This window comes from Crocuta crocuta, unplaced genomic scaffold (assembly GCF_008692635.1).
Source record: "Crocuta crocuta isolate KB4526 unplaced genomic scaffold, BGI_CrCroc_1.0 scaffold457, whole genome shotgun sequence".
In the NCBI taxonomy this organism is placed as follows: Eukaryota; Metazoa; Chordata; class Mammalia; order Carnivora; family Hyaenidae; genus Crocuta; species Crocuta crocuta.
Window position 1 is genome coordinate 1,492,775 of NW_027531318.1, and position 119,966 is coordinate 1,612,740.

A 119,966-nucleotide genomic window follows, 5' to 3' on the forward strand; every position below is an offset into this window, starting at 1 on the left:
GCCTCTTGGATTTCAATGTCTGTTTCCTTCCCCCGATTGGGGAAGTTCTCAGCTATAATTTGTTCAAGGACTCCTTCAGCGCCTTTCCCTCTCTCTTCCTCTTCTAGAATTCCTATGATACGGATATTGTTCCATTTGATTGTATCACTCAGCCTCGAACTCTTGTTTTGTGTTCCTGGATCCGTTTAGCTCTCCTTTTCTTGGCTTCCTCTTTTTCTATAATTGTGTCTTCTAATTTACCTATTCTCCTCTCTGCCTCTTCAATCCGTGCGTTGGACGCCTCCATTTTATTATGCATCTCATTTATAGCATTTTTTAATTCATCACAACTATTTTTAAGCTCATAGTCTTTTTAGCAATAGTTTCTCTGATGTCTTCCATGCCTTTTTCAAGCCCAGCGATTAATTTTATGACTATTGTTGTAAATTCTTGTTCAGTTATGTTGCTTTTATCTGTTTTGAGCAGTTCTTTAGCTGTCGTTTCCTCCTGGATTTTCTTTAGAGGAAAGTTCTTCTGTTTCATCATTTTGGCTAGCTTTCTGTCTCTTCTTAGTTTTAAAAACTTGTTATGCACTCTGCACCTGCAAGTTCTGCTGTATTAAAGAAGGGTCCCTGACTGTCCAGGGCCTGTCTGCTCAGGAAGCGTTCTTGAATGGTGTCTCTTGGTCTCTCTTGTTGAGACTTTGGTTATTTTATTTCCCTATTCATAGTGGTATTTGGGACTCTCCACCATGTGTACTTTGGCTTGTTTCTTGAGGTAGCCCTTCTTGTTCTTGAGGGCGTTTGCGCACATCTTCTGCTCCTCATAGATGATTTATAAGCCATCCTTTGGCTAAGATGAGATGGATCAGAATATCCTAGCCAAAGTGGTTGATGAAATCTTAAATTTCCCCTACAGGTAGAGTTCTCTGGAGGTAGTATTATCTTGGGATGCACATTCCTAGGTCATGTGCCCTCAGGTGTCCTAATAAAATGAATGTGGTGATTTCTAACTTATCCAATGTAAAAAGGTTTAAAATTCACATGAAACTCGACTTGCAGCACTTTCTCCACTGAGCCGCTCTCCCGCAGACATATATCCCAGTGGAACGGCCCCTCGCCACCTCTGCTGCTCTGGCCGCTGTACCCAGCCCGGAATGTATTTTCATTTCTTGAAAAGGAACTCTATGAATGCACATCAATCTGTTTTTCAGGAAGTGTTAAAAAAAATCAGTGAACCATTTCTCACTCAAAGAATATGGATACAGGGCGCCTCGGTGGCTCACTCGTTTGAGTATCTGACTTCGGCTCAGGTCATGATCTCGCGGTTTACAAGTGAGCCCCATGTCTAGTTCTGTGCTGACAGCTCAGAGCCTGGAGCCTGCCTCTGATTCTGCGTCTCCCTCTCTCTCTCTGCTTTTCCTCTGCTCCCTCTCTGTCTTTCTCAAAAATGAAAAATGTTAAAAAGGAATTTTAAAAAAAAGAGATATTGCATACACGATAAAGCGTCTAGAAAACACTATGTCCGACAGAATTGACGTCAACAAAAGTCAGGTGTTTCCTCTTCAGGTGTAGTGATTCTGAAACCTAACATGAACAGAATCACCTGGTGAGCTTGTTTAACTTGCACGGTCCCAAACTTTTCTCCCAAGGCCCAGGAGTACTCACTTCAGTCACACATCTCAGAACACCCTGATTGATGACACATGGGTCACCATATATTGAGAAACATTCCTTCAGAGTCCTGATTTTCATGGTCTCATTCTGCCCTTTACTTGAGAACGAATAGGATCCTTCATGAAGCATCCAGGTGATTTTTTCTACAAGAACTCCTTACCGTAGGAGGTGAGATAGGAAGAAGGGATTAGCCCATTTCACCTTGGTATCTAGTTGTTAGTACAAATCCTAAACTCTACTTGTTTGCAGAACATTCTAGAATACTGCAAGTGCCTTGAACTGTTTTGTTTGTAACTAACTAGAAGTAACTAGGGTTTTAAAATTCAACTACCAAATAAACAAACTTTCAGGTAAAAAATAATATGTTACAGGGACACATTTTCTATCAAGTTATTTTTTCGAAAAGCTTTAAACAACAATCTCAATAATCTTACATTTTAGTGATTTTCTGCAATTTCCACTGAAGGTTCAAACATACATGAAAAAGCCCTTGCTTCATTGCCTAAAAAAATAGACGAATAGATATTCATTTAGATAAAAATCATTAGTCCAGCACATACCTAATGGTTAATATAGAATCAGTACTACTGAATTGATGTCTCAATGTAAAGGCATCAAAAACCTAGTTCTCTAAACAAGCAAAATCACCTAAATTCGGGCCACTTCTTAAGCTAATATTGCTGTGGACTTTTACTGGATATGTTTGTACAAGCTCCCCTGTCCCCAAAATCTCACTGCCTATTAAAACATGATACATTTATTAGAAACAAAAGCTTTTTCTTTTTTTTTTTAAATTGTTTTAACATTTGTTTCTTTCTGAGCGACAGAGTGTGAGCATGGGAGGGACAGAGAGAGAGGGAGACACAGAATCAGAAGCAGCTTCCAGGCTCTGAGCTGTCAGCACAGAACTAGACATGGGGCTTGAATCCACAAACCGTGAGATCATGACCTGAGCTGAAGTCGGACGCTCAACCGACTGAGCCACCCAGTCACCCCAACAAAAGCTTTTTCTAGGAAAGAAGAGATTTTTAGCACTGGAAAATTACCGATCAAGGCTCACCTGTTAGCAAAAAGCTGCAGGGCAGTGAATTCCAGTCCTAACTCAGCTTCTGATGTTAATATGACTGAAGACGCTTGGGTTCACTGCCCAGTTTCCTCACCCGTGAACCTGGAATAACAACACACCCTCCTTTACAAAGGAACCATGTTGTGTAACAAAAAAAGTGAAGACAGCTTTTTCCCAATTCAAGAGATGAAACTATAGCCTCATTGTGATATTCCTCACACATACTTCAACAACTCCCTGACATTTTAACTATTCATTACTTGTTTATTCTCCATTTCAATACCTTCTATTCAGATCCCTTTGCTTTCCTCAACCTTGTGTATCTCCCTAGTTTTAGTCTCTGCTGGTGAACCCCTCACCAACCTTTCTGACAAACGTTACTCTTGACTCCCAGATCTCCCATCCTTCCTAGCGACCTCTGGCCTGGGTCCCCTCACGCTTCACACACCGTGCTTACCGCCATGCCTCTGCCTGCTGCCTCTGGACACACTTGTCAGCCAGCCAACTATCAATGGGGTGGTGACAGTGGCTCTTGCATGGGATGGAGCGCACATCCCTCCCTGACTCTTACCCATTCCTCCCATGTGCAGCCCCCCACACACTGTAATAATACCTCTTATGTGTCATAACTATGTCATGACCCCCTCTTAGGGCATATGTCACCTGCTAACTTCTTTCAGATTCCTGGCATTCTGTACAGGAGGTTGTTCAATATGCCCCCCAGATGGTAATTAATTATTAGACTTGTCATTTTTCAATGGTTTGGTTTGTAAATTTGGCTTAAAGAAAGAGGAGAGGAGAGGAAAAAGGATACAACACCAGCAAGCCTATAGTAATCTGAAAACTCTAATATCTGCCCTCAAGTATCCTAAAGCTTAATATTCAACTCCCCAAGATTATTTGCAACTAAATGGATTCCCCCTTTCCTTAATCAATAAACATTTTGCAATCACTTAGACACCATTAACTGAAAATATTGTTTTAGTGTAGTGTTTGTACTTATTACATCATGGTTTATATTTGAAAAGGCATCTGTATGATTATTATATAGGAAATAGTAACATCCCACTAATGTGGCATTACAAGGAAGACTTCCATTCCACACAAGTTAAATTTCTGGATGAATGAAAATTGCCTCCTTAAGGACCAATCTTTTGAAAAATTTCACCATTTTTGATGAAACTCTTAGTTTTTGAAATAATAATAAAACACTTCAGGGGCACCTGGGTGACTCATTCAGTTAACCATCTGACTCTTGATCTGAGGGGTTTTAGTTCAAGCCCCAAGGTGGGCTCTGTGCTGGGAGTGAACCCTACTTAAAAGAAAAAAAAACACCTCGATATCTACATAATTAGATTGTCAATGGGTATATTTGTAAAATATATATAGACATCTGCCTCCTTATATAATGGAAATCAAATATAATTTTCCCTTTTCATTTCACCTCCAGAGCATTGTTAAAAGCATCCATTATTCAATATTGTAATAATCCAGTACTAATTTTGTTTCTTTGAATTCTTGTCACTCAATAGTAGATTGCCAAATGATACTTCATGCTATTATTTTGCTCGTTGACCCCTTCTAATGCACCACTTCTAATCTACTCCAGACCACCAAACCAGGTAACCACACTTGCTCATGCACTATTGGTAGGAATGTAAGGTACTGCAGTTGAGATAGAAAATAGTATTGTGGTTCNTATTCTGAATGACAGGCTTGCTGGAGAGAGGATTCTTGGCTGCGTATTTTTTCTGTTCATCACATTGAAGATTTCCTGCCATTCCTTTCTGGCCTGCCACGTTTCAGTAGATAGGCCTGTAACTACTCTAATAGGTCTCCTTTTGTATGTTAGGGCCCTTTTATCCCTAGCTGCTTTCAGAATTCTCTCTTTGTCCTTATATTATGCCAGTTTCACTATAATATGTCGTGCAGAAGATCGATTCAAGTTAAGTCTGAGGGGAGTTCTCTGTGCCTCTTGGATTTCAATGTCTGTTTCCTTCCCCCGATTGGGGAAGTTCTCAGCTATAATTTGTTCAAGGACTCCTTCAGCGCCTTTCCCTCTCTCTTCCTCTTCTAGAATTCCTATGATACGGATATTGTTCCATTTGATTGTATCACTCAGCCTCGAACTCTTGTTTTGTGTTCCTGGATCCGTTTAGCTCTCCTTTTCTTGGCTTCCTCTTTTTCTATAATTGTGTCTTCTAATTTACCTATTCTCCTCTCTGCCTCTTCAATCCGTGCGTTGGACGCCTCCATTTTATTATGCATCTCATTTATAGCATTTTTTAATTCATCACAACTATTTTTAAGCTCATAGTCTTTTTAGCAATAGTTTCTCTGATGTCTTCCATGCCTTTTTCAAGCCCAACGATTAATTTTATGACTATTGTTGTAAATTCTTGTTCAGTTATGTTGCTTTTATCTGTTTTGAGCAGTTCTTTAGCTGTCGTTTCCTCCTGGATTTTCTTTAGAGGAAAGTTCTTCTGTTTCATCATTTTGGCTAGCTTTCTGTCTCTTCTTAGTTTTAAAAACTTGTTATGCACTCTGCACCTGCAAGTTCTGCTGTATTAAAGAAGGGTCCCTGACTGTCCAGGGCCTGTCTGCTCAGGAAGCGTTCTTGAATGGTGTCTCTTGGTCTCTCTTGTTGAGACTTTGGTTATTTTATTTCCCTATTCATAGTGGTATTTGGGACTCTCCACCATGTGTACTTTGGCTTGTTTCTTGAGGTAGCCCTTCTTGTTCTTGAGGGCGTTTGCGCACATCTTCTGCTCCTCATAGATGATTTATAAGCCATCCTTTGGCTAAGATGAGATGGATCAGAATATCCTAGCCAAAGTGGTTGATGAAATCTTAAATTTCCCCTACAGGTAGAGTTCTCTGGAGGTAGTATTATCTTGGGATGCACATTCCTAGGTCATGTGCCCTCAGGTGTCCTAATAAAATGAATGTGGTGATTTCTAACTTATCCAATGTAAAAAGGTTTAAAATTCACATGAAACTCGACTTGCAGCACTTTCTCCACTGAGCCGCTCTCCCGCAGACATATATCCCAGTGGAACGGCCCCTCGCCACCTCTGCTGCTCTGGCCGCTGTACCCAGCCCGGAATGTATTTTCATTTCTTGAAAAGGAACTCTATGAATGCACATCAATCTGTTTTTCAGGAAGTGTTAAAAAAAATCAGTGAACCATTTCTCACTCAAAGAATATGGATACAGGGCGCCTCGGTGGCTCACTCTTTTGAGTATCTGACTTCGGCTCAGGTCATGATCTCGCGGTTTACAAGTGAGCCCCATGTCTAGTTCTGTGCTGACAGCTCAGAGCCTGGAGCCTGCCTCTGATTCTGCGTCTCCCTCTCTCTCTCTGCTTTTCCTCTGCTCCCTCTCTGTCTTTCTCAAAAATGAAAAATGTTAAAAAGGAATTTAAAAAAAAAGAGATATTGCATACACGATAAAGCGTCTAGAAAACACTATGTCCGACAGAATTGACGTCAACAAAAGTCAGGTGTTTCCTCTTCAGGTGTAGTGATTCTGAAACCTAACATGAACAGAATCACCTGGTGAGCTTGTTTAACTTGCACGGTCCCAAACTTTTCTCCCAAGGCCCAGGAGTACTCACTTCAGTCACACATCTCAGAACACCCTGATTGATGACACATGGGTCACCATATATTGAGAAACATTCCTTCAGAGTCCTGATTTTCATGGTCTCATTCTGCCCTTTACTTGAGAACGAATAGGATCCTTCATGAAGCATCCAGGTGATTTTTTCTACAAGAACTCCTTACCGTAGGAGGTGAGATAGGAAGAAGGGATTAGCCCATTTCACCTTGGTATCTAGTTGTTAGTACAAATCCTAAACTCTACTTGTTTGCAGAACATTCTAGAATACTGCAAGTGCCTTGAACTGTTTTGTTTGTAACTAACTAGAAGTAACTAGGGTTTTAAAATTCAACTACCAAATAAACAAACTTTCAGGTAAAAAATAATATGTTACAGGGACACATTTTCTATCAAGTTATTTTTTCGAAAAGCTTTAAACAACAATCTCAATAATCTTACATTTTAGTGATTTTCTGCAATTTCCACTGAAGGTTCAAACATACATGAAAAAGCCCTTGCTTCATTGCCTAAAAAAATAGACGAATAGATATTCATTTAGATAAAAATCATTAGTCCAGCACATACCTAATGGTTAATATAGAATCAGTACTACTGAATTGATGTCTCAATGTAAAGGCATCAAAAACCTAGTTCTCTAAACAAGCAAAATCACCTAAATTCGGGCCACTTCTTAAGCTAATATTGCTGTGGACCTTTACTGGATATGTTTGTACAAGCTCCCCTGTCCCCAAAATCTCACTGCCTATTAAAACATGATACATTTATTAGAAACAAAAGCTTTTTCTTTTTTTTTAAAATTGTTTTAACATTTGTTTCTTTCTGAGCGACAGAGTGTGAGCATGGGAGGGACAGAGAGAGAGGGAGACACAGAATCAGAAGCAGCTTCCAGGCTCTGAGCTGTCAGCACAGAACTAGACATGGGGCTTGAATCCACAAACCGTGAGATCATGACCTGAGCTGAAGTCGGACGCTCAACCGACTGAGCCACCCAGTCACCCCAACAAAAGCTTTTTCTAGGAAAGAAGAGATTTTTAGCACTGGAAAATTACCGATCAAGGCTCACCTGTTAGCAAAAAGCTGCAGGGCAGTGAATTCCAGTCCTAACTCAGCTTCTGATGTTAATATGACTGAAGACGCTTGGGTTCACTGCCCAGTTTCCTCACCCGTGAACCTGGAATAACAACACACCCTCCTTTACAAAGGAACCATGTTGTGTAACAAAAAAAGTGAAGACAGCTTTTTCCCAATTCAAGAGATGAAACTATAGCCTCATTGTGATATTCCTCACACATACTTCAACAACTCCCTGACATTTTAACTATTCATTACTTGTTTATTCTCCATTTCAATACCTTCTATTCAGATCCCTTTGCTTTCCTCAACCTTGTGTATCTCCCTAGTTTTAGTCTCTGCTGGTGAACCCCTCACCAACCTTTCTGACAAACGTTACTCTTGACTCCCAGATCTCCCATCCTTCCTAGCGACCTCTGGCCTGGGTCCCCTCACGCTTCACACACCGTGCTTACCGCCATGCCTCTGCCTGCTGCCTCTGGACACACTTGTCAGCCAGCCAACTATCAATGGGGTGGTGACAGTGGCTCTTGCATGGGATGGAGCGCACATCCCTCCCTGACTCTTACCCATTCCTCCCATGTGCAGCCCCCCACACACTGTAATAATACCTCTTATGTGTCATAACTATGTCATGACCCCCTCTTAGGGCATATGTCACCTGCTAACTTCTTTCAGATTCCTGGCATTCTGTACAGGAGGTTGTTCAATATGCCCCCCAGATGGTAATTAATTATTAGACTTGTCATTTTTCAATGGTTTGGTTTGTAAATTTGGCTTAAAGAAAGAGGAGAGGAGAGGAAAAAGGATACAACACCAGCAAGCCTATAGTAATCTGAAAACTCTAATATCTGCCCTCAAGTATCCTAAAGCTTAATATTCAACTCCCCAAGATTATTTGCAACTAAATGGATTCCCCCTTTCCTTAATCAATAAACATTTTGCAATCACTTAGACACCATTAACTGAAAATATTGTTTTAGTGTAGTGTTTGTACTTATTACATCATGGTTTATATTTGAAAAGGCATCTGTATGATTATTATATAGGAAATAGTAACATCCCACTAATGTGGCATTACAAGGAAGACTTCCATTCCACACAAGTTAAATTTCTGGATGAATGAAAATTGCCTCCTTAAGGACCAATCTTTTGAAAAATTTCACCATTTTTGATGAAACTCTTAGTTTTTGAAATAATAATAAAACACTTCAGGGGCACCTGGGTGACTCATTCAGTTAACCATCTGACTCTTGATCTGAGGGGTTTTAGTTCAAGCCCCAAGGTGGGCTCTGTGCTGGGAGTGAACCCTACTTAAAAGAAAAAAAAACACCTCGATATCTACATAATTAGATTGTCAATGGGTATATTTGTAAAATATATATAGACATCTGCCTCCTTATATAATGGAAATCAAATATAATTTTCCCTTTTCATTTCACCTCCAGAGCATTGTTAAAAGCATCCATTATTCAATATTGTAATAATCCAGTACTAATTTTGTTTCTTTGAATTCTTGTCACTCAATAGTAGATTGCCAAATGATACTTCATGCTATTATTTTGCTCGTTGACCCCTTCTAATGCACCACTTCTAATCTACTCCAGACCACCAAACCAGGTAACCACACTTGCTCATGCACTATTGGTAGGAATGTAAGGTACTGCAGTTGAGATAGAAAATAGTATTGTGGTTCCCCCTCAAATAGAAATAGAGTATCCATATAATTCAGCAATTCCACTTCTCAATATATACTCAAAAGAATTGAAAGTAGGCTCTCAAAGAGATATTCATACACCCACGTTTATAGCAGACCTATTCAGGATAGCCCAAAAGTGGAAGCAGCCTAAGGGTCCATTGACAAATGAATGGATAAACAAAATGTGGTATGTCCATATGATGGAATATTATTAAGCCTTAAAAAAACAAACATTTTTCCCCCCAGAGTCCTACATTGTCCTGGGCAGAGTGATCATTCCCATGTTGGCCTTAACCTGTGCATGTCAAGACCCAACCCTCACCCCACCCTCTACCCTCCCCACCAGTAAAGTGCTTTGAAATCTCATGTAGTGGCTTTTTCTGCTCCCCTCCTCTCTTAAGTTCCAGGAGGGTCAAAAAGGGAGAGAAAGGAATTGAGTAGGGGCAGATGGAGTGAGGACAACACCAGCTCAAGAGGAGGTCCAGGAGAGAGGACTAGTAGCCCCTCAGCCCCTGCTTTGCATCAGGCCTGAGGGGTAGATAGTGTGCATGTGTGTGTGTGTGTGTGTGTGTGTATGTTATTACTCCATTTTGCAGATGAGGAAAATGAGGCTCAGGGTGAGTACCCCTTTCCAAATGCTCAAAATGAATGAAATAAGAGAAATAAGTACCCTGTTGTGAGTTCATTATTTTCAGATTATATCATTCCTACTTTGGGGTGGGGGGAGAGGAAGAGGTTTTAAAAAAGGAAAGAAATTCTGTCACATGATACAACATGGATGAACCTGAAGACATCATGTTAAGTGAAATAAGCTAGACACAGAAAAATAACACTGTGTGACTCCACTTACATGAGGTATGTAGTGTGTTCAAATTTATAGAGATGGGTTGGGGGGCTGGGGAGAAGGGAAAACAGGGGGTTGCTTAACAGTTCAGAGTTTCAGTTTCACAAGATGAAAAGAGTTCTAGTGGAGCGCCTTGGTGGCTCAGTTGATTAGGTGTCCTACTCTTGATTTCGGTTCAGGTCATGGTCTCACAGTTTGTGGGATTGAGCCTCGTGTGGGCTCTGTGTTGACAGTGTGGAGCCTGCTTGGGATTCTCTCTCTCTCTCTCTCTCTCTCTCTTTCTCTCTGTGCCCCTCCCCCTGCTCACCCACCCACATGTGTGAATGCTCTCTCTCTCCAAATAAATAGATATTTTTAAAAAAGAAAAAAGAAAAGAGTTCTAGAGATTGATTGCATAGCAACGTGAATGCACTGTATATTTAAAAAGGGTTGAAATGATAGGGACACTTGGGCAGCTCAGTTGGTTGAGTGTCCAACTTTGGCTTATGTCTTGATCTTGCGGTTCTTGAGTTCAAGCCCCACATTGGACTTGCTGCTCTCAGTGCATCGCCCTCTTCAGGTCTCCTGTCGCTCTCTCTGTCCTTCCCCCACTCTTGCTCTCTTCTTCGCTCAAAAATAAATAAACATTTAAAAAATTTAAAAATAGATAAATAAAATCATTTGAAATGGTAAATGTTACGTTATATGTATTTTACAATTAAAACTAAAATGTATAAAAAAGAAACAGGCATTAATTGATTCAGTTAATATTTCTTTTGTGCCTACTATGTATCAGACCCTGTGTCAGGTCCTGTTCCCTGTTGGTTTCAGGGGAAAAGTGCTAAACGATACAAAATTTTGTCCTCTATGGAGGTTACATTCTATTGTATAGTATATAACAGGATATATACTTTAGCGATCTACCTAAAGTACACAATTTTAGGACGTTGGTTCTTAGAACATAAATGATTTGTCTATAAGATCTGCAGCCTGACCTATTTGGATGTAGAATATGTCTGAAGTTTAAATATCTTAGTTCTAGAAGAGCATAATGATCAACATGTTTAAAACTGACCTATCACCAACACCTTTTGGGTATGTTTGCTTAGTTTTTCTTTCTGTTATATAGATTATGGAATGGGATATGACAGACTGAAATATACAAATGGACAATGGCCAGACCATTGTATGAAAATAAAACTTTGACCCACAACCTTCAGCAACCTGCCCAGGAAACCAACCTCTTATCTACAATAAACAACACAGGAAGCCAGCCCGCTATAAATCAGACTTAGGGGGAACAAGAGCACTAACTCCAGTGACAGTGCAGGAAGCTAAACAATAACTATTGTAACAATCAGCCTAAAATGGCCAGGACTTGATTAATAACTGACAGCTTCCCTAATTTTTGTCCCTGCTTCCAACTTGAGACCAACCAGAGAAAGCCAAATATGCACCCCTGACCAATCACCTAGGATGCTCTGCTTCTACTTAGACTGCCTACAGCTTCCCCCATGCCAACAGCCTCCAATCGGGCATTCCTGAAGCCCCCCCACCCCTTTGTGCACTTTATAAAGCTTTCCCACTCCTCTTCCTGCCTTTGAGTCCCCATCAGTATGAAAGGGACTGTGCCTGTCTCCCTTACTATATAGCAAGCTCACAATAAAAAAGCTAAAGGGCTTTTCTCATTTTGGTGGCCATTGTTTATTTCCACAGATATTTTCTATGTACTTGCAAATTGTTATTCAATCTTTTAAAATAGTTAATAACTACCAACACATAACTATTCCAGCTCCTGGGTTACTAGCAAAATCTCTGTCTTGCCCATCACCCTCTACCTGGTTCCCAGCTTTCACACCAGGTTGCCCAGCAAATGGCATGATTGCCATGCACCTGCCCCAGATCAACAGTTCTTTTCATTATTACAGTGGCATAATTTTTAACAATGAATGATCATTTGAAAAAATTCTTTTAGAGAAATTATTTTTCCACTTAAATTCCTAGTTAATCTTCTACTGTACTTATTTCAGGCATTGAGAAATACTTTCCATTTGTTTGTTCTAAGGTTTGTGGGGAGTTGGATGACCTCCAAACAACAGGAACATTTCTACATCCTACTTGAGAATATACGTACAAGACCTTAGGAACTATTTCCATTTGCTTGTATCTGAATTACCACTAGGTAAACATCAGGTGTAAGAAAATACTAGATAAAGCTGCATTGATTTGGGTGCTGAACAATCACTGTAATGGATATTATCTTTAAAATACTTGATGTCCTTTTCTCTCTGTGCCTCCAGTATATGACCTCCCTCTATTCTGTCAGCAGCGTCCATTTGCCTCAGGCAGGATTATCATTCTTATGGCAGGAAGGTGAAGAGAAAATATGACATATATTTCGCAGTCTAGTCTTTGCTTTTGAGAATTTTGAAGATCACAGGCTTGCAAAACAGGTTTTCAAAGAGAAAAGACTCCCTAAATTCCAAATACTCTCTCATTATGTTCCAAGAGGAAAATCTGGCTGGCTCATAGATTATTGTGAACATATCATTCTTAACAATAGGTGGTCATTTGAAAAATTTTTAAGTGGGACAATTTTGCTTTACTTTTTTTAAATGTTTATTTATTTTTGAGAGAACATGAGTGGGGTAGGGGCAGAGAGAGAGGAAGAGATCTGTGAGATCATGAACTGAGCTGAAACCAAGAGTAAAATACTCAAATGACTGAGCCACCCAAGTGCCCCATACAATCTGTCTTTAAACCAGAGTGTAAGGGAATCCTTTGAAAAAGAAAAGGAATCCCCTATGACCCAGCAATAGCACTGCTAGGAATTTACCCAAGGGATACAGGAGTGCTGATGCCTAGGGGCACATGTACCCCAATGTTCATAGCAGCACTCTCAACAATAGCCAAAACATGGAAAGAGCCTAAGTGTCCATCAACAGACGAATGGATCAAGAAGATGTGGTTTATCTATACCATGGAATACTACATGGCAATGAGATAGAATGAAATCTGGCCATGTGTAGCAACATGGATGGACCTTGAGGGTGTTATGCTGAGTGAAATCAGTCAGGCAGAAAAGGACAGATACCATATGTTTGCACGTGTAGGAGGATTAGGAGGAACTTAACGGATTACCGTGGGCGAGAAGATGGGGATAAATAGTGGGGGAGAGGGAGAGAGGAAAACCATGAGAGACTCTTGAATGCTGAGAACAAACTGAGGACTGATGGGTTTCGGGGACAAGGGGAAGGGGGGAGATGGGCATGGAGGAGGGCACTTGTGGGCATGAGCACTTGGTGTCATATGGAAACCAACTTGACAATAAACTATTTGTAAAAAAAAAAAAAAAGAAGAAGAAGAAAAGAAAAAGAAAGAAAAAAGAAAAAGAAAAAAAGAAGGAAAAGGAAAAGGAAAATTAAAAAATCCCTTCTCTTTCAGGTCTGGGGAGCAACAGCAAGACAAATGCTAAGATTTCCCCTCTAATGAGAGAATTACTGGAGAGGACGACATCTCCTGGGCTAAGAGGAACGATTCTGGAGCTTTCTTGTGCTTTTTCAGGCTCACTAAATCATGCTCAGACTAGATACTTGTTTATAATGTTAAGTTAAATGCATTGTGTAATGAGTCTTAGAACTCGGTGTTCAGGGATTTCACATGAGTCTGTGCTCTATTCCCTGCTCCACCCCCACTGTCTCTGCAAATGGAAAAGGTATTGCACAAGGGATCTTTTTGTTGAAACCCATTTATTGTTTGTTGCCTTTTTAAGACAGTGAATGTGTTAATTATGTTATTTCAAGAAAGTAAACAATATATACCTTTTAGAAAAGTGATTAATTCACACATAAAGCTTGTTTTGAATCTGCAGGAAGACTAATCAGCCCAGGATATGGGGTGTCGTTTCTGTTTCTTTATCAACTTGGCTCCCTCTAGCGTCAGTTTGCAAATTTTAGTAGGTCCTAAAATTACACATTCTAGGCCCTCTTTTACAGCACAATTTTTTCATAGGAAGGTTTTGGGGGAAATGATTACTTGATATATTTTTTTAGCAAAGATCATATTTAGCCTTTTTATGAAAAATTACTAAGGTTTATATATACGGTTGACAGATGTAGCAAATAAAACTACAGCATACCCAGTAAAATTTAGATTTCAGATAAAAAAATCAGTAATTTTTTAGTATAAGTATGCTCCAAATGCATTAACCGGGCAATGGTATATATTTGCATAGTATTTTACATCTCGTTTAACAAATGAGAATTCTGAGGATCAAAATTTTCAATTCCAAACTCTGTTTTTCTCAACTTCCCATGACTTGTTCTTGCGTTTTCATTCTTAGTTTTCCTTGTAAGTTCCCAAAAGAATTCAGGTCAGAGGTCTGATCAGAGGACACTTGATTTTAAGCTTCAAGGATCCTGGGATATCTTTATTTTAACATGATGAAGGGAAATGATTCAATAAGTACTGGTCTATGCACAACCCCCAGGAGATCTTTACCTCTCACTGAATCAGGATTCAGTGAATGTAGGAACTATTTCTGTTTGCTGGGTTCCATTTGGACCCTCGTGTTGACCGGTGTATCTACAGGTAAGGAATTAAGGCTTGGAGTACAAGATGACACACTACTCAGTAGGGAGCTGAGATTTAATTCACATAGTCGGCCAGAACAAGATAGTAGATGTTCCAAGCTTTTCAGGCCTCGCAGTCTCTGTCACGACCACTCAATGCTGCTGTTGTAAGGCAAACGTGGCCGTGGGCAACACACCAATGAAGAGACATAGATGGCCAAGCTCCAATAAACTTCGTTTATGGGCACTGAAATTTGAATTTCAAATAATTTTTACATTTTGTGATTTATTATTCCTTTGAATTTTCCCAATCATTTAAATGTAAACACCATTCTTAGCTCTAGAGTAGGGGTTGGCAAAGTGAGCCTGTAGTTCAAATCCTGCCCACTGCCTGTTTTTGTAAATCAAGTTATTCATCATTTCTCTCCTTGATGTTCCTCTTGAAGGACATTCCCATTAATTCTTCATGGTAGATGAATTCATACAACAGATGTTGTGATTAATCAAGTCTAATGTTTCATCTTTCCATGGTGCCATATAGGGCTTTTACTAAAGTAATTGGCTTATATTCTTCAGGAGCTCTTTTATTTTTTTTTTAAAACGTTTTATTTATTTCTGAGAGAGAGAGAGAGAGAGTGCGTGAGCAGGGGAGGGTCAGAGAGAGAGGGAGACACAGAATCTGAAACAGGCTCCAGGCTCTGAGCTGGCTGTCAGCACAAAGCCTGACGCGGGGCTCAAACCCACGAACCATGAGATCATGACCTGAGCCCGTCAGACGCTCAACCGACTGAGCCACCCAGGCGCCCCTAGGAGCTCTTTTAAAAAGTAAATTAGCAATATTAGATTGTACCTATGCGTTGGCATAAAACTAGTGATTATCTTAATGAAATTACTCTTTAATCAGATAGTTCATTAAGCATTTTCCTCCTAGTTGGGCACAAATCTAGGCACAATAACTATAGAAAGAAATCCACTTACCTTTGGTGACAATTCATCAGGAGCATATACTTGGATTTTTCTTTGGAATTACATCTGTGCTCATTCCTTGTGGTGGGACAAACAAGTGTGATAGCTATTGAAATCCTGGTGGCACCTCACTAAGTGTTTTCTCCTGTGCTGCATCCAGGGGAAGTGTGTGACGGGAAAATGGAGACAACCGCTTGGGATTTTTGGGTTTTTTCCTAATACTTATTATTGTCATAACTTTTCCTTTCAAGCAGTGACATTTTTTTCTCCTAAATATTAAATCTTTTAAAAAATATTTTTTAGGGGCGCCTGGGTGGCTTAGTCGGTTAAGCGTCCGACTTTTGCTTGGGTCATGATCTCGCAGTTCGTGGGTTCGAGCCCCGCGTCGGGCTCTGTGCTGACTGCCAGCTCAGAGCCTGGAGCTTGTTTCAGTCTGTGACTCCCTCTTTCTCTGACCCTCCCCTGCTCACGCTGTCTCTCTCTCTTAGAAATAAATAAAACATTAAAAAAAAAATATTTTTTTTAGAGAGTGAGTGAGCAGGGAGAGGCAGAGAGAGAGACAGAGATACAGAATGTGAAGCAAAGCTCCAGGCTCTGAGCTGTCAGCATAGAGATGGATGTGGGGCTAGAACTCATGAACTGGAGATCATGACCTGAGCCCAAGTAGGACGCTTAACCAACTGAGTCACCCAGGTGCCCCAAAATGGATTAAATCTTACGCCCAAAACAAAATTCATAGCATCTGAGACAAAAGGTGAATTTGAAATTGTCAAGATTTGACCATTTTTTTAATGTTTTCTTTATTTTTGAGAGATAGATAGAGACAGCATGAGCAGGGGAGGGTCAGAGAGAGAGGGAGACACAGAATCCAAAGACAGACTCCAGGCTCTGAGCTGTCACCAATCTATTGGTCCCAGAAGGCTCTCAATGTGGTTTCTTCCCTCTCCTCCTCTTGAACTTAGCTTCCTTACCACCTAGAATCAGGGCCTCTGTTTCCTCGGTAGTGCTCTGCTTTCCCGGTAACTTGCTCCAATAGAGCCCGATTTCACAGAATGCTTCCAGAAGCTCCCCATGTGCCCTGTGCTTTTGGCACAAGTCTTTCTGGTTTAGCACATATGCAGAGGTCTTTTCTCCTTCTGTCAGTGTGTGTTTAGAAATCTGGCATATGATTCCTGACAACACATTTTACTGCCGAGCCTCGCTCTGAATGTTTCCAGGCATTCTGCCACCGGAACCAGTGGGTTGACAGCACTAAATCCACCCAATCCACCACTGAAGGTGTGACTCCATAAATTGTGTCTTAAATCGCTTTTGCTTCTCTGGCTCTGAGGCTCCCATTGCTGCAACATTTTGTGGCAAGTTCCAAAGATGGGGGGAAAAAAACCTATCTAGTTCCTGACCTGCATTCCCTAGTAACATGCCTGGATTCTGGTTTCTGGTATCTTCTCCCCTCAGATGAGTTTCCCCACTTGCTGGTAGCCAGGATCATAGCAAACCTGATAGTGCAGGCTCCGGGATTCCCATTTTATAGATAAAAATAGAATAGTGTCTTAATCCAAACATGGTTGACACAGATCCTTCACTCTCCCATGAAAGTTGCCAATTTCTCTTTTTAAATTATGTGTCTGTTCTAGACCTTGGGTGTAAAATGGAAAGAGTTCAGAAAAGATAATCTCTTCCCCAAATTAATGCTCACAAAAATGGGGGGATTAAAAGCAAAATGATGCAGTAGCAATAAAAAAAGATGCGTGTATGTGGGGGGGGAGTTGTCACACTTCTATCATAATCTTTAAAAACTCAACAAAAGAGAAAAACAGCAGATTTCCATGATCCTCTTGACTGAGCAGGGTTCTAGATGCTTCTAATTCATCCCAGTTCCCACCCCCAGGAGTAGTATAAAAGGAAGGTAGGTGAGTGAGGGGGAACATCCCACAAAAATCATCTAATACTCCCAACAAAAAATAGGCAAGTCAAAAAGATACATAGGAGCCCAAGCCTAAGTTTTCCTCAAGAACAGAAGACGCTGCCCTCCATTTACCATCTTGTTGCTCTTGGCTAGAGAAGAAGGCAGAGCAATAGAAGTCAACCAGTAGCAATTACAGCAATAAATGAGGATTGGGGAAAATAGAAGACAAAAGGAAAATAATATTTTATGAGGGAAGAGGGGTCAAAGGAAGAATCAGAGTGAGTGGTCAGTTTCATCTCTTGTTTTCCTTTATTGATCTGTTGCCCTCAGCATCAAATATGATGCTAACTGGTGCTTTGACATGCATATGCTTAAAATCATACAAACCCTTCTACTATAGCTTTTTAAATCAGAAACAAGTGCTCAAAGTAGTAAACAATTTTGGCATCCATAGAGATGTTTTTTCCTTTTTAATAAATATGTTAATTATATTTATAGAATTCTTAATGTTGAATCATTTTTGCATTCCTGAGACGAACTCCACTTAGCTGGTCTATATTATTCTTTAAAAGTACTGTTAAATTACATGCAAACCGTTTATTCAGGATTTTGGCTTCCATATTAAAAACCTAAATTGGTCTGTAATTCTTTCCTGATCTCTGGCACCAAGGCACTTTGCTTTGACAGCCACCATGATAAGGAACTTCTGACTACATTCTAGAGTAGTTTATTTCCAGCTGAACCCCCTGTCAGAGAATACCAGGAAGAACTCCAAAATGTGAGCAGGACCTCAGCTGCATTCCCTTGCTTCTGCAACTGTTCATGCTGGTTGGATGTTCGTGCCCTGAATGTATACATGTATACTACCATAGTGTTACACACACACACACACACACACACAGAGTTTTCCTTTTGGAGTCCAGGGCAGAACAACCGGAGATGGATGGAAACCATCCTGGTCGTCTAGAGGGGTTTCCAGGGGCACAAAGACCTATGCTGCCCATTCTACACCCTTTTCAGGACATGAGAAGTACATAAACTATCCACAGATAATCAGGCCGCCTATAGATATGACTTGAGGCTCGCACAATGACCTGTCAGTGTTGTAGCTGGAACACGGTGATTCTCTTTGTATCTATCTGCAGATAAGACACAAAGCCCAAGGACACAGTGTCTTGGTTGGTGAACGCACAGTGTGTCTCAGTTACTGCCCTGTCAGATGAATTTGAAGGTTTCTTCTTAGACTGCTACATCTAGGCATAAATGACACAGGAACCTCTCTAGGCACAGAGGAGTCAGTACCAGTTCTGAGTCTCCAGTTTACAGGGTATTCCTACTATTAACGCACACATTTCTGGTGGAGAATGGAATGTACAGAATAGGATGAAGAGCTTGATGTGTACAATCAACAATTCCAGTCTTTATCATGAAACTCAACACAACCATATACTGAATTATACTCTTTTCTGTTATTCTAAAGTGTCATCATCAAAAATAAGAAGTAAGCACCAGGATTCGCAATTATTCAAACAGGGTATGAAACACCTCCATAAAAATATATAATTTCACCAGTGAAGTTTTGCCGTAAGTCCCAATACCAATTCCATTTTTTCTCCCCTTTTTTAACCTTACGTGTTGAGGTACTTCAGAGTCCATTGAAGGGTGAGGGAGAGAGGGAGCAAAGGTTGTTGAGGGATTTTTAGTTTAATGTTCTATTGATAGAAACACAGCCTCTCAGGACCAGATGAACAGACGTGACAAATAAGCTTTGCAAAAACAGAGGCACTGTTTAACGCCTCTGATCCCCAACAGCTCATACAGAGTGTAAGGTCCTTTGATTTATATAAGCCTTCAATTATAAACAAATCCTTGAGTGGCAAATATGATATCAGTAAAATCATAACACTTTTTTAAATGCATGTTTAATCCCTTAATAGGCTTAAAAACAACAATCTTTTAATTTCTGAGTATAGTCTTCACTTGACTGTGTGAAATGTACTCAACAAAAGATGTAATAATTCTGATTTTTTCCTAAGTGTGGCTCACAAAGCCTAGATGCTATCTGAAGAAATACAAAAAACAAAGACTTCAAGAATAGAAATTTTTTCAGGCACCTGGGTAGCTCAGTCGGTTAAGTGTCTGACTTCAGCTCAGGTCATGATCTCACAGTCCGTGGGTTCAAGTCCTGCATTGGGCTCTGTGCTGACAGCTCAGAGCCTGGAGCCTGCTTTGGATTCTGTGTCTCCCTCTTTCTCTGCCCCTCCCCCACTCACTCTCTCTGTCTCTCAAAATAAAGACATAAAAAATTTTTTAAAAAAATAGAATTCTTTTCTAGTTATTTTGAAATGTCCAGGCACTTCAACTTACAGAACCTACTTAACCATTTCTGAATCACAGCAAACAAAATAAAAACAAATTAGTTGAACTACTGGAGTGTGAAACACTCTTATTGGGGTGTGAAACAATCTTATTGGAGTATAAAAGTGTTCCAAATCTGGATTGTGGTGGTGATTGCACAATTATTTTTCTATTTTGGATCTTTTTTAAAAAATATACTTATTGTCAAATTGGTTTCCATACAACACCCAGTGCTCATCCCAACAAGTGCCCTCTTCAATGCCCATCACCCACTTTCCCCTCTCCCCCACTCTCAATGATAGCACAATTTAGCAAATTTGCTCAGTATCATTGAATTGTATACTTAAAATGGGTGAGTTTTATGGCATGTAAATTATACTGCAAGAAAGTTACACACAAAGAATTAGTTGCAATGCTTCTTATGACCACAGAATGTCAGCAAAGTCAGCCATGAAGGATTTTTCCATAAACCTAATTTTCCAAGAAGCAGCCAGCAACCACTAGATGTAGGTGTCTTTCACTACAGAAATGCCTTTGTTCTGGCTCTCAGGTGCTTGAAGTTATCAAAGAGTTAGGCGTCAGGAAGAAGGAAACATTTTCTTAAAAATTTTTAATGCTTATTTATCTTTGAGAGAGAGATAGAGTGCAAGCAAGGGGCGGCAAAGAAAGAGGAAGACACAGGCTCTGAGCTGTTAGCACACAGCCTGACGAGGGGTTCAAACTTATGAACTACAAGATTATGACCGGAACTGAAGTCAGACGCTTAACCAACTGAGCTATGCAGGTGCCCCGGAAACATTTTCAAATATTGTCTTATACAGATCTACAGTGATTGAAGCTATCAAATCATTTTATCCACGGTGTATACAATAAGTAAAACTAACTTCAAGCCACAATAGTTTTGAATAAGCTAATTCATTCTTACTGAAAATATTAAAATCATTTAAATCTAGTTTTGGACTACTTACACATTGTAGTAAACATATACACTTTGATTTTTATGACTATTTTATCTTTTTAAAAAACTGTACATTTTAAAGGACAATTTTTAAAATGTTGATCTAGTTCCCTTTAAGTTAGACAAACATTAACCAGTGAACTTTTCAAGTAATGAGGTAGTATGAAGAAATCTTTTAAAAGGAGTACAGTTTCTCTCATTACCTCTTTTGAAAACATAAAATATGTTGGATTATAGGAAGGTAAATTTAATACACATTGAAAACCACAACCATTTCTGGGGTGAGCCTTCCTCTTGCTCAGCGCAGCCCTGTTATGATTAAGGGCGGAGGAGACTTGTGAGCTGGAAAATTTTCTCTCAGTCACATTTTGAGCATATTTACAAGGGAAATAAGGTTTGTCCAAAAAAAGTTTTCATGTGTCAAAGTCTTAACCTACGTTTCCCAAATCAAAATAGATGTCCTGCCTTCATCGTGAGGCCAGTTTCAATCTAAGGGCTTTTTGGTTTTGAATTACGGTTAATACTAAAAGCAACATGAATGACAATTTCTTGGATTAATGATTTGAGTACCAGGAATCCAGAAACTGCTCACAGGGATAAGAAAAAAATAGGATCTAATAAAATGATACTTATATTAATTTTTCTCAGAGATTTGAGAGTCAACTGTTTCTTCACAGTATCACCAAATGTCAAGGTCAAAGTAGAGAAGACAGAGGTTAAGTGACAGGTTAAGTGACCTGGCCAAAGTGACAAAGGTAGTTCATTGAACTGTTAGGATTAGAACCAGGTCTTTTGGGCTCTCAGCCATAGGCCCTCGATTAAAACAACACAACCAGAGGCGCCTGGGTCACTTAGTCAGCTGGGTATATGACTCTGGCTCAGGTCATGATCTCACAGTTTGTGGGTTCGAGCCTCGCATCAGGATCTATGAGGACAGCTAGGAGCCTGGAGCCTGCTGCAGGAGTAGTAGTCTCTCCTCTATCTCTCTGCCCCTCCCCTTCTCACGTTCTGTATCTGTCTCTCTCTCTCCCACTCAAAAATAAAGATTAAAAAAAAAAAAACATACATCCATTATTCATTCTGCACTTTATATGATATGTAACATTGGGGCTTTTTTGTTGTTGTTTTTGTAGTTCTTTTTATCCAGGATGGATTTGAAAAAAACAGATAACCACTGTCTGATTCAAGAACCATAAAGTGAGTCCTGAGACAATGATGCTTGGGATGCTAAATGCTGTGGAAGAAATATTCAAGTAATTAGTTATGATGAAAATGCCTTATGACTGCAGAGTTACACATGGAATCCTAATATGGTGAATGAAGTCTACGCCAGCCATGGAAGGAGCCCCTAGATGTTCTGCAATCCAGGGCAACCCAGTCTTTTTCACTCTCTACCATTATGCGGAGAGCTCCAGTTACTAAGCATTGGTCCGCCAACTTCTCTTGCCCTCCCCCAAACTGCATGATCCTATAGGTATTTCTGGAGCGAGAGCAACCAGGCATTTAATGATGTAAGTCATGCCTCTTGACTAGAAAGATTATTGGGTCAGGCATGTTACGTACCCTTGATAAAAGAGATTCGTGTTCCACCCTTCAGGGTCTAAATCCCAACCAAAATCCAGGTGGGTAGTATCAATTCAGACATCTCAAGAAAAGGATAAATGAAACCATGCAAATAATACAGGCTGATACTATGCCCGCAAAAAATATATATATATATTTTTTGCATTGTCTAAAAGCTGCAGTCTTTTTTTTTTTTTTAATGTTTTATTCATTTCTAGGAGAGAGAGAGGGACAGCGTGAACAGGGGAGGGTCAGAGAGAGAGGGAGTCACAGACTGAAACAGGCTCCAGGCTCTGAGCCGGCAGTCAGCACAGAGCCCGACGCGGGGCTCGAACCCACGAACTGCGAGATCATGACCTAAGCGAAAGTCAGACGCTTAACCGACTAAGCCACCCAGGCGCCCCTAAAAGCTGCAATCTTAGTGGCATCAAATGTGTTTTTATTTTAACACTACTAGGTAAGTGAGGAAAAGGATAGTAAGAATCTGGCTGACTAAAGTAGCATGCATGCCTGCATATTTTCAAACATTCTTGTATGTGAAAAAAATCTGTATCTGTATTTTTTTTTAAATTCACATTGAAATGGATTAATGTTTTAAAATTTGGAATTGCTAACATTCTGCTATTATTCATAATTTCATGTATCACTTCAAAAGTCCTTGAATTTAAATTGTTCAAAGGCATAGCATTACTCTGTCGCTAATCTAACCTCTAAGCAATTGCCAAATGTCATCAATGCCTTAATCTCCAATCACATTTGTTTTTTATCTTTCAAGCTAACAAAACAAATGCTGATCTACTAAGCAACAAGATATACTACATTTTTTAAGCTTGAAAATATCACTGCTCTCCCACAGTGAATAAAAGACCTATTTTCCCAGTATTGTCAATAACTTCTAGTGATAGGATTGTGCCCCTCCAATCCTTTGGAGCCCCACAGTCTGATAAAGGTTAAGATAAGAATTAAAATACTATCCATGGCCACAAGTGAGTGACACCCACAGGTAGTATGGGGGGGGGCAAGACTCTTTACCATTGGTCTCAGTTTCCATTATGTTTTAACCACCTAAAGTAACTAATTATAAGCAATTCAAACAAAATCAGCAATTTTGCTACAAAATGATTCATTTTAAAATCTTTTGTATACCCATCAGTTTTGAAGTCCTCATAGACTAATGATGTTTAAGAGAGAATAAGGAGAGAATAAGGAGTTACAGAAATGGCACATACATCATGTTGGGCTGTGTCATAGGACACTAAATAGTCTTGTATGCTCGGTAAATATTGGATGCGCGCAACCATCCATGACTTAGGGGAAAACTGGGTGAGTCCTGCCCCAGACCATGTTCTCCAACATTAATGTGCTTCAGAAACAGGAGTGCAACTGGGTAAAAATAGAAATACTCAGATCTACTAAATCAAAATTCTAGATATATGGAATGACAAACAGAATAAACATATGGGTGCAGTCATGTTATCCTTTATCTAAAAAGCCCATTTTTTTATGTCTTCCCTATTAGGCTACTTACTTCCTCCAAAGTGTTCAATAGTTAAGGTGTTTTAAAAGTTAAAAATTTTACATTTTTTAAAGGTATGTTTATTTTTGAGAGAGAGAAGACAGACAGAGCATGAGCAGGGGAGGGGCAGAGAGACAAGGGAGACACAGAATAATCCAAAGCAGGCTTCAGGGACTTGAACCCACAAACTGTGAGATCATGACCTGAGTTGAAGTCAGAGATACCCAACTGACTGAGGCACCCAGGTGCCACTAAAAGGTAAGGATTTTAAAATCTATTCCTAAATTAAACCCTGATACTGGTCTGCCATAAGTCAGTGTTTTCCAGAGCTCATCAAACACTGGTTTGGTGTTAAGGCTTGTTGAGAGCTATTTGTTCTAGAGACCCTTACACCATATGTCAAAGGTTCTCATAAAGTAGTAGCCAATGACAGACCTGACAGGGTCCCTTCGTCCTCTGTCCGAAGGCCAGCGGGACTTCCCTACAGTGAGTGACAGGGCTTTCCTTCACAAGCTTCCCTCTCTTCAGACCACAATGGCAAAAAAAAATCAAGGCATCATGGAAATATAGATTACTATCCTAGTTAAAAGGTCTGAGTATTGTGGTCTGTCCATGGTCAAGAGCTATCAGTATTTAAGGAAATCAACCTGAAACTTGGCTTCCTTGTCTAGAAAATGAAAGGGGTAAACTACAGTTAATCCTTGAACAATGCACAGGTTGGGGTGCCGACATTCTCTTCCCTGCTATCAAAAATCCAACCCTTTTGACCCCCCCCAAATTTAATAGGCTATTGTTGACCAAAAGACTTAATGATAACAATGAACACATTTTATATATTGTATACTGTATTCTTACAATAAACTAAGCTAGAGGAAGAAAATGTTAAGAAAATCATAAAACACATTTACAGTATCGTACCATAAAATAACCGTGTATAAATGGAACCATGCGCTACAAATCATGTTGTTTAAAGGTCAACTGTACACTTTTGGGATGTCTTTTACCTTGAAGATTTGACTTCAATGAGTACAACTGTAGATTTGATGTGCCAATAGCTAGTCCTTAAACCACAGAGTCATTTTCTCCTGATCAGCATCAGGGATTTTAGAAACCAGAGAAACTAATACATGCTTTTGCACATTAGAAAATAGAAGGCTTGGGGCGCCTCGGTGGCTCAGTCTGACTTCGGCTCAGGGAATGATCTCACGGTTTGTGGGTTCGAGCCCCGCGTTGGGCTCTGTGCTGACAGCCAGCTCAGAGCCTGGAGCCTGTTTCAGTCTGTGACTCCCTCTCTCTCTGACCCTCCCCTGCTCACGCTGTCTCTCTCTCTCTCTCAGAAATACATAAAACATTAAAAAATTAAAAAGAAAATAGAAGGCCTGGAGATTGCTAGATCTAACCACATGGAACCACAGCACTATCTGTCAGCAGCCGTCACCTGCGTGGCCAGCATGTGCTTCTCTTGGTCCTTCTCCTACTTTTGGTCCAGCCTAGGTCAGAGCCCTGGGGCAAAGGCGTTGTGCCCTCGCCTGTTTTATTTTTGAAAGTGAGAGACAGAGACAGAAGGCAAGTGGGGTTGGGGAAGAGACAGACAGAGACACAGAATCTGAAGGAGGCTCCACGCTCAAAGCTCTGTGTCAGCGCAGAGCCCAATGTGGGGCTCGAACCCATGAACCACGAGATCATGACCTGAGCTGAAGTCTCAACCAACCAAGTCACCCAAGCACCCCTCCCCTTGCCTGGTTCTGCTCTTGGTCCTGAGCTCTGGCAGCAGTGGGACCTTAGGCGAGTTACTTGACCTTGTCTTCAAGCCTGTTTCTTCACCTGCCAGCTGGGGATGACAATGAAAGCACCAACACTTGTTGGGTTATGAGAATTAAATGTGATAAGCCCTCTATGGCACATTGTTTGGTGCCTGGTACACAGTACACACACTTTAAGCGGCAGCAATTATTTCTGATTACAGCCGCATGGTTATAGCATCCATATAACTCAGCACATGACTGAAGAAAGTCCATGAAGTCACATGGCTGCCACAGCCCCGGGTCCTCTATCCTTCTGGACTTATTCTTACCAATGCAACCTCATTTGTTGACTTGAAGGAATGAATGAACATGCTGACTCTCTATCTTTCTTTCCAGAAACTCCAGATCACACAGCTATGCTGATGGGATAGTAATTTAAGGAAGCAGGTGGCATGATCAATGAATTAAAGGTATCTCTTTAAAAACAAAAGAAACTGTTAATAGTGGTTGCCCTCCTGGGAGGAGGCTTCAAGTCAGGGACAGGAGACTGATGTTTCACCATATGCTTTTATAGCTCTTAAATTCTGAACCTCAAATATGTGTTACTTATATTAAAAAATGTTTTTTAACATGCTAATTTCTAAAAAGTAAAAAAATCAATTCATAACTTAAAAGAGTGTATGCCTTCCTCTCATGAGAGTTGGGGAGCTGAAAGTCCAGCCTCACATGCCCTTCAGAGCATCTGAGTGTCCATGGTTGCTGCCCTGCCCATGCACCCCCAGGACTGAAAAGGGAGGGGCCGACGCCATGGGAGGTGGGACAAAGAGAAGGAAAAATCTTTCTAGTTCAGAATTATTTCAGGTTTTGACTGGATTCTGCACAGAGGAATCAAAGGAATACCTACTATAGATTTAGAGCAGGGCTTTATGTCCAGTTCTATTCTACTGCCCAGGGAAGGCAAAGACCTGAATTAAAAGAAAGAACAAAGAGTGAATGAAGTGTGTGTGTGTGTGTGTGTGTGTGTGTGTGTGTGTGTGTGTGTACTCCAAATAATCCATGCTGGCTCAGCTTTGCAATGCTGGTTCCCCAAATATTTTTCTGATAAAGATATCTGAAAAAAACTCAGCATCCTCTTGAAAATTAAGACTGGCTTGGAAATAACAAGGGCTGCATTTTATTTGAGCAAGTACAATCTAGTATAACAAAGTGATAACAAGGTTAGCTTTCTCCTCTTACTCATCATTTTCTATCCCTGATGGAATTATGTGTGAATGTGTAAAGATGGCCTTGAAAGTAAGTATCTTAAATCTCATTGTAAGCTACCACACAGCACCCCATGGCAAAATGGATCTTTGAAGAACAAACGTGTTAAAAATGCTTTGCACTAACATACATTTGGAATTCTAAAATGCATAAATATGAAATGTAGCTATGATAAAATGGATTTATATAGAATATCAAAATATACCATGCTCAAGTAGTTCAGAATCAGGCCTGTGTCTTTGCGATGACCTTAGAAAAGATGAGCCACCTTTAAGTTCTTGAAAACCTTGGCACATACAATAAAACAGAAGAAACTCAGGACATCTCAGCTAGCCGGCTGGCTGCAGCTCTGCTTACCTCACACGGCTCCAAATTGCTTCATTCTTTTTGGTTGTGGACTAGAAAAACTGTGTTGGTTTCACAAGTCCTCGTTTTTTTAAAAGTGTACTTTCAGCACTTAGGAAATAGACTGTACTGGACATTAAGAAGAATATAATGAAGAAAACCTACAAGTGTGGTTGCTGATGCGAAACATCCTGCTTCAGGTAAGCCTAGCGCTCAGACATATTTAAATACACGGCAGAAGTTCATTTCCTTTATTTCCCCGCTTCAAATGATTTCACATCGTGAACTACCTAGTTAAATCTGAGGTGGTGGTGTGATCCCAGGATTCACGATCGGTAATTTCTACATGCAGAAGTCCAGATTCTGAAAATTATAGGAGCAAATAAAAAGAAACACAAATGCAGTGACAGCTGTGGATTCCAAGCAACACTGTTCTACAAGGTGTACGATGTCCATGCAGCTTCCAATTCACCGCTCTCTGTTTAGCGAGAGGTTGTAGTCAGTATCTGTTGAAGGCCGAATGGAGAGCTATCAAACTGTGCTATGTTTAGTAGCACAAGTTTTTGCTGCAGGGACAAGCTGGAGGAGTAAGAATCAAAAGTTCCCACACACCTCTGAGAGCTTGGCTCAAGTCCCCTCTTTACAACCTCCGCTTAACTTCCGGGACGGTTGAAGCATTCCTGTACCTTCCTTAAGGCACAAGCTGTCAGCTGCCCACACACCATTCTCCCAGAGCCCCAGTTTGATCCAACACTGATGGCCATATGCTTCACAGAAGCCTGAAAACCTCTCAGCCCCAGGGGTAGAATCTTCACTAGCAATCCAGAGCTTTTACTTCCAATCTCCTTGCCAGCGATTGGTTACAGAGGGAGGTTCTAGCTGGTGAGACTCAGAGGGAATCTGCTGCTGACGGTCTTGTGTGCAAATCTTCCTTGCTCTTAAAACAGGACAGAAGAATGGGGTTGCCTGCTTCTGTAGCAGCAATATCAGGATTGGGGGAGACCGCCAAGACACGGAGCAAGGATCTGGTCGTGAGGCCATTGTTAAGTCACTAAATTAAGCAAGCATGGGATTTCCTACCTCTGGACTTCTTGTTTGGTGAGGGAACATCTCCTCCTTGTTTAAACTACTAGGGAGTGGGGAGACATTTGCTTTTTGTGGCCCCAAGTAATCAGATGCAATCTCCTTCCTCTGATATAACATAAGCTATTAAATAGAGCAGAAAACACACGGGAACGCACGCACAAGCTCTCCTTCTCTTACAAACTATACTCTCGTGCGAGGACCAGCATTCTAAATTCAAGCTCCTTGGGAGTATGGCGCATGCGCTGCGTGCCCCATCCCGCATACCCTCCTCCCCTCTACTTTCACGTACTTCCAGGCCCAGTTCAAAATCTGCCTCCTCCACGGATAGTGTCTTATTTAATCCTTGCCTACATCTGCCTCTCTTTCTAACATATGGCCTTCACCGCCTCTAACTTTTTTCCATCTTGTCTGCTGATCCCTGTCTCTCCCTCTCACGATGCTCCACACTGAGCACACATTTGATTTACAGCAACTGACTGAATATAAAGCCCCATTTCCCTTCACCTGAAACTTGATATTTTCCTTTCCTCTTTTCTCCCTTGTCTTCTTTCCTCATCTTACTTCTCTGTAGAAGGAAAGACAAAAATTGAGATAAAAGAGATTCGGAGCGCAGACTTTGAAGGTAGGTAAGACTTCCTAAAGAAAGCCCCCAGTGGTGTGCCCTACCTTCTGGGAGTGGCAGATCAGGGAAAGAATCATGGCCGGTGGTGGCTGGGAGGACAGCAGTTAGACATGATACAAATGACCTCTTGTTTCCGAGCCTCCCTGACACTGACCAGTTTCCACTACTGAAAGTAGGGCTTGGGGGGCATCATGAACAAATCAGAAATTATGAGAGAACATATAGCAGAGTCTAGCACATAGCAGGCATTCAACAAATGTCTCAGGAGTGGATGAGAGATGACACAACATCTTACAAGTAGGGCTTTGGCCTTAGACCTTGAAGGTTTTTTCATTATAAAAACAGAACAAAATGTAAATATCAGTAATAACACTGGTAATGAACTTCATCTGAATGTGCTGACAAAAAGTCTTTGATCTGGTGTAGACTTCAAGCTGTTTTGAAAGGGAATCTAGGTTGTTTTTGTTTTTACTTTAAAACTCCTATGGCTGTGAGATCAAACTCACAATTGGGGGCCATCAATAGACTTCCAGACCATTTGCAGAAAGGCCTACTGCAGCCTGCAACCTGAATCTCTAGCAGCCCCTTCTCTGCGTAGCAGCTCTGGAGCCATCTCACTGACGAGATGGCACAAAGGGCATCTGCAAAGAGCATGACCCAGTGTAGAAACTGGCTCCCACACACTTGAAGGCAAGTGGATACAATTTTAACATTAACTTTGAACATATTCCAGATATTAAATATTTGTCATACCTTTCATTAGACTCATTCATTCAAACCGACACTAAAACCTTCTGCAAGATCTTTTATATTACACAATAGAGTAAAAACTGTAGTAAATGTTCAGATAGTTAAATGAGCACCAAACACTACAAAGTGTAACCAACATGGTTCTATTAAAAACTCTCTTCAACTATGGCATTCAAGGACAGCAATACAATATTTTCTTTACAAAGCAACTAATATAAAAATCTGCAAATGCCATAAATTCATTTATAGGCTATTATTTTCAAATAGGCATATCATTAGATCCTTTCGATTCTTTCTTCCTTTCAATTCTTTCCTGAGGTATTTTTTTTTTTTTTGTGGTTTGCTTTTACTGTACTGCTGGATGCATTATCTTGATCATCCTTTCCTAAAATGATTTTTAAAGACCTGCAAAAAAATTTTATTGCATAGGACGCTACTCATGACACAGAGGTTAGGAACTGGAAATATGTGGCATTGGAACAAGTCTTACAAATATTGCATTTTAAGAATCTGTTACATACATTTTTTACAGCTTGTCGCTTTAAAAAAAAACCTGAAGTTACAGCTAATAGTTAACTACGTACAGTGAGGCATCTTAGGAATGTCAGAGATTAGAGAGTATGATGAATGATACAAAGGAAAAAAGCCATAATTCTTGCCGGCTATATATTGTATTGCCTTCAAAAGCAACTGTACATGTTGTAATCAGTTCATAGTTAAATATTTCTACTAATCTGTTTTGGGAGAGCAAATGTCTTTCAAAGTTTCAAGTTCCTCTATGAGCTTCTTGTTCTGAACCTCCAGCACTGCGACTCGACTCTCCAGACATTTTACATATTCTTTCTTTCGACGTCGACATTCTTTAGCAGCTTCCCTGAAAAAAAGTAGAAGCAAAAAGGGCAAACAAAACACTTTTTTGCATGCTATTGAAAAGCAGACTGAAGTAAGCTTGGTAAATGTGATCATGGCTGCATTCCAAATCTTGGAACAGTGTTCCCAATTCAATGTCAAACACTAAGCCACACTAGATTCTTAAGGGTCACAAGTGTCCCTTCCACAGGTCCACATGGCAATTAGTAGAATTGCTGCATCTCCTGCCTTGATTAGAGTTCATAGTAAACAAGGTCCAAGTCAAAGACAGTTACTCTGCTTTATGGCAATAAAGATCTTTGAGGGCCTTGAGTTCCTCAATGAGAGTCTTGTTTTGGTTTTCAAGCACAGCCACACGGTTTTCAAGACATTTGACATATTCTTTCTTCTTCCTGCGACACTCCCGGGCAGCTTCCCTGGAACCAACACAAGGCAAATAACTACAGGAACAACTTCCCAGCACAATCCAGACCGGCTCAGGTGAACTTCTGCCCCCCGAATTCAACAGCCAATCGATCCTAGGTAAGGTTTGTACAAAGCCACACAACAAAATGTAACCAAGCACATGCCTTTTGTAAGATTGCTTGAAAACAATGGGAGAGCACAATTTGCTCATCATTCCCTGTACGTGCTGTTTTCTTAGGGCACACGTTCCATGATCACAGTGACCAGAATGGTTTTCAGTAACCTAAAACAAGAGGACCACATGCCCGAGTGGAAGTTCTACAAAAACATTTACAGATCCTTTCAAGTCTCTTCGTTATTTTTGTCCACCAAAAGCCACATATTCCATCACAGTGAATTAACTTTATTTGATCAAAAGTACTGAAAAAAAATTAATCCTCAGAAACCTGAAATGTCAATATTGGAGATTTTGTTTCTTCAAGACTAAATCTCAGTAAAACAAATAAGCTCAACCACAACTGCAAGAGGCAGTTTATTGTCTGGAAAACACCCTGGATAAAGACAACAGGAGGCAAATCACGTACATTTTCATGAACCAAAATGAAATGGGCTCTGCTTCTGAAAATTAAGGAAGGGAAGAAGGGAGATACATAATACAACACTCAGTAATTCAGATCATTTAAACCCACAAAGTGAGAGCACCACAATTAACATTTTGGAAAGGAAGCTACTATATCGCCCAAAAGTGTACTTTCAGACTGTTTTCTAATCAAGTGCATTTACTACCCAATATACTGTTAAAGTGCTGTAGGCATGCCCAAAGGACAGAACAGACCAGCTGAAGCAACAAACAAATAAACAGATGAGCTAGTCATTTTCATGTTTAGTCCCACAAAAAAAGAATAACTACAGCCAACATTTTTCTCTTTCTCCTGATTTTCAGGGTGGGAGGGTGTGGCAACCACATCATTTAACTCCTCTGTAGAGTGCGCCCTCTATATAACATAACAGTGTTATTTTGGAGTAGTCAACTAAATAACTGCCTCTGAGGTGAGCTTCATATCAAAAAAGCCTACGCTGAAACAGATAGCTCACGTATATTAACAAAAGCCGTGTTGGATGGCTGAACACCAGTTACTATAATGCCGACTGGCAGTGCTGCAATTCTGAACCAGGAGTGATATGCACGACAGATTTGGCCAATTCTGCTGTATTTGTAGGATGGTTGACTTTCACTAACAACTTGTTATCTGTGTTTTTTCTGTGGGACCAACTATCAGCAGAAAAAAGACCTTGAAATCCCAGTGAACTGCAGGAAAAGATCAACCGCTACTTCCTAACCAAGAACAATGCTCTCGAGAACCCTGTGAACTCACAAAGCTCTCAGACTTCTCAACTAGTTAACAAAAAAATAAATGTAAAAAGTGAACTGAATCTGATGAATACAGATTAATTTAATCTAAATGATGCATCAGGAAAAATTGAGAATAAACCCAAGCACACTCATAAATTTGCCAGTTTGAGAACATAATTCAACTTTTCTACGAAGGAACTAAAATACATTTATTTTAATTTAAATTTAATTTAAATACCATTTAAATACCCATAAATGCCAGCCAAAGTCATTACTGTAAATTCTAGATTTGGAAGGAGGATAGTCATTTTACAAAACAAGTTACATTGAATGAAATTTTAAATATCTTAATAGCAGTGTTGTGAGATACATGTTTTCATTTTTTTTTACCAAAGTGTATTGTTTGTCATAAATATCATAATTCGTATCTCATGTGGATGCAGGTACATGTTACCAGTGAAAATGTTCCAAACACAAAGCTTTAAATGATCACACCAGTAGATGGTACATTCCTAAGTATTTCCCAGCTATGGAAAACACCTGTTTCTTCTATTAATAGTTAGGTCAGTTTTCAGGCCTTGCATTTGTTTGGATATATCCTCAGCATGAAGAGGAAATACATAGCAAAGAGGAAATGTTGACAAGGCTGTAAAGAAATATAAACTTTATATATATATATATCATAAATGCCAGCCAAAGAATAAAAAGGAAATGTATAAGAGGTTTTTCAGGGTAATAAATAAAACCTACTTATTAAAAAACATACTTTCCATGAAGTTAAATTTGAAGCTCACTCTGAGGTCTTTCTGAGATGACTCTGGTGTAGTACAGCAGGTGGGTCTGGAATAAAGACTGCCTGATCGCATAACCAGGTTCTGTCCAGAGTGGGCTGCTACAGCTTACTACTTAACCTCTCTGAACCTGAGTTCCTCATCTGTAAAGTCAGGATAATAACCACATCCTTTCTCACATAAAAACTATATGAGAGTTAAAGAAGCAGTAGAAATAAAGCACTTAAAACCTACCTATGGTACTTGGCTCAAGTGAGCAACCTATTAGCCATTTATCATCTGCTTTTTCCCTTGTCTTGCTCTGAAATTGAGATCTGGAAAGTTAGAATAGACCCTTCTCAGATTCTCTTGAAGGTAAGGATTCTATTAGCTATTTCTAACCAAGGGAATGGTGGGTGAAAGATGCTGGGGGTGGGGGGGTTGTGTGTGGAGGTGTGCCTGGGTGGTTCAGTCAGTTAAATGTCCAACTTTGGCTCAGGTCATCTTGCTGTTCGTGCATTGAGCCCCGCATCAGGCTCTGTGCTGACAGCTCAGAGCCTGGAGCCATCCTCAGATTCTGTCACCCTCTCTCTCTGCCCCTTCCCCACTCATGCTCTGTCTCTGTCTCTGTCTCAAAAAGAAATAATAAAACATTAAAAAAAAAAAAAAAAAAAGTAAAGAAAGATGCCGGGAGGATCTTCCAGAAGTTTTCCAAAGACTCAGCCAGCCCCGGTTTTTGGCTCTAGCCCTTTTCCCTCTTCCCGCCTGACGAAATGCCTAGATGTGTGGCAGCCATGTTGTGATCATAAGAACAAATGTCAGTACTGAAGATGACAGAGCAGGGAGGAGAAGCCTGGATCCTTGATGACAGTGCTCAGTCTTTGTTCCGGCTGTACATCTCTCTGGACCAGCCACGGAAGATCAAAATAACACCTATAAGGCTAGGCTCCATTTCCCTTGGTTATTCACAGCCCAAACACAAATGCTATCCAACAGTGTTATTTGCTGATTATATTTTTAAAACCTACAATTTCTCACCAGGGAAATTTCTTATGCACGTGTAGATACTTGTGGGGCACGTTTACAGGAACCCACTGCCTAATAGTTCATCTATTTCATTTTGATAGTTCTATTGACACAATTTTTAATCTCAAAATAAAGGTATAGAATAATGACAAAAGGGAAAGAAAAATGCTACTTTCTAGGTTTTTTTATTTTCTTTAAAGAAGACACCAATGAACAATTTTACAGTCTGCATTATGATCACACTTTATATTTCTTAACTGAACTTCACAATGTACACTCTGTGACCACAGAAGCAATTATCTTCATAGTTCCTGAGACCTCTGAAAGTACAGTTTTATAATATCCATATTCCTCTATCACATCTGAGTTAGAGATCTTTGGTAGCAAGACATCCATAAAACAACTATGTATGATACTATGTGAGCCCCATCCATTCAGCCCCTTCAGGATTTCTGAGCAAAACACTGACAATGGAAAATATGAATCCAGCATGATTTAGTTAATCTGGAACAAGCAATGGTAAAGATGTGTATATTTTACACAAATATTTTACACAAAGATCGTATTTCTGGTAATCTATACAAAACTCCACCTAGTGGTCTGTGGTAACTAATGTGCTTGGGAACTGAAGCCAACTTCTGCTATATCAAAATTTTAAGGGCCATAAGTAAACTGAACATAGCTGCTACTAATTCACATTCAGTTACAAAGGAGAGTTAGGAAGTCAGCACTTATTTCTGAATCATAACAGCTCTGAGGCCACAATTTCTAGGTTAACTAGCTTACTAAAGCCTACTAAACAAACTATCACCTTTGTGGTCCCGGTCATAAGCGAACGCATGATCTCTTCTGAAATGTTTTGGGTTCTTACAGTGAGGACATTATTAGGAATAAGGCGACAAGACAACTGAGAGAACTCTTAAGATTATTCCGTTCATTTTGAAAATCAGATTAATTTGCACCATTTTCTATCACAAAAACGTAACCAATAAACATAATACAAGTCAAATGAAAGAATTTTGGAAAACAGCATTTTTATGACATACTCCTGTTGAAAAAATTAAAATACAGAGACATGTACAAGAATAAGTGAGAAAAGGAGAGAGCATAAACTGAAAGTACACATATATTATAATATTAGTAGGCATCTCTAAATGAAGGGGGGCTAGGAGTAATTTTATTTCTTTCTGTTGCTTTGTATTTGCGCTTGACTAAAATTTATCAGAATTAGTATGTATTTCAGTATAACAGAGAAACAACAAAGTTACAAACTAGGTAAAAGGAAACTGCATATAAAAGGCTTAGAAAAAATTTTTAATTAATTATTTTTTTTGAGTAAACTCTACCCCCAATATGGGGCTTGAAAGATCAAGAACCACAGGCTCTACTGACTAAATCAGCCAGCTGCTCCTAAAAGGCTCAGAAATTCTTAACTCACACATTTATTTTGCTCATAAAGAAACTAAAAAATTATACTTATCACCTACTTCACAAAGTAAATACCAAATAAAAATAAATAAATATTTGTAATAAAGTACTTCCATCACAATTAAAAACATTAATGTATCTTTCAAACATTACCCTTACAACACATAAGGACGTACCATGGTTTCACTGCTAGGCACTCTGATGAGAAGACAATCTAATTACCATCACATGCAGAGCACAAACCCCAAAATGCCACATAGCACTTAACTTGGGAGAAATGGCTTGGGAAAAGCAATTTCTTTAAAAGCCCCACAGCAATAAATTATGTTATGTGTCCAGTAAGCGGTTCCTGATTCCCAGTGAAACATCCTACCTGTTTTTCATTAGCCTCAGCTCCCGTTTGCGAGTTGCTTCTTCTGCTAGTTGCTGGGGACTGTGCAAACTTCCCGGTGAGGCAGCCATCACTACTCCCTGTGGCAAAGCAGTAGTAGGGGCTCGGATCTGGTAAGTTGGCATGTCACCAGTGGCTGCTGCAATGAAACAAAATATTCCAAGTGTATATAAACAATTTACAACCTGATATTTTATACAAAATTGACCTGGAAATAACATACTTCTTTTTACATGTCGTAAGAAGTGAACTTGCTAATGTGTAAGATGATTATTCTGAGCATTAAAGAAGTCTTAGGTATCAAAGATACCTGGAACAATTTGGAACAATAATCTTCAGCATGCTCTATACATTTAACGTAGAAAAATGCCCCCGATGCATTTATCAAAGGCTAAAGTAGAGAGCCTTTTCAACTGATAGTGCATTTAGCCTAAACTCAGTGGTATGCTGATAAATGTTTAATAACTAGCTCTCTGGGGGAAAAGAGTCCTGACCTGCTTATCAATTCATATGACGGAAATACTTTCACCATGGTCAATTTCAGGCTAACAGGGTGACCTCCCGGAATGTGGAGATGGGAACACATACACAGTAAGTAGCACATACAGATCAGAGAGATGTAAATAACCTCAAGAGCAGAGATAAAATTATGAGAAGTGGTGAGTTTTGAGTATTTATTAATGTTTTAGTGTAACTTATTTGTTAAGTGTATTTCTTTATACATAATTTTTAATAATGGCTCTTTTTACAACCAGCTCACAAAAACCCTGAAAATTTCATAATCACTCTACATACCAGTGGGGGCTGGTTCTTGCATACCACTGCAAAAAATTTAGCTAAGCAAAACATCTTCATTCTCTGAATATTCCAGATAAGAGGACTTCCTGTACCCTATATCAGGGCTGAAACAGTTACTGAATGTCTTTAAATACAAGTTCTACTACCAGATGACTGAGGTACTAGAAGGAAAATACTAGCTTACTCTGTTTTCAGTTTAAAAACCAAAACAAAATAAAAAACAAAACAGCAAAGCTCTACTTAAATCTAGTTTCTCTGGAGAATGATAATTTTTGTCTTTTGTAGGTTTCTTGAGATAATAATATATTTCTAAGTATTCAGTTAAAAGGTTTTCTAATTATAGTACAATTATGGTCAAATGACAGACTTAATATTTACTTAGTATTCAAATTGAATACTAAAAGTCCTCCAAGTTTCCTAATTTATACTCAAAATTTGCCTTTCTGCTACAATAAACATAGCTTCCTAGAAAAGACAGATGGATTTAAGTGATGAAATATGTTTCTACCACCACTGTTTCAACTTTGAGAAGGTATGGTCCAGAGTTAATTTGACACTCTAACATATTACAAAATTCATGCTGTCTCAAAGCTAAAGAAAAAGTTTTTAAGAAAAGTTATCAAATCCTACAAAAATTCATCTGAACCAATGCCAATCAAAATATAAAACACATCATTTCTATACTTCATTAAAATGTATTATAACCATTGGGTAAGAACTGAAATTTTACCCCAAAAGGGACACAGATTTTTCCACTTAAATGGAATATTATCACTGAAAATAGCCAACCAATTTAAAAGGTTAGTCAAAAATGAATCTGTGTGCTCCTTTTGGGTAAATGCCAGGGTTTTTTTTCCCCTAGAGCTTAAGAATTAGGTGAAAAATAAAGAAAAAAATTTAAAACATGGCTTTGGGGGAAGATCACTTAACGGTCTTCACAAGATTAGCAAAAATACTATTTATAAGGTAGCACTGCTCCTTCCTTCTAAATATAATTTGAAAAACAATGGTGATCAATAGTAACTGTGATAAATATAATGATCACAGCAAAATCTCTATATATAAACTTGGGGAAAATCCTAAATTGTTTTTTGTGACTTTAAAATACTATATACACAGATATCTCATTCTATGCGATATTATCTTATAAGCCTGGAAATATTTAAGAAGATAATCTTATAAATGGTTATAAACTGCTGACAAAAGATTTTTTATATTTTAATCTCATTGTCAGAGGAGATAGAATGGAGCTTAGAATCCCATTGTTCTGTCCTCTTTTCTCTTTACCCACATCCAGGGAAGAAGGCTATAGGATAATAAAGGTTGAAACAATGGAACAGCTAGAGGCTACACAGACTTTCTAAAACTGGAACAATAGCCAGTGACGAATGAGAAGTTTACGTGTCATCTTGTTGACATTTGCAGGCAGCGTGGATGCAGACCTGGGTCTGGGTTGTTCTTTTGCACACACTGGTCACAGAGAAGTGCAACAAAATTAATAGGAAGCTACAGAGGGTTCTCTCCTTTTGTATACATCTGCTATTTCTGTACTATAAAGCTAGAGCAGAATGCTTAAATGATCCATAAAAGTTCGTTTAAGGATATACATTTCTTTAAAACAAAAAAAAAAAAAAAGGAAGAAAGGGGGGACATGTATACTTCACAGATGAAAAATAAACTTCATTCATTGGTCTTAACACCAGAAATAGTTCTAAACTTTTGTGTTTCCAAAAGCTGAAAACACCCTCAAAGGACCAAATTGGGTACCATGAAGGATAAAAGCAATTCAAAACAAGTATTCTTAAAAGATTTTGAGCAACAGCTCAGGAAAGAAAATACTGTCTCACAATGATAACTTGGAAGGGGATGATATATATTTGGATGTATTAGTTCTGGAATGTTAGCTAATATATTGGGTTTTATTACAATGTTTGAGACATACTCTATATTTATCTCCTTTAATAAAAATCAGATTGCAGGTCATTAGTTCATGACAGAAATATGAATTCGTATTAATTAGTAGGAATTAGTATAAATCTCTGTAATATCCCAAAGAATCTATATGATGGTAGACTTTTAGTGGTCACAGAGTAAATGTCAATGGATAAATTCCATACATTCAACTATGATCTTAGTAGTAAATACATTAAAAAGATATGGGCAAAGAGAAATGTCAAAAAATGTTGTTGAAACAAGTCACCAAAAGAAGTTTTTACCTTAGTTAACTTCAGTTTCCAATATTATGAATTCAGTGGTAATTTAAAGTAGATTAGATACCTAGAATCACAGTTCAAAGAACCGTCTTACATTCTTTGATGACAGTCTTATCTGTGTACTCCTCTAAAGGCCAATTCCTGTTCCAGCTAACCACTAAAAGTGTCCACATTATTTTCTGTTCTAGTATTTCACTGTATACATTATTTCTGAAAATAAATGAGTCATCAGTGGAGGCTTTACAGTTACGACTGAAGATAATAAGAAAAAGATATTTATATACTAATTTATTCTAAGGCAATAAAAACTTTAAAGACAAGTCAGGGATGTCCTTTTTACTTTGGTACTCCCTATAATCTAGCATGCTATTTGGCATATAATGGGCGCTTGGTGTGTTTACATGTACACTACAAAGTAAATTTTCAACTTCCCAGGGTTTTGCACAAGCCCATTGTCATTTGAATGTTTAAAATAAGCAGTCTTATTAGTATAAGACTATTATTAGCTGTTATTATAGCTAAGTCTTTAAGTCTTTAACACTGAGACAAGGGAAGCCCTTACAAGATGCTCTATATTTGTTCAAACTGGCATTATTTCCTACTCTTCCCTTAGCTACTAGTCATCTGGCATCTGAGAAGCAGATGAGTTCTAAGTATGGTATATTTCCACCTATCTAACTCCTGACATGACATTTTTTTTTTTTAGGTTTAGTATCAAATATTTCGTGGGAAAAGAAAATTCCTAGAACTCTCAATTCTGGTCATTAACTTCTTACCTCTCTTTGCAAGCTATAAACATGGTATAGGAGAAAAAGCACGGGATTTGGAGTCTGGATTCTAGTCCAGCTCTGCCACTTACCAGCCATGTGACTTGGGGCAAGTTCAGTTTCCTCATCTGTAAAATGGGGATACATTATCTCATTTAATACTCACAATAACCCCTGTAATGTATGTCAAAGTGTCTAGCACAGTGCCTGGCACATGGTAGGCATTCAGCAAATGTTAGTTCCCTTCCTCTTCCCTTCCTTAAGTTCTGAAAGACAATGTTCCAAATTATGCTTATACCGTATATTGGTTAAAAGGCATATAACATCCATAAATATATTTTCCCCTGGAGTTTCCCTCCTAACATACCTGGGTAATAGAATGATTGAAATGTATGGCTCTTATTCCTTATTTTGTTCAAAAATATGCATATTAAAAATTTTTATGCTATATTATATTCTTTTAGAAAATACATTATTAAAAGATAATATAAAATATCCTTTTCAATGTTTATAATCATTTAGAATGGAACCTCAAAGGTGGAGAGACACAAATAACCAGATGGTGCCAGCTCATCAGACTGGTAGTAAGACAACTGAAAAGCCTCACAAGTCAAAGAGGTGTTTGTTTCTTCCTAACAAAGACAGAAATAAGAAGCTCAGCCAAATGCCTACCCTGATAGCTTTCAAAGTGGAACAACTTCTCCACATCCCAAATGATGGTGATCTTGCTTATTTATCTTATTGAGATCTCTGTAGTGCTGAGCACATTAACTGAATAACGACATTCTTATAAATGGAGCTTCCTACCTTCTTGTGTCATTTTGCTAGAGGTCCCTAATCCCAAATACACCTAAAGAACAAGCATTAGAGGTAAGTTTGAAGTCATACTTATAAAGCAGGGGACTTCTTTCCGTAGCTCCAAGAAGCTACCGATGTCTTCACTTTCCTCACTTGGTTCGCTCCTTCCCTAGCACCACAGCAGTGTTCCCAATGTGCAAATCAGCCTTGCCCTCGCCTGGTGTCTCACACTGTCAAGAGACTGTCCCTTCTCCACTGCTCTGCTTTTCCCAGGAAAATTAAACCCTACGTAAACATGACTATTTAAATACTGAACATTTTCAAATTTGTTACAATGACTATAACACATAGAACACAAAGAATTAAGTCATTAAATATTTTTACTTGAAGATACATGGAGGGAACTTCCTGAATTGTTTAAGTGAAAATCTCGAGTCAAAAAAAGTCTATGTAAAAGATGAGAAATTATAACTATTGAAATTAAAGGTTCTATATCATAGCAAATACACACTCTATTGTCCTATGAGAGTAATAATAAATACTCTAGACAAAAATCCATTTTGACTACTCAAAATGATGGTAACCTCGTTTTGTATGTTTTATAACTAGCATGTAGCATGCTGTGGTAACTCATCTAACATTAGCACTAATTTCTCAGGTGACTTTTGAGGAACAATGTTCTGTGTGAATGTTCTATGGAAAGAGAACCAGACAAGGTCTGTTCATGAAGTCTTAAGATCCAAACTGGTTCACCACTTGTTAGCTTTGTAAGCTTGGGAGAGTTATTTACCACTCTGATCTATGTTGTTTTATGAAAAATGAACATAATATTATCTGCTCTGAGTGCATGAGTAAGAATACATGGAAAGTGCTTCTCTCTGGGCTATTTAAATATAGTTTCTTCAGTGAGGCCTACCTCATTGCAATTTGTATTTGTATGTATACTGTAGCATTGCAATTTTTAAAATTTGAATGCTTACATAAATGCAAAGTGTAATTATTCTATTAGGTGATATATTCATATAGGCAAATAAAACCAGGCAGAGTTTTATAATCAACCCAAATTATACTTCGCTGAAATTTTTTTTTAAATAGTGGGAAAATAGCACAATGGAAATTTCAGTAAACCTTCCATACAGATTTGGAGTTTCACTAAAACTTAAGGTGGATAGGGGCATCTGGGTGGCTCAGTCAGTTAAGCATCCGACTTCGGCTCAGGTCATGATCTCATGGTTCTTGGGTTCGAGCCCTGCGTCGGGCTCTGTGTGGACGGCTGGCTCAGAGCCTGGAGTCTGTTTTGGATTCTGTGTCTCCCTCTCTCTCTGACCCTCCCCTGCGCACGCTCTCTCTCTCTCAGAAATAAATAAAACATAAAAAATAAAATAAAAAATAAATTTTAAGGTAGATAAATGCCTTGTTTTTTTTTACTTACAACATAATTATAACTTGCTTTGTTAAATTAAATTATAACTTTAAGCTGTTACACCTAATCCAAACCATTCTTTTATGTGAAAATTCCCAAACAAAAACCTTTTCAAATACCTTCCTTTCACAAGGTGAAATTTATCCTTATTCTCATGCATCAAATATTAGCCAAAATATTATTTTCTAAATTTGAATAAGCTGGAACATTGGTTTCTAACAGTTTAGAAATCCAGGCTGATTACAACATAGTAGAATTTTTTAGACTCAGAAACTAAAACATATGGAATTAGGCTCTTAACATAATCAGCTTATGAAAAAAGCCAAAAACTGTTTCTAACAAAAATTTAAACTATACCCAAAATAAGAATATAGTTCTATAAACCTTAGATATTCACTTTTTGCATTTGATTCCATGATCCTATAAGTAAATACTTCTAGAGGTTCCTGGGTGGCTCAGTTGGTTAAGTGTCCAACTTCAGTTCAGATCAGGATCTCACAGTCTATGAGTTCGAGTCCAGCACCAGGCTCTGTGCTGACAGCTAGCTCAGAGCCTGGAGCCTGCTTCAGATTCTGTGTCTCCCTTTCTTTCTCTGCCCCTCCCCCGCTTGTGCTCTTTCTCTCTCAATTTTAAACATTAAAAAATATATATATACTAGTAAAAACTCTTCCCAGACCAGTCATTGTTAGGAGACTGATTTTGGTCTCGATCAGTTTTTCAAACTACAAGTTGTAGACCATTAGTGGGTTGTAAAATCAATTTCATGAGCCAAGAATAGCATTAAAAAAAAAGTATAAGTACATCACATCCTTACTATATGTAAAGATAAGCATTGTTTTTAAAACTTGTTTTATGTACACACACACACACACACACACACACACACAGGTCTACTGCATCATGATGTATAATGTGGGTCATGGTCAAAAAATTGTGTAAGCCAAAGATCTAGATCAGTCCACTTGGTTCACCAATTCACACAAGTAGCCCAAAATGATATAATCCAAAGATAGGTCTTAAAGCTGCTCTACTATTCCTTCAAAAAAGTCTCTTAAACCCTGTGCTATTTGGGCTCCTCAAAAACAAAAATGTGTTTTCATTTTTAAACCTCAAAATAAAATTGGTTTTGTGAAAACTAATTGGATCCTAAAAATAATGATTTCCAAAGCACAATGAGGTCTTGTGAAAAAAGTTTGATATTTTTTAGTTTTAGCATTTGGAAAATTTTAAATTGGAAAAACTAACTCATGTTTAGCCATTATGGATAAAATTGTGAAAAAAGTCCATTCAAGGATAGTGTATGCTCGTTTTGTCACATAAATGTATAAAAATGTTCACTTATTTACAAGCAATGGTTACAAATATATGCAAATTTTTACCTTTAACTTTCCTCTTTGAATATATTCTGTGTATTTTCAAATCTTATATTTTACTTTTCTTTCATGGTTAGACATGAGAATTGGAATTAAAGGCTTAGTAAAGAAAGATGTAAACCAATGAAAACTTTTAAAGCAAATAAACATATGCACAAAATTCCTTTTGTGTCTAGCAGAGGACATGCAGTTTGAGATTAAGCCCATCTAGATCTTACAATAAATTCGTCATCTGAGAGCTTCTGTAATCTATAGCTTCTCTAAAATTTCACAAAAACTCCTGAGAAAAATAATAGTGCCTCAAGATAATTTTCAAAAACGCTTTAATACCGGTTTTCGTTGCTCAAAAAATGTAATGTTCTCATCTAGGAAGAGAACCGAGAGCCACTAACTCTGAAAAACTAAAACGTGCTGAAGCTGTTCACAGTCATCACTTCTACAGGAATTCGAGTGCAAATTCAGAACGGGGTTAGAAATGAGACATCCCTTTATAAAGAACGATGCAACAACATACAGGATATTAGTAACTAAGTCAGAACCATTACCTGTACTTAAGAAAAGCAAACCACGTAAGGATTTCGGATCACAACTTTAAAGACCCAGAGCCAAACAATTTAAGTCCAGCACTTCCCTGATCGAGCGCTAGAGGGCGCTCTGACCAGCAAGAGCCAGGAGCGATCAGGGGGTACAAGAGCCCACCTCTCCCGGGCACGTGCAGGGCGGCCTCAGCAGGGAGGCTCAAGCTTCCCACGTCCGTCCGTCCGAGTAGGCGGGACAGACGGGACAGACGGCTGCGGAGTTCTCCTCAGCCAAGCACTACAGGTTTCACAAAGCGTTCCTCCTCATCAAGCAGATACTTACCTCAATAGAAAGGTTAAAGGAAGGCTTACGAGAAAAGCTATTCAGTCTAAGAGCGATCTTGGAGATAGAGGCAGCGGCGAGCCAGTTAACAGCTCTCAATCTGTCAGCAGCACTTGACAAAGCAGAAAGGAACTGACTAAATCACAGCATGACTCGGGGCTGACGTCAATGTGCAGCTCGCTTGTAGTTTAACTTTTCCACTTCCCTGCCGAACACGATTCCAGGAAATGTAGTGACGTCAGCCCTTTGAACTCGATTAGCTTGAGGTACAGACCATTTTAAATACAGGAGGAAAGAAACCAGTAGGCACGCAAACACCCCTAACACGCTGGGTTTTCCTATTCTGTTTTGGAGCAACGTTTACAATGAAATCGGAAGCTTAATTTTTTACAAGTTGAACAGTACATATGTTTGACTTGTAGCTGCCTTGGATTTGCAACAGGTTGCAGACGAAGTAACAGCTTATTTTAGCAAAGCAGTATATGGAGACCAGAGACAGGATTACTGCCTTGATCAAACAAGCATATATGCTGAGCAGAGAAGCCCTTACACTGAGATGCCTTAACAGAATGTGTTGAGTACATACAGATACATATTAAAGGAAATTTCTTACTCCTCAGCTCCTAGAAAATTAGCACTTTTTGATACACCGAGGTTCCTAATTTTTCTAAACTTCAAAAAAAAAATCAGAACTAATTTACATCTCTCTTTAAAATCCTTACCTGTTTCATCTCCAGTTACAGCCATGATGGGCTTCTTCTGCATACAGAACTGTCTTGCCTCCCTATCACAGGCCCACATACACTGTTCCAAACTAGCAAGCATGTGCAGGATAAGTAGGAGTAACTGACATCACAATGACATCACTAGCCTATCACTGCCATCAATTTGCTTTGTCACAGAGGTGCTCAATGAAACCAAAGCCCTATAAAAACCCTTCCTGTAATAAACCATATTAATGTTCTTGTTTCTTATTTTTACAGAGAAATCTGTTGAGATGGGTGGGCTCTGGCAAAAAAAAATGTCTCATTAGAATTAAGTTTCAAGATTTTTTCCTTTGGAGCTACTAACTTCTTTATTATTGTTCTATCCCAGGTTTCTAGATAAACAAAGAGGGCATAAGCTCTACATTTTTCGTAATTCATAGGAGAAAAAAAAAACCATGGAGATTAAAAAAACAACAGAAACCTGACAATCAGCCCAGAAAAACATTGTGAAATACAGAGAAATGTATTTCTGAGACACTTCTAAATTCATCAAGAAAGAAATACCCAGCCACCTTTGTTCACCTGACACAGTTTTACTTGCCGTGTTATTTGCTACAGCACGATAAAATCCAGCTGTTCCTAAGGTGACACATAATTTGCTAATTTCACTTAAAAGGAATAAATACTAACATTTAAAAAATTCACTGTGCCAAATGTAGCAACTATTACATAGCATTCTTCCATAGAGTTTGAATCACAGGAATTTGCTATTTGATCTTTTTGATCTACAAAAACAGTAGTTTCATGAGGCTCAATTATTTTAGGAAATTAAAATCCCCTGAAAAGAATTTGGGGATTTAAAAAAATTCATAAATAAATCACAATTACCACTCATAATTTTTCTTTTAATGTCAAATGTTATTTGGATCAGTTAATGAATGTTCAGTACATGAAAAGCTAGATCATTACAGGGGATTTAACAATGGCAAGGTTAGACAAAAAGTTAGGTCTTGTTCCGTATAACAGACCATAGTCTGGGAAAAGAAATGATTTGCATGTCTACTGCACAAAAATAAGTGAATGGCACTGAGACCTTTTGTCTTTACCAGTGGGCTGAATAAAACCCATTCAATTACATGATTAGAATTCAACCTAACCTTATGCCAATGAAAGGGCATTCCACCATATTTTTGCTTATTCAATTAAGCACTTTGTAATAAAGATGGGGACTTTAAACTCAGATATTTAGGAAGTGGAACTTCAGGGATTATTCATGATTCTAGTAATTCTCCAGAGCACATGAACTGAAGATATCTGATTAAGGTCTGGAGATCAATGCAGACAGTGATCCCAATCAGAGGCTCCATGACAGAATCTTTTCCATCCCAGCCCTACCTAAGGGTTTGGGTCCAAGGGTAGTAGTCAATTTTATTACCAATTTCAGAAAGTTCAGGTTGATTTTAATCTAATTTCTCTAATTGGCAGTTAGGTATTCAATAGATATTGGTATTAAAAAGGGTGGAGGAAAGAAAGGAAAGAAGGAAATTGGCTGTTTGGTTGACTACTGCTATTAGTGAAGTTTTAATACATTCCATGGACCTTTTAAACTCAGTTAACCAGCACACAGAACTAATAACATTTTCACAGAAGAGGAACATTTCACTTTCATTCAATAAATGGTTATTAAACATTTCTCAAATGCCAGGGACTATGCTAGGTACTAAGGATCCCTATCCAAACAGGAGTTTGTCTAAGCTTGTCACACATGGCCTAAGAAGGTACAGTAGGAACTGACTGCATGTTATCTGAACCAGATCTGCAGGATCAGGAAAGGCTTCCTGGAGGACATACTATCTAAGATGAAGGCTGAATAATGCAAATGACGGGCCTAAGTGTTCCTGTCAGGGCAAATGACTAAGTGTGAAGCCCTGGGAAGGCAAGAGAGCGTGGCACAGCACGGGAAATGAAAGAAATCCTTACAAAAGAGGGAGAAGTCTAGTAAAGGAAGCAAGGCCTAGATCAAGCAGCAATTTGGGCATGCAGGATTTTGGACTTTGTCTAACAAGTAACATTCGCTAAGGAATGCTGAACAGGAGCCTGACATGATTAGATCTGAATTTTAGAAATACCACTCTGAACTGCAGAATTGAGAGTGTCATGGAAAAAAGAAAATGTTGGAGGCAGAGACTTTTGTTTTTAAGGATTATTAGCAGCTCCCAGAATTACTGAGAGGGATGAAGAAAGGGAGACTGAACTTTCAGAAGCAATTCTCAGAAGAACTGGGCCAAGAAGGGATCTGCCACGTCTGGCATGATTAGGAAAATCAGGAAGCTGCTCCACAACTACCAGCTTCAGGGCAGCCACCTGGCAGAGGGGATGACAAGGCAGAGGGGACAGCGGCAGGAAGTAGAATGAGGGCAGCCCAAGTGGAGAGGGGTGGCGACATGTGTGGTTTGGCTGGGAGGAAGAAGGGATGGCATGTAGGTTTCTAGTCTGAAGCAACAGGCTGGACAGTAGTCCATTACTGAAATGAGGTAAACCAAGGGAGAACCGGGGTGGGGAAAATGGATGTGGTTTTGGTCTTAAAAAGTCAAGAGGTGTGTGTGGAACCTCTACGTAGTCAGCAGGAGTCAGGGGCATGGTCACCGTGAAGTGAAGCCATGGTCAGGCAGAGTGCTCAAGTCAGATGGAAGAGGGCCCAGGACACAATCTTGACTAACACCATTAACACTAAAGAGATGAGCAGAGGAAGACTGGACCAACCAAGAGACTGAAAGAGATGTAGGAGAAAGAAGAAAAAACAGTAAGAAAACAGGATCAGGGAAGTGAAGGAAGCAGAAGTCGACTGTGTTAAATACTGCTGAGGGCTCAATCAAGAAAAGGTCTGAGAACGCACAAATCGCTGTGACCTTTCAAAGGAATGACAGAATGGAAGGCGATAGAGAGGAACATGAGAATGCCCAGTGATCCTGTATTAAACATAGAAGCAGAACTCCTACCCACCAGTATTTTAAAGAAAAGGGAAAAAAGGGAAAGGAAAAGGTAAAGAAGGAAAAGACAAAAAGAAAACAAAAGGAATAAAGACTGAAAGGGAAGAAAGAAACATCTTACTAGTATTTGATATAAACATTAACATGCTATCAAGGATAGATTCATGAGGAATATGCACATTACTAGAATTAATTTTCAGGTTGTCAAGATTAATAAAAAAACTTGTTAAAAATTTCGTAATATTTCTCTATACTAGCAACTACTAGAGAATGAATCATTCATAATAGCAACAAAAACCATAAAGCATTTAGGAACTAACTTAACGAAGAATATGAAAGACATCCATGCAGAAAATTTTAAACTGTTAAAAGAAGTTAAAATATGGTCTACATAAATGAGACACTCCGTGTTTTGGAACAGATCAATTTAACATTATGAAGACCTCAGTTCTCCCTCACCCTTATATGCTGTTGGAAGGAATGTAAATCGGTGTAGCACTATGGAAAACAGTACGGAAGTTCCTCAATAAATTAAAAATAGAACTACCCTATGATTCAGCAATTGCACTACTGGGTATTTACCCAAAGAAAACAAAAACACTCACGGGAAAAGATATATTCACCCCCATGTTCATTGTAGCATTATTTACAATAGCAAAGATATGGAAGCAACCTAGCTATCCATTGATAGATGAGTGGATAAAGAAAATGTAGGGTGTACACACACACACACACACACACACACACACACAGTGGATTATTATACATAAAAAAATGAAATCCTGATACTTGTGACAACATGGATGAAACTTAAGCGCAGTATGTTAAGTGAAGTCGGACAAAGGAAAGACAAATACCATATGATAGAACTTACAAGTGGAATTTTCAACAACAACAACAAAAAACCCAGAACTCATAGATACAGAGAACAGACTAGTGGCTACCAGAAATGGGAAGGAGGGTGCTGGCAGGGAGGGTGTAAAATGGGTGAAGGGGGTCAAAAGGTACAAACTTCTAGATATAATGTACAGTATATATAATAGTACAGGTGACTATGGTTAATAGTATTATGTTGTCTATCTGAAAATTGCTAAGAGACTAAATATTAAGTTCTCATCACAAGAAAAAAGCAATTTGTAACTGTGTGGTGACGGATGCTAACTAGACTTACTTGTGATCACTTACTGTGTTTTATACAAATGTCAAACCATTATGGTGTACAAATGTTATATGTCAATTATATTTGAATTAAAAAAAAGACTTCAGTTTCCCCTAAATTAATCTATAAGTTAAATGCAGGCTCATTGTCGGTTTTGTTATTATATTATTATTTAGAAACTCAAATTTGTTCTAAATGCATATGGAAGAATACTGGGTCACATAAGTTAAATCAGCACTAATAGAATTTTTTTTTAATATAAAAAAGGGAAACTTGTTCTGTGAGATAACAAACCAGTATGGTACTGGCATATAGAAAGGAGACCAATAGTACAGAATAGACAGTTCTGAAACAGATCCAAGAATACATGAGAATTTACTATAGAATTAACATTGCCCCTAAGTTAACAGGGAAAGGATAAACCATTAGTAGGGGAAAACTGGCTCCCTACGTGGAGAAAAATGACAGTGAATTCCCACCTAATACTATATACAGAAGTGGACCTGGGGTGGACTAAGGACATAAATATGAAAAGTAAAGCTATATATAAAACTATAACTAATGTAGAAAAATGTCTTTGACTTACAGAAGGAGATTTCTTAAATAAAACCTCAAAAGCACAAAACTCATTATTGTATTATCTAGGCAAAACACAAGACATTTTTAAAGCTCTTCTTATGTTAAAATATCAGGTTTACAGTGGGTTTTCCATATAAAAATGATAAATTAGAAGACATGATGATTCTTTATGATTATTTGTTTAGACATAGAGGGTTCATGGGAATAGTGGGAAATAAAACAGATGGCTTTGATTTTATAAAGTAAACAAAGTACCAAGGAAGTACTATGAATTTTTTTACTCCATAAATGAACCCCTTCAGTTCTTCATCTACTTTTATTATAGTCCACATTACCCTCCACAACACCTAAGAGTAAAGTTAATTATCAAGAGACTTGTCAGTCAGAATCTGCTTTTTTTTCCATACTTGTAAGACTTTCAAACCAAAAGAATGAATACTATTCCCCTTAAAATCAGTGCTACATCAAATATCCTAAGCAAATGCCAAGAGGAATAGAGTTGTTAAATTAAAATATAGGATTTTTGCAAGTTGTATTAAATACATTATAGTTATTATGAGCACAATTGGATGATATTAAAATAACGTGTAACTTGAATTTAACTGAAATCTTAGGTTACCCTAAAAGCTTAGGACTACATCCCAACTGGTTTATTTCACTACTTCCACATGAAATAGAATGGATGCAACAGTCTAGAGAAAACAAATATCAGCATTTGTTTGGAAATGAGATGTCTAGAACTCAGACTTGAGCGTAACATCTGGGGAAAACCCCCAATTCAGTGCACCACGCACCCGATACGTAAATCTGCAGAGACCAGGTAATAAAAGTATATATTAGGTACAACATTTATAACCCCCAGATGAAGGGTATTTAATTAATTAAAAAATCCTCTCAAGTGTCCAAGTCTTTTTTCCCCATCATGCTACCCTGAAAGCCTGCTAAAAAGTAGGAAATCATATAATTTAACTTTTTAATGTACTGAGATATTCCTTCTTTAAGCCTTTTAAAGTGCCTCCCCCCCCAATCTGCTTCCTATATATTTCAGAAAACTATAAAATCACCACTAAATGGTGTGATACAGTGTATTCTAAATGTATTAGATTAATAAAATATACCTTGCACAACAACCTGGCTGCCTGGGACAAAGAACTGCTGTGTGCCATCAGCTGATTGTGCTGCATACTGTACAATTGTAGCACCTGGAGGAGGAGCTCCTGAATTTGTCATTGTTAATGCCTGTAGTCCCTGAACACCATCAGATCCTGGGTTAGAAATCTGGATTGTTCCACCTTGGGCTATAGCAACTTGACAGAAAAAGAAAAGAAATATTAGAGAATTTCAAGATTCATTTTTAATAATCCCGTATTGGAAGAATATGCTGTGGGTCTATTAATTACCAATGCTTCTCATTCTCAAGTTACCCTCATTTCCCTATGCTGAATTGATAGGGAGATCCTTATTCATGGGAAAACACTCTCAAAAAGCTCAGGAACACTTGAAAATATCTTATATTCAGAATTATTTGAAATACATAGAACTCATGGAGTTTCCCCTCCTCCATGGCATCCATTCAACTAAATTATTTAAGAGGAAGAGTGGAGATGCAGACAAGGAGAAAGTTCAGCTTTTTGATTTTCTCCATTCTTCCAGATGTTTTTAGTTGTAGATAAATAGCATTCTTCTAATATTTAAAAAATGGTCAGTGATATTCCATCGAGCATCACGATTATGATGAATTTATACTTTCATTCAGCTAACTACTTTTCTAACTTATCAAAAGAAAGTGGTTTTTAATGGAACCTATATAAAACTATATATTTTGGTTTTAAAGCTTAGGTCTACAAAACTGTCACCTTCAACATTTTGACTACGTGAGGAGATTAGTGAAATATAAAATGTTACATTGGGAAGGATCTTAAAAACTAACTACTGAAAGAATTTGTGCTGTAATATTTATGTCTATCATCCTCAGGACATACAAGTGTCCTGAATAACTGCAGCTCACAGGAGATTTGCTCTAAACACCGAGACCTGCCAGCCATGTTTAAAAGTTAACATATTAACCAGAAGTTTCCAAAGAACTGATCAAGGGGTTTTTTTTAATTCCACGCTAATTCAATTCTAAGTCAATTTCAATTACTGTTAAAATATCTGAGACTTCTGTATACTTTAACATAAACAGTATGACCCTATGTTTTAGTTTAAGTACCAGAGGTTAAGTAGAACCCTACAAAAAAAAAATCACATATAAATCTGCTCACTAGATTTACAATGAAGGTAACAGCACGTCAGAATAACACAAGGCCTATAAATCAATGCAAATGCCCTAAAGGAATGTTATAGTAGTGGGTAAGTGTATGTCAATATTTCCAACTTATTTTCTACTGTTTTCTACAGTATCTAAGCAAAGGCCCATTTAGACGAAGATCTCATTGTATAAACCTGTCAGAATTACTGGAAAGAGTAACAAGTCTTTACGTCCTTGACATGAAGTTCTAGGGACTAAAAGAGAAAGATGGGTTAACATTTTTCAAAAGGTTTCAGCAAGATGCATTCTCTGTGTTTTTGTTCTTTGACAGGCCACTGTCAATATGATTGACAGACAGTGAAGAATCAGTTATAGAATGTCAACAGTGCTGAGGCTGAGAAACTCACGTAATAACCCTTTGTTTATCTGGCTCATGTAGAGCATTATGTTCTGTTCACATTTTATTTTATTTATTTATTTAAAGTTTATTTATTTATTTTTGACAGAAAGAAAAAGCGGGGGAAAGGAGTAGAGAGAAAGGGAGAGAGAATCCCAAGCAGGCTCCACACTGTCAGTGCAAAGCCCAACATGGGGCTCAATCCAAAAAAACTGTGAAATCATGACCTGAGCCGAAAGCAAGAGTCGGACACTTAACCAGCTGAGTCACCCAGTCACCTCTTCATACACATTTTAAAAATAAGATTTCAAGGGTCTCAGGGTTCACCCTTATAATAAATAAAAGGGTTTGGAAGAAACCTAACTATGCCTACTTAAAGGAGAAGTATGAAAAAGAAGGGATGTTGCTTCCTCAGATCTTCACGACAGGACGTGAATGAATTTCATACGTTATCATATATCTGACTGGGTGTATTCAGTTGAAAGGTAGTTTAGTGCTTTAGAAAGAAGAGGCACAGGCGACGTAAGCACAGTGTGGGAGAAGCACAAAGCCGAGCGGACAGCAGGCACTAAGGCTGAATGATGGCTATCGTTTCCTTGTGACAGACTAGATCATTAACAACTAAGCCACTTGTGAATCTAGAAGAGTTCAGTAAAGTATGGCTTCAAATTCTAATTACAGAACTTAGTTTTCAATGCCAATACAATGAGCAAGCTTTGGGAATAGCTTTCTGTAAAAAAAATCTAAGGCGAGATAGTTGCTGCTGACGGTAAGAACATGAAATAGATAACAAAGACCCTTTTTTCTTTTCATATTTTTCTCATTTTTTTCAATGTTTCCTCATAATTCAAACCAAAACTTCTTTGCATTCATATTGTGAAAAGTTGATATATCAAGAATCTGTTCCTCTCAGCATTTTATTTTCTGGTCAAGTCATTATAGAATTAGATGTGGAAAACAAAGCTAAACACACACACACACACACACACACACACACACACACACACCCCTAGCTCCAGGGGAAAACATTTCTACTGATAAGTCTTGTACTTTAACCTGGCTTTTAGTTTTTATACCAAAGGCTCTCTTGATTTTGGCATTATCAAATGGCAGAGGATCTTCACATTCAAAATGTTACCTCTCATTTGACAATTAAAAAGATTTCCCAGTGCTTCAGGATACTAGAATTAGGGTGTTTTAGAATTAGTTTCTTCTAAAAGAAGAAACTTTTAGGCTACAAAATAAATATTCAAGGATAGCAAAATATGTGCTTTCAGTAAACACATATCAAGATAAATTAAATACCAGGAAAATGTAAGATGAAATTAACTGAGTTTAGTTACGTCTTTCATTTTACCTAATTATCTTTAAAAATTTTTTTTTACTATTTATTTTTGAGAGAGAGACAGAGACAGAGCACGAGGAGGGGAGCAGAGAGAGAGGGAGACTCAGAATCCGAAGCAGGCTCCAGGTTTGGTGCTAGCTGTCAGCACAGAGCCTGAAGTGAGGCTCCAACCCACAAATTGCAAGATCATGACCTGAGCCGAAGTCAGATGCTTGACTGACTGAGCCACCCAAGAGCCCCTACGTATTAACTTATGTAAATTTTCTAGCAAATAAAAGTACAAAGAATTTTGTGTTTTCTATTTTCCCTGCCCACTCATTCCCAACCTTTTTTTTTTTTGGGGGGGTCCAGAGTATTTCAAAGCAAATCCCAGATATGTCTGGCTAACCATTTTTTCATAAAATGATAGGCCCCTATGAAGGCCACTAGTAACCAGTGAAGTTAAAATACCTTTGTATTTCTTACTAGTTTTACTTTGGGGGCCTAGGCTTTATTCATGTTTTCTTAGAATGACACATGCATGTGGGGCACAAAAGCTTCTATCAGTGTCTACACTGCTGATCACAATGAAGAGTTCATGGTGGTCCATGAAGACTGGTTGGGGCTCAAGCAGAATTAAAAGTGTTTTTATTTTAGATTATATGCATACTGATATTCCTCTTTTAAATCATCAAACCTTAGTTTGATAAAACTGTCCAAACTGAATTAAAATCGAACAGCTATATTATATAATCAATTAAATTCTACTTCAATGTCCATTACTAACTGATGCAAGCCTGCTAGCATATTATTGCTAGTAGTACTGGGGGGCAGAGGTTAGGCTCTGTTGTCATAGTTAGCTTTTTTTTTCCTCCTAAAGTCTCAGGTAAGCTATACCCCAAAATTAAGTAGGTCACTCTATATGCAGTTGAATGTTGAGCACATTGACCTTATATTAAGAGTTTGTCTAGACAGAGTGTAATTCATTAACTTACTATATATTGTTCTACTAAAGTGGTTTTAGTGGTTATACAAATGTCTCTGTGTTCATCCTTATACAGTCATGGTATCTGGTTTCAAATCCATATTAACACAAGTATGGTTTCCCCATCCCCAACTGACCATACACAACAGTAACCAGTATGATATATCAACTAGTCTAGGCATGAAGTTCTTTAATGATTCCTATATTTAAAAATCTGTGACTTCTACTCATTGCCATTGAGCACTCCTCCCCTAGAGTTATTAATATCATAGAAGGAAGGAAAATAGTATGTGTGGGATGAAGATTTGAGAATTTTGGTAAAAAAAATAGTAATTTAAAAAAGTAATATGTTAGGGGCGGCTCGGTGGCTCAGTTGGTTGAACTTCTGACTTTGGCTCAGGTCATGATCTCGTGGTTGACAAGTTCGAGCCCCGTGTCAGGTTCTATGCTGACAGCTCAGAGCCTTGAACCTGCTTCAGATTCTGTATCTCCCTCTTTTTTTGCCCCTTCCCTGCTCACGCTCTGTCTCTCTCTGTCTCAAAAATAAATATAAACATTAAAAAAAATTTTTTAAGTAATATTTTAAAGTCTTTATGATCAATAAAGGAAGATGAGAAAGATAAATAAGGGTGGAAAATTAAAAAAAAAAAAAAAAGAGTTCATGACCAAAAGAGGAAGGAGTAGAATTCAGTTAAATTAAGATTTCATCTGACTCCTTTCCACTTGATACTAACATCTTTATAATACTAAACTTGTATGTAGGAGCTAATTCAAACATGTAAACATGTAAATGTTTAATTATAATTTAAAGCCATCTTTATTCCAAATTGCAAAAAAAACAAAACCTGTAAATAAATTTCACTGAATTAATTTTAAAAAAGAACAGCAGACCATAGCCAGTGAGTTCTCAGATTTAAATTTAAAAAGGGAGCACAGAACAGGACCTGTGTCGTGAAAGCCAAGAGATGCACACGGCTGAACAGCCTCATGCCATAGCAAGAACAGCAACACCAAGGTGAAGCAGCCAGATTTACATTAAGCAGATACCTTCTATGTCTGCTCTGAAAGCTACCTTGGGAGCATTTAAGCAGAGTCACTACTAAGAATTATAAATGCAACTGCATTACCTTTAGAATATGCACCTATCATGCGAATTCCTTTTCTGAAGAATGGAATTGGTGTTTATTCACAGGAGAGGTCTCCTGAGAATTCTGAATTCTTTTAAGCAGCCCAAAAAGTTTACATAGATCTCTTTTTATAATGGATTTTGGACTGAGCCACTTACCTGTAATGTGTAAGAATTCCAGTAAAGATGAGTTAACAGAGACTCATTCTAATAAGGTTTGTCATAAAATAGAGTAGGAGCAAGCAGAGACAAGGGACATTTAGAAAAAAAAAAAAATCTTGGATCTTTAATTGGTAAGGGAAGAGGTCAGGTATAGCAGAGTAAGGGATTAGGGGGGAAAACTTTGTCTTTAGAGAAAATTTAATGAATTAAGAAACTACAAACATTTAAATGTCTTTAGTTGCTTTTACTTGATATATGGTTATGACTCCCATTTAATGGCGACCTTTAATGTCTTAGGCACAAGTAATATTCTTTGCTAATTCTTAGATTATCTGAATACTATCTTCCAGAAATATTCTCTTGAGACATATGAGATTTTCTTTCGCTAGAATGACTTTAACCGGCATACAACAAACCTATCACTAAGATCTGTACTTCCAGTAAAGATTTTGCAATTGTAGCTCTTGCCTGGTGTTGCAATAATGAATCCTTGCCTATTTAGAGTTATTTTTACTACTCCCTGGGAGTAGCCTACTCTAACTTTCACTTCTTAGTTTCTGTGATTAAAAAAATAAGTTGAAACAGTAAGGCCAACTTCTGTCAAATAGCTAACTTTCGATTATTAAAAATATAACTGATTGCATATGGGAAAGCCAAAGAACATTAATTTGTATTTTATTTCTTCAACTTGGACACATGAAGCCCTTCAGTTTATTTCTTTTTGTTTTTAACCCCAACTAACTCATTACACCACATTAAAAATAAGCACTCTAAAATAATAATCTCTGAGGGGACCCTGGGTGGCTCAGCTGGGTAAGTGACCAGCTCTTGATTTCAGCTCAGGTCATGATCCCAGGGTCGTGGGATAAAGCCCCAGGTTGAGCTTCACACTGGGTGTGAAACCTGCTTAAGATTTTCTCTCTGCCTCTCCCCTGCTCATACGACCACTCTCTCACACTCTCTCAAAATAAATAAGCATTAAAAAAGTAATAATAATAATCTTTGAAAGAAAAACCAAAGCAAAGTTTGGGGGAAAGTCATCCATGAGTAAAAGTTGAAGAAAGAATTAAACCTAAAAAACACTACAGTAAAAGCTTATGAAAGGGTCTCGAAAACAGATACCCAGATGAATCTCCAAAAATTCTAGTAAAATAAACTCCTCTCGTCTAAAAACCAGTAATTGTTTCTATTTCTAGATATCCAGGAACAACAAGAAAGCATTAATATCTGTTAAGTTATTCCTACTAAGAAATAGGATTACTGAAAATGGATCTTATCTATGTGTAAATATACATTTACCTTCCAATGAAAGTAAATGTCTTCTAAAAACTTTAAATGTTAGTATTCATCTTTCAGAAGAATTATCAACCTAAGCAAGTGTCGCTAAATGTCTAAGAGATGCATTTTTAACAAAGGTAGTATCACTTTTCATGAACCAATAAAACTGGTAATTTTTACCTGCCAAAGGCACATAGACAACAACCACAGCTTTTAATTAAAATAACTGCCAGGATCTGTTGTATGGGCCCAGATTAAGAAACCTAAATAAAAGACAGTCCATGACCTCTAATGTGGCAAACAGATAAACATCTAACTTCTCAACTTTTGACTTGCTCTTCTCCTGACTCAACTCCTACCACCCGGCACCCACAAGGATGTTTCATGCCAAGCTCCTGCCACAAACGCATGCACTCAGAGCACAAGAAATAAAGGCTCTGTTGTTCGCCGGAGGGAAAAGTTTAATGACCATGAAGGAAACATTGCCATAGCTAACTTACAGCTGTTTTGTATCAAAAGTAGCATGTCTGCTTTCTCCCATTTTTACCTGTTATTTCCTTTTGCCCTCACACTAACCCCAGAGTGTGGCAATTTTGTATTATTCTCACTTCAAAGAACCTGAGATGGGAAAATAAAGCTTCTCTCTCTGATCCAGTTAGTGCCTCCTCCACATCATCTGTAGCCCCAACATTCTCTCAACCCAATGTTTTCACAACTTCAAATTTTCAGCTAATAAACTAGGCAAAATAAATGACAGCACCCCTTTCTATATCACTTGTAAAGAGATCACCACTTCTATAAGCTCCAAAGCAGCACTGGGCTATGCCAGAGAAAGGTTTAAGATGACAGCATCTTAGACTGCCCCCCAAACTTTCAGATGTCTTAGCATTATTTTATCAATAATTTCCAACCTTTTCCCTATCACATCACAAACAGAAACTGATAGTATGTATACAGCCCACTGCTCAAGGCCAGACCTGAATAGCCAGGAGTCTCCAGCAGCTCCACGCCCTGGCCAGCCACTCTTGGGGGACTGAGGGCACAAGGCGCTACATTCCCATACCTGTGTGCTACATTGCAGAGGCATATCAGCTGGCAAATTCTGATTTACAGTTCTAAAACTTACACCATACATTCCCACTGGGCCAGACAAAAAGGTACTTAAATCAGAGAAGTAATAAAAGAAAAATAACAGTTAAAACCTTAAGGTCTAACTCTTTACAGAGACAGTGGGGAGTTTCCTTTTCCTAACATTGACTTTGGACATGTCCATTCAGCATCCTATAGAGGCTGTAGACATTATACCCCAATTATGCTAGGTATCATGGTAGGAGCTACCTGAAGAACCAGAATTACCACGGGAGAATTAGTTTAATATTGCAAATCTACCACCCCCAAAAGAAAAACCTCTAAAAAAAACTAGGGACTACATAAGATCCTCTCAGATATTAAGGATTATAGTTTGCTTGACAGCCATATGTTAGATTAAGACTGGAGAATTTTTCTAGGTATTACTTTAAAAGGGAAAACAGAAAACATAACTAAAATTTTACCATATTTAAACCAACACAGTATTTTTTACCACACATATTCCATTACCTAAGTGGTTTTTAAAGATGGGTTTTTTTCCTGCCCTTTTTCTAGCTTTTCTTCCCCCTTTTTTCCTTTCTTCCTAGCTCTTGTTTTTTCACTAAAGCATTTTTATGTATATCAAATGTACTGGATTTGGGGAAAAAAATTAGTGCTTTAATTAGAGCAAAAAGCACAGAATTAACAGCCCATTAAAATGCACAAGACTAAATGTGAATGTATCTGTTTATTTACAGCTTTTGATGTTTAAAATTTCAAATAAAATGATCTGTCCAATTGCTGTAGGTTTTAAAAATAAATCATTTTTCCATTCTTTTCTAGAAAAAGCTGCAGCACAAATTAACAAAGAGTAGTGAAAACATAATTACATTTAAAACATAATTTAGAAAACATTGTTACCTCTTTTAGATTAGGAAGCATAAAACGTAATTGTTGGTAACAAAAGCCAACAAGAATGAAATACAGACATTTATAGCTTATGTTCGCATGCATCTTATAAAGACAATAAAAAACAGTTAAAGTTTAAACTTTTACTAGACATGAATATAAACATATAAATAGGCAAACCTTCCCTTTATTTGTACCCCCAAATTTTCTTCTATATTCAATCAAAAAAATTTTTACTTTTCAAAAGTATATGACAGCTGTCAGTACAAATTTCTCACTTCTTTAACATTTACTTTTCATTCTATGATACATAGTTTGGATATTATGATGCATTTTAAAATGGAACAATTTAATGTCAAGCCCAAGTTGCTTCAATGTAACTAGAGAAGACTTAAAGCTAGCACTGTACCATATCGAATGCAGCATACATACTGTATTGCCCCGTGCTAGTCTGATATATGCTAGTCGGTACTGCCATGGTAGCGATGTTAGGCGGCGTTCCTTCTTCCTCTGATTTTTCTTCTTCAATCTTGGGAACACCAGGCACATCAGAGGAAAGTTCATTCAGTATTTTTCTAAAACATAATTTAACAACAGAAATAATTAAGATATACGAATGAGATTCAGAACAAAAAGAAAAAAAAGTTATAACAGAAGATCTGGTTTGATATAGAATTATTCTCCCGTTTTGGAAAAAGTATCATTACAGTAGGAGACTTACCTGTAAGAGGGTCTTCGTGAAAGGATTTCTCTACGTTTATGAGAATCAATTACACCTTCTGAATCTGCAGACTCATCTGTCTCTGCAATTGTTGCTACCTATAATACAAAAGTTTCTGAAATGCATCATAAAATATATGATCTCCTTCAGTCAAAACATGGTGCTTAAGGGTCTGTGTGTGCAGGACTAAGCCAGGTGCTGGCAAAGCATCCAGCAAGAGAACACCCTGAACCTGCACTAAAGCAGCTCACACCTGGTATGAGTAAAGGCAGCACAGACACACACATTTCAGTTGTAGAGCAGGTATGTGTGGAAAGGGATGGGACAGATAATAAATAGTACAGAAATGCAAATGATGACAGGTGAGGCTTTACAGGAAAGGACTAAATATAAGATACGTAAGACCTAAGATCTCAACCCGGAACACCCTCTTACAAATCCAGCGGAGATTGAGTGAGGTAGTGACAGAGGCAGAATAAAGCATCTCAGCCTCACTGCCCTCTTCACAATACCACAGCTGACTTGAGCTAGGTCTTCAAACTAGACAATGAAGAGGTTCAAAGAAGCAAATACAAAAGTAAAAGGGCGCCTGGGTGACTCAGTAGGTTGAGTGTCCAACTCTTGGTTTCAGCTCAGGTCATGATCTCACATTTGTGGGTTGGAGCCCTGCAGTGAGCTCTGCACTGACAGCGTGGAGCCTGTGTGGAATTCTCTGTCTCTCTGCACCTCCCCTGCTCACTCACTCTCTCTCTCAAAATAAATAAACATTTAAAAAAAGAAATATAAAAAAAAAGTAATGAAGCCTGATTAAAGTTAGGATTTATACATCAAGAAGGCTGGGGCTTGATAGTGGTAACTCCTGAAAGCCAAAATAAGGAATTTCTCCTTAAAAGAAAGGTCAGTGTTTTAAGCAAGATTTCATTTTTCAAGTCACATAATGATAACATGATTTTAGGGAAAGTCTGAAAACTAAAATAATGAATCTCTACAACATGACAGCTCTCAATATATTTAGCCATTATAATTCAGGGCCTAGGGTAGTTCTGAGTTTATAAAACTCACTTTCCTTAATATAATTAAATGAAAATTTGATTTGGGCAAAATCAAAAGAGCTTATTAAAAGGAGTCAACAATGCAAGCAGGAATATATACTTCCCAAGGCACACTGATGTACATCTATGTTCACCTATACATGTAACCATGCATCTCTGGTCACAGGCACCCCACATAAAAGCACACATACCAACAGAACTTAGAAAAAATGTTGCAATCAACAACCATGTATCACCACCAAACATCTACCACTTTATACTGGGCTTTCATACATCTCTCATATAATCATAACTAACCCCTTATTAGGATACTATTTTAACCACTTTAGAAAGGTGAAAGCTGTGACCTGACCACTGTCCAACAAGTAGGAATTCTAAGACAAGATCCACTAATTTACTTCTACAAAGATAATTAAATCATCCACGTAACAAAATCCAAGAAAGGCTACTGAATATAACACTTTCTTCCAACAGCAGCCAAGTTAAAACTAGAGTGGAAGTATCTGAACCCCAACAGAAGTCATAATTCAAAAAGGACAGTGGAAAGACATTCTTGTTTTAAAATTACAGTCAGAAGGGGCTGCCCGAGTGGCTCAGTTGGTTAAGCATCCGACTTTAGCTCAGGTCATGATCTCATGGTTTGTGAGTTTGAGCCCCACGTCAGGCTCTGTGGCGACAGCTCAGAGCCTGGACCCAGCTTCAGATTCTGTGTCTCCCTCTCTCTCTGCCCCTCCCCCACTTGCGCTCTGACTGTCACTCAGAAATAAATGTAAAAATAATAAAAACATTTTTTTAATTACAGTCAGAAAGAGTCAAAAACTCTTGGAATCAAGGGTCATCATGGGAAAGAAAAAAAGACACTGCAAAGAATGACTCTTACTCTTCTGAAAAGATGCCTGTGTAGCAAAGATAGCTAAGTTTTTAATGCATGTTGGATTTATTACCTCAAATATCATGTTGCAACATGTCTCCTTACTCTGCAATAAACTGTACTCAAATATGCAAGGAACAAGACTAAGTGTGCACATCTGTTTTCCTCACAGATTTTCTTGTCATCAAGTATGTTCAAATAAATTTCAACATTTAAAGGATAATAATTGATGTAAAAAAGGAAAAGAAATACATTCAATAACCAAGAAATATACTTTAAAAAATGCATAGTTGGGGGGCCTCGGGGGCTCCCAATTTCAGCTCAGGTCATTATCTCACTGTTCATGAGTACAGGCCCAGCGTCAGGCTCTGTGCTGACAGCTCAGAGCCTGGAGCCTGTTTAGGATTCTGTGTCTCCCGCTCTCTGCCCCTCCCCCACTCATGCCCTGTCTCTCTCTCTCTCTCAAAAATAAACATTAAAAAAATTAAAAAACAAAATAAAAAATGCACACTTACTCACACGTATCAGAATGGCTGTAATCGACAACACAAGAAAGATCAACATCCTCCTTGGTGAGGATGTGGAGAAAAAGAAACCCTCATGCACTGTTGGTAAGTATACAAACTCGCACAGACACTATGAAGACACAGTATGGAGGTTCCTCAAAAAGTTAAAAACCCTACAACTCAGCAACAGCGCTATTGGATATTTACCCAAAGAATACAGAAACACTAAGGGATCATGTATCAAAAGGATACATGTACCTCTATGTAGCATTATTTACAATACCCAAATTTATGGAAGCAGCCTAGGTGTCTATCAACTGATGAATGGATGTATATAGATATTGGAATATTACTTAGCCATAAAAAGAATGAAATCTTACCATTTACAACAACGCAGATAAAACTCGAGAATATAATGGTAAGCAATAAGTGACTCAGAGAAAGATAAACGATTGATTTGAAAGACTATAGAATTTCATTCATATGCAGAATTTAATAAACAAAACAAGCAAGCAAAGGGTAAAAAAAGAGAGAGAGAAACTAAGAAACAGACTCAGAGAACACACTGATGTTGGTTACCAGAGGGGAGGAGGAGTGGGGGGATGGGTGAAATAGCTGGTGGGGATTAAGAAGTGTGCTTATGATGAGCACCAGGTGATGTATGAAGGTGTCGAATCACTATATTGTATACCTGAAACTAGTACTGCACTGTAGGTTAATTGGAATTAAAATAAAAACTTGCAACACCTGGGTTGCTCAGTCATTCTGAGTGTCCGACTTTGGCTCAGGTCAAGACCTCACGGTTTGTGGAGTTTGAGCCCCGCATCGGGCTCTGTGCTGACAGCTCAGAGCCTGAAGCCTGCTTTAGATTCTGTGTCTCCCTCTCTCTCTCCCCCTTCCCTGCTCACACTCTCTCTAAAAAATAAACATTAAAAAAATTTTTTTAAATAAAAACTTTAAAAAATGCGCACTTAATTTACATCTATTGATGCAAAAAATGTTTTAGCTTGAAGAAATGTTAAGGATTTGTGACCAACTTTAATAATAATAAATAATAAAACAGATCTCCAGATCATAACCACAATAATCCTGTTTGCAAAAACCAAGATTTCACCTGAGAGGGGTTTGTGATGTAGAAATCCAACACCAAGGTGACAATAATATCCTATGTTTCCTACAAATTACATATTAAAAATAAACTTACATTCCCACCTACCTACTAAAGTGATTATAAAAACAGCCAATACTATAATATTTACTGTGTTTATCAGACATCTTCGCCAAGGAATCCTAAAAATATTTTTAAGCACCACTGGAGAGCTTTGCTAAATAAATCTGTGTTTCAGTACAGAGCAACAACTCAAAGAAGTAGTTACTCATCTGACAATTACTCATTCTGTAAATTAAGAGCTAACAACCAATATGCAAATCTTTGGTCAAATCTATGTATCCCACAGGGCACAACACACTCCACACAGGAAAGAGAAATTCCTCCAAATTTCTAATTAAAATATTTGAGCATAAAAGCTACACAAAGAAAAAAAGATGGTAAATGAATTAGTAAAAGCAAAAAAAAAAAACCTGAAGAAAGTCAAAGACCAATCATCTGGGAAGGAAGCTAACCTGAACAGTTTGTATTTGTGGTGACTGAATAACCGATGGCTGTGGTGTCTGAATCACTCCCTGGACATGCACAGTTTGGCCCGAAGGTAACTGTACTAGAGTTACAGCTGGGGAGCCTCTTCCGGTGCCTGATCCAGCTACAGAAACCTGCAAAAACGATCATTATTGAGGATTAAGGCTGGACCATTTTCTGTTCTTTTTGTTTTTTTAAAAGAACTACGAATCACTATTCGGACTGGCCAATTTTTCCTTTCTTTCTCCTGCTTCTAAGAAATGATCAACATGCTGGGGTACTTACCATTAGGAGGTGGTTACTGTCCTGGAACAGTCATTCTCTGATGTGATAGATATTAAAGAACCCATGCTCCTCACTTTCAGTTCCCATGCTTCGGTGGCTAAGAATGTTCCAAGCACAAAGTTCTAAGGCAGTTAAACTACCTCACTACGACCTCAGGACTACTAACAGTGAGTCCTTATTTTGGTCAGAGTATAAATTACCTAACTTCCTAAGAGAAATTGGAGACAGAACTTATATGAATTATTTTTTAATAAATGAAACATTTGATATATGATATTCTAGTATTACTCCAGATGCAAGTTAATGCCTTGTCTCTATGCTAATGAAAATCACAGTTATTTTATGACCCCATCATCACAAAAAAGGCACAGGCCAGAGGACCTCTCATGCCCTTAGTGGGTCTGATCCAGAGAAAGTGCATGCCTTAGAGCTGGTATGTCCCTCTTATGGATTCCCTCCCTGCTAGCTCAAGCATCTACAGGGCCAGAACCATCAGTCAGCTTGCACAAGAGTACAGCCATCTCCCAGCACCCCTGAGTGCTTTCAACAGAGATCCGTACCAACAAAACACAAAACTTCCACTCCTCTGGATTTAAGACCTGATAAGTTTTCTACTGAGTAAACAACCCAATCCTATAGGCCAGTGTAATCTTAGAAACTTTGCCTCCTCATACTAAGTTTCACTACTCATTATGACTTACTCAAAAGAGCCAAAGACGTTGGAAATGAAATAAGTGCAAAAAGCTACCAGCTTCTATCATGAATGATAGTAGAACCACAAGATCTAAAACAAACTTTGAAGGAAGCCTCTGTGTAGGGCCTCACATTAAGGAACACCAATAATTTCCAATCTACTTATACTTTAAAGCAATTTACTAAAAACTGGGTTTATAACAAATAATTGTAAGATTTCTTTACAAGATCATTTCCTTAGAAAGCAAACTTCTTTTGGTAACCTGAAAATAAAAATCCTTCATCCATGCAAGAGAAGCTATGTGATGAGCATTGTACTAGGTGCACTAGGGTATAAAGTAGAATTGACAAAACTAACACCTAAGAAACAACAATAGCACACTAAACAGTATAGAACTAATTGCTCCACTGTACAGGTCATGAAAGTCATGGGGTACAGAACAGAAAGATCAGAATGGGCCTGAACAATAAGTAGAGGCTTTGTGTAGAAGCCACAGCTTGAGCCAGGCCCTGATACCAACAGAAAAGGACAGAGACACCAAAATGTAGCCCACAGAGCAAATGCAGCCCACCTGCCCCCGCAGTATTATTGCCTATATTAGATTTTCGGGGGGGAAAAAAGGATATCATAATAGAATCAATAAACTTAATAACTAGAAGTTAAAAAAAAAAAACAATGGGAGGATTTGTTCTACAAATGACAAACCAGCACAAAAGACAATCTGTATGAATAATAAAAAGGCATCCACCTCTTTGTGGACCAATTACCAAAAGGTACTCCTTTCGCTACACAAATAACTCAAACTTTTTAGTCTCTCAGGACACCTTTACACTCTTAAAAATTACTGGTGATTCAAAAAGCTTTTGTTTATGTGATTTATATCCAGTAGGGTGCTGTAAACATTTGTCAATCAGTTTTTGGGAAGGAAGAACCTTGATTTGAAAGGTTTGCTTATTTCCATAATGTAAAACCCCTACTGTGGCAGATTTCAAGTTACCAATGGATAACACTGAACACACAGTTGGAAAAAGATGCACATAATTGGCTGTCACAATGCACACCATTGGTTATGTGCACTGATATTTACCATATTAGAAATGAAAACTTAAAAATGTTTACATCTTAAAAATAACGATTCCATTACATGCTAACATAAATAGCATTTTATTAAAAATAACTACATTTCTAAAGCAAAAAAATTAGTGACAAGAATATCAATGCTTTACATTTTTATAATCTCTTTTAATGTCTGGTTTAATTTAAATCAGATAAATTCTCATACTTCTGCACTGAATCTATTGCAATGTTATTTTAGTCAATACGTGAAGAAAATTTGGACCTCACACAGATATATCATTGGAAAAGAGAGTATTATGAAAACTTTTTCAAAATATGTGGATAGCATTCTTTGTTACTACACCAAAACTCGACAGATGGTTGTTTCACATAAAGATTAGTTGCAATGTGGAATCTGGAACTATATCAGTCTCGCACTTTGAATGGATCCCATGCATGAATCTGTATCACCATGCAGTAGTTATTTGGAAGACTGGCTCACTCAGTTAAGCAGATCTCCCAAATGCGGACATATTTCATGATACTTTATCAGAAAATCTCATTCATTAAAATCAATATCAATCTCATCAGAATACTTTAAATACTGAAAAACTATCAAGCTCACAATGGCAGATGCAGGATTTTCAAAATTCAAAACTGCTTAAAAGCTTGAATTTTATCATTGACAATAAACATTGTCATTTATTTTCCTTGAAGTGACAAGCTCATTTCATTTGCTTTTAAGAAAATGTTTTCTAAATGCTCAAGTTTCAACAGCATAGTTTGTTTGGCTATTGGCCTTGTTTTTTTTTGGTAGAAAACTGATTTCCTGTGGGAAAAAACCCAGCCAGTTCATCTCACCACTCAATTACTCAAGTGTTTTTCTTCAAGAACACCATCAGTCTTTACTACGCAGTAGAAATGCTTTCAGTAACATACTGATTTCATAACACAGAATATAAAACAACATGTACTCAAGGGTCAAGGTTTGATACAATGGGTAATATTTATTGCTTCATCAGGGTATTTTTAAGTGAAACTTTTTTTTAACTGCAAATGAATGTTAGTGAAGAACACAATGACTACTTAGTATAGTTTGATGCCACATGCTAAGACGCCAACAACTTTACCCCTATTCTCTTGTGTTTACACCATCAGTGCAATTATCAATATAGAGAAAAAGGAAAATAAGCCTTAGCATTATTATGAAAATACTTTAGTCCTCATAAACCTCCTGAAAGTCTCCTAGAGTCTCCCACACTTTGGAAACTGCTGCTGTTTCCCAATACAGCCCTCAGGCCTTGGCTCACAGTGTAAAGAACTGAGCACTGCAGCAGGCTGTGATTTCAACTACAGCACAGCAGCACAGCCAAAACCAGCATATCCAATAACCCTGATAATTCATATGTCAGACTGAGTAAAAGAGAATATGAATTGTACCCAAGGGTACTACAAGTATTACAGGCTGGACCTGTGGATTGAGAAGGCAGATCAGCTTTCTCAAAAGAATGGCCAATAGTCAAACAAACTATGGCTATTCAAACTTGAGCATTCAGAAAACATTTTCTTAAAAGCAAATGAAGTGAGCTTGTCACTTCAAGAAAAACAATTGACAGTGTTTATTGTCAATGATAAAATTCAAGCTTTTAAGCAGGAGTTTTAAGTGTTGGAAATCCAGCTTCAAAGACAGTAGATATTTTGAAGAATGAGCAACTCAAGAAAGATTCATGCGGTTTCGATAAATAGAAATCATGCTATAAGTTGCTTTAATTGCCTTTCAAGTATAACTTTCAAGATTTTAAATTATTAAATAATCACTCTATCAAAATGGCTTACTGTCAAGAATGCCTGCTGTGGAAAGGGAGCTAAAACAAAACTGTACTCCTAGAATTCTGGAGATGAGTTATAGGAATTCTATAACTACAGTGAAACCTCTCTATGTCCAAACTCTGGGCAGTACAAAAGCTCATGAGGCAGCTCTTTTGTTAAACTGCAGAAATACAGGCTGAGAACCAGCAGAAATGACACACCCTAGAGTTAGAAGTAAGATGTATCTTTGGGGGAAAAAAAAGGAACAGAAAAACCTCTTAGATCTAGAGACATTCTATATTCAGACATTCTATTCTCACAGGTTTTACCAAAATTGATGTGACTACTATTAATCCTATCACAGCACTAGTAGAGTTAACTGGCTACACTTCACCATTATTCATTTTTTTAAAAATTCATGTGGCTCCCTATCTTTACACTTTAGTATTATCAATATATTATACTAATCACATGGGCCACAACTGGAATATACCGCATCCAGAAGTGGTGTACTGTACACAGACACAGATGGCATAGAATGAACGCTGCCAATGATTTAAGAACATGCATGGAGGCTCCAAAGCCAAAGGTGGGTAAATAAAGAAGCACCTTTTTGTTTTGTGTCAGGTGGTAGATTCAATTTTAAGTAGGCTAGGTTGACAGCAATGGTAGGGTAATGAAGTGGAAAGGCTAATAAGAAGGAGAATTGTGTGATTGATGCTTTAGAGCCAAAAAAATAAAGATCTGAGAAGTACTAAGAAAGAGAAATCTATCAAAAGTATTAATAATTACTTTATTCATAATGTGCAAATAGAATTCTAAAGCAGCTCTGGAAAAAGAAGAGAAGTATAGTCTTTCCACAAAAGAGACTGGTATAGGGACATAAACTTTAGTTCATTTGAACTAAAATATGCATACTGCAGGTAGAAATAGAGAAATATTTCTTATAAATGTCAATTATTCATTCCAAGGCTTAATACACAAAAAAGTCTCACAGAAACAAGTCATCCTTATTAATTAACTCATTCTTTTATTCTCTCAAGAAATACTTATTGGGAGCCTGCCATGTGGACCAGTCTAGACAGTGGGGATAGTAAACAAGAAAAGTTTCTGCTTTTCTAGATCAGAAGGAGACAGAAAACAGATGAAGAGACAAATGTTATCATTTTTGGTGGTGTTAAATTCTTCAAAGAAAAATGAAACAGAGTAAGGGATCAGAGAGTGACAGCCCACACTAGTGTGAAAGGAGGCTAATCAAAATATACACATTGTGGAAAGCTTCTCAGAGGATGCAATATTTGCATAAAAAGCCTAAATGAAGAGAGGGAGAAGGCCATAGGAAGATCTGAGTATATTCATCACATTCCAACAATCATGTAGGCAGTTCCTCAAAAAAACAAAACCATAAAATGAGTATATTTTATATTTCATATGTATACCTCTTCTTATGAAGCTCAAAAGTATGCAGAATGAACTCATAGAAGATATAATTTACCTTTTCTTCCAGATCCCCTGAAAAATTCTCTTCTATTGGATGCCTGAAACATAGATTATGCTGATGCCACCACATCCACCACCAACCCCAATACAGACAGTAGTTAATCTGAAGTTAAGATGATGTAACCGACAGCCTTACTTGGCTTTGCAATAATAATAATAAAAAATCTTATAATGACACTTGAAAACTGGGAAAACCTCACAATGTTGTAACACAGCACTTGATTAGCACCTACTGGACTACCTCCAATCCGTAGCCAAGTTCCCTTATGATGGGGCTTATGATGTCACAGTACAGCTGCAAATGTCACAGAGCTACTGGGCCTGCATTCAAGACAGTTAATAAAGGGTGAAAAAAAAATGTGAATTCACAATATAGCAGATCTCACTGTCAATTCTGCTCCTGAAAAAATCAAATCTATACATCACCTATTTTAATTTTAAGGACTACAATTAAAATCCACTAATACTCTAAGCAAGAAGTTGGGGAACTATTTTTTTTTTTAATGTTTTATTTATTTCTAGGAGAGAGAGAGACAGCGTGAGCAGGGAAGGGTCAGAGAGAGAGGGAGTCACAGACTGAAACAGGCTCCAGGCTCTGAGCTGGCAGTCAGCAGAGAGCCCAACGTGGGGCTCGAACCCACAAACCGCGAGATCATGACCTAAGCGAAAGTCGGACGCTTAATCGACTAAGCCACTCAGGGGCCCCGGAACTATTTTGATTTCTGTGTATTAAAACAAGATTCTGAAAAGAGGGTTTCTTCTATGAGAAAAAAAGTGTTTACAGAATATTTCAAATATTTTAAGTTTGGAATCAGGGAAATAATATTAGAAAAGTGAACACTTGAATAAAGATGCGAAATATTTCATTTTATTTTTTTTAAAAGTAAATTTAAAATTTTTTTTAAATTCTTGGGGCTGTCGTTGAGAGTCCGACTTCAGCTCAGGTCATGATCTCACGGCTCGTGAGTCTGAGTCCTGCATCAGGCTCTGTGCTGAAGCCTACTTCAGATCCTGTGTGTTTCTCTCTCTCTCTCTCTCTCTGCCCCTCCCCAGTTCTCTCAAAAATAAATAAAAACACTAAAAATTTTAAAGTTGTTCTTAATTGCACTAAATGAAGACAACACAAAATGAAAAAGATAGACTTCGTCTCATTTTTAGTGTCTTTCCCACTGAGCTTTTTTGTTTGTTTGTTTGTTTTTAAGTGTGGCTAACAGACTGCAAAATTCAATACAGTTAAATTTTACTTAATTTTACCTTAGGAATTTCAATTGAAAATACTTACTGATAACAGAGTTAGCACACAAGACTCAAATTTTTATATCTACTATGTTACAATTCTAAAGAGAACTACACGGGAATGGTGTTGTCTCACATGCTTTTTGTTTATGGAGAGCATAAATAGACACTATCTGAAGTCTATAATCTGAATACAATGAGAAGGGGGAGGTGGGTTACCGTTTCTGGTACTGTAAATATAAGTGGCCAAATATTAAGTATCTTTAAAAAAAAATGTCCTCTTGGGGCACCTGGGGGGCTCAGTCGGTTAAGCATCTGACTCTTGGTTTCATGGCTCAGGTCATGATTTCAGGAGTTTGTGGGATCAAACCCCATGTCTGGCTCTGTGCCAGTTTGGGACTCTCTCTCTCTGCCCCTCTGCAGCTCACTTGAGCTCTCTCAAGTAAACTTAAAAAATGAAATAAAAATAACTAAAAAGATGGTAAAATTCTCTTCTTAAAAGCAAAGCAAATATTGGAATCAAGTCATTCTCAATTATACAGTCTACTTTGATTATACATACGTCGAATAAGCAGTGGTGATCCTTTGAGGACAAATTAAAATTAAGGGTCCTTTAGCCTTTGAAAAACAATGTTCTAGCTGATTTGCTTTTTCTACCTAATCCTTATAGTACCTTGAATTTCCTATTTGTAACAGTTGGAACAACAGTTTATATGCTAACCAATATGAGATGTGCTTCATTAATCATAATATATTTTAAAAGCTCTATGAAAATGAATATTATCTTAAAGAAGTCATAATTCTTTAAACTTGAGAACTTTTAAAAATCAATCTTATATTTGGTTTCAGTAAGACTGAAACTAAAACTGATCATAATTACTAGCCAGATGCAAATAGTAAGCATACTTAATGAAGCTGCAGTGAGAGCTGCCCAAAATGAGCCCAAAATGGCATTTACCTAGCAGATATAAGAATCATAAATATTAAAACTATTCTTAACAATAATACAGATCATTTCTAATAATGAATGAAAAATGTATATGCCAAAATCCATAAATCATAAAATGAATGCCTAAAACCACTTATTAGCCAAACTTCATGATAATCTTTATTCTGTGCAAAAAACTCTTTTTAAGAATGTCTATGAAGCAAACTGCAATTCATTTGAATTATTTTATTTCTTTAACCAATAACTTGGTATAAGTCCTAAAGAGTACTGAACTGGGGAAAAAAAAAAACCCAAACAAACAAACAAAAAAACCCTTAAAAATAGAAATAACAGGGGTACCTGGCTGGCTGGGTTGAAAGAAAGAATGTGAGACTTTTGCTATAAGTTCGAGGCTCTCATTAGGTGTAGAGATTACTTAAAAAAAATAAGCATCTTTAAAAACTAGTAATAATAAACAATGTGGTATATATATATGTACATATATATATATACACACACAAAGGAATATTATTCAGCCTTTAAAAGAAAAAAAATCCTATCACATACTATGATGTGGATGAACCTTGAGGACATAATGCTACTTGAAATAAGACACTCACCAAAAGACAAATATTGATGCATCCACTTACATGAAGTATCTAAAAGTAGTTAAATTCATAGAAACAGAATTTAACTACCGTGGGTAAAAAGAAAGTTTTTGTTTAATGGGTATAGACCTTTACATTTGCAAGATGAAAATATTCTGAAGATCTGTTTCACAACAATGTGAATATTCTTAACACTACTGAACTATACTTAAGCTTGTTAAGACTGCAGAGGTCATGTATTTTTTCTTACCAAACACAAAAAATAATACGGCCCCATAATTGGTGGGTATAATAACTAACTAGCTTCTTGCCAGGAAAACATTCAATAAATTGATTTTACCAAAGGCAATGGGACTCATTTCTTCATCATCTTATAAAATATAGTTCTAAAGCTCACACTGCTCTCATACTCTTGGCCCAGAGTTATGGTTCAGCACTGAAAATGGGTACTGGCGCTAGCACTAGGAATAACATGGAAATAGTTAACAATACATCAAAATGAATAAAATTAAAATTTTCTATGCTCTTCACACACCCCAGCTCAGAAGCTGAGTTGGGATCTAAATATGTAACTATCTTGGGGTGTCTGGATGGCTCAGTCGTTTAAGGTCTGAATCTTGGCTCGGGCTCAGGTAATGGTCTCATGGTTCCTGAGATCAAGCACCGCATCAGGCTCTGTGCTGAAAGCGTAGAACCTGCTTGGGATTCTCGCTCTGCCCCTCCCCTGATCTCACACACACACACACACACACACACACTCTCTCTCTCTCTCTCTCTCTCTCTCTCTCTCTCTCAAATAAATAAACTTTAAAAATAAAGATCTTATTTGGCCACTGAATAATGAAGGAATAACAGTATACAGTATACAGTATATATATAATAGATACTGCATAGTACTGCGTGTACTATACACACACACACACAGTATATACACACACATATACAGTTCTATACAGCAACTATATATACATGTATTTATTATTAGTTTCTAAGGCATTGTCCTCTAATATGGTCTGGTTCAACACAGAGTACCCTATGTACTCTAATAAAGAGTAGAATGCTTAATGAAATCTAAAACCAGATTGCCTGGGTTCTAATTTTCGCTCTGTCTCCAACTAGCTGCATGACCTAGGACAAGTTATTCAGTCTCTCTAGACCTTACTTTCCTCAACTGCTAAGTACCTTTCTACAGAGTTATGAGCACAGAGTCCAAGTGCCTGGCATATACTAAGCATCCAATATATATTCACTTCTGTTATTTTTATGATTGTTGCATTTCATTTAAATAATCTGGTGAAGAATGTAGAGGTTAACTAATTTACATGTACTAATCCTTTGATTTGCAAAGGTTAAAATACTTTTTAAAGTCTTCCTCAAAATTTAGGTGGGAAATTAAAAAAATTCAAAATCCGAATCAGTGACACAATATGGCTAGACCAAACTGCATCCTTAAGTTTTTTCAATTTCAGTCCAAAAGTCAGAGTTCATACACAGGTGATCTAAGCATTTTACTCCTAAAAAAAGCATTATAATGAAACTTGGTCTTAACATGAACTCTAAAATCTAGCAATAAATTATATTTTAGATTTTCAGAGCCAAACAAAATGGCATAAAAAAATTCTTGCAAGGTTTTAATATCCCTAAAAGAAAAACAAAGTATGAAAACTTAGGAGCATAAAATATACCAATTCAAGTAAGTTCTTGGCATCATAGCAGAATGTTGCTTATAAAACAGCTATAAATTATCTTTCCTTTTCAATACCCACTGGAGGCCTATTTGAGCACAGTCCGTGGATTTATATTACTTTTTTTTTAATGTTTTATTTATTTCTAGGGGAGAGAGAGAGAGAGAGAGACAGCGTGAGCAGGGGAGGGTAAGAGAGAGAGGGAGTCACAGACTGAAACAGGCTCCAGGCTCTGAGCTGGCAGTCAGCACTGAGCCCAACGCGGGGCTTGAACCCACGAACTGCGAGATCATGACCTAAGCGAAAGTTGGACGCTTAACCGACTAAGCCACCCAGGCGCCCCGGATTTATATTACTTTTGAATGAATTCCTAATACAACGTGTATTTTCAGACCAGTATAAGTCACTTCATCTTAAAGCTTAATTGCAACCACTGGCCAAAGTGCTACCACTCTAACCATTTGAGGCAGGTTAGTGTAGTGATAAAAGCAAACACGTGCCAAGCACTGTACTTGCACTTCACACATGGCATCTCATTTACCTTAATCTATGAAATTATTTTATCTTTTTAAGAAATGAAGATCAAAGAATTCAGTCTTAAGTATTAACTTAAAACTATATGTAAACATTAAGAAAATAATTTTGTGTCTTTAGTGTTAAAGTGTAGTATGAAAAATACTTCACACCACTACTTTTAGGTAAACAACTACATTTAATTCAAACTGTGCATATATGTATTCATTAGAGTTCTTTCTCCTTATACCAAGTACAAAGTAGTAAACATGTCCTTAAAAAAGGTAAAACTAGAAAGTTCTAAGGACCTGGGAGACCAACTTACACTAGCAATACCTATCAGTGTACTAACATATCTGATATCAAATACAGGCCCATTATCCAATATTTTTAAAAAAAGGTATTATCTGCCAAAGTAGACGTCTACTGCTGTATAGATCATACCCATTTAAAAGTAAGGGTTTTTTTTTCCCTGAACTATTTCTGTTTGCTTCATCCTCATCTGATATTGTATCTACTTAATACATTCAGTACCATAAGCAGGCTTTTCTTTCCAATGCCCTTTTGGAGAACCACGAGAGATTTATCTCTGTCAGGGCTCAGAAAACTCACATTTCTGAAGAGCACTATTAAGATGTCATCACAAATAATCAATGAACTGAAAATTTCCAAAAACTTCTGTGTTTTGTAATTCTTTTAACAAATGTAATTCCTTGAACAGCTTGGGATTTACAAAGGTTGTAGTAACTTTAAAAATTAAAATCAGGCAAAGTAAATAATCCCTGAATCTTATTCAAAGAAGAAACTACAAAATTAACATTTCTTTTTTTTATCAAATTTCAATGTCTCCTCTTTTTGTTGTTTTTTTCATTATTGTCATAAATAAAATGTAGAATAAATTTTACCATCTTAACCATCTTAAGTTTATAATTCAGCAGTAAGTATGTTGACACAGTTATGAAACAGAAATTCAGAACATTTTCATTTTGCAATCTGAAAGTCTGTACCCCTTAAACGCCAGCTTACTTCTAAATCTTTCCCTGAGCCTACTCTTTTACTAGAAAACAAGCACATAGAAAAGGGTGAAAAGAATAACTATATTTATACTCAGTTATTTTCCCATTACTGCTAGGGACAAACCACATGTTTTACTAAAACTGAGAACTTGGAACATCAAACAAAATGTTTGAAACAAAAGGTTTCTAGGACGTTCGGATAACCTCATAGAAAATCATTACAAATGACAGAAAATCTTTAACAATCACTCCAGCACTAAAACTAATTTGCATGCATTTCTTTTTGATTATAATAAGTATAAAAACCAAATCTTCTTCTGAAATTTGACTGTTTTAAACCTACTTAAATTACCTTTGAAACATCAAATTTTATTCAAACTTTTATCACTAAGATGAAAATGTAGAGTGCATCCCATAACTAAAAACTAACCTTTAAAGAAATGTACTAGCTACTATATACAAAATTACAAAATATGAGTACAGATGTAGAAATATAACATTCTTGTTCAAACTGAACAAAACTTAGCAGTTCACAAATTACCCTTACTTATGTCCCTTAAACCTTGAATTACCTTCAGGAATGAGTTACATTTCAAAACTATATTTTCTTGAATTAGTTGACTAAAGAACATCATATAATGTAGATTTCACATTTACTGAAGAAAAAAATCAGTTTTACTTTTTCTTCCAACTTTTGTTCATTTTTAGAGATCATTCCATGTGAATAAAACATTACATAAACAACTGAATTAAGGCAATGAAAAAGAGCCAGGAGAAAGAATACATAAAAACAAGGAACAATAGAAAAATCAATACTGAAATGAAAATTTTTACCTCAAAATCTCGAGAGGAATATTTTTCTCTTTCAGGTCTTCCTGAAAGTAAGGGAATTAGCAAGTTGAAGTTGGAAAACCAAGATTCAACTGAACACTAAGCTCAAACTTTTTGTTTTGTTTTCTTTTCTGATAGCCTACTTAGGACCAAGAGGTGGATTTTTGGCACAGCTAGACAAAGCAATGAGAAATATCATCCTAATTGTCCACCAGATTGAAACAGAAAACATGAAACTCATACATTAAAATGTATCCTTTGTCAAATCATTTCTGCTTCAACCCCTCCCTGCATGCCAGGCCTGCTTTATTCTTTTTTTTTTTTTTAACTTTTTTTAATGTTTATCTATTTTTGAGAGAGAGACAGACAGAGCACAAGCAAGAAGGGCAGAGAAAGAGGGAGACACAGAATCTGAAACAGGCTCCTCACTCCGAGCTCAGCACTCATGAACTGCAAGATCAAGACCTGAACCAAAGTGGACACTAAACTGCTTAACTGACTGAGCCACCCAGGCGCCTCTGGGACTGCTTTATTCTGAGGCGCTTCACTACATACTGTTTGCATTTAGAACAGACAGAATAAGAAAGGAGATCAGCAGAGCATATACTCCTTGAACAACATTCATAGTGGTTTTCTCTGCTCCCTTGTTTCCGAAAATACACTGGTCCAATGGAAAGGCTAAATTTTATATTAGAGCAAATTCTCTTGAGGCACGATGATAGCCCTGATGATCTCCAGAGCTTTGAGCTCCATGACTCCTGTGATTCTGCTCCTTCATCTTTGCTGAAAGCTTGAGAACTGGTCATTTATAAAGAAGAGTTATTTAGCTTTCAGAGTAGAGGTGCCAAACTCAGGCCCGCAGACTTCATCAGCTGCTCTAAGGAATGAGGCTCCAGAAAGCTAGTTTAAAAACACGTCCTTTCTGGGACGCCTGGGTGGCTCAGTCAGTTGAGCATCCGACTTCGGCTCAGGTCATGCATGATCTCACGGTTTGTGGGTTTGAGCCCCACATCGGGCTCCGTGCTGACGGCTAGCTCAGAGCCTGGTGCCCATTTCCGATTCTGTATCTCTCTGTCTCTCTGACCCTACCCTGCTCATACTGTCTCTCTCTCTCTCTCTCTCTCCCCCAGAAATAAATAAAACATAAAAAAAAATTTTTAAACACGTCCTTTCTAATGGCTCCACATGGATTATTACCTCACCTACCCACATCTTCATGGTGGCATTAACAATCCCCAGGAGATTTACAAAAAGTTCACGGTGTACTCACTCTTGCTTTCAGAGTAGATTACACATTTGAGAGTTAAATGGGGAAATGTGAATAAGAAGTGCATGTTATGTCAAGGAATTATGCTTGATTTCATTAGGTATGACTGTGACATTTGTTACATTTTAAAAAGTCTATAATCTTTTACAAGCCGTATACTCAGAAGTAGGAGTAAAATGACATGATGTCTGAAATCTGCAGAGCTGCTTAAAATACTTAAAATACAGAAAGAAAAAAAAAGACAGAGGAGACTATAAAATCTTAGTAAGTTTATATATACATGAATTTATATATATAGTAGCATTATTCTCTTGTATATATTTGAAATCTTACATTATAAAATAAATTTTAACTTCTCATCATCCATTTAAAGATATTATTTCTAGAGGACGTGTGACTATTTAAAAACTACTTGTATATAGAATTATATCTATCTATCTATAGTAATTTTGCTTTTCACCTTTTTGGCTTTTGGACAGGGTTTCCTCCTAGCTTGATTATTTAAAATAAACTCTCCAGGGGTGCCTGCGTGGCCCAGCTGGGTTAGGCGTCTGACACTGGCTCAGGTCATGATTGTGAGTTCAAGCTGAGTAGGGCTCTGAGCTGTCAAAGCAGAGCCTGCTTAGGATCCTCTCTTCCTTTGCCCCTCCCCTGTACATGTGTATACTCTCTCTCTCAAAACAAATAAATAAAAACTTTAAAAATAAGAAAGTAAAGTAAAATAAACTCTCCAATTTATTACCAAGAGTTTTTCCAAGGGGAGAAGGGAATGAAACATAGTCTTACGTGGCAACACACACACTTAACAAAGAAGAAAGCAGCTTCAATTAAAAATAAATCAACATGAAAAATAATTCAGGCAAGAAGGAAGCCAACTCACAATTTAACCTCAAGTGTTTGTCACCCCAGGGCCTGTTTATGGAAACTCCTGCTTTCTCACTTTCTGACATTATTACCACTATGACTTCTATATACTTTTGAAGACATACAGAAGGGAAAGACTCCACTTATATCTGGGAAGTTATAAAACAGAAAAACTGGAAACTTAAAACTCTAGCTTCTCTTGGTACACACTGAGGCCTGAGGGCAAAGAGCAAGCTCAAGTTGTCAGATCTTCATGAATGGGACAGTTTTGGAGCACCCTTGATTAGCAGAAGCTTTGGAAAGGCCAGGGTACTCAAAACTACTACTATCAAATGACCAGATGCAATCAAACTGATTGAATCTTTTGGTCACACCTTTGTTCCTACACTAGTTAATGATAATTTGACCATGTAAAAAGGAAATTAAATGTTACAGATTCCTCTCTAAGCAAAACAGTCCTCTAGTCTGAAAAAAATGAAACAAGTGGCAAGTATACATTGACATCAGGAATTATTCAGAAGAGTCAGTCACTTTAGCATGCATTATAGGTTTAGTAAAGAGTTCAACCTGATTTCCTAATATTTATATAATACTGCATAATAATAACGAATACTCATAAATGAACAGCTTCAGGCATCACAAGAATGTGAATTGGTAATTTCAAAAATTTTGACTACTAAGAACTGTGTCCTAATTCTTCGAAAAATCATGATCCATGCATGGCATAGAAAATAACTCTTAGTTAACCAAATAATCAATGAATCAGCAAGCACAAAGATTACTTCTTAATCTCTCAACATGCTTAATATGTGTAAGATAAAAATCATAGTTTATTTTTTGATCCAATCTTTAAGATATGTAGAAAATAAAATACTACAGCAAGTCTATGAACTTGCTATCCAGATTTAATAAATATCAACATTTGATTAGTTGAGACTGTTAAAAAAGTAAGCATTATAAATGTAAACCACAAGCTTTTCCTAGATCTGATTCAGCCTTCTCACAAGTGTGTCTCTCTCTTTCTTTCCTCAAAACACTCAGCCTTCCCATACCCCTGCTCTAATTTTCTCAAACCCCTGTTCTCATTACAGATTAATTACAGACTAATTAATTAATTAATTACAGATTACAAATCAGGAATCATAGTGATAAAAGCTCTAGAGGATCACAAATTTATGAAAAAACACATGTGTACCATATTCTATTCACAAAGATCATAAGACTAAAAGATATATACCAAAATATTAACAATGATTAAATTTCTGGATGTTAAGATTATGGACAGTTTTTATTTTCTTCTTTATTATAATATATATTTTGTTACTTCTCCACAATGAACATATATTTTGTTAATAACAAAAAGGCTGTTCCCGCCTCCTGTTAAATAGCAAAAGGTCTGCTTGCTGGTGCCAGGGTAACATAGAGGGGGTGTTGCCAGGGAGACGCAATTCCACAGAACACTTGTGAGAAAACCCCCAGGGAGTGAGTGGGTGTTAGGAGTTTGAAGGAGGAAGGAAAGTAGGCTGGGTGCTTGGGGCCCCGTCTTAGGAAAGAAGAAACCTCACAGGAACCAGTCTGGCCTAAGACAACCCAGGAAGTACCTGGTGGTCTCCCTGGACCTCCAGTCAGCCATCTGGTCCTTTCTAATCTCCCTTCAAGATCCTATGAAAATCTCACCACTGCACCATATCCCATACTACCATGACTCCACATAAATGGTGTCTCTACCAGTTGGTTGACTTCCAATCCAACCTCCACACAATCCACACAGCTACTAGTGTTCTAACCACAGTGAATATGGAAAACATTTCAAGTATATTTAGAATCCCGGATACGCTACACTCTCAAATGTACATGACCTCTACATACCTTTACCAGTTCAAAATCCCAGCCTTGATGCTACGCTATAGTTCCTTGACACCATGTACTCTCTGGCTTTGTGCCTCTGCACACACTCTTCCCTGGCCTAGAATATGCTACCCTATTCTTGTCCGCATGGCAAACTCCTACATCAAACCCATTACATCTAGCTCAAAAGTAAAATCCTCGGCAAAGTACTCCCAGCCAGCAGCTGCTCCCTCCTGTCAGCCTTAGTCATTTTGTACATAATGTTTTATGGCACTTCTTACACTATTAGAATTATCATTCAAATACCTGTCTTCTCCACTAAACCATGAGATATTTAAGCCCCGAAACTATACGTCTATGCACCTAGCATAATACCTAGCCACTGAAGGTACTCAATAAATACTTGATAAGCCAAACAAACAAATGTGTTTGTTTTTACTACATATTTTTATACATATCTCAGAAATAAATTTTAGGAGCTGAGAACCAGGCACTAACTCATACTGGTAGGCTCTAAATGACACCAATTCAAAGACCTAACTAAAAAGAAATTAAAAATCAAACCAGATATATACTGGGCAAATGGTAAGACTTCTGCTGTGTTTCTACCTAAGAATTTAAGACTATACCAACTTGGAATTACCAACCTTCTCAAACAGTAATTTGAGGATTACATATTGTGAACAGGTTTTTGTTTTTCCTTGTGCATAATGGCAGTGGTGGAGGGAGCATCGCAAAGTGTCTGTTACAAGGCAAAAGTAATTAAAATAACGTATCTTCTCTTTGAAATCAAATCAGTAAGAATGGCTGATAACCAGGGAACAGGGGAAACTTAAGGTCAACTTCAAGAAAACACAATCTGCACATACTTCTTATTCCCATACTGTTTCACTTTCCTCAATGCCTTCCTACTGCCTACATTAAATTTACCTGAGCTAAAGCAGGGATTGAGTTTTGGCCGGTCTGGATCTGCATATCAGCAGATTCACTCTCTGCCACAGAATCTGCTACACCTCCATCCTGCTGAGATTCAACGGTTTCCATGGTCATTTGTCTGAAAAGACAATAAAAAGGAAGACGTATTAAGGCCCTTTCTGAAAGATTTCTCTGCTTTTACCTCACTTTCTGATATTCATTTCTGTCATTCAACTGTTCTATCTTATTTTTCAAGAAATAGGTTCAGTGTCAGAGTCTTAACTCTCCAAACTCTGGTCACCAGATATAAACATTACCAAAAGAGCACTGCAAAATGGGAATTCATTTATTAAAAAAAATTTTAACCTTATAAGAATGTCTCATTAAGCCCTCTAACATAAATGAGTGAAAAAAGTAGGTTTTCTATTTTACAGCAAGTATAAATATTCTAGGACTCTCAAGGCTTAAAAACCTGCTTGATAATATATACTATCAAAGAATTTCCCCATTGTCTAAATTAAATGCATTATAATTTAAGATGTGTCTAGCTTTGCCAGCACTAATCAGTTTCTGATACACAAGCCTCTCAAACTGAATCACACAGGGTTGACTACACGTTCCGCAGCTCCCCAGTTCCTTAAAGAGGAGAATCTAATTTTTTTCAGGAAAAACCTTTGACATAATTTTACCTCTGATTTCAGTATAAGTTAATGGTTTCTGTATTTCTATATTTTATCCTGCCAGAAGAAAATACAAAATACAACAGAATTAAACAAAATCAAATTTCACAAACTTACAGAACTATGCTGCTTACTGTTACACATCTTTTCAACTGTCAATGATACAATGTGTTTTCCTCACTTTAGTAGCCTAAATACATAGCCCAAAAGTATGCAAGCCACTTAGAACTTTGAATTAAAATGTCCAGACCTTTCTTCCAGATTTAGTTACAAATCCTACATATCTTTCATCTATGTCTTGCACTTAGTATCTTCTTTTATATTTCAATTATCATTACTTGAATCCAAGCCTTCCATTCTCAAACCTGTCTATGAGTTACTCCTCACTACTGAAAAGCATTTCAGCACTTATAACTGATCATGACAATTTAGAGCAATTATAAAAGATAAAAATGTATTGTCTACTATGATAAAAGGTCTTTCCCTCAACATTCCTCAACTCCCCTGATCTCTCTTCTTATTATTTTCCAGGATAGCGTAGGTAAGTATAGATCATCACCCTGTATAAACTGACAATTCCTACGGCTTTACTTATGTGAACAGTCCCCAAAGAGAATACCTCAGAACATTAATTCCGCAGGCTATGAAAAGGTATTATCTTTAAAAGAGGGTAAGGGATGGGATGCCTAGGTGGTTCAATCAGTTAAGCACCCAACTCTTGATATCAACTCAGGTCGTGATCTCGTGGTCATGAGAATGAGCCCGTGTGCCCCATGTTGGGCTCTGTGTTGACAGCATGGAGCCAGCTTGGGATTCTCTCTCTGCCCCTCCCCCATCTTGCTCTTGTGTGCTCTCACTCTCAAAATAAATGAATAAACTTAAAAAAGAGAGAGAGAGAGGGTAATAGAACACTTAGTGAAAAAGTTGTAAAAATCCAGGGTTAAAAGGTTTTCTTTGCTGAACTTCTCAGAAGCCTAAATATGCTAGTGTGCTTTCAGAAGGTGAAGGGTGCAATAGGCAGCATTTTCCAAAAGTATCTGACCACCAAAGACTTTTTCCACCTGGCATGTCCCAGAAGTGGTGTTTTGAAAACAACCTGAGAAATGTTGTCTTATGCTATTTCTTACACTTTTTTATGCTCTAAGGCTCCGCCAAGAACTTGAGTCTCTACTCAAACCCTATAGGCTGGAAGGCCTTCCCCAGTAAACTATTCATGTTAGAAACATTCAGTTAGCACTATCTACATGACAGGCCCTGAAAATACAAAAGTGGGTAGATCACAGCCCTTGCCCTGAAGGAATTCATTCATCAGTGGGTTCCTGGACAACCCTTATCAAAGAAGTAACCAATGTACTTGTTTTGGGGTGGGGGGTGAGAAGCAGATTTCCAAGCTCAATCCCAAATCTACTGAATCAAACTTTCTGGGGCATCTAATTTTTTTTATATCTAAGAGATTCTGATGTATATTAAAATTTAGGAAAAATTTAGCTTATTGGTCAATTCTATCAGGTAGACCCACAAGTGGGGAACACAGGTAAAGTAACTTTTTTTCTTAAATGTTTTAATATTTTTGACAGATAAAGAGAGAGAGAGGGAGGGGGAGGGGAGGGGAGGAGCAGAGAGAGAGGGAGACAAAGAATCTGAAGCAGGCTCCAGGCTCCAGCACAGAGCCTGACGTGTGGCTCAAATTCATAAACCACAAGATCATGACCTGAGCCAAAGTCAGGCACTTAACCAACAGCCACCCAAGTGCCCCAAAGTAACTTCTTAAATTGTGTGAAGGATGTTATGCATAAAATGCTTTGGGAAATATAGGAAGTAAGGATTACATCTGCCTGAGGATGGGGCCATATGAGTTGTATATTGAACAATAAGAAAGAAGAATTTCATCAGATAGAAGAGGAAGGAGAACTATGGGAGGAAGGAAAGTAAGGAGATGGTTAGAAAACACAACAGCTGGCTGTGGTAGAGAATACGGCTGCTAAGGGAACCTACTAAGATTCAGTGAGGAAGAGGCAAAGGAGGACTGGCAGAAGTAGGGCTAGAAAACGTTGGATGGAACCAGAACAGCTTTTAATGTTCTAGAGAGGAAAAAAAATGTCCCCCTCACTCATGTGCCTCCTCTACTCTAGGTCCTTCAGCGTGTATTTTGTCCATCTATATTGTATACCATTTCAACTGTTTGATATCTACATAGAATTCAGTCAACAAGTGAACAATAAGTCAAAGTTACCTGTTAATCAGTAAAACAAATGGCCTGAAGTCTATACACTAAACTTTTCAAACAAAGAGAACCTCTCAGGGGTTCATACTTTAAGCTCATTAATTTTTATTTCAAAATAATTCTCAATCATCTAGTTTCTAAATATACTAGATAAAAGAAGTGACAGCAGACAATGGCAGGGATAGAGGGGGAATGATACAGAATTATAATAAGCAGATCTAGAATTCCAAGTGTGTGGCAATTTGGGTCCATACAGGGTAAAGTTGCCAAGTTTTTTACGTTTAAGAAATTGAAAAATGTAGAAGATTCAATAATATTTATCATAACTATCCTGAGTCATCAACTAAAGGTTAATATGCTCAGTCTACTTTAAGGAAAGAGGGATACACATAATAGAATGCGGGAAGACTAATCACAAAAGCTCTAATGGGAGCGCCTGGGTGGCTCAGTTGGTTAAGCATCTGTCTCTTGATTTCGGCTCAGGTCATGATCTAATGATTCCTAAGACTGAGCCCCGTGTTGGATTCTGTCCTGACCCCACAGAGCTTGCTTGGGATTCTCTATTTCTCTCTGCCTGCTCACATGCTCTCTCTCTCTCTCTCTCACTCTGTCACTTTCAAAAAATAAACATTTAAGAAAAAAAAAACCTCTAATGCTTAAAAGGTCACCTGAAACTAGGACTCATTTTTTGAGATATAATAAAAGACTTCATACGTTATTAAACATTTCAAAATGTTTTACATGTGAAAGTGTTTTTATATACATTATCTCAATCACCTTATTTGGTCCCTTTTCCTTCTAGGTATTTCCCACAGTTCAATCCTTCGCCATTTTCCTTTTTTCAATCTACATACTATGCTTCTTCAGTCCTATATGCAGATGACTCCTGAGTGTGTATTGTGCACACTTCCCTCCTACGACACACCTCGGTCTGGAGTTTTCACATACCCATCCCTTCCCTAATAATCCTTCATTTAGTCAAGAGCATTCAAACGCCAAAGCTACAGGTTACAAGTGTGTGTCTACATGTGAGTCAGTACCAGATCGGCTACAAAAACCCACAGAGCTAAATATCAGCCAAATCAGGATGCCCTGATGCCCTGAGCCTCCTAGTAAAGAAAGGCAGAAACGGAAGGCCAGCAGCCACCCGTGTTTATCCTCCCCACCACATTTGGCGTCATCCACTGTAACCTCCTGTGCCAACACCGGACCACACTGCTGAGTCGTTGCTCCTCACAACTGCTCCCGTCCAATCTAAAGATGACACATCACACTTGGCTTCCATGTAAGTCATGACCAAACCAGGATGCCCCGTCATCCATGCCAGAATCACATCCATTAATACCTCACATTCCTATTTCCCTAGTCACCATCAAAGATGTAAGCTCCTCCCATACTCCACTGTACCTCTCGAAACAAGAGCTTCCTTTCCCCCCATAATTCAGTTGCTTACTCCTATTCTCCTTCCAAGCCCTTGCAATGTGCTATCTGGAACTCCCAACACCCCTTACAGCCCTCTCAAGAGGGACCGGCGTGTCTTCCCACATCTAACGAGGATCAGGATGTTGATCTGGTATCCTCTTTGTTCCACGCTATTTCTCAGCTATTCCTCCGCTTTGTAGAAACCCCTGTTCTATCGAGGCCCAAGATTATTAGGCGTACCATCCTATGTTCACCCCTGTGATAATCATCTCCTCACATCAAGGATGTAAACTGAAGACTTTGGCACTTGACTTAAAAGCTTTCCTCTCCACTAGTCTATGTTCAACACTCAAAGGAAGGACCCCTGCCTCACCCTGATGCTTCAGTCCAAGATTTTCTCTACTCCACTTCAGCCATCTACTTAGCTGCTCTTACAGTGGACCTAGTCCATGTCCCAAACTATTCCACCTATGAAATAATTCTGACATCCCACTCTAACTACAACATCCTACCCTCCCAGGTTACACCCACCCTTGATTACTCTCATCACACCATCTGTTCCACCACACTGAGATCTCCAGACCACTTTCTCCCCTTCCATCAGCCTCGCCCTTTCTTCATATCCCATCCTACTTAGCTTAGAATCCATGGTTTCTCATTTCAATTCTGTCTCCCAATACTCTAAATTCGCTTGTCCCTTTTCTTTTTGTTATATCTGCTTAGTAAATACCAACTTCAGATAAAACCAATTCAATCTCCTTTATGCCTTCTCCAAGGCTGACAAACAATACTGAATAAAATTATAAAACAATACTATTAAGGCTATTGAATTCATGGTTTTCAACCTCAAAGGGGCAGCAATCTTACTAGTGAATTTACTTTCCCATTCTGTACATATCTCTTTCAAATTTTCCTCCTTCTTCTCAAGTCCCTGAGTTCCTACACTCAGTGTTAAACTCCTGTTTCAGATGAGTACTACCTCAATTTCCTAGTATCGTATCAAAAACTACTTATATGTACACCCATCATTTTACCTTGCCTCCTACCTTCCCACTCTTAAATTCTTTCATCTGTCCTTTGGATGTCTAGGCACTATAGTATCAATTATCCTCTCCTCTCTTCAATGGTTTCCTCCTTTCAAGATTTAAACATGTTCAGATCTCGTCAATCTCAAACACACACACACACACACACACACCTCTCCACTAAACCAGAAGTTCTTTTCTAACTATTCCCTTGAACGTCTCTTTTTCCTCTCACTGCTAAACTACATTAAAGAATTACCAACACTATCTCCATTTCTTTCTTTTTTTTTTTTAGTTTATTTTTGAAAGAGACAGAGACAGCATGAGCAGGGAAGGGGCAGAGAGAGAGGGAGAGAGAGTGAATCCCAAGCAGGCTCCACACTGTCAGCACAGAGCCTGGCCGTGAGGCTGTAACACATAGAACTGTGAGATCATGACCTGAGCCAAAACTAAGAGTTGAATGTTTGATGGAGCTACCCAGGCTCCCCAACACTATCTCCATTTCTTTACCTCCCACCTATTCCTACACAACCTTAAACTGGTTTCTGCTTCACTAAGCTTCTCTAGTAAAGGTAACCACTCTCTGTCACTAAGTTTAATGTTCATTTTAAGTCCTATGTGGTTTGATCCTCTAGCAAGTATTCCAAACTGTTGATATCTTCCTTCTTAAACTCTATCTTGAAGTCATCATACTGCATTTTCTGCTCTCATCCAATTCTCTGATAATTCCACAAGCTCTTTTGCTAATTAATTCCTTCCCTTACTCAATGTTAACCTTCACACTGCATGTCTTCAGGGGTTTGCTTAGCCTTCTCACCTTACTCTCAAATCTCCCTCTGGGTATTGTCATCCATTTCTCTAGATTCAAACACCAAGCTTCAAGCTTATCACTCTTAAATCTAGATCTCTAGACCAGAGGTCTCCCTTGAATTCCAAAATCATATATTCAAATGCCTAACATCTTCAAATAGATGCCCTACAGGCACCTCAAACTCACTGGATCCAAAACTAATTTCCTCTTCTTCCTCCACAAATATGTTCCTTTTCTGAGTTTCTTACCTCAGAAAATGGGGCCCCACCATCCATCCTGTTGCTCAAGTGAAAACCTGGGTGTCATCTCTGAGACTCTCTCCCTTTCATTTCCTACAGCGTCATTACCAAGTGTGATGAGTCTACCTACTAATGAACAAGTTAGTCACCTCTACCACCGCTCAATCTCCCTACTCCAATCCCTGCTAACAGCTCCCTTTCTCAAGCATACATTTTTGCTTAAAATACTTCTCTGCTTAAAAGTCTTCAGTAGCTCCCTATTGGCTGTAGGATAAAATTCAAAGTTCTTACGATAATCATAACCACAACTGTTGGTTGGTGCCTAACATGTTGTTAAATCCCACTACTTTTAATCCTTAACAACTTTATAAGACCAGCATAGTTAGTTTTTCTTTTAGAGATAAAAAGCAGATATAAAGAGGATAAGAATCTGATCTTACCATCAAAGTATTGGGTGGCATAGCCAGGTTTGAACTAAGGTCTTTTTCCAAATTCCATATTTTCAATTAGCAAACCAAACCAAACTGCCATTCAATCTCTTTCACAATGTGACTCCATTTTAATTTTATGGCCTCATTTCCAGTCACTCCATTTTTTCCCACATTCTTCATTCCAGCTTCTTCATATGCCATCTCAATTAAACATCCTATTCCCCCAGTTCTAATCTTTGATATCTGTTCTTCCTTCTTTCTGAAATGCCCTTCACCCCCCTTCTTTGTCCAACAGGCAAATGTCTACTAATTTCTCAAGGCCTGGCTGAAGGACACCATCTTTCAAAGGCCTATTCTAATAGCCTTGGGCAGAATTATTCTTTTCTGAGTTTAGAAAGCATTTTATGCAAAACTTCCATTATAGTACTTGTCTAGCATGTAATACACTTGTTCACAAAGTACTAACACTAGTGGAAGAAGCACAGGGACAGGGATTACATTTTATACTTCAATGTATTTCTAGTGCCTACTACAAAATCTACCATAATTGTTAAATAAACCAACTAATCAACTATTTGGGAAGACTATGCAACTGTCAGATGTCACTAAAATGATAAAAATAAGCTTTAGAGAGATCAAGTGACTTTCTGCAGGGCACATAATAGATAGCATGACCGAGAGTGAACAAGGTCTTATGACTATGACTCCAGGGTTCCTTCCACAGCCAGTGTCCTGGATAGTCCAGTTTAGACAACATTTTATAATAATGAAGATGTGCTTCTGAATATGCGGCAACTGTTGCTATAATCTTCATCCAGATATGCATTGTCTTTCACACTGGGATATAGGGACTTTAATTATATACCATTTGTATTCTTTGGGAGTGCCTCATATAGTGCTCAGTACAGATCATTCAGTAGAAGTTTGATACTAAAATCAATTTATTTGAGGGGGACCTGGCTGGCTCAGTCAATAAAGCATGTAACTCTTGATCTCAGGGTCATGAGTTTGATGCTCACATTGGGTGCAGAGATTACTTTTAAAAAAAAGTAATTTTAAAAAATAATAAATAAAATAAAATCTATTTACTTGAAGGTAAAAGTCATCTACACAAGAGTAAAGCCAGCACAATCAATTTAAAATACATACTCTATCATTTTCAAGCAAGTTTATACTACTGATCAATATCCAACTGTTCTCTAGTACAACTCTTCTCTTAAACCCACTAAACACCAACCCCAGGACTCAGGGTAGAAGAGTCAACTAAGAATTAAATGTTCAACATGGGTCAAGCAATATACTAGGCATTTTTAAACAGTATCAGAACTCAGTGTAAATGATGACATAAAACCCTAACACCTGTAAATGAGCCTCACTAGTCCAGACATAGTTCATTTATAATGTGTAAGAGAAAAACCCAGTACAGAGGCACCTGGGTGGCTCAGTCAGTTAAGGGTCTTACTTTGGCTCAGGTCATGATCTCACGGTTCATGGGTTCGAGGCCTGCATAGGGCTCTGTGCTGACAGTTCAGAGCCTGAAGCCAGCTTCAGATTCTGTGCTTCCCTCTCTCTGTGCTCCTCCCCCACTCATGCTCTCTCTCTCTCTCTCTCTCAAAAATAAATAAAAACGTTAAAAAATTGAACAAAAATTTTAAAAATCCATTATAATCCTTCATTGTTCACTATGTATTTCATAGTTAAAATTGAAGAGAGATATCGTAGGATATTTTCCCCCAAATGTCACTTTCTATCAAATATTAAACATAGTTTACTGAAGTTAATCTATAAATTAAGCAATATTTTAATCTTAAATAATAATTCTTATTAGAGGGAAAGACCAATTAGTAATTATAAATTATACAATATTTTAAAATAAGACACAGAAGATAAAACAATAAGAAACGAAAACAAAGGACATATACCATATATTTGCAAGTATAGGAGGATTAGGAGGAACTTAATGGAGGGCCGTGGGGGAGAAGGGGAAAAACAGTGGGGGAGAGGGAGGGAGGCAAACCATGAGAGACTCTTGAATGCTGAGGACAAACTGAGGGCTGATGGGGGTGGGGGGGAAGGGAAAGGGGGTGATGGGCTTGGAGGAGGGCACTTGTGGGGATGAGCACTGGGTGTTATATGGAAACCAACTTGACAATAAACTATTAAAAAAAAAAGAAACTAAAATAAACAAACAAAAGTCCATTAAGAACTATAAACTAATAGCAAGCAAAATACTGGCAAGTATTTGGTCCCACAATTCTAAAAAACAGATAGGGATTACTAAAATGGACATATTTAAACTTATAAATGATTAATAGTAGTAACAATATTCTTTTTTTAATGAAAGTTAAGTTTATTCTGAAATCTTTATATTATTTAGCAAACCATTTTCTTCTTTGATAGAAAAATAAATGTTATCCCAATATGTTCTGAATATATTAGGATTTGGTTTAATATATTAATATATTTTAAAATAATATATGTATTTTAAAATAATAAGATCCATCCATTAGCACCATTTTCAAAGACTTCTAGGTTGAACTACTTTCATAGGGTTAGAACTGTGTTTGTTTGCTTACTCTGTTATTTTCTAGAACTTTAATAGACCTATATCACACTGCAATAACTTCTGAAGTAGAGCAGTACAGTACTTTTTGTATAGTATAACATAATAGGTAGACATCCTATTATATAACTTCAAAAAATGAATATGAAGGAATATACTCATAAATATTATATTTACAATTATAGAAATACCAAGGCAATTAATGACCAATTATTTAGGCATCCCTTTGTATCAAGAACATATAAAATATTTAGTAGAAAGAAAAATGAGAAGAAAAAGGACAAACATTTTAAAGGGATGTTATCATGGTACCCATGAAAGTGTTTTTAAAAGATAGAAAACAAAGAAGAGAAAGGGAAATACAGGTCAAGTATATCTATGAAAAATGAGACAAAGGCAGTTACCTAAATATATTAAAATGTTCTATTAACAAACTTCTAAAATCTTTAGTTGATTCCCATTTGCAAAGACAAACTATACTTAGAGCAACTATATTTGCTCTTGTAAAATTTTAAAAATAGAATCCAGCTGCAATAGGAAAAATTATTAGTTCTTTCTATTCTTTATTTATGAAGAGTTTTACACAAAATGTCATAGAAAATTTATTTTGTTTTTAAAGCTACATCCAATAAATGAACCAGAAGGCAGCCAAAAGAAAACCCGAAAAATTCCTGTAAAAAATTGGTAGAGACTGTTTTGTTTTACAACGTTAGGTATAAGCATAGCTTAAAGGCAAGGAAGAAGACTAAAACTCTGCTCACATCCTTATATATGATCTCCTTTCTAACTGAAAAGGCCAGCATGTAAAAGAAGCTGAATGTATATGTCCACTGCTCCCCACATTGCCTAGCCCAGTACAGAGTAGAAGATGAATGCCTTAATTAAATGGCTGTCCACTTAGGGTACAAACTATCATTCTCTATTAGTATCATATACACATATGTATACATTTATGGATGCATGCTAACATATATACATTATTCACTTATCCATTATTTTAACTTTTACTTCTCTAAGCAGAAGTTTCAAAAGAACAGAAAAACATATATCCACCTACCTTAGATTTGTCTTAATATATTTTTTCCTGCCACATTTGCTCATTATTAAGACATTTGTAATCAATGCACTTGCTCCTTCCCCGTTTTCTTCTTTATTTATCCTGCAGTAAAATTATAATGTTGAATTGGTAGATCACAATATTTTATTTTTTAAAAAAGTCTCTCAAAATGATACCAGAATACCTGAGAATACTCTAATTTCTATAGAACTGAAAAAAGAGAATAGAAAGCTGAAAACAACTGTGTATTTTTTTTCCAATCTCACTTCTATGCAATCTTCTTCTAGTAAAAAATTTAAAACATAAATCATGTGCTGTTTATCAGGTTATTTCCTACTAAAGAGAAAGTAGTATTGTCTAAATCGTTTAATACACACTACATATAGTTCATGGAATCAACTATATTTTAAAATAATAATCACTTAATAAATGGAGTGAATTTATCATTTACTTAAATTTCATTCCACTGCAACAATTTGTTAACCATTTTTTATTTACCTTAAACTTAAAACTGGCTTTTTAAAAGTTTATTTATTTTGAGATAGAGAGAGACAGAGAGCGCATGTGTGTGCACATGAGCAGGGTAGCAGCAGAGAGAGAGTCCCAAGCAGGCTCTATGCTGTCAGCACAGAGCCCAATGAGGGTTCATGTACCATGAGATTATGACCTGAGTGGAAATCAAGAGTCAGACACAACCAACTGAGCCACCCAGGTGCCCCTCAAAACTGGCTTTTGTCAAAGAATTTTAACTCCAAGTAAAATATTAACAGTTCCTTTAAAATTTCCTCCAGTAACCTTCAATCCATTTAAAAAGCTATTTTAGACACTACCAATTAAAACCCATTTTTTTTACTGCTATGTTTTAAAAATCTACATTTGACAAGCCAAATGAAGTAAAACTGGCAAAGGAAAAGACAAAGGAACTGGGAGCACTTATTTCAGAGGTGGAAAAGACAAATGTCCACAGCCCTAAGTATCTTCTAGGCATCTTCACAAGCAACGGTGGTAATTAGCTACAGAAATACTGTTTTCAGTGTTCCCTCCCTAAGTGGCCCCCTCTAAAACGGTGTCCTTTTAAAACTGACTCAGCAGGTTGGCTTAAGGACACTAGGACAATGGTCATGGCTACCATCTGTCCCCCATCTCCCAGCGTAGGGACAAGAGATGGTAGACATTTGAACCGGGCCACTTACAACATGAACAAAAAGCAAGGATGGTGCTGTCCTTTGGATTAAACCTTATTCTGTTATAGTCTACTGTCGTTTTACATGGGGAAATCTTACCTTCCATAAAAATTATGTAACTTAAAGACAGGGATCATTTATTTATTAAACGGTGATTGGCACCCATGATATGCCAGGCCTTTGTGCTAGGCACTGTAAGATATAGATGATAAAATGTCCCTCACTCTCCAGGAAATTACATTTTAAGGAGGGAGACAGACACTGAAACAAAAAATACTAAAGACGTTATTTGAATAATGATGATCATGGTACCACATTAAAAGAGAGAAGTAAATGAATTTCTACATTTCTCTTGGAAATACCATTTTCTTTGTTTAGTTTCTGACTTAGTAATACATTCTTATGGTTTAGAATTCAAAAAGCAGCAAAAGGTATTCACCGAAGTCCAGAAGAGCCACCCACTTGCTCTTCCCAGGGCAATCATCCTTGAAAAGTACGAGCTTCAGCCACCACAGCCACAAGATGTCAAGAGAAAATAACTAGTTCGTACCAAAATAATGACCAACAGATAAAACAGATTCTGACGCAGGCTTATCAAACAATGATTTCATCACAACTATTCTAAGAAGTCCTCACAGACTGACTGCCTGCTTGCCAAATCTAAAAGGATGCAATCTAGTCCCTATCTTCTTTATATCCCTACAGCATTTCCTACTCCCAAATTTTGTCTCCCTGTAACTCTTTAGGACACCGTGTTCATGCTTTTCTTCCAAAGTACCCAGTCATTTGTCCTCAGTTTTCTGTGCCCCCTCTGTAAAAGTTGGTATTTCCAGGCTTCCCATCATAAAAATGGGAAACACTCCCTAGGCTACTTCATCCTTACTTGATCAATATCAGATCTCATCTCCAGCCTACACTTCCCTCTCCTGAGCTCCAACATGTATGTATCCTTCTATTAGATATCTCTTAATGGTTTGTTCACAGATCCTCAAGCCCCAGATGTTTAAATCTCTCCTCATGCTGTACTCTTATCTCAGTCACTGACATCAACACTGCCTCAACCACCCCAGCCACACCATCTGGGAGTCCTCCAACATGGTCTATCTAGTAGCAAGTGTTTGGTATAAAAACACACTATTAACAAATAACCTGAGTTTTATCTCTTATTACCTGTATGAGCTCAGACAATTAGAAATTTCTCTAAGCATTCTTTCCTGTCAAATGGAGAGTTTGTTGTGAGGAGAAAATGTAAATAATAAACACAAAATGTCTAACTGTGCTTGGAATATAAGCAAGGACCATTACCTTACTTGGCTTCAATAAGTGTGTCTCTTGTATCTTGACTCTGCTCTATTCTCTCTGTCCTCACTGCCACTGCTTTAGTTCTGAAACTGATTATTTGACAATTAACGCAATAACTGCCTCCCTATAAAGCAATTAGTCTCTCCCTATAATAATTTCGCTAAACCTCTTCCTCAGCCCTTCTTAATCCACTCCACTAGACCACAATACTCTATTCAAAATGCAAATTGAAACATGCTATTTATTTTCTTATTCAAAATTCTCTAATACACACCCTGCCTTAATAAATAGCCAAAGTTCAGGGCACTTGGGTGGCTCAGTTGGTTAAGCATTTGACTTGATCAGGTCATGATCTCATGGCTCGTGAGTTTGAGCCCCGTAGTGGGCTGTGTCCTCACAGCTCAGAGCCTAGAGCCTTTTTCAAAGGCTCTCTCTCTCTCTGCCCCTCCCCTGCTCACACTCTTTCTCTCTCTCTCTCTCAAAAATACACATTAAAAGGGGCGCCTGTGTGGCTTAGTCGGTTAAGCGTCCGACTTTCGCTTGGGTCATGATCTCGCGGTTCGTGGGTTCGGGCCCCGCGTCGGGCTCTGTGCTGACTGCCAGCTCAGAGCCTGGAGCCTATTTCAGAGTCTGTATCTCCCTCTCTCTCTGACCCTTCCCTGCTCATGCTGTCTCTCTCTCTCTCTCTCTCCCCCCTAGAAATAAATAAAAATATTTTTAAAAATACACATTAAAAATGAAATTGAAAAAAATATACATATATAGCCAAAGTTCTGGCATTATAGTTTGAGGTACTTGGTAGAGGCTTAATAAAATTTGCTATAAAAACATTCAGATTTTAAGGTATACCAAACCTTTCCACGACATCAATTTTCCAAGTCCAAATTTACCTTGTGCGGATTTGTAAAGTAGGTGATCCCATTTTACTAAAGCATAAACTATACATACTTTGAAAAACTTAGCTGTATACTATTGATCTCCTCCAAAATCTGGTTTTAACATCCTAGAACATGCTATCCTTGGGTAGACAAGGATTGACTTAGCATCCCCTGCCCCACGTACACAAACACCTGAATGGTTATGAGCGCAAATATCCTAATGTGTTCTCATACTAAGCTTAATATGATAAATATTCTACTTAGCCTAAAACATACCCCTTGAATTCATCATATTTCATGCTACAGTCTGACGTTATAATTTTTAAGCTGATCTCCTTACACCTAAAATCACAAAGGATACTGATAAAATGTCCTGTATACTACCAATTTTCTACAGAAATAATTTTAAGGTCCTATCTACTAAGGAAACTTTCTCTTTTAGAGTAGAAAGGCATATCTGATTAGTTTTTTATAGGCAAATAAGAGCTTACACCAAGGGAGAAAAATCAGTTCAAAACTCTTTGCCTATATGTGAATTTCTGTGCTGTATCTGGAGAAAAGCCATTTATCATACTGGTAGAAACTTCCTATCATATATTAGGTTTGAATACCAAAATAACATTTGGCATTCACCTTACTCTTCACCAGTTTGTTGTTCTATTCATTTTCTGGCATGCAGATTCAATTAATTTCATTGCTATCAAGTATCCCTTATAGAACTCTCTATAACAGGGAATTAAAATATGCTGATTAAAGAAAAACAGCATTATATTTACACTTACAAAATCTGAATATCTACAGTGCTGTGGTTAATTGCATTAATCTTAATTTAACTTTCTGGAAAAATCAGGTTTATGTAAGAATCAAACTTCTTGGGCAACTTTACTAGAATATAAAAGCTTACCTAACCAACTTCCTCCTCCCCAACCAACCCTCTGTATTAGCCAATGTTCTCCATTTCTTCTATACAATCTACAGTATAATGTCCACAAGTTATTCTCTAGTGTTCCAAAGCACTTCTGTTCCTAATAGCTGTGGGGTTAGTCATACTTATCACCAAACTTGATTATGCTAGCCATACTTTTTGCTGTAATTTTGGAATTCTGTTAAACATCATGTGAGATTAAACTATTAAATTGATTTAAAAGATGTAAAAAAGAGAGCTGCTGCTATGAAAACTAAGTTGAATGCTTTGGAAAGACAATAAAGGCAGGTTAGAAAAAATCCTGCTTTTGGACTAGTGTCAAAATAAAAAGAAAAGAACATGGAATAAAAGGCAGTATACCTCTTATGGAAACAGAGAGAGAGACCACAGAAAAATATAATGTTTCTCTGGTTCTGGGATGAAGCAAGGTGTTAGTTCCTTGGGAAAGTGGGAGATCTTCACAGGTTAATCATGATTTAAATAGCAACAGTAAGGTTTGAAAGATATGAATGATATATACGAAGTGCATATAAAGCTGGTTCTTTTCAATCATGTCAATTAAGAAGCTAGAGAAGGGGCGCCTGGGTGGTTCAGTCAGTTAAGCATCCGACTTCAGCTCAGGTCATGATCTCACGGTTCATGGGTTTGAGCCCCGCGTCAGGCTCTGTGCTGACAGCTGGCTCAGAGCTTGGAGCCTGTTTCAGATTCTGTGTCTCCCTCTCTCTCTGACCCTCCCCTGCTCATACTGTGTGTGTGTGTGTGTGTGTGTGTGTGTGTGTGTGTGTGTGTGTGTCTCAGAAATAAATAAAAGAATTAAGAAAAAAAAAAAAAAAAGCTAGGGAAAAGCAGGGCTGGCTAGAAGAGAGAACTAATTCCAAAAGCCAAATACCTGAAGTTGACAGGGATGAGCCTAGACTTATGAAGCATTTTAGGTGAGAGTCCAGGAAACAAAGCAGGATAGCAGCAACAGGCCAGATACCACTTCTAAAGTTTTGTAATCATTGTGACACAAAGTTAAAATAACTTTCCAATAACATTCTTTACACTTTTGTGTAAAAACAGAAGTAGCCAGGAACAGTACTTAGAAATAATTGAAACACTTGTAAATAGAGTACTTAGAAATAAGAAACACTTGTAAATATGTCTTTAATATATTAAACATGAATCATACAGAACATCAGGTGGCTCTTTAATAGATTCAAGTTCACTCCACTTTAACTGCTTCAGATAGCTATTGTTTAAGAAATCTTAACTCTTTATAAAATCACCAAAAGATTAACTATATCAGTATCACGTTCTCAGTTTACTCCCTGCCTGGCACCTGCCGTTGGCTATTTGACAGTCATTGAACAGCAAAATCAACTGCTAGGGAGGAAATGAAAAATAAAATTCAAATAATTATCGCCTACTTCCAGCTCTCCAAATACCACCCTCTCCACCACCACCACTTCAGGGAAGGAAATAAAATTCTTCTGTGGGAGTTATTTGCTTGACTAGAATCACTGCAGGGCTTTCTTGTTCAATATCATATTACTGCACTTTAAGTACATTTCAAAACACTTATCTACATGAAGTACAACTCCTGTGACTAGTAAATCTGGGAAAGAGTAGATAAGACACTTGGAACTAGTTAAAACTTAGAGAAATGAATTTCAATGTTATTATACTTAACTAGATTGGTCCTATTTTGTGTATGTGAACAAAACTGCTACCTTTCAAAGTGCTGAAACATACTTAAATGTGTTAAATTTAACTTCTCCATCAGTATAAAGAAGAGCAAAAGCACCCCAACTGCTCACAACAGTGTATTGGTCTTTATGCACGATACAGCTTCTCCAGTACTTGAGCTAGAAGCCTTTATCATATCAAGGGTAGGACACAAATTCCAGTTTAAAATATTTGTAAGCAAAAACAAAATCACCTTTTTGCTATCAATGAAAAGAACTGACGGTGTTTGATATTATGAGCAAAACTGTATGACATTTGACATTGAGTTTGGATTGTCTAATTTTAAGTCTGCTGTGTTAAAAAAAAAAGGTTCAATAAGATAACTAAAAAAATGGAGTTTATTTTGTGAAATTCTCAATGTAAAATATCAGAATCACACACACACGGGCTCCATTGTTAGAATTTCACATGATTTGGGGGGCACTCGGGTGGCTCAGTCATTTAAGTATCTGACTCTGACTCAGGTCATTATCTAGCGGTTCGTGAGTTCAAGGCCCGTGTTGGGCTCTGTGCTGACAGCTCGGAGCCTGGAGCCTACTCAGGATTCTGTGTCTCCTTCACTCTCTGGCCCTCCCCTGTTTGTGCTCTGTCTCTCTGTCTCAAAAAAGAAAGAAAGAAAGAAACATTAAAAACATATTTAAAGAAAGAATTTCACATGATTTTGACATTTAATTGTCCAGTTGTATCACTGTTCAGAAAATATGCATGAAGATGCTTCACACTTTTGAGAGACCTGTACTATCAAAAGAGCCTCACAAAAGAGCTGCTAGTGAGGTTTCTTGGAGTCAAGTATCTGCCCTTACCAGTGAGAGTTATTCCAAACGACTTGAAGCAAATTGCCACATAACTTCCTAGATTATGCTTTTCCTCAAAACTGTTTTACATTCCCCTTGCTGACAATTTCCTCTATCACTCCTGGAAAGGTCAATCAAAAGATGTGCCAGATCAATATTTTACTTTTTAAACTTTGCTATAACTGAATTACACCAGTAAGATTCAAGTGGTCTTCCTGAGTAATACCAAGATAAAATCCTACTAGTGTTATCCTTCAGTTTTCCACTTCATTCTCCCTTACTCTCTACTGGATATCTTAAAGCATCAGAAAAAGAAAACTTGTGAGTGAAAGGATTTACTCTTAAGAACAGTGCACTCTTTATTGTACAGTTCTGAGAACAGAAAGTATTTTAAATATCTTACAATATCTTGCATAGTCTCTAAAAGGAAATTAACAAAATGACTTAAAATGTTTCTTTGTACCTATGGGTAATGGATGAGAAACACTTTCCCTGAAATCTTTATTTGTATAAACCATCTGTATTGACAATACTAAAACTGAATTCAATGTACAATTCTTCTCGAAGTTGACTTTTTAATACATATATATATCGAATCCATTAGTTCAACAGAAAATACTTAACAGAATTCAAAGATAGTTCAGGCTTATTTCCTTAACGACCAATGTTAATTGCTTGTCAAAATATCAAAAGTTTAGCTGTCTAGTGTTAGTATTCTTCAGTTTTACTTAAAAATTTATCTATATGGAACAGGACATTTGAGTGCTTTCCAATGGACTACTACTTCAACAATAAACCTGACTCAATTTTCTGGCCCGTTATTAACTTGGAGAGAATATCAAGTTGGGGAAAACAGATCAGAAATATATGTATATACCAGTCAAGTTTCAGTCAGGATTCCTTATGTATGTTAATAACCTACTTTTCATGAAATGGCCAGAATTCTAAACAAGATTTCATATTCTGACCAAGTAATGACTTGCCTCAGTAGGAAACTAAAGTAGTCCATGGAGTCTGGAGTTTGTTAAATTCATCAGTAGAAGCAAATTTTATTAACCTTCCAGAACAATGCAAAAACAAACACTGATGAGCTCTTCTGTGTTTATACATTCAATAAAAATTTATTCATATACTCTTACAAGATATGTACACAAACATCAGGGTAATTACAACATCACACTCACCAAAATGATTCCAGGTTGACCAGCAAGTCACTGGGAAACCATCTGCTTACACTGATCTAGTTACAGATTTCGTACCAAAAATGTTTGTGTGATTATCGACATTTAACATGACAATGCTTGACGTGTTCACTCATTCAGGATCAAACGCATTTCCATTTAAATATCTTTTTAAAAGTTGTATCTGGATCACAAAGCAGTTCTTTAAATACTTTAAATACCATTTTTTAAAAAAATACTTAGCTTTTATAGGTCAAAACACACTATTTGCAATTTGCCTTCCTTGGGAGAAAAAAGTTCAAAGATTTAAAAACTATGAAGGGAAAACAGCTTGTTAACCAAAAATAGGATCAAGACCAGGAGAAAAATGCGGTACCCGAAGGGGAAAAGCAAACAAACAACCCCCCCCCAAAAAAAACAGAGAACATGAATTATTAATGTAATCTAATACAATTTTCATACCGGACCTCTAGGTTTGTGTTTATTTAAAGGGAAGCTGGCGGCTGCACTCTCATCAGCCCGCCAAACTAAGCCTGAAAAGGAAGACATTTTAAGAAGTTACGTGGGTAAAAGGTACTGTTAAAACAGGCTCTCTCAGTTTTAGTCACCTTCAGGCTGACCCTGTAAGTCAAAACTGCTGAAAATTTGATCGTAAACTGACAGCTGCTCTGCTGAGCGCAGGGCAGGAAACGTCTCAGCGATTTCAAAGTTAGGGATCTAGCTTACGTGTACTACGCAGTAAGTTGGAAAATGTGTCTATTCCCTACTCCGCAAGTTCTGGAAACCCTGCTGGGTGGTTCTAGAAAGGCAAACATCCAAAGTATCGAACAAAAACTGCAATTTCTGTCAGCTGTCAATTATTTGTTCCTTCTCGGCTATTATAAAGGTCTTCGCGCTATTTCATCAGACCTATCGTGTGTGAGGACTCCAGTGACTCAACACTGCTGTCCCCGACGGATGTTTCGGAGAAGAAATGGGTTAACGCTGATTTATATCTAACCCGAGTACATAAAACTGACACAAAGGTGCCACGAATCGTCGGCTGTGGTTAATAAAACCAACGTCCTTACTTCTCGCTTCCTTTTTCTTCTCAAAGAGGGAGGACCACACTCATCAGGGCAATAAGGCTTTTTCCGAAAGACTGGTCCAACTCGTACCAAGTTCAAGTTCAAAAGGAGTCAAGGGGGGCTGAGCGAGCAGACGAGCCCGCCGCCCGCCCGGAGAGCGCTGCGAATNCCGGGGACGCCCGGCGGAAAAAAAAATCCAAGCTCGAACTCTGCCCCCTGCTGGCCGCAAGGGGGAGTGCAGCGCTGACAATCCAACAATTAAATGGAACGGGGGGAGGGGAAGAAGGGAATGAGTGGCCAGGGGGCGGGGCCTACGTGGTGGGGAGGAGTGGTAGGCGGGGCCTAAGGGTGCAGAGGAGGACTAGGCCTGGGGGCGGGGCCGGAGGAGGAACTGGGCTGCCCCGGGAGGAAGACCCTGTCCAGGTCAGGGCCTGAGGGGTGAGCTGGAGGCCGGAAGTTGCCCCGCCGCGCGTGCGCCGGAAGCCTAGTTAGTTGCAACCTGAGCTACCGGAGGTGTAGTGTCCTCTCCCTCCAGCTCGCTTTTTCTATGGGCTGCCGGCTAGGGCAGCTCCGGTCCCATCCCAAGCTGAGGTCCACGAGCTTTGTGGGTCCTTCCCGGCCAGAGGCTCATCCTGCGGATCCCCGCGGGTGCCAAGCCGACACCTGGAGCGTTCCCACTCCCACGCGTCTGCAGCGTCTGCTATCCTGAAAGACGCTTCTAGGTCCTGGACCTAAACGCTTTTAGGTTCTGCACTTGAGCTTTCTGGGAAGTCCAGCTGGCTTGTACCCAGACTGCTGCAGCCTCAACAGTGACTTTGTAAGTCAGTATCGTGTTGAAACAGCGACAGTCGCCACTTGGAGATGTGACAGGAAAGGAAAGGCTTTTGGTGACAAGCAAAAATCCTTGCCTTTCAAAGAGGAGAGTTTAGTTTTCATCTAGTGGAAACGGAGGGCTTTCCAGTAAGAGGAACGTTGTAAAGTAGTAACCCACTTAGGAATACTCAGAACGTACTGAATTGTAAGTAAGGCTGAGTAAGCCCTCAGAAATGGAGGCTTTGTAGCTTGAAGATAAGTCTCTTTACATTCAGTAAAAACGAATTCAAACCATGATTACCACCCAATTTATAGTACGCAGGAATGCATCATGCACAAAGCCTATGTCAAGGACACCACTTGAAAAGTTGCTGAGAAAAAAAATAAAAACATCTATCAACGTAGAGCAGGTAGAGGAGGGAATCTTAGTGAAATATTAGAATCCCCGTAGATTGGGAGAAAATTCTGAAGTCTCTTTAGTGCCAGATTTTTGGCTAACCTGAGTTACTTTCAGTTGTGATACATACTAACAGATGAGAATAAAAACCTGGTGGTGCACTTCCTCCTTTTGACATAAGCAGAATTCTGAAGTACCTCCTTGCAATATAGTAAATGAAGCCCATCTCCACCGCCTGATAAATAGTAATTTCTTAATAAGGAACACTAGCACGTTTACAAAATTAGATTTGCAAAACAACCAAGTCTGTAGTTAGACAAGGCTGGCATCGAATATTTATATATCTGCAATACAGCTCATTTTAGCTCAGGGGAAAAAAGGGTCATTAGAAGGGAAGAAGATAAAAAAGGATTACCATATCCTCAAAAATCATACCATTCATTGTGGTCAAGGTTGACCAGTTCGAGACGAATAGATCTTTAGCTACAAGTGATTGAGGGGAAATTGTGATCATTCTCCTTTCCCAAAACATTGTACCCCACCTACTTGTTTGTTTCTAAATTTCTTTAACAATGTACATATTCTAAAGGGCGCCTGGGAGACTTAGTCCCTTAAGCCTCTGACTTCAGCTCAGGTCATGATCTCATAGGATGGTAAGTTCAAGCCCCTCATCCCTGCATCCAGCTCTGTTCCAACAGCTCAGAGCCTGGAGCATGCTTTGGATTCTGTGTCTGTCTCCCCCTCTCATCCTTCCTCCCCGCCCCACACTGTCTCTCTCTTTCTCTCTCTCTCTCTCTCAGTAAAATAAATAAATAAAGGGCTTAAAATATAAGAATTAGTGGTAAAGCAACACACACTAAGATGTAAATATCAAATCCTTCTCGAGAGTACCTGAGAGTACCTGCTTTCGAGAACAGGAGAGTACCTGGGATCTGAAGAGAGAGACCATGACATAGCAGCAGGAAAGGCACGTGCAGTTTATTATTGCTGCTATAAGAAATTACCACAAACTTAGTCACTTAAAACAACATATCTATAAGCTAACAGTCCTATAGGCCAAAAGTCCAATAAACATCTCAGTGGGCTAAAAATCAAGGGGCTGGGGGCTCCAGGGAAGAGTCCATTTCCTTGCATTCTTCATCTTCTAGAGACCACCCACATTCCTTGGGTCTTGGCCTCTTTTCTCCATCTCCAAAGCCAGCAACTGCTGGTTCTTTCTCACGCTGCCATCTCTCCAATTCTCTCTCTTGCCTCCCAGTTCTCCTTGTGAGAACCCCTATGATTACACTGGCCCCGCCCTGATGACCCACGATAATCTTCCCATATCAAAATCGGCTGATCAGCTGCTTAATTCTATCTGTAATACAGCTTAATTCCACCTGTAACTTTAATTTCCCTTTGCCGAGTAATCTGACATGTTCAAAGGTTAACAGGGATTTAGATGTAGACATCTTTAGGGGGTGGGAGCATAATTCTGCCTACCCACAGTGAAGGATTCTAAAAGAAGTTTGGGCTCTGAGACAAATCACTTGCCTCTCAGGGGTATCCCTTTAAAATAATTGAAACATTTGATTAGAAATGCCATTAGCTGATTTTTCAGTTTTTTGTTCTGTTTTTTTTTTTTATGTAAGATAAAGATAGGAAACTTTTAAGTGGGATATCAGGGATAAAGAAGAGCAGGTTATGAAGACATAAGTTTTTTAAATGGGAAGAATAGTACCTACTTCTTAGCATTGTTATAAAGTTTCTACCGTAAAGTATGTGCTCAATTAAAAAGAAACTAGCCATTTTTATATTGGTCTAGTGTCTAGAGTTTTGGGTTCCTCATCTAGGCAATATTTAATTCTCTGTTGAGGAGAAACAACCTACTTTCCTGAGAAAATACAGGCTGTCAGTCACACCCAAATACTCCCCCTGCACCTGAAAATATCTTAAATTATCCTCCCCTTTGTGAGTCAGGAGGAATACCTCCTTCCAAATCCAGCTGTAAGATAGGTGTCATTTTTTTTAATGTTTCCTGTTGTTTTGTTTTTTTTTTGAGAGAGAGAGACAGAGAGAGAGAGAAAAAGAGGCGGGAGTGGGGGTGGGGAGAAGGGCCGAGGGAGAGATTGAATCTTAAGCAAGCTCCAAGCTCAGCCCAGAGCTCAATCCAACAACCCTGGGATCATGACCTGAGCTGAAATCAAGAGTTGGATGTTCAACTGACTGAGCCACCATGCACCCCAAGATAGATGTCATTTCTTTCCCATACTGTACCTTTATTCTCTTTCTCCCTCTTAGCTCCCTGCAAATGTGTTCATATCTTGCTTCTACTTGAAAACTGTCGACACTGCTTTTCCCGGAAGGAAGGCTACAGAGTATCTAGCTCTAGGGTGAACATTCAGGTAACATTTTTTGCCCAGATAGTTATCATTCCATCTCTTGCTAGTCCTCTCACTATCAGAATTCTCAAGAATAGAAAGCACTTGCTATATTCACTTCCTTACCACCAACTCATTTCTTATTTCCTGGCTATCTGATTTGTGCCTTCTTCCCCTCCCCCCTTTCCGATTAGAGAATCTGAAACGTTTTTTACATTTTTCATCCTCCTTGACCTCTTTTCCTAATTAATACAACCTTCTTAATGTCTCCCCACTGAGTTTCCATGACTATTGACTCTCTTGGCTTCACTCATCTCTGCTTCTCTAAATGCAGATAGTTCTGAATTTTCTGCCCTTGATCATCTTCTACATTGTCCTCCTTATTTTATCAATCCCATTTCTGTTGGAAAGGAAATTCTCAAAGTTATACCCATAGGCCCTACCTGTTGACTTACTGAGTCAGAATCCCCGAAGAAAGAACTTATAAATCTACTTCTTTTAAGATTTCCAGATGAGTCTAGTGAGCTGCAAAATAATTATTGGCAGCATTTTAGCCAAACCTTACTACTTACTGTTCCATATACTTACCTTATATTTTCCAATCTTTTTGGCCTTTATTCATTCCATCTTCTCCCCAATTCTCTACATCTGCCTGTTAAAATCTTCTGCATCCTGTAAGACCTAGCTTATACACTATCTCCTTTACTGATCTTCTTTAGAAATAATCTGTCTCCTCTTGGCTTGCGATAAATGATTGTTGTCAGGAAACTGGGGCCAGAATTCTGAGTTAAAATTCCAATTTTGATAATTTACTGCCTGTGCAAATGTTGGGCAAGTTCCTAAACTTCTCTGTGCCTCTATTTCCTCACCTGTGAAATGGAGATAGTATTAGTACCTGACTCATAGGTTGTTGGAAAGTTAATTCATGTAAGTATATAGAATTTTGTGCTTGGCCCAAAGTAAGCACTGAATAAATGTTAGTTATAATTAATACTTTATGATTTGTGCATGTTCCTTCATTGACTTGTGTGGAATCTAAGCTTGAAATCCACCGCTTTGTTGTATAAATTAGAAAGTGGAGAGGCACCTCGGTGGCTCAGTCGATTAAGCATTCAGCTTTTGATTTCCACTCAGGTTATGATCTCACAGTTTCATGAGTTCCAGCCCTGTGCTGGGCTCTGCACTGACGCTGACCGTGTGAAGCTTGCTTGTGATTGTCCCCTTCTCTCTGCCCTTCCCCTACTTGCACTCTCTCTGTGTCTCTACAAATAAACTTACAAATAAATTTTAAATGTTTATTTATTTTGGGGGGAGAGAAAGCAACAGAGTGCAAGCAGGGGAGGGGTAGAGAGAGAGGGAAACACAGAATCTGAAGCAGGCTCCACACCCTGAGCTGTCAGCACAGAGCCCCATGCGGGGCTCATACTCATGAACTATGAGATCATGACCTGAGCCAGTCGGATGCTTAACCAACTGAGCCACCCTGGTACCCTGATAAATAAATAAACTTTAAAGGAAAATAAATTAGGAAGTGGAGGCTGAGTAGTTACAATACTTGCTTTGGCTAGTTAGTAATAAGGTCGAGATTTAGAATCCAGGATTTATGACTTTTAATCCTGTACTACTCCTACTATACCACAAGATCTCAGAATTTTGCATTGTTTAAATGACTACCCTTCTTTTTTGTTTATTTCATTAATTTACCACAAGAGAGAATTAGAAAATGGATTCACTTGAAAGTAATTTACACAGCCCCTTTCTATTTAAGCTTTAGGATTTGAGACTCTAACAAATATAGTGTGCCCAGTTTAAAAATTTGAGAAAAGAAAAATAAGTCAATGTTATATGTACTTGATTTATGATGTCTCGAATTTGCTGTTTGGGAAGAAATGTTTCATGCTACAAGAAAGTTAACAGTCCTAGCTTCCAGCATAGGAAATATTCTTTTATATGTGGGTATGTGTTCTTTTTTAAAAAAAAAAAAAAAAAAAAAAACTATTTTAACATTTATTCATTTTTGAGAGTGAGAGAGACAGAGCATGAGCGAGGGAGGGGGCAGAGAGAGTAGGAGACACAGAATCTGAAGCAGGCTCCAGCTGTTAGCATAGAGCCCGATGTAGGGCTCGAACCCACAGTCTGTACGATCATGCATGACCTGAGCTGAAGTCGGATGCTTAACAGACTGAGCCACCAAGACACCCCCTTTTTTTGAGATTTATAAACTTAAACATCAATATTTACTGGCTGTGAACTCAGCAGAATACTTAGAACTATGGTTAAAGAATGAGTATTATAGTATAAATTCAGGCCACTGAATACTTTAAAACTAGGAGATTGCAGTCATTAAACTATCATGTGTTATTTGTTTAATCATAAAAATATAATGAAAATCTACTTTCAAATGTTTTCTACATGTTTTTAATGTTTATTTTTGAGAGAGAGGGAGGGAGAGAGAGAGAGAGAAAGAAAGAGAGAGAGAGGCAAAGAGAGAGAGAGACACAGAATCCAAAGCATGCTCCAGAGCCTGATGTGGGGCTCAAACCCGAAAATGTGAGATCATGACCTGAGCTGAAGTGGGATACCCAACAGACTGAACCACCCAGATGCCCCCTACATGTTTTTATTGACCACAAATTCAGTTGCCTGTCAAGATTTGTTTTTTTTTCACATAGGATCACACCATGGCTAATGTCTGAGAGAACCATAAAGACTGGAAAACGAAAAAGCTTGTCTGAAACTGACCACTGTTCAACCTTGGAAATCGCAGGATTTGATAGAATTAATGTAGCAAATTTGGTTCTGTTCTCCAAATATTTTTGATATAAAAATGATAGTAATTAGTGTTTCTTTTTTCTATTTTTAAGTATATAAATGAGATGCCAGGAGAACACTGGCATGGCAAAGACATGAATGATAGCTCATAGAGCATATGAACTGCTTTCTGAGTACTTTATTAATTATTCTAATTATTGAAAGGAAATTTGAAACTGGTCTCAGAATTAAATCCAAAGTAAAACCTTTAAAAGAATTGAGCCCCATGTTACAAGAGGATTTGAAGGTTACTAGGTTGAAATAAAACAGCATCTCCCATGACAAAGAGGGCTCATTTCAACAACTGTTTCATCAGGACTAAATTCGGAAGACTAAATTCAATTAGACTGAAATGGCAGCTACTGAAACTCAGGTGTGTGTATGGTTGTCTGAAAAAGGAGAAACCAAGTAAGCCAAATTAAAAACAGATATCAAGAATCAGCAAGAGATGAGTAAAAAGCATCAGGATCAATTCAGAGGGTGAAATGGGCAACTGATCAGACCAAAAGGAAGGAAAAAAAGACTAGGCTAACAGGAGGAGAAGGTGTCAGTCTATAACTTGGGGTCACTGTTCTGGAACCTAAATCAGGTTATCAGCAAAAATGCTTAAGGGTGGAAAAGAAAGAAAGAATAAGAAAGGAATAGTAACAGGGTAGAGGCCGTTCACACACACACACACACACACACACACACACACACACCACTTCAAGCCTTTAAGAACTAGGACAAGGGAGAGGCCAAGCATTAAGAAAAGAGGGATTGCTATTACCAATATATCTCATATTGGAAAAGGGCTCTGTGCCACAATTTTTGCTCTGTATCAAACATTTTAGCCCCTCTCTCAGCCTACTTTTCCTTAGCTGAAGAAGAGGAATCATGATACTGACCCCAAAAGCTATTTGTGAAGAATCAATTAATAAATACAAAGGCTTTAATAATAGTACAGTGCCTAGTAACTATTATCTATCATTATTTATATAGTCAGTTTATATCATATTCACAATATAGTAGAAGAGGTGGTAGAAACATATAGAAATCATCTAGTAAAGTTTAATCCTTAATACATGTACAGTAGTTACATTTTGGACTTACAACATGTGAAAATCAAATCCAGAGGAATAGCCAGTTGTACACTGCCCTTTAGCCTGACAAATATTCCCTCCTTAACCAAACTTTACACAGGCTGCTCTGAGCTATTTACTCACCTAGGCCTCAACCTTGACTTCTAAAGACTTGAACAAAACACAAAGAAACATAGTTTCTAGCAGTTCAAGATATCAGCCATAGAATGACTCTAGCCCTGCTTGAATTGCTTGTCAAAAGAATTTATAGTTTGTTCTCGCTAACACCTAAAGAAGGGGCCCCTGTCTCCCAGTCTCTGTGGGACGGTAAGAGATTCGATAAGCATCAGTTAACAAATCCAAATGGACCAACTCCGCCTTGTCACTTTTTATACTTGATCACTTCCCTGACTGTGTTGAGCTCCATTCTTCCGACCCTTCCAATTCTCCCCTTCTCCCTTTAAAGCACCCAATCACCTCTCTACAAATCCAGATTGAGTTCAGTTCATGCTGGACTCTTTTCTCTATTGCAATAGTATAGATATGATTAAAAACCTGTCGTTACCACTTTCTCTAGCCTCCAGCTTTAGCTTTGACAAATCACAGGGTGCTATTGAATATCCCTGGCTGACCTCACCACCTGTGACAGAGGGAGGGAGTTTCTGATCTACCCTCCTTCTATTACTTTCTTCATTGAAGAGATTTTTTTAATACCTGCCACACTCCCTTTCTTGTGCCTTTAAGTGTACACATAACTCAGATCCCCTATAGGCTGTAGTGTTCTGTCACTGGAATGCCGTGACTTTCTCTTACAAGCCACACCTGTGCCCACTCTCCCATGTTCACACACTCACCGTTTAGTTTCTCCTTTCCTCTTTTTTTTTTTTAATAAATGTTTTATTTATTTCTAGGAGAGAGAGAGAGAGACAGCGTGAGCAGGGGAGGGTCAGAGAGAGAGGGAGTCACAGACTCTGAAACAGGCTCCAGGCTCTGAGCTGGCAGTCAGCACAGAGCCCGATGCGGGGCTCGAACCCACGAACCGTGAGATCATGACCTAAGCGAAAGTCGGACGCTTAACTGACTAAGCCATCCAGGCGCCCCTCTCCTTTCCTCTTTTGAACTACTGCTCAGTTGCTAAAGGAGGGGGAGCCAGAACACATATTTAATCATGCTCTTTGGGCAAAAGAGTAGAGTTAGTAATACAACTATACCAAAGAAAAAGAAAGTTTCAAGTTTTAAAGTAAAATTAGGCTAGGGGCGCCTGGGTGGCTTAGTCGGTCAAGCGTCCGACTTTCGCTTGGGTCATGATCTCGCGGTTCGTGGGTTCGAGCCCCGCGTCAGGCTCTGTGCTGACTGCCGGCTCAGAGCCTGGAGCCTGTTTCAGTCTGTGACTCCCTCTCTCTCCGACCCTCCCCTGCTCACGCTGTCTCTCTCTCTCTCTCCTAGAAATAAATAAAACATTAAAAAAAAAAAAAGTAAAATTAGGCTAAAAAGGAGTCAATGCCCTCAGTCTATAAAGAACTCTTTAATGTGCATAGAAGTTCTGTTAGAATTTCCATAGAAGCCTCCCTTGATCACCTAAAGGTTTTTCTTATTAAATTATTCTCCATCTTCAGCATACAAAATACATTCTAAAATTACTTCTACTTTGTCTTTCTTCTATTCTTAATTATTTGTAATGCAGAACTATTGTTTATTTCAGGCACTGAGAAATATTTATGGAAGACATACTTTATTCAAGGAGAACAGTCCATTGTAATTACATTATGGCTTAAATAGGTTTCATGGTACTATTATTTATTCCCTTTTTGCTATGGAAAAGTATTTTTTCTTCTAAACAGTTAATTTTCTATCAAACTTAAAATATAGTTCATCTGTAAATTGGATACAGTGTTCAAATTAAGAGATTAATGAATCGATAATAAAACATTCTGAACTAAATCCTGATTTGTATAGATCAAACAAGATGGGATGGCTTCTTTTATGTTCTCAATTACTGAAATATTCTGCCCCAGTCCTTTTGCACATGCTATTCCCTGTGATTTTAATGCTTTTCCCTTTCTTTTACCTCTTTAATTTCTAATCATCCTTCAGAGCTTGCCTCATTCATTCTCTTCTTCAGTGAAGCTTCCTTTTATTTGGCAGATTAGATTAAGGCCCTTTAACCATTTATATGTTTTCATTTTACTTAGACATCTCCTTTATAGTGTTTACTATAATTGTAATTAAGTAATTATGTCAACATGTAGTTAAAGCTTTTCTCCCCTGTCAGAATATAACTTCATGATGGCTCTGTCCCTATTCCTAGATTAGCCTTTAAAATAACCTATAGGAAGACATGACATGCGGAATGCATTAAGTAGCTTCCAAAACAGTTGAAGGCTCACAACAGGCTTCTTTTTTTTTTTTTTATATTTATTTATTTTTGAGAGACAGAGAGAGACAGAGCATGAACTGGGGAGGGGCAGTGAGACAGGGAGGCACAGAATCTGAAACAGGCTCCAGACTGAGCTGTCAGCACAGAGCCCAATGCAGGGCTCAAACCCACAAGCCACGGAATGATTATCTGAGCCAAAGTCAGATGCTCAACCAACTGAGCCATCCAGGCACCCGACAAAAGACTTCTGAATACCTTTTTGTTTGCTTTTGTTTGACCTATCTAGTTCAGTACAATATGCTAAAAATGTTTATAACAGTTTTCTAGTAAGATGAGAACTAAGATGCTGTTATTAAATGAGCCATGTGAAAAAATGTGCTTGAAATAAGTATTAGCCAGTATGTCTCTGCAAAACATAAGGGAAATGATATCCATATTATCTGTATATAAAATGCCTTATTTTTAAGCATGCTTTATCAATAGCAAGTACTCTAGAATTTACCAAGTTCTTCATAAATTGACAACCTCTTATTTTGTAGGTTATAGTGCCATCATGTGGATGCCATTTTCCCAAAATGAAATTTAACATTTTTTGTAATAGAAACTATTTTTATGATTGGGAAAGCCGGTCACCCACATCCAGGCATGACAACTTATAATTTAGCATTGATTTCTAAGACTGACTACATATAGATTCACTTGGGATTTCTGAATCTGAGTTGTTAGCATGCAGAATCTGGAAACATTCACTTAGATGATAAAAAGAAACTTTCTGAATATAATAGTTTGAAGATTCATGCAGTCTCTACAGATGGTCAGGGTTTTTATTTTTTTTAACCTACATGTATTATGAAGGATGCAGATGAACAACAGGATGAAAAGATACACAGATCCGGAAAGATCCTAAGCACAGAAGCTCCTGTCCGTTGGAATTGGGGTGTGCCACTGTCCGGGCACATGGATGTGTTCACTAACCTGGGAGCCCTCAGAATCCCTTAGTTTAGAGATTTTTATGAAGGCTGCATGAGATAGGCAATCTCTAACCCCCAGAGAAGGGGGGAGGGCGCTAAAAGCTCCAAGTTAATAATCATGGCCTGGTCTTTCTGATGATGAGCCCCCATCTTGAAGCTATCCAGGAGGCCACGAAGAGTTGCAACATTAGAACAAAGACACTCCTATCACTCAGGAGATCAAAGGGGGTAGGAGACTTATGTCAGGAACCAAGACCAAACACCAAATATTAAAACAAAAGATGATCCTAACATCCCTATCATTCAGCAAATTACAAAGGTTTTAGGAGCTCTGTCAGGAACCCGGGGGCAGAAACCAAATACATATTCCTAATTATGTTGCAATTAGCCATGCTATGGGTATGCAGAGATATCTCACTGTTATTTTTATTTGCATTTCCCAAATGTCTAAGGAAGTTGAGTTGAGCATTTTTATGTGCTTATTTTCCCTCTTTATATCTTCTTGGGTGAAGTATTATTCCTCACTAATTTTTTTTTTACTTTATTATTGAATTTTGAGAATTATTTACACATTCTGATAAAAGTCCTTATTATATATGCATTCTGCAAGTATTTTCTCCCTTTCTCAGCTTGTTTCTTTATTCCCCTACTAATGCCTTTTGAAGAGAAGTTCTTAACTACTGAAATCCAATCTATCAATTTGTTATCTTATGGATCGAGCCTTTGTTTTCATACATAAGAAATCTTCACCTACAGAGCAAAGATATTTTTCATATGTTTTCTTCAAGGATAATAATTTCAGCTTTTACTGGTCAGTTTTCTTTATTTCTTTATTTTCTTAATATCTAGTTAAGTAGATTGTGAATAAGAAATCAGAAGCCAATGTCTTTTTTGTTATGTTCTGGAAAGTTAATAGTAAAGAATGGATGTTAATAAAAGGAATCATCAGAATCATTTCAGAATGGTTCAGGAGAGCAATTCAGTTTAAGGTAAAGTGTTCCAAAAGAAAAACGCTCCCTGAATGTTTCTAGTAAACCTAGACGTGAATACCAAAATATTTGTGTAGAAGGCTAGTCACAGTGACTTTCACCAAGAACTAAAAGTTAGCAATGAATCGTCTCAATGTTAAACTGACATCCACCAGACACTAAACATGGTAAAAGCATATGGTTCAAACAACTCTACAGTGCAAATGTGGACTCACAGAAGTATAGAGTTGGAAGGAACTTTAGAATCATTCTGCATTTAAGTTTTGTTTAGCAATTTAACTCCGTTTTAAGATAAATAACTGAACTGATAAAAGCAAGTACTCTAAAGCTGAGACTGAACCCTTAGCTCCTCCAGGAAAGATGTGGTTGGAAATGTCCTTTGGATTTCTCAATTAGAAAATTGTTTAACAAACACTGAATGTTACTTTGTGCAGGCACTGTCTAAAGGCAATACAAATATAAACCTGCCCAGTAATAGGGAAAACAGGAATGTGCAAGGAGCTTTAGAAAATAGCAACTTTTAAGGAGTGGATAGAAAAGACAACCACCAAAGACATTTGGAAGTGTGGCCTATGAAACAGGAGTAGAGCACAAAGAGTATGGATCGGCTGGCCTACACCTCTAATGTCCCACCAGTACCAGTGATTGGTGGAGACGGATTTGTCAGATACACTGAAAGGTAGATGATTGATGCCTGAAGTGGAAAAAACAGTGAATGGTACCCTAGAGGTACCATTTCCCCAGCTCTGAACTCTCCTGGAGGAGCATGAACCAATATCTAGGCTTTTCCTCCTTTACCTTGGATAGGCATTACTAGCCAAGGGAGCTGATGATCCCAAAGAGTAAATATAAACAGAAGGGGAAAGCTTCTGAAACATATGAGGAGCAATATAACTTTAAATTAAAGTAAAATAATTATAGAAACTACTTGTATCAGAGAAAGTCAAATGAATGGATCAAAGAGGAAAAGAATTTAAAATAAGCTTCAGGGTGACAGGGTGGCTCAGTCGGTTAAGTATCCAACTTTTCTATTTCAGAGTCTGTATTTCCCTCTCTGTCTGACCCTCCCCTGCTCACGCTGTCTCTCTCTCTCTCTCTCCTAGAAATAAATAAAAATATTAAAAAAAAAAAAAAGGGGAGGCGCCTGGGTGGCTTAGTCAGTTAAGCGTCCGACTTTCACTTAGGTCATGATCTCGTGGGTTCGAGCCCCGCGTGGGGCTCTGTGCTGACTGTCGGCTCAGAGCCTAGAGCCTATTTCAGAGTCTGTATCTCCTTCTCTCTCTGACCCTCCCCTGCTCACACTGTCTCTGTCTCTCTCTCTCCTAGAAATAAATAAAAATATTTAAAAAAAAAAAGTATCCAACTTTTAATTTCAGCTCAGGTCATGATCTCACAGTTTCATGAGTTTGAGTCCCCTGGCAGGCTCTGCAATAATAGCATTGAGCCAGCTTGGGATTCTCTCTCTCTCAAAAATAAATAAATAAACATTTAAAATAAGCTTCATAAAAAGCTTCAGAGAAAGAAGGAAGAATTTTGGAAACATAATGCACAAACATTTGTGAGTTGGATTGGATTGAAGAGCAGAACAATATAGTTCCAGAGTAATTTCATGAACTGTATGGTCAGATCAAGGAAGGGATTATGGAGTGGAAAAAAAGATAGGAATTATATGGAAGGTAGTAGTATAAATATTTTTCCTAATGAAAATCTCACAATTGAAAAAAAAAAAGCTAATGAAAGGTGGGGAAATTATTGTTGAGAATTTTCCAGAAATCCCAGAATAAATAAAATATATGAACTGAAATGCAATTGTGGAATTCATGGTCACATATTTCTGCACATTTTTTCTTCCATGCCTACTTGTTTCATTGAATGGTCTACATAGGATTAATATAATCCTCTAGTAATATACCACTTCACATATAATGTAAGGTCCTTGCAACTGTATATTCCCAATTCCTCCCTTCCATTCATTGTGCTATTGTTGTCATACATTTTGCTTTTACATATGCTCTAAATATACACCAATTTGCACTGTTTTTACTTTAACAGTTATCTTTTAGAGCAATTAAAATAAGAAAAAATATTTAAACAAATTTTTAGTGTTTATTTTTGAGAGACAGAGTGCAAGTGGAGGAGGAACAGAGAGAGAGGGAGACAGAATCCGAAACAGGCTCCAGGCTCTGAGCTGACAGCACAGAAACTGATGTGGGGCTTGAACTCATAGACCATGAGATCATGACCTGAGCTGAAGTCAGGCACTTAACTGACTGAGCCACCCAGGCACCCCTGTGTACATACAAGTTTTAATCCATTATTGTAATTTATCCTCTTGAAGAACTTCCTTTAACATTACTTGTAGAATAGGTCTGATGACAATGGATTCTCTGGGGTTTTTGTTTGTTTTTGTTTTTGTCTAAAGAAGTCTTTATTTCTGCTTCATTTTTGAAAGATATTCTTGCTGGGCATAGATTGCTAGGTTGATAGGTTTTTACCCCAGCATTTTAAAGATGCTACTCCATTGTCTTCTGGTTTGTCCGGTTTCTAACAAGAAATTTGCTGTAATTCATGTCTTCATGTCATTCTTCCCTCTCTCCTGTGGTTGCCTTCAAGATGCTATCTTTGTCTTTTGTTTTTAGCAATTTGGATATGATATACCACTGGTAGAGGTGGGGTGGTGGTGGTGGTGGTGTGTATATGTATGTTTTAATTAGTCTTGATTAATGTTCTTTCAGTTTCATGGATTCTGGTTTGGTGTCTACCATTAATTTTTGGAAAATTCTTAATTATCCTTTGCTTGAATATTTCTTCTGCTGCCATATTCTCTTCTTTTTCTGGGGTTTGAATTATGCTGATGTTAGCCTGCTTGATATGTTGCAGCCTTTGGATTTTCTTTCCTGTTATATTTTACTCTTATTTCTCTTTGTGTTTTAGTTTGGGTAATTTCTATTGATTATCTTCAGGTTCACTAATTCTTTTCTCAGCTATATCAAGTCCACTGATGAGCATATTGAAACATTCTTCATGTCTGTTACTGTGCTTTTTGTTCTAACATTTTCCTTTTGATTCTTTCTTGTTAACATTGCTCATCTGATATTGCATGTTGTCCACCTTTTCCATCAGAACCTTTAAATATTAATCATAGTTATTTAAAGTCACTGTCAGATGCTCCAATATCTGTGTCATATCTAAATCTGGTTCTCATGATTGCTTTGTCTCTTGGGAATGTGTTTTCTTTGCCTTTTTGTATGACATGTAATATTTGGTTGAAGGACAGACTTCTTGTGTAGGACAGTAGAATAATTCCTATGCCTGGAGATGGGTACTCTTTCCTCCTGCTAGACCTTCAGTTGGAGATTAACCTAACCTTTAGGCAGGAGGTTAATCTAGATAGGAGTTAAGCTGAGTTTAATTTTCAAATTGTGGTAGCTGTATTTTGTGTTTAGGGCTGGGTTGGGTTGCCAGAATAATATCTGTTCAAACCTGAGCTTTAGGTCTTGCCTTTATTATATGTCTTAGAGATCTCTTTACATACTCGTACATCTCCAGTCAGTCATCCAGCAGTATTTTGCTGTTATTTTTTATTCCAAGTTGGGCATTTGAGGTTAATTTGCCTCTTTTCTATTGCAATAGTGAAAGAAATGCTCCTTCCAACTCTCTATATCCCCAAACAAGCTGAAAGTCACCTCTGGAGGTAACTATAAAATATACAGACACCTGGCCTTGCTTAAGACTAACTGAGCTAAAATATCTGTGCATGAGCACCGGGGACTAGTATTTTTTTAACTCCTCAGATGATTCTTATGTTCACTCAAGTTTGAGAAGCAATGGGAGAATGAATTGGAGGGGATGTATTGGAGGTGGGAAACATTTAGAATTCTATTAAGTATGGGATCAGATCATGATGACTTGTCTTTCAATGGTATCATTGGAAATGCAGGTAAGTGGATTGACCAAAATCACTTTTATGACTTATGGGTTGGAGAAATAAAGCTAGATGGAAATCTAAGGAAAATTTCCAGGGTTTGAGATCACATCAAGTAGAGGAAATTTATAGGAGCATCATGTTTGGGAGTAAGTATAGTTCATTTTGGACATGTTAATTTAAAATGCTTATGAATAGGCAAATGTTGATGTAGACAATTTGATATACCAGTATGGAGGTACAAATATAAAGAGAGATTGGTTGAAAATGCATATTTGGGAGTTGTTAGCATAGAGATGTCAATAGAAGACACACAGTTTATTATGTTAGCCAGCCTTTGAGAAGTAAAGAAGATAATGTAATTACTCTACTGGAGCTAGCAGTATTGAAAGAAATACCAAATACTCATTTATTTGACCAGTCATAGCGCTTAGACAAATAATAGCATTTAAATTTACTGAGTACTGCACATACTAAACACTTGACATAGTGTTTTCAAAATTCTTACAAGTCATATCCGTATATTATGAAAAAGAATAGTTTTAGATTGAAAGGGGTCAAAGAGTGCTAAACAAGAGATAAGGGGAAAAGCCACACCCAGACACATTGCTATGAAATTAAAGACTATCAGAATAGAAACAGAGGGTAGATTGGTGGTTGCTAAGAGCTTGGGGTAAGGGAAATGGTTGGTATGATAGTCAAAGGAAACAAACTTCCAGGTATAAGATGAATAAGTTCTTGGGGATTTAATGTACAGTATGGTGACTATAGTTAACAATGTTGTATTGCATACTTAAAAGTTTCTAAAAGTGAATCTTAAATGTTCTTAAAACACACACACACACAACTCACACATGCACACAAATAAAGGTAACTATGTGAAGTGATAGATGTATTAACTAAACTTGCAGTGGTATACCATTTTGTAATACATCAAATCGTCACATTGTACACCTTAAATTTTATACAATGTTATGTGTCAATTATATTTCAATAAACCTGGAATCAATGAAGACCATAAGGAAAAAAAATAGATATATATATTTTCAGGTTATCTGTTTCTTCTTGAGTACATTTTGGTAGTTTGTACCTTGTAAAGAATTTCTCTGTTTCATCTAAGTTGTCAAATTTATTAGCACAAAATTGGTCACAATAGTCTCATAGTATCCTTTAATGTTTGTAGGATCTGTAGTGATGTTCTCTCTTTCAAGCCTAGTATTGGTATTTTTTGTATTTTCTTTTTCTCTCTTTTTTTCTTTATCAATTTTATTGCTCTTTACAAAAAAATGGTATTTGGATTCATTGACTTCTTTCTATTTCTTTTTGTTTACTATTTCATTAACTTTTGCTCTTTTATTATTTTTTTCTTTTGCTTACTTTGGGTATGATTTGCCCTCTTTTTCTATTCCTTAAGGTGGAAACTTGAATCATTGGTGTGAGACTTTTCTTATTTTGTAGTGAAAATATTAATTTCATAAATTCTCCTCTAAGTACTGCTTCAGCAGCATTTTACAAAGTTTTACACATTTTCATTTTAATTAAGTTCGAGATATTTTCTAATTTCCTTTTTGTTTTCTCCTTTCTCTTATGGGTTTATATTTTTAAAAAGTCCTATTTGTGTTAGTGACAAATTCTCTTAGCTTTTATTTTTCTGAAAAAGTCTTTATTATGACCTCAGTTTTGAAAGATGTTTTTGATGGATAAGGACTTCTATATTGAAATTATTTTTCAATTCTTTAAAAATACCTCTCCATATTTTTTCACTTTCATTGTTTCTGATGAGAAGTATGTTTTAATACTATTTTTTCTATATAAAGTATTATTGATGTGCCTTATAATGTTTTTCTTTATTCTGTTTGTGGTTCTTTGAACTTCTTGGATCTGTTTAGTTTTCATCAAATTTGGAAAATGTTTTGGCTATTATTTCTTCAAAACGTTTTTTGCCACCTGCCTGTTTCTAGACTCCAATTACATGCATATAGACCATTTCATATTATCCTACAGGTAACTGATACTTTATTCATTTTGTTTTCTCTTTGGGCTTCATTTTGGATAGCTTCTATTGTTTCTTTAAATTCACTGATCTCTTATTCTGCAATATCTGGTCTGCTTTTAATCCTAGACAATGTATTTTTATTATTTCAGGTCTCTTTTCATTTGAAGAAGTTCTTTTTGGGCTTTTCTTAAATACTTTTATTTCTCTCTTCATCATGGTCATGTTTTCCTTTATCTTTGTGAATATATATCATGTATCTATAAAGTCTGTTTTAATTAGTTTATTTGCTAGATCCATTATATCTGTTATTTCTAGATTTGTTTCTATTGATCAGTTTTTCTATTTTTCTCCTGATTATGAATATTTTCTTGTTTCTTTGCATGCTTCATAATTTTTAATCAAATGACAGACACTGTGAATTTTACATTGCTTGTTACTGGATTTTGTTGAATTGCTTTAAATAGTGTATAGGTAAGTACTTGAAATCAGATACTTTTGAGATTTTTAAGATTAGTAGTCTTGGATGATTTTAATCCCATAATTATGGCAATAATTGTTGAGAATTCTATCTCATTGCCCTGTATAATGCCAGATGTTTCCACTGTGGATTATGAGATCATAAATAATTTATTTCCAGCCCTGTGTAGGGTTTAGGAATTTATTTTGTCTACTACTTTCCATAGGTCATTTCCTTGGACCCATTTATATTCTTTTCCTGCACGCACAGCTCAAAATTCAGCTAAAGATTCCTGTAGGTCTCAACCTGTCTCTAGAGAGCTCTGTCCTCTGAAGGACTCTGTCTTGCAAATTCTAGGGACTTTAGCCTCCCTGAACTCTGTATCTATCTCTTCAACTCAGTCAAAGATCCAGACTTTGTTTTGGTTCCTCTTACTTGTGCTGCAGGCTGGAAACTGCCCCATGCAGTAAACTGGTTCAAAGTAGGGCTTTCGTTTCCCCTTCCCTCAGGGATCACAGTCCTACACTGCCTGTTATCCACTGTCTGAAAACTATTTTTTTATGTATTTTGTCTGATTTTCTTGTTTTAGGCAAGAGGATAAACACAATTCTAGTATCTCCATCTTGGCTAAAAGCAGAGATCTAGCAGATGAGATTTCTGCAAAGTTTTTTAAGATAGAAAATCTGGAAGAATGGTAGCTAATAGTAGATAGAAGCTAGAGAAGAGGATACCTCTGAGAAGTATTTTAATTCACTGTGAGGAACTTCAAAGAGGTTCATGACAAGTAGGTACCAGATACTTCATAACGTGGGGGCTGAAAGTAGGATTCCGTTGAGAATTGGTAGAAGCATCAGGTACACCTTTGGATTCCTCTTCACACAAAGATCCTTGCGCATTTGAGTGAACCAGTCCTCTCTGACTGCACTCTCAATTTCTAGACAGGAGTGTGGAAGTTTGTACTCTGCAGAAATTGAAACAGGGAACAAGAAAAGTTTTGGGGAATAATATGATGCCTGAAACACTGATGATTCCCAAATGAATCAATATATATCTGTTTTCCCCTGGTCTTCAGACATACATGTGTACTTTTCTATTTAACATCTCTATTTGAATGTCTAATAGATATTTCAGATGTAACATGTTCAAAACAGAATTCTTGAGTCTTGTTTTCCCTGCAGACTTGTCCCTCCCCTGGTCGTCTCTATCTTGGCAAATGGCAACCCAGTTGCTCAGGCAAAACACTTCATAATAATACCTGAGTCCTTTCTAGCTCTCACTTAGAGGTAGCAAACTTATTCGTGCTACTTCTAACATCCAACCATTTCTCACTATTTCTTATGCTAAAAACACTAACCCAAACCACTAGCATCTTTAGCTAAAACATTGCAGTAGTATCCCAAATGGTCTCTTTGGTTCCATTCTTTTTCTTAGAGGTTATTTATTTGGAGGGGGAGAAGAGCG

At 37.7% G+C, this 119,966-nt stretch overlaps 2 protein-coding genes, 1 long non-coding RNA gene and 1 pseudogene across 32 annotated transcripts in view; all 4 read right to left on the bottom strand.

Annotated features, from left to right (window-relative positions):
* Positions 1 to 3,184, bottom strand: part of LOC144238008 (52 kDa repressor of the inhibitor of the protein kinase-like) — an 11,221-nt pseudogene extending 8,037 nt beyond the window's left edge.
* Positions 1 to 3,258, bottom strand: part of CCNY (cyclin Y) — a 317,839-nt gene extending 314,581 nt beyond the window's left edge. The window contains exons 1-3 of the mRNA XM_077771716.1: positions 3,179 to 3,258; positions 2,716 to 2,823; positions 2,090 to 2,157 (exon numbers count right to left, since the gene is read on the bottom strand). The gene's annotated coding sequence lies outside the window, so the exon portion shown is untranslated. The remainder of the gene's footprint in view (positions 1 to 2,089; positions 2,158 to 2,715; positions 2,824 to 3,178) is intronic.
* Positions 3,259 to 6,786: 3,528 nt separating this feature from the next.
* On the bottom strand, positions 6,787 to 7,978 carry LOC144237994 (uncharacterized). Its single transcript, XR_013336971.1, has 3 exons — positions 7,869 to 7,978; positions 7,406 to 7,513; positions 6,787 to 6,848 (listed from the first exon to the last, which is right to left on the bottom strand). It is a non-coding gene; the product is annotated as an uncharacterized LOC144237994 (long non-coding RNA).
* A 21,733-nt stretch (positions 7,979 to 29,711) lies between these two features.
* On the bottom strand, positions 29,712 to 100,510 carry CREM (cAMP responsive element modulator). Of its 30 annotated transcripts, none has more exons than XM_077771725.1 (10): positions 100,352 to 100,510; positions 91,290 to 91,391; positions 80,853 to 80,976; positions 63,770 to 63,916; positions 59,718 to 59,815; positions 59,429 to 59,571; positions 50,615 to 50,803; positions 39,699 to 39,734; positions 35,811 to 35,967; positions 29,712 to 30,458 (listed from the first exon to the last, which is right to left on the bottom strand). In XM_077771725.1, exons 2-10 carry the CDS (start codon positions 91,331 to 91,333, stop codon positions 30,314 to 30,316), a joined length of 1,083 nt encoding a protein of 360 aa, XP_077627851.1. In that variant the 5' UTR covers positions 91,334 to 91,391; positions 100,352 to 100,510; the 3' UTR covers positions 29,712 to 30,313. The 30 variants fall into 30 exon arrangements, with proteins under 30 accessions (XP_077627851.1, XP_077627857.1, XP_077627853.1 ...); XM_077771723.1 differs by having other exon boundaries at positions 30,365 to 30,870; XM_077771724.1 differs by lacking the exon at positions 100,352 to 100,510 and adding an exon at positions 98,110 to 98,129 and having other exon boundaries at positions 30,365 to 30,870.
* Between the last annotated feature and the right edge of the window lie 19,456 nt (positions 100,511 to 119,966).

What these genes read in the sequence shown, in the direction of transcription:
- CREM (XM_077771725.1), bottom strand. Translation starts at nt 91,333, where the DNA reads ATGAGCAAATGTGGCAGGAAAAAATATATTAAGACAAATCTAAG. An exon ending in TCACGAAGACCCTCTTACAG is followed by an intron (nt 59,572 to 59,717) that starts GTAAGTCTCCTA and finishes ATTATGTTTTAG; the next exon opens with AAAAATACTGAATGAACTTT. An exon ending in GACTAGCACGGGGCAATACA is followed by an intron (nt 50,804 to 59,428) that starts GTATGTATGCTG and finishes TTTTCTGTCAAG; the next exon opens with TTGCTATAGCCCAAGGTGGA.